This window comes from Vulpes lagopus, chromosome 6 (genome assembly GCF_018345385.1).
Source record: "Vulpes lagopus strain Blue_001 chromosome 6, ASM1834538v1, whole genome shotgun sequence".
Classification (NCBI taxonomy): Eukaryota; Metazoa; Chordata; class Mammalia; order Carnivora; family Canidae; genus Vulpes; species Vulpes lagopus.
Window position 1 is genome coordinate 82,121,593 of NC_054829.1, and position 137,245 is coordinate 82,258,837.

The following is a 137,245-nucleotide window of genomic DNA, read 5'->3' on the forward strand; positions in this document are numbered from 1 at the left end:
TCGAGTCCCATGTTGGGCTCCCTGCATGGAGCCTGCTTCTCCCTCTGCCTGTCTCTGCCTCCCTCTCCTTGTGTCTCTCATGAATAAATAAATAAAATCTTAAGAAAAGGGGTGGGGGGACTAATCCAGGATGCTTGACTGGCTCAGTTGGTAGGGCGTGTGACTTTTTATCTTGGGATCATGAGTTCGAGCTTCATGTTGGGCATAGAGATCACTTAAAAAAGAAAAAAATATATATAAGGACACTGATCCCATTCATGAGGACTCCACCAAAGACCCCACCTCCAAATACCATCACCTTGGGGGTTAGGTTTCAACATACGGATTTTGAGGGGGACACAGAAATTCCAGTCTACAGCAAGAGGCATTTCCTGTCCTTGATGAAAGGGTAACAGGAAAACTTATTTATTTATTGAGAGAAGGTGGGGATGGGGCAGAGGGAGAGAGAGAATCTCACGAAGACTCCCCCCTGAACATAGAGCCTAGTGTGGGTCTCGATCTCACAATCCTGAGATCATGACCTGAGCCGAAATCAAGAGGCAGACACCTAACCAACTGAGCCACCCACAGGCACCCCAAAACTAATTTAAGTAATTGAGAATAGATTCAGGAATAAAGAGGATGTTCCAATATCAGATTTAGTTTGTCAGGGACTCCTGGGTGGCTCAGCGGTTGAGTGTCTGCTTTTGGCTCCGGTCATGATCCCGGGGTCCCAGGATTGAGTCCCACATTGGGCTCCAGCAGGAAGCCTGCTTCTCCCTCTGCTTGTGTCTCTGTGTCTCTCATGAATAAATAAATCTTTTTTTTAAATTTTTATTTATTTATGATAGTCACAGAGAGAGAGGCAGAGACACAGGCAGAGGGAGAAGCAGGCTCCATGCACCGGGAGCCTGACGTGGGATTCGAACCCAGGTCTCCAGGATCGCGCCCTGGGCCAAAGGCAGGCGCCAAACCGCTGTGCCACCCAGGGATCCCTGAATAAATAAATCTTAAAAAAAAAAAAAAAAAAAAGATTTAGTTTGTCAAAGTGGGATGTGAAAGGAAGGGAAAAAGATGAGTGGAATATTTCCTAGACCCTAAGCTCATTCACAAATGTTATGGAAAAGGATCTTAGGGAGAACTTGAGGTATAAAGTAGATTGGTCATGAGGGAGGAGGGGGAGGGACAGAGGGAGAGGGAGAAGAAGACTCCCCGCTGAGCTGGGAGCCCAACTCAGGATTCAAAGATTTTGACTTGGGCCAAAGGCAGACACCTGCTTAATCTGAGACACCCAGGTGCCCTAAAGATTTTATTTTTAAGTAATTTCTGCAGTTGCCGTGGGACTCCAACTCACAACCCCAAGATCAAGAGTTGCGAGCGCTACTGATCGAACCAAACAAGTGTCTCGAAAATCCAAATTGATTTCTTAGAAGAGAAACCTCAAAGGGACTTCTCTAATCTTATCAGCATTTCTGGAGTAGCAGGGCTTCCTCCTGTTAGGCCTTCTGGAAGACTAGCCTTAGTTGCTAACCCTAACTGTGTCCAATTTAGAGCTGCCCAAGGAAAGATGGGAGCGCCGCTGGCATGTTGCCAAAACTTGCACAGCAGCTTTGCCCAGCAGATGGTGCTGTTTCTCCAGAGACTATCAAGGATGAGGCCACCAGATTCAGCAGATGGAGCTGAGAGGTGGCCTTAGGAGAGAAAAAGGAGTATAGTTCATTATCCTTAAAAGCCTGTAGCGTGATGTTGCAAGAGTCAGAGGAGTTTGGCAAAAATGGCAATAATCCCGAAGAAAATACACCCACTAATATTCCTTTCCCTTTATTCCCTAAGTCACATAAGAAAACAAAAACCCAAACCAGTCATTTTTGGGTAACCAGCTTTTCCAACTGCAGTGTGAAAAAAGACTTGTTTTTAGGCTTTTGAAATTCCCATTGGAATACAAAATTGAGTATAATACATGCCCAAACAATTTATTATCCCACCACTTGAGCCCCAGATAGTACAATGTTATCTTTAACCTAATATTTAAGAATAATTTTCAGTTTTTCTAACACATTAGAGTAACCAACAGGAGAATTCACCTTCCTTGTCCAAGTCATTTAGATTTAGCCCAAGTTACTCGTTCAAATACTGATGGTGAGGTATGTGTTTAAAAAAAAAAACCCGTGTGTGTGTGTGTGTTTCTGTATGTGCATGCACATGTACATGTACATCAAAGAAGTGGGGCAGAGTGTCCTGTGGGTAAAATGCACAAACTGTTAACATTTGTTTTATTTATTTATTTATTTATTTAAAAAATTTCTTTTTAAAGATATTATTTATTTCATGAGACACACAGAGAGAGACATAAGCAGAGGGAGAAGCAGGCTCCCTGCAGGGAGCCTGATGCGGGACTCCATCCTGGCACTCCAGGATCACACCCTGAGCTGGAGGCAGACACTCAACTGCTGAGCCACTCGGACGTCCCTATTTATTTATTTTTTAAAGATTTTATTTATTCATGAGAGACACAGAGAGGCAGAGACACAGGCAGAGGGAGAAGCAGGCTCCCTACAGGAGGAGCCCAATGTGGAACCCGATCCCAGGATCCTGGGATCACGCCCTGAGCCAAAGGCAGATGCTCAACCACTGAGCCACCCAGGCATCCCAATATTTGTTCTATTTAAGGGCATCTATAATGTGCCCTGGATTTGCTGTAAGGGTCAAAGTCCTACTTTCCAGGTACATATGTTCTTGGGGGAGGCAGCCTAAATAAACGGTGAACAACACAACACCAAAGGCACGGAGATGTGGCCAAATAATAAACGTCTGTTGATAGATAGCCTAGACAGAGCTCTAAGTTTCCAATATTAGGGAACAGGCTAAGGAAAGAAGCCAGCAAAGGAGATGGAAATGGATTGGGCATCGAGGAACAAAAACCAAGAGTGGCAGGAGAGCACCGTGATGAAGGGGGTGCTCAGGTGTGTCCAATGCTGGTAAGAATTTAAGTCAAGGTGCAAATAGCAGTGGCCCTTGGACGAGACAAGCGCAGTGTCTCGGGTGGTGGGAACAAAAGTTGAGGGCATGTGAAGCTAAAGGTTTATCAATTTTGTATCAATTTTATTTTCAAAGAACCAACTTGGCATTTTATTTATTCCCTATTTCATTTATCTCCACTCTAATTTTTCTGTCTTGCCTTCTGCTTGTTTTATTTACGTTTAGTTTGCTCTTGTCTCGTTCCTAAAGGTGGAAGGTTATGTTATTGCTTTGAGATCTTCTTTTTCAGCGTAGCCAGAGCTTTAAATCTACCTCCCAGCACTGCTTTCCCTGCATCCTGTAGGTTTGGTATGTTGTGTTTTCGTTTTCATTGTCTCAATAAGTATTTTCTAATTTCCGCTGTGATTTCTTTTTTGGCCCACAATGGTTGTGGAAGAGTGTGTTGTTTAGAGGAAAAGAGGGTGTTGTTTAGGTTCCTCGTGTTTGTGAGTTTCATAAGTTTCCTTCTGTTAACTGATTGCTCATTTCATGCCATTTGCTTAGTGAACATACTCCCTATGATTTTGATTTTTTTAAATGTGTTGAGATTTGTTTGCGTGTGGTCTCTACTGGAGAATGTTCTTTGTGCACTGAAGAAAAATGCATATTTTGCTGCTGTCAGGCAGAGTTATATAGGTGGGGTTTTTTTGTTTTTTGTTTTTTAAAGATTTATTTATTTATTTATCATAGAGAGAGAAAGAGAGACAGAGACACAGGAGGGAGAAGCAGGCTCCATGCTGGGAGCCCCACGTGGGACTCGATCCCGGGACTCCAGGATTTCGCCCTGGGCCACAGGCAGGTGCCAAACCGCTGAGCCACCCAGGGATCCCCTAGGTGTTTGTTAGTTGGTTGAGAGTGTTGCTTCCTTCTGTTGCCTGACTCGTCTTGTGTCTAGTTGTTTTGTCCATCATTGAGTGGGGAATACAGAGTTCTCCCTCTATTACTGTTGAACTATTTCTCCCTGAATTTTGTCTGGTCTTATTAGATACACACCCACCTTTGCTCCCATCTGGCTTTACTCTTCCCCTGCTTATGTAGGGTCCAAAGAACATCTGTATCTTGTGTCCCCATCACTAGATTTATAATTATGGACCCATGTAGTGTCTTCTAAATCAGGAGGAAAAAGAGTTGCAAACAACAAATACATTTTTACCCTTTTTAAAAAAAGATTGTATTTATTCACGAGAGACACAGAGAGAGGCAGAGACATAGGTAGGGGGAGGAGCAGAGTCTCTGTGGAGAGCCTGATGTGGGACTCAATCCCAGGACCCTGGGATCACGCCCTGGGCTAAAGTCAGACGCTCAACCACTGAGCCACCCACACGTCCCTGAATTGGGTTTCTTAGACCCCTCACCTCCACCTCTCTCAAATTCGTGAGTTGAGAAGCCCTAACCCCCCTGTGACTATTTGGAGGTAGGACTTTTAGGAGGTGAAGTTAAATGAAGTTATTAGGGTGGGGCCCTGATCTGATCAGCTTGATTATCTGTATAAGAGGAAGAAGAGACACCCAGGGAGCCCTCACCAAAAACAAATCAGTCAGAACCTTGATCCCGGACTTCTCCACCTCCAGAATGGCTAGAAAGCAAACTCCCGTTGTTTAAAACACCCTGTTTGTGGTGTTCTGTTATAGCAGCCCAGGCTGACTGATACATAGTTAGAAGCATAATTCCCAGTGAATGAGGCTCATTCTTCTTCTGGTCCTCTTTCCCATGCCAGAAATACAGGCTGTTACTTTCAAGGCCACCACTGAGCTGGGGTAGGGCTAACACACCACAAAGCTCTCTGTTTTTACTGAGTCAGCTGTCCTTTCTCCATGAAGCATTCCCCTGGTTGCTGTGAGCTTTTACTGTTTCCAGAATTCCGAAAGAATTGATTTTGGCCATTTTTGCCAGGGCATAGGTTGGTGTTTTGGAGGGAAGTTCTTTGGTGTTCCTTACTCCTCCACATTTTCACTGCTGTCCTCACATATGCTCTTTTCACACTGGGACTTTGACACTCCTCCCACCAAGAGGTGGGGCCCTGGGTTTTCCCACCTTGAGTCAGGCGGGGGTGGGGGGGGTTTGCTTATGACTGCTTCAACGCAAAGGACAACAGAGGTTGCTTTGATTCTTCAGACTAGGTTATAGAAAGGCCAGTTTCCATAACCTTTTTTCAGGAGCTGGGGTCGGAACACTTGCCCTGGGGAAGCCAGCTTCCACGCTGTGAGGGGAGTCCAAAATTCGCGTGGAGAGACCAGGTCGAGAGGAACGAGGGCCCCAAGGTGACAGCCAGCTTCAGTCCTCAGACATAGTAATAAACAGGCCTCCAGCCCTCAAGTCTTCCAGCTGAGACCCAGACCTCGTGGAGCAGAAGTGAGCTGTCTCTGCCGTGCCCTTACTATGCCACAGCACCTGCAAGCATAGTAAATAGTTATTTTATGCTGCTGCATTTTCCAGTAATTTGTTCGGCAGTCACAGCAGCTGGAACAGTCACCTGGTGAATTAAACGGTGCCACACAGTGGACAGACTTTTTCATTCCTTTCAGTATAGCTGGGCTGTGAAAGGGCTGTGTCCTTTCAGTAGCAGTTAGTGATTGTCTCATTACTCACACCCACCCCCGGCACTGACATCTCTTGTTCTGCTAGATTTTGCAAGTGTCCCTATCTTCCCAGTCATCCAGGCAGTAAGCAGAGTGTGTGATTTTTTCCTTTCCCTTCCTGTTCCTGACAGGCAACCAGTGATACCTATTGTCTTTCTCCTAGTGCCACACAAATTTGTTCCTTCCTTCACAGCCCTAACGGAATCACAGATATGATATGGAATTCCTGTCATTTGAGACCCCTGTCTCCTACGAGGGCAGTGCAAAAGGTGAACCACCCAGTCTGTCTCAGGTACACCTCAACTGACTCTGTTCCTGTGTTGGGTCCAAGGCCTTTCCTCCAGGTCCTCTTAACTGTCCCTGGTTACAAATCTAAATTTAGCTTACAGAGATCTAGTGGTGTCAGATATTATTCTCATATTGACTGTCAGATAAGTCTGTTTTGCTTTCTCTAGAAATACTCATGCAACAACATACAGCTTTTTCTTTGTCCTGTCCTAAACAGCATTTGTAGGGAGACTTTTAGATGACCTTAAAAATCTGTATAACCTGCAGGGTCACCTGAGCTTCTTACCTTAAAAACATGAAATAGATGCAGTTTTCATTAGGTAAGGACCCAGTTATCCCCACTATTTTATTTTTGAATCCCCACGAGAGGAAATCTGGTACTGACAGAGTTTGTATAGGATACTTTCAGGCCCTATTTAGAATGTGGGTCTTTAATGTGTACATATTACGGCGGACATTATAAGAAATAACCCTTTTTATAATCTAGAACTTCTTCCAGACACAGAAAGCTATTTGCTGTGAGAAGCAGGAGAACAATTGCATTCTATGAAATCTCACTACATTACCATTGTTTCCTAAATGCCTTGAATGTTGCGCAGCTTTTTTTTTTTTTTTTTTTTTTTTTTTAGACAGAGAGAGGATATGTGAGCAGGGCGGGAGGAGCAGAGGGAGAGGGAGAGGATTTTAAGCAGAATCCATGCCCAGCACAGAGCTGATGTGGGGCTCCATCTCAGCCTTGATATTATGACCTGAGCCGAAATCAAGAGTTGGATGCTTAACCAACTGAGCCACCCAGGCGCCCTGAGCAGCCCATATTTAAAATCTTAAAAAAAAAAAAAAAAGAGGAAAGGAAAGGGGGGGCCACAACCAGTCATTCATTTATCTTTAAAGTATTTATGAAGCACCTAACTCTGTGCCAGGCACTGTTTTAGTTGCCAGGTATGTGACAGACTTGATCCTTGGGCTCTCTAAGCAACAGAAATTGACAAGAGGCCAAAAGAGAATTCCAGGCAAGGCTTTTATTGGGACTTATGCACAAGGAGGACAGCATAAGGAGAAAGTGTCTTGTAGGCTGACTCTCAGACCAAAGGCCAGGGAAAGTGTTCAGAGTGGCTGAGGTGGGAAAGGAGTGACGTCTAAGCACGTTGGGGCGGGGGATACGGAAGGTTGGGCAGACAGGCATAGTGGACAGAACATGCTTCTATGTGCATCACATGGCTCTCTAGCATATAAAGTCTCCACCCTGGGCATGTTTTTTTGTGTTTGTTTGTTTGTTTGTTTGTTTGTATTATAATGAGGGAGGAAGTACATGAAAGTTCTGCAGTGAAGTCCATCTTGGCACAGATTGATTTGGTCCAGTCTTACTTGTCCCTGCTTTCAGTGAGCATCCTCCCTTCACATTCCTGCAACATCTACTATTCAAGGGGCATAGAGTTTTAGCTGTCCTAGAAGATGTATACTCAAGGGGCATAACTATGTGGGAACATTGGATCTGGGTGGTTAGGGTTGAGGGAATCTGAGTCCAGGCCTTTCTCTGCCTCAGGTACAGAGCAGGCAAAAATCTGTGTCTTCTAAAAGAAAAAAAAAAATCCCTGCCCTCATAATGAAACAGTAATGAAATAAGTAAATAATGAGATAATGAAATAAGTAAAATATGCTATAGACAGTGCTATGCATGTCAGAATTTTAACTAATCACAGGACCGTGTTTATATAAAATGCTATCAAGCAAAATAAAACTGGAAAGAGCAGTAGTGCTGGGTTGGGCTTGAGGGGGTTGAATTTTAGCAGTCAGGTGGACCTCAGTGAGAAGATAACATTGGAGGAGGTGAGGAAAGTGAGACACTTAAGTATCCAGGGGAAGATTGTATGGGGCAGAGGTTTCAGAAAGTGCAAAAGTCCTGAGGTCAAAGCACACCTGGCTGTTGAAGGAACATAAAGAGGCAGAGGGAATGAAAGGTGAAGAGACGGTCTTATTGGCCCTCGCAGGCCATTTTAGTGATTGGGATTTTTGGTCTAAGTACAAGAGAAGCCACTGGAGGAGGAGGATATTAAGCAAGGGAGTGATGATCTAATTTAGCTTTTAACAAGACCATTTTGCTGTGTTGACAGTATGAAGTAAGCAAATTATGGAAGCAGAGAGACCAATTTTTGTAGGCTATTATAAAAGTCCATGAGAGATGGAAGTTGCTTGGACCGGAGGATGGCAGTGGATGAAAAATTCCAGAAAAATTTGAAGATAGGGCAGACTGAATTTCTTGACAGATGTGGGGTGTGAAAGAAAGGAGTGATACTTTAAGATTACTTAGAGTTTCACTCTAAGCAACTGAAAGATAAGTTGTCCTTAACTTAGATAGGAAGACTCTGGGAGGAATGAGTTTAAAGGAATAAGATTAGGACTTACTAAACTTGAGATGACAAGTGGAGATGTCACAAAGGTAGTTGAATATACAGGAGAGGAGTCTGGGCTGGCGAAGTTGGGAGAGGTCAGATATGGCAGTATTTAAAACAAGAAGACTGGATGAGGTCACCTGCAGAGTGAATATAGATAGGAAGGAAAGAGTTCCAAGGACTAAGGCATGGGACATTCCAATGTGAGGATATCAGGCCCAGCAAAGGAGGCAGAGGTGCGGACAGTGAAACAGGCAAATCAAGAGGGAATGATTTCTTTCTTTTTTCTTTCTTTCTTTTCTTCTTTTCTTTCTTCCAAGAGACCATGAGCAGAGGGGGTGGGGGTGGGGGCAGAAGGAGAGGGAGGAGGAGACTCCCTGAGGTAGGGCCAGGACTGAAATCATGCCGGATGCTGAAGTCAGAAGCTTAATCAACTGAGCCATCAGGTGCCCCGAGAAGGAATGATTTCTGGTGAAGAAAAAGAAAAAGTGAAGAAAAAGTTTTAAGAAGAGAACGGGGACGGGGATGATCAAATTGTGAAGTACTGCTTATGGGTCTAGATAAGGTCATTCAAGAACTAACCATCATATGTAATATTCCAAGGTCTCTGGAGAACTTGAGTAAAGCAGTTCCACGAAGTGGTAGGAGCAAGAGCTCCAATGATTGGACTGGGTTCAAGAGAGAATTGGAAGAGCGACCGGAGACAGCAGCAAGTAGGGACTTTCTAAAAAAATCTTTTTAAAGTAATTTCCGCATCCAACATGGGGCTTGAACTCATGACCCTGAGATCAAGAGTTGCATGCTCGACTGACTGAGCCAGCCAGGCTCCTGGGGACTTTTCTTTTAAGATAGGAGCAATAAAAAGCATATTTTCTGCAGATGAAAAGATCTTTGCTTTTCCAGTGAGGGACCTAGCCTTCTCACCAATGCTCCCTTTTTGGACTTCATATTTAGGTATTTGCTGTTTGTTGGAGCCTTCATTTTGAAGAGTATAATAGGGTATCTAAACTGATACGAAGTTGAAGATTGTGAAATGAAATCCAACTTCTTTCAGATGCAGACTGCTTCTCTTCCCCCAAACTGGATCCCCATTGCTTTGGGGGAGACAACGGAGATGTGGTCAGATGTTCAGTAGAACTGCATTTCTTTCATTTATTATTTGGGTGGTTCTTCATACTTGTGATTTGGTGCTGTATCTCAACTCCATAGATCGCACCTTTCCCCTATTTCTGTAGGATGATGGTTCTTCATTGATTCTTCGTTTTCTCTTGCTTCAAAGGAACGACAATGACTGAAGAAGTCTTAAAAAACGTAATGTGAACCCTGTGGCAGTCACTAGGCTGTTCACAAAAATGTTCCTCCCATCTCGGCACTCGGTGGGAGAGCGGCTCTCACGGAGGACTGTGCAATGTGCCCTAACCAATGAAATGTAAGCTAAGGGATGTTTGTCGCTTCTAGCAGAATCTTTAAGAACAGCAGTCTGCCACACGTTCTTGGCTGTTGCCATTTGTGGTGGAAGCATGTGTGGAGATGAAAGCCTCTATCAGCCAGGGTCCAAGTCATATTACCAAACACAGCCTCCTTGCCAACTCTGGATAGACATCTAGTATGAGAAGGGAACTTTGTTTTATTCATTTTCTTTTGGGACTGCAAACCCCATCCTGCCCTGACTGACACGATGCCTAAGCAAAAATGAACTGGTGTTCTGGTGTTCCAGTCTCCGTTATAACCAGCAGACTACCAAGTCTAGGATATGCAAGTTTTACTTTCCTATACCAGGAGCAAAGAAAACCCAGTAAATAAAACAGTTGGTAAAAGTTCACCTCATGGTCATTTTTCCATTAAATAAAAAACGATGGAAACTTTAAAATGTTAACATTATTTAAAAGATATTTCTCCCCTAACTAGGATGAACTTTTCTTCAAGAGACCTAGTTGGACTACCAAAAGGAAGTTTAGTTTATTTCAAACTTCGCTCTTTGGGTCATCTGCATTAGATTCCCGGGGTGTGGAGGGGTGTTGATGGGGAGGGGGGCTGATGCTCATTCCAAATGCAGATTTTTTGGTCTTGGCCTCCGGGAAGAATCCTATGGTTCTTAACTCCTAGGAAATTCTGTAATCTTGATCTTGATTTGTATGTGTGGTATAATACAAAAGTATATTTGGGCTTTGCTCTAGGTTCCTGCCACAGAGCTGCTAAAACTCTTGAAATTTCCTGATAGGAGTGATTTTTGTTATTTGTAATGAGTGCAGGTTTATGCTAATGAGGTCATCTGGTGGGGCCCCCAGATAGCCTCAGGATTGTGCTGGTCACCAGAAAGACCAAGTAATTAGACCACCTGATCAACCTCCAGAAGCAGATGTGGGGGAAGGTGCTGGAAGTTGAACTCTATATAGACTCTCGAACAGGGAGGTTCAGAGAGATTCTGGGTTGGCAAACTCATGGAAACGTTGGGAGGGTGTCAAGTCCCCGCATCCTCCCTTTCCTTGCCCTGTAGGTCTCTTTCATTTGGTTGTTTTTGAGTTCTATCTTTTATAATAAGCAGGCAAATGGAAGTAGTATTTTCTGGAGTTCTGGGAACCATTCTAGTAAATTATCCAACCTAAAAGGGAAGCGAGTTCCCTTCCAATTCCCTGCCAATGTTATAGTCAGGATGGACAGAAGTGTGGGTTACCCACACTTCTGGGACTGGCATCTGAAGTGAGTGAAGGCACTCCTGTGGGACTGACAATAACTCTGGGTAGTATTAGAATGGAACTGAATTGAAGGACATCCAGTTGGTGTCCAGAGAATCAGAGAATTGGCTGTTGGTGTTGGAAAACACCCTAGAAATATGCTACCAACATAACACTGAAGTGTATTTTATTTTTTTCTTAAATATTTAAATAATTTATTTAAAAAATATTTTAAATTCAATTTGCCAAAAAAAAAAAAAATTTGCTGACATATAACACCCAGTGCTAATCCCATGAAGTGCCCTCCTTAGTGCCTGTCACCCAGTCATCCCATCCCTCCACCCTCCTCCCCTTCTGCAAGCCGTTGTTTCCCAGAGTTAGGAGTCTTGTGACGAGGATGTAGAGAAAGGGGAAGATTTTATTTATTTATTTGAGAGAGAGTGAGAGAGTACAAGGGTAGGGAGGGGCAGAGGGAGAAGAGAGAGGGAGCCCGATATGGGGGCTCCATCCCAGGACCCTAAGATCATGACCTGAGCTGAAAGCAGACCCTGAACTGACTGAAACATCCAGGAGCCCCCTGGGTTCTTTTTGGTTTTTGTTTTGCATGCATGTGAGTGGGGAAAGGGAGCAGAGAGAGAGAATCTCAAGCAGACTTCCTGGAGAGCACAGAGCCAGGGTCTTAGGGTCTCAATCCTATGACCCTGAGGTCAAGACTTGAGCCAAAACCAAGAGTCAGAAGCTTAATGACTGAGCAGCCCAGGCGTCCCACTGAAGTATATTTTCAATAGAATGTCCAATGGAGTTTACACATGCTTCAATATTACAGTAGAAACATTAGTGTAAGAGACAAATCATAATTCTGCAAAAAGAATTTTATTTAGTGGTCAGATCCCAATGAATAATGCCAGTCATTGCTTGATTCTGTTTAAATGTGCTATTTAGATATACTCTTAAGAAAGTGTACAATGCATCACCAAAAGCTGTTTAATTTGGATTGTGTAGAATAAGAGAAAACCTCACAAATCTTGGTTTTCTGGTAAAATTTTTAAAATATAAAAATGAAAAAACAAACCCAAAAGCAGTATTCAAAAATAATAAATGTCACCTTGGATTATTTACAGTAAAATGCCTTTTTCCTAGGAGAATGCTCTCTGCTTGATTTTTTCTCTCACATTTCACCTATCACTCATAGATATCTGATCCTTCTCTAGGATTTCTTCCATTCCTGTCTTGCTTGAAACAGTCATCTATCTGCTCTCTCATCTTTGAGTCTTTCTCTGATACTCCTATTTCCTATGCTTAAATTCCCAGTAAATCCATTTAACAGACATTTGTTGAGCACCTACATGTGCCAGGCACTGTGCTGGGAGGCAGAGAAAAATACAGAGATGAAAAGTCATAGACTGCTTCCTCAAGAATCTGAGTTTGGATTGAATTAAAAAACAATGTTTTTCACATTATATTCCACGAGATCCCAGGCTCCTATGAAGTGTATCTGGGGACTTCTTGAAGCAAAGTGCACTCATGGAGGGTCTGTCAACATGGCCCACTCCAGGGCATTTTAAACTTAGAATTTTGCCCTTTATAAAGTACAGTCTCAAAGCCTGGACTAGAGCTTGCATTCTAAACTTCGAGGCTGGAAAGCGTATGTTGGACAGTAGGGGATCAGCCATGCCAGTTTGTTTTGGGGTGAAGGGTAATCTTTTGATTGGTTTCTACAAATCCCAAGCATGAAAAAGACCTTAACCCCCCCCCCCCCACACACACACACACTAAATTTGAGCTATAGATACATATAAGGAAGCTCTCCTTTGATCTGGACTTGCAACAAGATGCTCTAAGACTCCTTTTATAAATGTCCAGCAGAGGCTCTTTTTATTACCTCCACAAATACTTCTTTGTGCTTTCCTGTGAACATTTTCTTAGCTTTGAACATAAAAGCAGCAAATTAAGCCTGTGGGTCACCTTTTTTTTTTTCTTTTTCTTTTATCATGGTTGAACCCAAAACAAGCTCAGCTCTTGCATTTGGCCTACATCTTCTTTGTCCATGAGGCCATGAGAGACCTATGGTGATTATTACTTAAAGAAAAAAAAGAAGGCAAACCATGAAATATAAAACAAAAGCCGTACATAGCATACTATGGAAGCAAAAACGAAACCATGCCCTCTCTGCCCCCATCTTGTTCCATGCCTGGCAGACCACATCCCTACAAATATTCACATTTGGAAATATTTCTCAGTCACAGTAAAGTCCAAATCATGGTGGTGGGTTTGTAGCACATTCCTTTCATTGACTCCACATAGCCGACCACCGAACAATGATGAAGGGAGTTTTGATGGGCAAGTTCTTAACCCCATGCCTTTCCATAGATTACACAGGGTCACACCTCTATACAGTCTCCATCCAATTAAATGATGCTCAATCCACTCAAGAGTATAAGTGCCAGATTCAGAACTTCCTCATGAGCTGGTTCTAAGCCCTTTGGATCTGAAGGCAACTTTGGGAGTTGGCATTATTCCCATGTTTCATTTGGCCCACCCTACTCTTGGTAGGGTGATCACGATGTCTGAAATATGTGAAGAGAATGAGAAGAGTAGGGAGTCTCAGGAGAGAGAGGGAAAAGAAAAGTGATCATGCACAAGCTTCTTGCTCCATCGTGCATATATTTTCAGTGTAACAGCGTGTATTTCGACACATAAGGGCTTGTGCTTTTTAGTTAAAGAAAGAACTTGCCCTGAAAAGCTCATTTGGCAAATGTGGCCATGAACATGTGTGTAAAATGTGTTAGGTTGTGTACCAAGTCCTGTGGGTGTGTCCTCCTGGCTCTTCCCCCCCATCACACCCACCTCCTCAGCAAGGAAAAATGGATCAGTTACACCTGGTCGGTTTGATATTCAGAAGCTTCAGACAGGCTTTCTGAGAAGCTTAGGAAATTCTCCTGGTACTCGGAGCAAACAATCTCGTAACGGTAATGCCGGAACTCCACAGCAAAGGTGCCAAAATAAGACAGGAAGCACATGACCAGACCCCACTGGACCCTGGCTGCATACATGTGGATGCCCTGGGCCATGAGGATGAAATCTGGGGAGGAGCAGTCAAGGAAAGTACTCCCATCAGCCACGTTAAAACCACGCTCTTTTCTGGACAGACAGGTTACAAGAAAAGTCTCACTCTCCCCCTTCATTATCAAAACTTAGTTTGACAGCTTGCTGAACACACCACTTGCATGAATAATACGAAACAACAGGACTGAGCTCTTCCTTTGTGCCAGACATGCTTCTAAGCGCTTTCATGGAAAATCTAACTTAATCCTCACAACCATCCTATTATCCATCAGTTCATTTAAAAATAGGGAAACTGAGGCCAAATGGTTAAGTAACTTGCCTGAAGTCTCATCACTGTTAACTGGTAGAGCTGGAATTCAAATACAAGGACTCTGACTCCCAGGCCAGGCATGCAACTCCACCTACCACCACCTAATAAACTGTGAGATCAGTAAGAGGATTAAAATTCCAAAAAATTAGTTCAGCAGAAAAATTAATTTATCTTTTAAAAAATCACTGCAAGTGACTGTGGATTCATAATCATGATTCTATCTGTAGAAACAATTCTGAACATATCAAATGACTCACTACCTACACCTAAGCATTGTCTCTGTAGTGCTATTAGTAATATGTAAGTGGCCCCTCTTCCTCGTCTGTCTAGTTTTCACTATTAAAACAATAAACAGGGCAGCCCGGGTGGCTCAGCGGTTTAGTGCCGCCTTCAGCCTGGGGTTTGATCCTGGAGACCTGGGATCGAGTCCCACATTGGGCTCCCTGCAAGGAGCCTGCTTCTCCCTCTGCCTGTGTCTCTGCCTCTCTCTCTCTCTCTCTGTGTCTCTCATGAATAAATAAATAAAATCTTTAAAAAAAACAATAAACAAATGAGACTCCTATGCCTGAATATATATGGAGTGTACACGTGCACACACACCAGTATACATGAGGCAGGAGCTGGGAGGAGAACGTTTCAAAGCATGCTTCAGTAAAAAGCCAAGAGGCCAAGGACTAAATACATTTTTTAAGAAAACCCAGAAATGCTCCTTTGGAATTAGTTCTATCTTCAGAACTTAGACTTAAAATCTTGGGAAGTTTTCAGAGAGTAAAAGAATACGGAGACACTACTTCAGCCAAACTTCGCTCTACAGAGAAGGCCTGGATCCATTCACCTGGGAACCAAATGTTCAGAATCAACACGGATCAGAATTATTTGATATAAGCTGAAAATGCAAAATAAAGTCTGTACACACTCTTCTGATTGATGACTCACAATACTGGCAAAGCATTACTAGGGCTTACGCTAATGGGGAAGGGCTAAATCTTCAAGTAACTGGCAGAATTCGGGCCTTTTTACTCATAAAATATTTTGTCACGTGGCTAGCAATCAGCATGATTATTGGCTTGATTTTCCAGTCCTTAAATGTTCTCTAATGTGTGCAAAACTTCAAAAAGTGAGGAAAGAAGAAATAAAGACCCCAAATACTCCAGTAACTACAGGACATCTGTCAACCATAAATGTAGGCGAGAGGGTGTGGTGGTTAAGAGTTCACACTGCGCCTGACGCCTGAGCGTAAATCGAGATCACCAAATAGCATATGGCCTTGGGCAAATTAATCTGTCCTTACTATTCTTACTTTTTTTTTTTAAGATTCTATTTATTTATTTATTTATTTATTTATTTATTTATTTATTTATTTATTTATTTGAAGAGAGCTAGCAGGCAGGAGCAGAGGGAGCAGCACAGGCAGAGGGAGAAGCAGACTCCTCGCCAAGCAGGGAGCCTGAGGAAGGGCTGAGCCCAGGACCCCGATATCATGACCTGAGCCCAAGGCAGACGCTTGTGCCCCACAGTGGCCCCAGTCCTTGTTAAATTCTTACTTGTTAAATGAGGATTAAAGGAGTTGATACATTTAAAGTGTTTAGCATAACGCCTAGCACCTGGTAAGCGCCCAGTAACTGTTGGCAGTACCTGCAGAACCTGCGGGTTTGGGTTAGCTGTACATTCCAGCCGCCAGGAGCCTCATCCCCTTCCTCTCTTGGTTGCCCTGAGCTCACAAGATCTCTGCCCCACCTGATGAGTGGCTGACCTGATTGGCTGCACTGGAACTGACCGGCTTCTATTGGGCCACCGTGCTCCCTGCCGGACTAGTCCCCGCGGTGGTTGGGGTTAAGCTTTTCCTGGTTTGTCTGCCTGTTACTGAATGATAAGTCGAATTCCAGGGTGTGAGGGAGGAGGCTTGGCACATTCTCCTCTGCAAATTAAATTACACGAAATAATAAGGCCATTAATACAATCATAAATTAACTTTTTAAGATGGAAGGGAAAAAAATCACAATTTTCGTTATGCATTCTATGTTTTTCATCAAGGGAAGCTTTTACATCATTAATGATAAAGAGAATGCATGACACCATTCCTACAGATAAAAACAATTTTGAGAAGGCATGGCTTGCTTTATTTTTAGTTTTCCATCTCCTCTTTGGCATAAAAAACAGGTCTCTGGGGGATCCCTGGGTGGCGCAGCGGTTTGGCGCCTGCCTTTGGCCCAGGGCGCGATCCTGGAGACCCGGGATCGAATCCCACATCGGGCTCCCAGTGCATGGAGCCTGCTTCTCCCTCTCCCTCTGCCTCTCTCTCTCTCTCTCTCTCTATCATAAATAAATAAAAAAATTAAAAAAAAAAACAGGTCTCTTCTCTTTTGTCTAAGATTCTGAGATAATCTGACAGTACAGCCTAATCTATTGGAAAGGTAATTTTCTCATCTATGTATCTGTGTTTTAATCCCACTGCCAAAGAACCTTTTCACATTCAAAGGATACAGAGGACCACACAGAGAGTGATAGATGCTGACAGAATAACTCGTGGAATTCCAACTTTCCGTCCTTCGTTCTTGATGTTGACTTTGAGTGTCAACGCAGCCTGGATCCAGCAGGTCAAAGTGCCGAACCCAAAGGTCAAAGAAGTTCCGACATTATGGATTTCTTCATCATTTGTGAGCTAAGGGGTGAACAGATAATGACAAGGAGGCCCGTTTAGAAAAGACACGATGGCCATTGGAACACCTGAGGGAGAAAAAATAAGTAAGGTGATGTCTCAATAATGGGATGATAGGTTTTGGAAAAAAGCAGAGTCCTTCATCTCCACTGGCTCTTTGTATCTGTTCTCAAATGGTCTGAACTCTGAGGGGAGAAAGGTTTTGGTACCCCCAAACCTCAAAATATTTGTCTAGAATAACCACTCAGGCAGTGATAATCTATTCCTTGGGTTTATCTTCCAGAAAAGTGTGGAAAAGTAAAAGAAAAAAGCAGGTCAGTTACATGGAAAAGAGAAATGTCAGTTTCTACAAACATGCACCCCAAACTTTGTTTTCCAGACTAAGAAATGAGACCTGGGATCTGGCTGTGTATTTACTGATGGGAGAGGACCAGTTCAAAATGGGTCAAGATTTTACTGACATAGACAGCTAACAACACTTACTCCTGCAAGACTGGCCTGTATAATGTGACCAATTCAACGTTAATGGGATTTTGTTTTATTTTCTTTTTATAGTAAGAAAATTGCCACCTAATAGCTTTTTCCATATTTATAGACCCATTAAAGGACATTAGTGTTTGAAGATTTCTGGTTAAGGCTTTTATAGAGGTAACAGGTTAAAGGAAACCCATTTGGGTTATTTCATTTGAGGGTTAAAGACATAAACTCTCCAAATCATTACCTATGATGTAAAAAATACACTGGTCACTTTAAGAAAATAGTGGTCACTTAAAACATCTTTAGCAATTACATATTTTTTAATTACACATATAAGAAAATAAAATCTATAGTTGAAGAGATGGCTCTTACAAAATGGTAAAATATTTTTTTGAATTGCCATTGTCTTCAGATGTTTTATTGTTTGACATTGCTGTGAGAATAATGGTTGCATCACATCAATATTGCTTTCCTTTCACAATGTTTTCTATTGTTTTTGGCTGTAGTATTTTTTCCTCTTCTTTGGAAAACACCATTTTTTCTCTCTTAGCTCAAAAGACATCTTTTCAAATCTTACTTTAAACAACAATTCCTCAAATTAAATTTTATTTCTAGGAAATTGGTTTTCCATGCTCTACATAGTCTATTCATTTATTATTTTAAACTTAATTTTAAAAATAGATTATATAATTACATGGTTCAAACTTTACAAAATTATAGAGAGTACTGATGGAAGATACTGTCTCCCGCCCCCACACACTAGCCACTTGGTTTCTTCACAGGCAACTAATTTGTTGTTTCCTGTGTATTCTCTGTAGATATTCCAGAAAGTGTTCATCATATGTAGTGTCATCGTTCATGGTTTTGAATATTTGTGGTTCACCAAAATCTCTGGACTTAAGGAAAGAACAGGAGGTACTCAGTAACTTTCATCCAAGCCCTTGTTGAGAGAATTGATAGTGAGCACTTTACAACATGCCAGCATCTGCAATACAGATAGGCAGTAGCAATTCAATAAATCTGGCTTGACTTTTTGGGATGACCTATCTGCCAAATGACCTATCAATTTGAAAATAATTATTCAGTTGCTATTCTGTGCCAGGTGAAGTGCTGGGGAAAGAGTTCCTGGTTTAATGAATTATCAGGACTAAGGGATGGAACGAGACACAGTCTTAGAAAATCCAATACCATATTTTTTTGAATGCCTATGCTATTTGGATTTCACTCCATTGAAAGGGAAGGAAGTGTCAGGATTGGTATATGACTGCAGGGAGGAAGTTTCTCACCACTGTGTAAAGCACAGGTTGGAGGACACTGGGAAGGTATTGGAGGCATGGTAATCAGACAACTACTGTTCCAGTGCGGGGGTCTCCTTGTCTATCTTACAAATGGAGTCATTTGAGTCAAGAGTTGGATGATGGTATTGGCAAGGGAATTTTTTTTTTAAGTAAGCTCCATGCTGGATATGGAGCTTGAACTCATGACCCAGAGATCAAGACCTGAGCCGAGCTCAACAGCCAGATGCTCAACCAACTGGGCCACTCAGGCATCCCTGCAGAAATTATTCTTAAATATTGTGACCCTGGGCTTCTACATTTCTGGGAAGAAGAGTTAGTGTTACTGTATCTTTATACAGGTCATAGGTGTTCTAGAGAAATTCTAGGTTTTCAAACTTGATTCCCACGTGAGCTTGCTAATATGAAGTACAAGCTTTTATCCAAAAAGGATGTTCAGTGTTTAGTTTTAGAAAGGCAATTATCCTCTTATTTTTCTAGAAAGGTACATTAGGAGACAATTTTTTATGAGAAAAAGTATAAAGCACTTTGAAATCCTTTGCAAAAGATACATGGCTATATTAGTAGCTACCTCTCCCCATGGCTGTGCTGTACTTTCAAAGCATAGTGAGCACCTTCACTTCAACGTGAACATACGTAGCTTGGGCTGAAGACTAGAAGGACTGGCTGCTGGAGAACCCATGCTTATTAGGAACCACTATTAGCATTATTTAAAAGATTTGTGCAGAAGCAGTGGCCATGACAATCATATATAGGCAAAGGATGAGAAGGAGGTTAAAAAAAAAAAAGGCCAAATAAAGTACCTGAAAATTACCAAGTAAGGTCATCCCAAAGGAAGCCAGACACAGCGCCACCAATCCACTAATATTCAACCACGGATTTAAGACCTTGGGCTTCAGTTGTATGAAGCGTAGAACAGCTACCACAAGAGCTGGGGATAAAATAAAATGTTAAAATGCAAAAATCTAAATCATACAGCTAGACAGGCAGTGTTCTAAAGCCCGTGTGCAATATTAAACTTTTCGCCACGGTACTTTTTTAAGTCTCTGAAGGGGCAGATTATTTTTAAAAGAAATTTTTCATGCAATGCTTACAATTATTTGGACGTTTTATTATGCCTAACCTGGGGGAAGCAGAGAGGAGTTGAAGCAGCAGCGCTGTATGTTATTCAAGTGATGCAAGGATGACAGAGCTGCCACTTGTGTTGTTCTCAGAGTTTTCAAAAGCAAGGTCAGCAAAGGACACATTGGCTTAGAAGAATATCACAGAGGCCTGACACGACAATTAAGACAGGGATGTGACAATTCATGGCATGAGAACTCACTAATTCAACCACCTTCTAGTATAACAGTGTTAGGACAGACACAGCAGGAAAACATGGGGACGAAGACAGGGTTCCACATCTAGATAAACTTGCTGGTTCCTGTGCCAGAAATCATCCCTGGGGATAGGAAGGAAAAAGACGAGGCAAGTGTCCAAATCCCTTGATTACTGGTTTATTCTCTCTTCCCTCTAATTCTATCTGGAAGTGACCATTGTCAAAGGACGAGGATCGTTGATCTAAATTAGAGCAGTTATAGTAATTAAATTGTGAAATATGAATTTTAACATAGCAGATGCGGGGGTTTTGTATGTACTAAAAACCATGCTGATTATATTAGGAACGCTCAATTCTTCTATGATGTTACTGACTTTAAAAGACCATCTTTTGAAGCAAATTTTTATGGGAGAGTCAGAGAATAAAGGAATTTACCTAGATTTAAATTTTTTTTAAATTTTTATTTATTTATGATAGTCACAGAGAAATAGAGAGAGAGGCAGAGACACAGGCAGAGGGAGAAGCAGGCTCCATGCACCGGGAGCCCGACGTGGGATTCGATCCCGGGTCTCCAGGATCGCGCCCTGGGCCAAAGGCAGGCGCCAAACCGCTGCGCCACCCAGGGATCCCAATTTTTTTTAATTTTTTTTTTTAATTTTTATTTATTTATGATAGTCACAGAGAAATAGAGAGGCAGAGAAATTTACCTAGATTTAAACCTGACCTTTCTCTTTTAAGTTTTATTTATTTAAGTAATCTCTATACCCCATGTGGGGCTCAAACTCACAACCCTGAGATCAAGAATCACATATTCTTCCAACTGAGCCAGCCAGGCACACTTCAAACCTGACTTCTAAGAGTGACCTTGAGGATGGTCCATACTCAAGCCATGAATATAAGAATGCCCTTTTATTAGTTGCTTAGTGCAGGGGTATTTTCATGTTTATACAAAAAGTTGGGAGAGGTTAGTCTACAAATAAGAGAAATAAAGTGTTTGCAGTTAATATAAATTATATACATATAAGGAAATGCACTTACTACTTCCTAAGATGATTTATTTTGACACTGAGGATTAACAGGGAGGACAATTAGAAATTCAAGAATTACCTATTTATACAGCAATTAAGTAGGTAATTATTTGCTAAAGGTTTTTATCTTCATTATAGGCCCTTATTAGTAGTCATTAATAAAGGAAATCCATCCATAAATTTAAATTTCCTAAATTTGCTGAATTTCATAGTTTCAAGCTACAAAGTGAAGCTCAGCAAGTTGATTTTCAGTTCCAAGTACCTCTGATCAAAGATTAGTAAACAACTTGGTTGATACTTGGATTTTAGAAACAAAATAATAGTAAACCATAATTTATAAAATCTCAAATTGTTCAACTCTGATTTAGCTTTTAGTATATTTATGTTTCATCTAATTCCCACTAGCAGTCATAGAATTTATAAATGATACTTGATTTGAAAGAGTTCCAAATCTCATGGTTTGAGGGATCTAGTTAGAAGTTATAATATATCTGATGTCTACTAATAATAACAACAAGTATTCCAGAGGATGAAAATAATCAGCACAACTTCTTACTACTTTCTGGATGGGAATAGGGGGAGGAAGTGGAGAGGAAAGATCCCAGATAAGCCCTCTGACACAAAGAGATCATCAGATGAAGAGTTCAGTAAATTAAGACCAGAAGCTTCAACACAAGGCACCATGGGAGACACTTGCTATTAATTGTATATGGATATTAGAACATAATGACAAAATACCAAGACAGCACATTTCATTTCTTTTAAAAATGACTAGTGAAAAGTATTACTCTAGCAGCTCTCTGGATGTCATTTAGTTTGGAGGGATAGGATTGTTCTAGAACTTTGGCTGAAGCCCTAAAACCATTGCTGAGGAAGACACAGATGGCTCTTCATGTTGACCTCTTCGGTCCATTTGTGTGGAGAGGAAGAGGCTCAATGGCCATTTTCTGGGTTACTCACTTCTCTCCAGTAAACATAGGACATGTATCATCTTCTGGTCCCAGCACTGCCAGCCCTCCCACTTGTAATATGATGATAAATCATTTTATCATGAACAGATGATGAAATTAAGCAGGAAACAGAATACCCACTTGGAGACATGAATCCAACCCAACACTCCCAACTTCCAGAATGGCAGTCCAAACACCACACTCTGCCCTCTTTGCCTATTAACACCATTACTGATCAGCTCAGACTAAGCAAAATTTCCTTTAAATATAGATCCGGGGATCCCTGTGTGGCGCAGCGGTTTGGCGCCTGCCTTTGGCCCAGGGCGCGATCCTGGAGACCAGGGATCGAGTCCCACATCGGGCTCCCGGTGCATGGAGCCTGCTTCTCCCTCTGCCTGTGTCTCTGCCTCTCTCTCTCTCTGTGACTATCATAAAAAAAAAAAAAAAAAAAAAAAAAAATTAAATATAGATCCGATTCGGGCAGTCCCGGTGGCGCAGCGGTTTAGCGCCACCTGCAGCCCAGGGCGTGATCCTGGAGACCCAGGATCAAGTCCCACATCAGGCTTCCTGCATGGAGCCTGCTCCTCCCTCTGCCTGTGTCTCTGCCTCTCTCCTCGCTCTCTCTGAATGAATAAATAAATCTTAAAAAAAAAAAAAAATTCGATTCATTGGGGGCACCTGGGTGGCTTAGCGGTTGAGCATCTGCCTTTGGCTCACATCGTGATTCTGGGGTCCTGGGATCAAGTCCGGCATTCGGCTCCCTGTAGGGAGCCTGCTTCTCCCTCTGCCTGTGTCTCTGCCTCTCTCTGTGTGTCTCTCATGAATAAATACATAAAATCTTAAAAAAAAAAAAAAAGATTCGATGGGCACCTGGCTGTCTCAGTCAGTAGAGGTGGAATGCCTGGTTGTGAGTTCAAGTCCCACACTGGGCATAGAGATTACACTTAAAACGGGTTCTAGTTGAACTTTTAAGGTGGTGGAAATTATAAGCTTCTAGTCTTTTAACAGTTTTATTAACAGGTTTAATGGAGGCAGATTCAGATTATCAGTTATAAAGTTCTTTTCAACCAAGTAGTGATTTAATTATACATGCTTGAAAATGACTTCTGAGCAGTGGGGTGATTTCAAAGCTGCCTTATATATGCTGACCAATTTTTACCACATTGATGTTCTGATTGGTTTCTTGGTTTCATTAAAAATTTTAGTTTCGGGCAGCCCCGGTGGCCCAGCGGTTTAGCGCCACCTTTAGCCCGCGTGATCCTGGAGACCTGGGATCGAGTCCCACCTCAGGCTCCCTGCATGGAGCCTGCTTCTCCCTCTGCCTGTCTTTCTCTCTCTCTCTCTCTCTCTCTCTCTGTCATGAATAAATAAATAAAATCTTTAAAAAAAATTTTAGTTTCACTAAAAATTTTATCAACAGTTTTAGAAAAGATTTTAAAACCCATCCTTAAAAAAAAATAAAAAATAAAACCCATCCTTCCATTGTTTATGGTATTTGGAATAGTCCTTTGCCATACAAGTATCTTTTATTTATTGTAAAATAACACAGAGAGTAGAATAATTGCCTATTTTCTTTTTTTTTAAATTAAGGTTTTATTAATTAAACATGAGAGACACAGAGAGAGGGAGAGAGGCAGAGACACAGGCAGAGGGAGAAGCAGGTTCCATGCTGGGAGCCCAACATGGGACTCGATCTGGGGTCTCCAGGATCATGCCCTGGGCCAAAGGCAGGTGCTCAACCGCTGGGCCACCCAGGTGTCCCAGGTTTTATTTTTTTATTTGAGAGAGAGCAGCCCGCAGAGACACTGCACGTGCATGAGTGGCGGGAGGGGCAGAGGCAGAGGGAGAAATAGATTTCCCGCTGAGCAGGGGGCCAGATTCAGGGTTAGATCCTAGGACCCTGCAACCATGACCCTAGCAGAAGGCACATACTGGGCCACCCAGGTCCGTCTATCTATCTATCTATCTATCTATCTATCTATCTATCTATCTATCATCTATCTTAAAAGTGGGCTCTACATCCCATGTGGGGCCTGAACTCACAACCCTGAGATCAAGAGTCACATACTCTAGGACTGAGCCAGCCAGGTGCCCCCAGTTGGGCTTTTAAAGTTCAAACTCAAAATAGCAGCTCTTCATTGTAGTTCTAAACTGGTGCCTGGCCAAATTCTTTTCTTATTTGTTTAGTTTTATTGTTTATGCATCAGTAATTCCTATTTATGACTGCAGTAGAACACGGCAATCAATGTGATCAATGTGTTTTGGCTGAAGGAGGGGAGAAGCTGCTATTAGGTGACGGAAATCATTCAGCTATCAGCTTTATCTTCACAACCTGTCCAGAGCAGAAAAGAATATTCCTTTCAAGAAATTTGTCTTGGGTCTCTTTTAACCCCCTTGGGGGAAATAAAAATGTAGATTCGGACAAAGCGCATAACTAATTGTGTAAAGAAAATAATTGAGTGGATCTTTGATTAGTCCATCAACAAGATAGAAGATCTTAGCGAACTGATTTTAATAAATGCTACACGGACTCATTTGTAGATTGTAAATTATAATCTAGATGGCAGATTATAAGCAGTGATTTATAGGCAGTCGAGGTTGTTTCTTAAAGTCGGTTATGCCGTCTAAAGTAATGGGCTGAGACCTAACAGGGACTGGCCTGGGGAAAGCCTTCTCCTTTTTGAGTAAGAATCGTTAGTAAATGGATTCTTTTTCACTCCCAGAGTTGATAAATAAATAATTGTGGGCTTCCTCCCCCTGAACACTCATCTTCATCAGTTTTCTGTCTACCAGATGGTATTAAAGAGGATGGAAGATAATAAAGAATAAACACTGGATATACTGTGATACCTCAGAGGGGGAGCTAGTAAAGGTTTTAAGTGCTTCTTGCTGGAACAGGGGAGGACCAGAGAATAAGATGATGACAAGCGTCATCTGGAAGAGGGGAGCTTGTTTTCGTAACTTTGTTTTTGGAAATGCTTTTGTAATTAGTTAATCATAAGCTTTATAACTGGATAACTCTGTAAGCTGTGCAAATTGGCATTTTTAAGATTACAGGCTAAAGACGATTGGGAAATATCAATTCATCTCAAGAATATGAAGGAAGTAGTATGTGGCTTCCAACATGTTCACTGGTTTCTTTAAAGCCCAAATGGAGGACAAACAGCTTGTGACAGCTTTTTAATAAGGGCAGTCTCCTGTGTGTCGTGATTAGATGAGGTGGTATTTGCAAAGCACTTAGCATTGTGCGTGGAATATAAATGACTGCTATTAATTATTGTTATTATTGCACCCTGTGGGGGATGATCATATGAGTAGGTACCAACCTGCAGGCTTGTGTGTTGTGCCTGCAGGCAGACTGGGAAAGGTCCCTGACCCTGCAATTCGAGATTCTCCCTCGGGGCTTTGGGTTCTGTTAAACGCAAATAGCTTGTTAGCAGTCATTTATGCCTTGGTGTCAAAAGTAGGGGAAAAAAAGTGAGAATTAAAGCTGGTGGTGGCTGAGGCTGAGGGCGGTGAAGACAAACTTGACCAGCCAGGACTGGCAGTGCTGCCCACATGGGCACCAGCTGCAGTAAGGACTGCCTTTCGCAGAACTGGGGTCTAGCTAGGGTATGAAAATCCTGCCTACCAAGGGCATGATGAGAAGAGCTTCTTCAAAGATCCAGCAACTTCAGCATTAGGGTTGTACCTGACATACTCCTTAGCAGTGGCGCAGCAGTCCATGCCTTCCAGATGCTTCCTGCCTAGGCAAATGGGCTAATGTTGGGGAAGCCTGGGTGGTGACCCAGGCTTTTGACCTAAAGAGAGTTAGTTCCAGGGAAGGACCTTATTAACTGCAGACAGGTCCCCTCAGTGTGCTTCTTGTTGACCTCACAAATTCAAGGGGGGCCTCTTGGGCCTCCCTGGGAACGGTCTCCATGTTTCTCATCTTGTGAGCCTTCTAAAACTAAGATTGTGCCTGAGTTGCATGTTGGACCAACCATCTCCCTTGGTTTTCCAGTGAGTTCTATAGGTCTTTCCTTTTCCTGCAGCAAGCATTAAAAAACAAAAAACAAAACAAAACAAAACAAACCCCTTAAGAACGAGTAGAACTTTTTTGGGTGAGGTTCTACATAGATGAAATAACAGGTCACCTCTCTGGGGAACAGGTGCCACAAAGGCTGAAATTCTCACCATCTATTTCCAGAAAAACATTGTTGAAAAATTTAGCTGTCACTGGCCCATCCTCCACAGCATGCCAACGATGATCTTAGCTGACCCTTTGAAAGACACTGAGGAGACTGGCCTTGGGAAGATTAGGTATGCAAAGGCGGTGTGGAAAAGGATAGAGAGCTTGGCTGGTTCCCTCGATCCTCAGAGGGAAGCACTCACAGAACAAACCATGGTCTTGGGACCCTTAAAGAAAAGTACGGAATGGAGACTAGACCTGAGTACCAAAGGTCTCTTCCTTTTTTTTTTTTTTAACCTATATCTCCATCTGCCATCTTGGTATGCATATATATGTATAGGAGACGGTGTCACCCATGTTGATGCTGACCTTGAGATTTAAAGGCAGTGTGTACACACATCAATATTTATCAGAAAGCCTAGGCATTTGTCATCCTTGCCAGTGAAGATATAAATAAGGCATTATTTTTAACACAAATGTATTTTACAGTATTGCATTCTCATGCAGGATTTTATGGCATGTGAAATATATTATTTCCTGTGGCAAAAGAAATAAAATCAAGAATACACTGAAATGATAAAGGTGACAAAGGAAAGAGAAAAGGTGAGGTAATCAGCGTGAACATAAAACTATGAGAAAAAAGACCCTCAGAATGAAAAGCCAGCTTCAGCATATTGACTTGATATGATACCAAATTATCAGCTAAGGCCATCATGCTTTTTTTTTTTTTCCCCATCATGCTTTCGATGTGGGTTTGGGAGTACTTAAAATAAAAAAGAAATGTACCGAAGCCCATAAAGTATTCTTTCCACTCTTCTTACCTAGGAATGCTGCCATGTTCATAACTTGACTAAACACACAGCTTGCAGGAGGTTCGTCACCTGCAATACTTGAAAATTATGACACGTTTTATTATTATTCTATTAAAATCTGTCACTTACAATGGACTGAATGTCTGTGTTCCTTCAAAATCTGTATGTTGAAATCCTAACCCCCAATGTGATGCTATTATGAAGTGGGGACTTTGGGAGATATTTAAGTAACGAGAGTCGAGCCCTCATGAATGGGATTAGTGCCCTTATAAAAGAGATCCCAGAGAGCTGTCTCACCCCCTTTCTGTCGTGTCAGGACACAACCTAGAAGAGGGCCCTCATCAAAACCAGACTGCTGGCACCCTGATCTTGGACCTTCAGCTCCAGAGCTGTGAGAAATACATTTTGGTTGTTTATAAGCCACCCAGTCTATGCTACTTTGTTAGAGTAGCCCAAACTAAGTCACTCTCCCAACTTCTCCTAGGATCCAACAGATCAGAAGAGATTATCAAGTTACCTTATGTATGGTGCATGCTTCACACCAGGTTTTCTGGAAAACAAAAAACCTAGGTTAAAGTACAGTTATTTGCGCACAGGTTAGCTTCACCAGTGGGGAAATTTTTGTTAAGTCTATTGATAAACAATTAATTATCCAGAGATCAGCTTTACCTTTCAGCTGAATTTAATGGGAAAATCTTGTCATCTTCCACAGCTATAAAGTATCTACAAAGAAAGAACAATTAAAGTTTACAAAACAAAGAAAATTTAAAAAAAAGATTCATTTCCCATTTTTACTAGACTAGCCACATTAAATCATATTTACTGTTTTTCCCAACTGGAAAAATCTCTCTTACCATGTTTACCTATAGCTCACTTAGGCATTTGAAGTTCAAATGTGATTATTAATACTATTTCTTTAATTTTCAAAACACCCCTCAAGTGAATGGTAATCATTATAATTTGGAAACTGGAAAACAAAGAAATAAGACCTTATAACTTTGGTTATACACTAAAATTAGAATTCAGATTTTCTAATTTCTCTTAGTGAACTGCAAAGAACTGAAATAATGTGCTGGAAGGGAAATAGTACTTGAAATAATCAAGTGTGGGAGTATTTTGTGATAAGCTAAGACTTCCAATGCAACAATATTCAAATTATAAACATATCAAGCCCCGTCACACATCAAAACTGGACTATGCACCAGACCATGAATGGAATCTTTAGCATGTTCATGTAATGAGCAAATCTTGCAAATAATGAATCCCCATCACCAGTTTATGGAATGTTCATTACTGAAAGAACACAGGAGCACAAAATAAAACCAGTGTCCTTCACTACTTGCTTTGCATAATGTATTCCTCTTGCTATTTACTTTGGATAATAGAAGAAGGGAAGACAAAATGGGGACTTTAGCAAGGTTGAATCAGTAAACCTTACGTTAAAGTATTTATAAATTCGCTTATATAGGTATGCCATATACTATCAAAACTACATTTTGATATGCATCGCACCCAAGTCCTTAAATAATTAAAAAAGAGAATACTCACACTATCCATAATCCAGCTGAAGTAAACAAAGTAAATACAAGAGGTAAAAACATCCATACGCTGCATTTCTTCCCATCCATGCCTGTACCACTGAAATAAAATCAATAGGCATTAATAACTAAGGCAAAAATTTACCTTAATCTTTCAGGGAGGAAAGAAAGTTTACACTCACTGAAAAAAAATTGTATTTTATGAAACCATGATCCAAATCAATCTATTACTGCCACTCACACTTGTGGAGATCCCTTACGCAGTTAACAAGGATAACTGCTATCTAGCATTAGCTTAAATATTCCAGAGCCTTAGTTGAGAACTAAATGAGAAACTTCTTATAAACACATTTACCTTATATAAGCATCGATATTTTTAAGAAAGGACGAAAGGGTTTGGGTTAAGACTTTCAGAAAGACTAGGTACCAAAGGCTTATTCCAACCTACTTTTTATTTTTTATTTATTTATTTATTTTTTTTAAAGATTTTATTTATTTATTCATGATAGAGAGAGAGAGAGAGAGGCAGAGACACAGGCAGAGGGAGAAGCAGGCTCCATGCACCGGGAGCCTGACGTGGGATTCGATCCCGGGTCTCCAGGATCGCGCCCTGGGCCAAAGGCAGGCGCCAAACCACTGCGCCACCCAGGGATCCCCTCCAACCTACTTTTTAAAAAAAATTTTTATTTATTTATGATAGCCACACACACACACACACACAGAGAGGGGGGCAGAGACACAGGCAGAGGGAGAAGCAGGCTCCATGCACCGGGAGCCCGACGTGGGATTCGATCCCGGGTCTCCAGGATCGCGCCCTGGGCCAAAGGCAGGCGCTAAACCTCTGCGCCACCCAGGGACCCAGGGATCCCTCCAACCTACTTTTAGTGTTATTATTAACATTTATGGATTTATGGCTCTATGGATCTGGCATGTACACATGTCTACAGCTTGGCAGACAAGAGTGCTAGAAACAAATGCTTACTAAATAAATTAGCAATGCAGGAGGAAATGACACAGGCTTTGCAAATCCGAACTTTTCTCATGACATGTTATTGAGCAACTATCTCCAAAGACTCTAAAGATGACTGTTTTGGAAAACAATGCATTGTGTATAATTCTAAATTAACTCCAATAAACACAATGGGAGAAAAGAACAGATGTCCGGCATTTTGGATGTTATATATGAAAGCAAAAATAAGTGAATAAAAAAAATTCCCCACAAAAATGAAGTGAAAATGAGAAGTTGCAGGAGTGTGTATCAAAAATTGACCTCCACAGGTGACCTGACAGAAGAATAATGCAATTAATAGGTAGCTTTACGGAGATATAATTGCTCATTATTTTGAGTTTTATAGTGAATCACAAGTTGCTTACGAGTTTGAACCAGCACTGCCCATATCTGAGCACCTCCATGATACCTGCTTTTGCACGCTGACACTCACTCCATGGACCTTCCAAGTACTGGGATCAGAGAAATAACATGACCCTCCCTTGAGGTTGGTGATCGATAAGGAAGGTCTTGGTTACCAGAAGTGACCTACCTGATAAAGTAGATCTTTCAGGTGAGGGGCAGACACCTAAACTTAATAATGTGTCTGTGAACAGTCATGGTGTAGTCTAAACAGCTGTCTGGGTAGGGATGTTAAATAAATGACACAATCTAGGAGTTGAGGGACATTAGAGCTACTTTCAATCAATTTAATCCAGTCTAATCCAATCCAATCCAATTCACAAGTACTGACATCCTGCTTAGGCTAGGTACCATACCGGGTAGTGGAAATAATTGAGATGAAGTCTCATGAATACAACTATTTATGTTTAACAATCTATACAATACATAAAAGCTGTTCTAGGAACCAGTGGTGCCTGGCTACCCAGTTTATGTAATGTGGAAGGATGATGAACACTTTAAGTACATCTACTATGGCTAGTCAGTGTCTATTCATTTATTTATATCCAGAAAATTGTGGGCTTTTAATAAAGCAATCATTTTGCTGACAAAATTCATTTCATCATTGGCCAAGATGTAGAGTGAATACAGAAAATGGGAATGTTGATTGAGCATGTAAACCAATTATTCTAGATCTGCTCCTGAAGTCGGATGCTCTGACAGGATGAGCACAGATGAAATGGTTACACTGGAATAAGAGTTCAGAGACCTACTAGTTCTTTTTTTTTTTTTTTTTTAATTTTTTATTTATTTATGATAGTCACAGAGAGAGAGAGAGAGAGAGGCAGAGACACAGGCGGAGGGAGAAGCAGGCTCCATGCACCGGGAGCCTGATGTGGGATTCGATCCCGGGTCTCCAGGATCGCGCCCTGGGCCAAAGGCACGCGCCAAACCGCTGCGCCACCCAGGGATCCCGAGACCTACTAGTTCTTAAACTTAATGTTGCCAATAATTGATTCCACGGGTCTGAGCCACTTACTTAAATCTGTAATGCCATTTCCCCATCCTGCTGCATGAAGACTGAATTTTAAAAGAGGGAGGACACCAAAGACTATGGTCTCACAAGAGTGGTAGTACCCTTGGAGGTTAACCTATGCACAGTATCTTATATGTCTGCAGTAACAGAATGCTCCAGTGTACCACAATCAGCAGCCCGTGGGGAACTCCTGCCTCTTAACCATTTTTACAATAGACTGGTGAAGGGATCCTGGATGGCTCGGTGGTTCAGTGCCTGCCTTCAGCCCAGGGCGTGTTCCTGGAGACCCGGGATCGAGTCCCATGTCGGGCTCCCTGCATGGAGCCTGCTTCTCCCTCTGCCTGTGTCTCTGCCTCTCTCTCTCTCTGCCTCTCATGAATAAAATCTTAAAAAAAAACCCACAATAGACCTGTGAATAAAACAATGCCAATGTGTTCAGATACAGTGGAAAGTACAATTGTCAAATGGGCAGATACTCACAATGGTACCCCTTATAGGAACCTCTATCTGGGCAACCAAAATCTGGAAGCAGGAAAGTAGAATGATGAGAGTTGAGAAGGTAATTCTAAGACCATGTAACAACAGTTTTACATGCTTCCTTTAAAGAGAAGCAGAATCGTGGAATGGAAATCGTGGAAATGGTATGGTGGTGCACAGGATTGAAATCCACCTCTGTCACTATCTGTATGATCTTTAGCAAGTTATTTCATCTCTTAAGTCTTAGTAATTATGATGATAATACTCGGTAGGATTATGCTGAGGATTAATGACAATGTAGGTGAAGCACCTCACACATAACACATGCTCTGTAAGTGGCAGCCATGCCAACTCTAACTGCCAAGCAGATCAGTGCCTGTGTTAGGACAAGGTACTTTCCCTCCAAGGCAGGGCTCAGGACAGCTTAACACTGTCTTCCTCTCTGGGCTCCTGCTTTTCTTTTCTTTTTTCTTAATTTATTTATGACAGTCACAGAGAGAGAGAGAGAGAGGCAGAGACATAGGCAGAAGGAGAAGCAGGCTCCATGCACCGGGAGCCCGATGTGGGATTCGATCCCGGGTCTCCAGGATCGCGCCCTGGGCCAAAGGCAGGCGCCAAACCACTGCGCCACCCAGGGATCCCCAGGCTCCTGCTTTTCTAGAAGAATGCAAACATCCTTCCTGCTATCGTTTGATATCTTTCAGTATGCACTGCTCTTCTAAATTTATTGTCAAAGCATCTAAGATAGCTAATGGCTACTCTCCTAAATTATTTTATTTTTGCTGGTTTAATTCTCATAGGGCAAATTAATATTCAAATTCTGGGAAAACTATACTGTATTGATTGCCTAATGATAGATGAAATTGCCCTCTCTTAATTTAAATGGATGCCTTGGGAGGTGAAAAGAGTAAGTCTGGATAGTTGTGTTATTAGCTTCCAATGGAACTCCTTTGGAGCTTCTTCAGAATTTTACCTATTGGGTACGCCATTTCTGCGGGGTGGGGGCAGGCATCAGTGACAGTGGCAAATTCACATGCTGTTGTAAGAAATAATACACAGAGGGATCCCTGGGTGGCGCAGCGGTTTGGCGCCTGCCTTTGGACCAGGGCGCGATCCTGGAGACCCGGGATCGAATCCCACGTCGGGCTCCCGGTGCATGGAGCCCGCTTCTCCCTCTGCCTGTGTCTCTGCCTCTCTCTCTCTCTCTCTCTCTGTGACTATCATAAATAAATAAAAATTGAAAAAAAAATTTTGAAATAATACACAGAGATCCTGTGTATCCTTCAATCTCCCCAATGGTAACATCCCCTACAACCATTGTACAATATCAACAATCAAGATACTAACATTGATATAATCGCTGACCTCATCCAGATTTCACCAGTTTTGTTTTGTTTTTTGTTGTTGTTTTTTTAATGATTTTATTTACCGGGATGCCTGGGTGGCTCACCAGTTGGGCATGTGCCTTTGGCTCAGGGCCTGTCCCAGTCTGGGAATCCAGTCCCACATTGGGCTCCCTGCAGGGAGCCTGTCCTGCTTCTCCCTCTGCCTCTGTCTCTGCTTCTTTCTCTCTGTATCTCTCATGAATAAATAAAATATTTTTTAAAAAATAATCTTTCACTTGCATATTCAGAACCATTTGTTTAAAAGATTGTCTTTTCCCCCATTGAATGGTCTCGGCATTTAACAGGGTCTTTTGCAGAGCAAAAGTTTAAATTTTTTTTTTTAAAGTAAGCTCTATGCTCAATGTGGGACTTGAATTCACAACCAGAAAACCAAGAGTCTCATGCTCTACTAACTATACCAGGCAGGTGCCATGCCCAAAAGTTTAATTTTGATTAAGATCCAACTTACCAAGATTTTCTCTTAATGGATTGTGTTTTTGATGTCGAATCAAAGAATTCTTTGCCTACTCCTTGATCTCAAAGATTTTCTATTTTTTTCTAAAAGATTTATAACTTCACATTTAAATCTGTGATCTAGTTATGTCTTTTGTTTTTTTTTTGTTTTTTTTTTTTTTTTAAGTAAGCTCTACACCCAATGTGGGGCTTGAACTCATGATCCCAAGATCAACAGTCACATACTCTACTGACTGAGCCAGACAGGCACCCCTGGTTATGTCTGTTTATTTCCCTCCTTTCTATCTATCTATCTATCTATCTATCTATCTATCTATCTATCTATCTTCTATCTATCTATCTATCTATCATCTATCTGAGATTGCAAGCCAAGGAAGGGGGGAGGGGCAGAAGGAGAGGGAAAGTGAGAATCTTAAGCAGGTAACACTGAGCACAGAGCCAGATGTGAGGCTCCATTTCACAACCCTGAGGTTTTGACCTGAGCTGAAATCAAGAATCCAACACGTAACCAATTGAGCCACCCAGGCGCCCCATGGTTATGTCTTTTTAAACTATAGATCTCTATTGTCTTATTGAAGTGGGTTAGATCCTAGACAGTTTATAAATCACTTTGACAAGGATCAGGAAATATGTGATGATCTAAGTCAGTTTTTTGAAATAATAAAGGAAGAGTCTTGTAATGAAGAACACATTCTTTAGTCATAATACACCCTACCATACCAGGTTCTTTGGGCAACTGACAAATAGGAACTTAAGAACAGAACGATGGGGGATCCCTGGGTGGCGCAGCGGTTTGGCGCCTGCCTTTGGCCCAGGGCGCGATCCTAGAGACCCGGGATCGAATCCCACGTCAGGCTCCCGGTGCATGGAGCCTGCTTCTCCCTCTGCCTGTATCTCTGCCTCTCTCTCTCTCTCTGTGACTATCATAAATAAATAAAAATTTAAAAAAAAAAAAAAAAAAAAGAACAGAACGATGAAGGGTGTGTGTGTGTGTGTGTGTGTGTGTGTGTGTGTGTATGTGTGTGTGAATGTGGAAGGCTCCCTTCCCTACATTGCCTCCTTATCCATCTTTGAGTTACTTGGTATTGTTACTGGTATTGCTAACCTATCAATGCCCCATCTGACATATCTTGGTCCTGTTACTTCTTTCTCCCTCCCTGGTGGGACTGTATTAACTGTAGTAGAGGTCACTGTTACATATACTTTTCTGTCCAAAATCAACTATTTGCCCTTCTTTAGCCCATATGTAGCTTATAAATTATTACTTTTTAGGATTTTATTTATTTATTTATGAGAGACACAGAGAGAGAGAGAGGCAGAGACGCAGGCAGAGGGAGAAGCAGGCTCCCTGCAGGGAGCCTGATGTGGGACTCGATCCCAGGACCCCGGGATCACAACCTGAGTCAAAGGCAGACACTCAACTACTGAGCCACCCAGATGCCCCCCATGTGTAGCGTATAATGTGACCAAAGACCCTGCAGTAGAGAAACAACACTGATGCATTCTCTACTCCCTGTGCTGGAGGAGGATTTGGGAGGTGGCAGCAAATAACATTTGATTTGGTTACATTTCATGATATTGTCTGAGCTGTTCTGGCTTGATAAGTTTAGATATTTGATTGGAAGTACCTCTGCAAAGAATAAATGAATAGATCTATTAAATTAACTCTCTTCACTGCTTCATTGTTATCTGAGAATTAAAAGTTGAAACTGTGATGGTTCACTTTCTTCTATCCTTCCAGACCCCATCAAAATAAATTGGTCCATTGTTTCCAGTCACATTAGAAAGTGTCACTCAAACTTTACTTACATTTCCTAGCAAGGACACAGTCTAGTCTTTCCTTGAGCTATAGCAACACAGTGCCTACAGGCTAAGAGAGTACATTTCCCCTTGTCTTTTGAGGAAATAGGGGGAATGGGGAAAGAACACTCCATACACCTAAGATACTTGTATCTTTCCATTCTGAATTATACTTCTTTTTATTCCGTGTAACATTTACTCTATTGATATTAGCCTTCCAATAATACTGCATAGTAAAGAAACTTAGGATCGTCCCCGTGTCTCAAATGCTAAACTATATCTAGAACAATAGCACCTAATGAATTTCTGACAAAAGGAGAAGAGCCAAAATTGCACAAACCTTCTTGAAAGGAGTCTGGCATTTAGATTTGGTTTGGAAGGCTCTCCTCCAAATGGTATCATTTATCCAAATGATTTGCAAAGCTGTTATCCAGATGGTCAAATCCTTCTAAAGAGCCAATACCAGCTCTGTGTATTCTCTGTACATTTCAATTGTGTGTTCTTTTCTTGCAATAAATATTCCCAAAGCTTGAGTGATCTTCACTCTCCTTCACCCCATCTGTGGCAGGTGCCTAGTGGAGACTCTTCAGTACAGAGTCAGAAGCTGAAAATCCTGATCTGCCCCTTGCTTCCCTGAAGCTTCGGTTCTTCCTCAGAGAGAACCTGAACCGTATCAAACATAAGTGGTGGCTCCCGCTGGTGACGCTTTTGTTCTTCTGTAAGTCTTCTGGCTGTAAATCCTCAAGAGAATACATGGCCATTGGAAAATCTACAATCTCTCATGGAAGCAAATGCACTGTTAATTTAATCACACTTTACCTCGGCACCTGAGTCCAACTATCTCAGCACCTGAGAGTCCAACTGACTCAGAAGAGGGGTTGTGATAAAGTTGAGGTCATATAATTATTCTTTTATCATCAAATTCCAAACAGATGGTTCTTACAGTATAACTTCATGAAGCTACTGAAGTCAAAGAATACAGCATACTCTTACCAATGATGACCTTTGATGACAAACCTCCTATTCTATCAGGTGATGGTAAAACTCCTCCAATCTACAAATGGAAAAGTAAAGCCCACTGGATCATCTTCATTTACAGATTTTACAATGTTATTAGTGAGAAACCACTTATAATAAAATATCTCCAAAGTTAAGATAATATTTTCTGGGGCTGGAAAGGACTTGTCTGTTATGAATAAGAAGTATTTTGCACAACCTATTGTAATAGGAGGCAGCTGTAGCTCAAGGACTCTGGAGCCAAATGACCATGCCCTTGAATCCCGGCTCTGCCACCTATCAGTTGTGTGAGCTTGGTTGTTAAGCTCTCTCTCTCTGCCTCAGTTTCTTCATTAGTCAAATGGGAATAATAATGGTACTTATTCAGAGGGTTTTTATGACAGTTGGAAATACATTGAAAGAACCGATAACTGCCTAGCATTTGATGGCTTTTTATTTTTTTATTTTTTATTTATTTTTTTTTGATGGCTTTTTAATAAAATGTTAACTATATTCCACTGCAAGTGATGTTCGGGATCTTCAGCTATGGGGTTTTTTTTTTTTTTTTTTTGGTAAATTTCAGGAAATGAGCTCCCTGCCAAAGCAATTTTTCTTTCTGCTCTCAGGGCCAGCTGGAATGCAACAGGAAAGATTAACGAGTCACCCACTAAGAACTGGGATTGTCACAATGTCTATGAACCAAGAGCATCCTTGATTTTTTTTTTTTTAACCTTCTGGGAATCTTAAGTTATTTTCCAGTCAGTCGTGTCATGGGTAAATGTGAAAGGCTTGTGTTATTTTGTAATTCAGTTACAATTATAAGGGGGTAATAACAAGGACTACTTGTTTTGTTTTGTTAAATGTTTACAGGCTCTCAGATATAAATCTGCAATACAACCAGCTCATTACGCTGACGGTAAAAATTTTGCTTTCACTGAATCCTAAGTTTGGGAAAACATAATTTGAGTGACCTGGTGTCACCCTAAAATATATGACTTTCTTTAATTGGATGAAAACAATATCGTTCAATCAATGAGGTCGATTTTGCCCCAGAATAATTTTCATGAGCACTGGCAAGAGATAATTATTAATTAGTAAAAGATTTCTGTGAAATATTACCATCTCCAAAAGAACATGATGATTTCTAACTAGAAATCATGGTGACTGGTTTTTCCCCAGTGCTCTCTTGATTTCTAAAAGCAGTTACCATCATTCAATTGACAGATCACTACAGGGATCTTCTCATGCTAGTGGCTCAAAGGACTCTTTCTCTCAAAAACGGATGATAGACACTGTCCCCACACCATTTATGGAATAATCCCAGAAAGAAGTCCCTTCTAGCAGTATTTCAATTTGATGTCTTCTTAGAATTTCTAAGCCAAAATCCTCCCCAGAGTCCATTTATATCTTTAACAATATTTTAAAATGTTGCCCATGTGGCAGATTTATTGCCAACCCACTAGTCATTTCTCCTCTTTTTCTTAGCCAACAATGTCTAGTTTTATTCAGGACTGTAATGCGTTCAGCCTTGACTGGTGTAAGTCCCTACTGGTCTAAGCCAATCATAGCTATCTGGTTTCTGTGATGAATATCTTTCCAGACCCCTTGAACCTGGCCAGTGAGAGTCAAGGGGAAGTCTACTTGCTGAATAGCAAATGAGAAGGGTTTGCATCCCTGATCACAGAAAGCATCTTTTCCTCCACTCTTCTCCTTTCCCACTTGGATGCTATTTTGAAAATATGAAACCTAGTGCCATGTTAGTTATAATATAACCATGAGACAACAAACACGAGGATCCAAAGATAATATACTGAGGATGGTAGAGTAGAAGATGGAAAGAACTGAGTCCTTGATAGCATCATTGAGACACTGCACCAAATTTCCAGTATTACCAGCCATCAAAATTCCTGTACTGTGAATCAGTTTAGCCTTTTTTGCATTATTACTGTAGTTTGGTAAAGCACTAGAATCCATTCGCCTTTCTTCCCTTATAACTGAGCAAATGGCTGCTCAACTACACTATAATTAGCAGCCTCCCTTTCAAGTAAGTATGGCCTTATAGGTCTTTCCAGTGGAATGTGAGTGAAGAGTGTTCCTATGATAATAGTATAGTATCATATATGATAATAGCATTGTATCATATAGAAAAAGGTCTTTATCTTCTAGAGACACATACTGAAGCATTTAGGGATTAACTATCATAATGTCTAAAATTTACTTTTAAACACTTCATCATTGAGGTGATGAAAAGGTTTTGGAGGGAGCACCTGGTTTGCTCAGTCGGTGGAGCATGCGACTCTTGATCACAGGGTTGTGGGTTTGAGCCCCACAGTGAGTGGAAAGATTGCTTAAAATAAAATCTTAAAAAAACGAAAAGAAAAAGTTTTGGAAATAGAGTGATAATGATTGTACAACTTTGTGAATGTAGTTAATGCCACTGAATTGTATACTTAAAAATGGTTAAAATGGCAAAATTTATGTTATATATATTTCACCATAGTAAAAAAATAGCACATCATAAAAATGAAACCCATTAGGATGTCTATTATCAAAAAACCCCACAAAAATCCCAGAAAATAACAAGTGTTGGCAAAAAAGTAGAGAAATCGGAACCTGTGTATGCAGTTACTGGGAATAGAAAGCAGAGCAGCTGCTGTGGAAAACAGTGTGGAGGGTTCTGAAAACATTAAACCAGATATTAACATATGATCTGGTAATTCCATTTCTGGTTATAAAGCCATAAGGATTGAAGGCAGAGACTTGATGAGATACTTGCACATCCATGTTCACAGCAGCATTTTTCACAATAGCCAAAGGGTGGAAGAAACCTAAATGCCCATCAGTGGGGAAATGGATAAACAGAATGTGGCACATACATACGTACAATAGAATATTAATGAGCCTTAAAGAGAAAGGAAATTTTGACCAACGCTACAACATGGTTGACCCACGAGGACACCACATTAAATAAAATAATCCCGTGACAGAAGGACAGATAGTGTATGACTGCAGTTTTGGGGTAATCGGTAGCCAAAATCACAGAGACAGAAAGTAGGATAGGTTGCCAGGGGCTGGGGAGCAAGAGGGAATGGGGAGTTCATGTTTAATGGGGACAGAGTTTCAGTTTTGCAAGACAGGAGAGTTCTGGAGATGGGTGGTGGTGATGGTTGCACAACAGTGTGAATGTACTTAATGCCCCCGAATTACACCCTACAATTGGTTGGAATGGTAAATTTTACGTTAGGATGTTTTACCAAAATTAAAAAAAAATAAATGTAGGGAAAATGTCTTGCAAAAATCTGGTCCGTGTCAACCAAGTTCCTTGATTCTTTAAAAAGAAAGAAAGAAAACAAAACTGTCACCTGATATGTCTGCCTTGGAAAGCAGATCACATTCCGATTGTGCTTATAACTTTACAAGAAATGATGGAAAAGAGCCTGCATATTAATATGAATTAGCTTTTCTTGTTCTTAGTATGAATTGTAAGAAAGAGACTAGCCTCAGGCAGAACGGACTGTTTGCAAAGAGACAGATGCAAAAGAAAGCGAAGAGTTTAGAAATGTGGGACCTGGAAGGGTTGGCAAAGCCAGTGGCTTCTATACCTCAAATTGCATGAGGAAGGGGATGAGAAAAAAAGCATGTTGCCCTCCTTCCAAAGTTTTTTGTTTCAGGGGCCCCAGTACAGCTGCCATTAAGTTGAGAGAGGAAAGCATGGGAGCAAAGGAATAAAGCAGGCTTGAGAGCCACGACTTGGAAAGAACTTTGGGAGAGACTGCTGGTATGTGAACTGCCTGGAAATTCACAGATCAGAAGCCAGTGGAGTTTCTGAGGGAATTGTGGTTTCTGTGAAGGTACTGCAGCCAAGCCAGTGAAACCTTGTGACCGCTGTACTCTCAGACTTCCAAATTTGCACCAGCAGGCAATGCACTGCAAAAGCTGTACAGCCACCAAGGAGGGCATATCACAACACCCACTTCAATTTGGCTAAAGACGCCCCCCCAAGATGCCCCCCAAGGTCCTCCTGAAGAGCAGAATCAGAGTCCATCTGGGAACCTCCTCCTCTGCCAGGGCAAGGAGCCTTCCCATGGCTTCCTCCAGGATTCTAGCATGGCTATGGGCCAGGGGCTGCTGTATGCATTTCCTTCTCCTCTTTTTTTGAATGTCAATTTTTAAAAAAGATTTTATTTATTTATTCATGAGAGACACCAAGAGAGAGAGAGAGGCAGAGACACAGGCAGAGAGAGAAGCAGGTTCCATGCAGGGAGCCCGATGTGGGACTTGATCCCGGGACTCCAGGACCACGCCCCGGGCCAAAGGCAGGCGCTAAACCATTGAGCCACCCAGGGATCCCCTGAATGTCAATTTTAATTGTGGTTTTCCACCCCCTGCCCTACCGTTGTACATTGAATGTGAATATAAGTGTAGAGGGGAGATCACTGGCCTTTCAGTTCCCAGGTTGCCAGACCATTCAGAGCCACACCCAAACCTGATGGAAAGGACTGTGCGTTACCCAGAGACCGCAGACTTTCTTTCAGGTGGTGCACTAATGGGTTCTGTTTGTCTCCCTTGGGGTGGAGAGAGAGTGTTCTACATGTTGGAAATAGGGTGCTCAATGATATTTGGTAGTCAGAGGGACCGACTGTGACCAGACTATTAGCTGTCTATGAAGATCCATTCTCCCCTTCTTCTATGTTCAAAGAATAGCTAGACCTTAGACCGTCCAAACCCTTGTGCGCTATGAAGTCACCACGTGACTAAATTCCTGCCAATGGGATCTTCCCGGCCCACCATCCACACCTCTCAAACACTCATTTCCTATGGGCTGAGATGGTGATGAGAGGAAGCAAGAAGGTGTGGCCTGGCTAAGCATGGCCTGGTTGTCAGGAACCTCTCCTCCTCCAGTGATATGGGGCCATCACCCTGGACTGTTACATGAGAAAAAAGATAAACTTCATTTTTAAGCCATAATACTGCTGGGTTTCTTGTTACAATAACGGGATCTTTTATTCTAGCTGACATTCAGATACTCCAAGTATATTCACATACTCCATTGATAGGCCAAATATCGTATCCAATACCTCACTCACATTATTCCACATAAAAACGACAAGTCACTCTGTCCACGAGCTACTGGAAAGGTACATGGATTCTTAGGCAAGAATAATTTAACAGAATTCTACCCTGGTGAATCAGATGTTCAAGCAAATAGGTGGTTTCTCAAAGTATGTGGAAGCATTAAGGCTGGGGAATGGCTTCCTTACTTAGCAGCGACTAATCTTTCATCTATAGTTTTTATAAAGGTTTTGTAAATACACACGCATACCTCCCCCCCCTAAGGAGCTAGCTGCATTTTATAAATCTGGAATCAAATGAATACTCTCGGTATCCTGGGAGGCATAAAAAAGGCTAGGTAACATTACTAATTTTATTTTATAGATGACAATGAAGCGTTTACTCTCGACATGCCTGATTCAGCAGCTCTAAAGAATCTTTTCTAGATCTTCCGCCATATGCAATTACCTCATATGCCTTCCTATCCCTAAGGCAAAAACCACACAACAATAACTCTCTATAGCAGTGTGACCACAGCTAATTGGAAATGAAATCCTCGTGCCTAAAAGTCCGTAGCCTACAGCTTTAAAAGGATATCACGGCAACCTTTTCTGACCCATAGTCCCAGCTCCAAGTGCCAAAACAAACTATGACGCTCATGACGCTGACTCTCCCTTCCTACACTCTGACACCAGCAAGTGGTTTAAGGAAGGGAAACAACTAAACATGAAAACAAAACAGAGCAAACAAGAAATCCCCAGGGGACAGATACAGCCGTCCACTAAGTTCAAGAGATGGGGACCCTGGGAAGGAAACTCAGGCAGGATCTTATACGGCTTAGTAGTAGAACGCCCAGCTAAGAAATGCGAGGCTACCGCACATGACCATCAAACCCCAAGCCCTGAATTTGGAGGTCATGGTCCAGCCGACTGGCAGCTGCTTGGTGGGTGCCCTGTAGGCGATGGTCCTCTCTCCGTTAGAGTGGGAATGCAGACCATAGCCAAACCGTGAACACAGCCTGGATCCAGAGTCTCGAGTTTCAAGTTCAGGCTCTGCCACTTAGTTTCGGGGTGATGTACAAATTGCTTAATCTCCCTAAACCTTAATTTTCTCATCTATAGAATGGGACCATAATAGTACCTATTTCCTAGGGCTGCCACAAGGATTAAGGGACTGATACATACAGGGCTCTTTGATAAGCATATGGCAAGCACTCAATAATTAGAAGTCTATTATTATAAGCAGCTGTCTTTTTTTTTCAGATTCTATATTTATTTGAAAGAGTGAGCAAGAGGGAGAGAGAGAGCAAGAGTGAGCACACAAGATGGGGAAGAGGCAGAGGGAGAGGGAGAAGCAGGCTCCCCGATGAGTAGGGAGCCCCATGTGGGGCTTGATCCCAGGACCCCAGGATCATAACTCAAGCCAAAGACTCAACCGACTAAACCACCCAGGCGCCCCTATAAGTAGCTGTCTTAATCTCACTGATGGCCTACTCATTTGTGATCCAAGAGGAACAAGTAGAATTACAGGTTTGTTCCACCTTAATGGGGATTACTTAGGAATTCCATAAGGAACTCCAAAGAGAATGTAGGATAGGCTTTTAACGTTCTGTTGGTGAAGCAGAGTATGACCTTGTACAAAAATCCTCCAAACATTCTCTTAGAAATTATACTGATGACTGCTTTGGAAAGACAAAAAGCACATGAAAGATATGGGACCAGAGGTTGCTTTGCAGGGTTCAGACTGGTGCCAGGAGATGCCTGGGTGGCTCAGCGGTTTAGCGCCTGCCTTCAGCCGCGATCCTGGAGTCCCGGGATCGAGTCCTGTATTGGGCTCCCTCCATGGAGCCTGCTTCTCTCTCTCTGTGTGTCTCTCATGAATAAATAAATAAAATCTTAAAAAAAAAAAAAAAAAAGACTGGGGCCAAGAAGGTCATACATCATTTTGCATCCTTCCCATGCCAGAAGAATGAATCTGAGTTGTTACTCAGAACCCAAACTCCCCCAAACACTCAGAACGACTACATCACCAGAAGGAAAACCATGGAAACCAAGGACTTGTAAAAACGTAGTTAACTGCCTGATGCCTGTTCTTCCGCAGCTGATCTGCTCTCCACGCACCTTATGCAAGGTGACCTACTACAGTTTCTCCTTTTGTACAGTTCCCTGTCCAGAAAACTCCACCTGGACCTCATAAATTATCAACCTTCTTGGTCTTCCTCAACCCCTTATACCCAGAGATGAGGGCACTTCATGTTCATTGTAAGCATAACAAGGCTCCAGGGCATAAACAAGTGTGTGTTTCAGGATTAGGGGCGAAATTAGGAAAATCACCAATCAAGGTGCCTCACAGTTAACCAATGAAATGAAGCATGTGGAGCTGTAGCACGACCCAACAAGGACTTGCAAGTGTGCTACTAAGAGGACTGGCATGTTTTGCAACTCTCCAAAGCAGTGGCTGGCGTGCCCTGTGGTGGCTCTCTAGTGTCCCATCAGCCGACCAATGACCAACAATACCATGGCTTTGATCTTGAGTTACTGGATCAGGACAGTGCTCTCCCACTGTCCCTTTCACTGCTCAAATGCCATCTCTGTTCTATGGCCCATCCCTACCTCCCTGTGAAGACCGAAGCCCTCCTCCTCTTCCAGGAAAGCAGGAAGGGAGAGAAAGGGTGGGGATGGGGAATCACCCCTTTAACACAATCACAGTCTCTCCCTAGTTCCTCCCTCTGTCCATTCAGCCAACAGGGGTGGGGTGGGGGGTGGGGGGTGGAGTGGGGGGGAAACCACCTGAGCCCTGAGCTGACAGTCTCTCCCCCGCTGTGGCCTGGCTGCCTGGCTGCAGGACAGCGAACGTTGAATATTGTTCCATCTTGCAGGACCTGCCCCTTGCCTCTGCTACTTCTCCCTCCCAGCTCTGCTACCTGTAATTCACCTCTACTAGCTCTGTAGTCCTTGGTCCCCTGGCCAAGGACGGACTGGGAAAACCATTAGAACCATTAGAATTCTGAGTGTGTCTGAGTAGTGCTGGACAGGGGAGAAGTGGCTTTGATTCTGAGAATGCTGAACAACCTGACAGTAAAGAATGGCAATTTGCCAAACTAGTCTTTTGCTTGATAGAAATATCCTCTCTCACAAAGCCCATTCACCAAGTCATCTGGAGGCCTATAATATGGTTTTTTGAGTGGAGTTACTAACAAGAAAGGATTTTCCTAAGCAACTAACTAATGTTACTTTAACCCCATCGTGAATACATTTCTATTCTGACTGCTATTGTGAGTTGGTCTCCAAGGTTTGAGCTTTCTGGTGAACGAAGGAAAATACGTGCAAAGCTGAGAGCTGAGGCCGGGGCCACGGGCAGACCTCATGGGGGATGAGCACCCCAACCTCACCTGCTCTGCTCTCTGCCCTCTTCCTACACACTGAAGCCAGGGCCATGTCTTACCCATCTTGGTGCCCTCAAATCACCTGGACTTGGGAATTGCATGCACTTGGAATTAAGAATAGAAAATGGGAAGTGAAAGCCCCCAGCAATGCCCTACCTGAAACAGCTAACAGCACGTTCCCCCATACATGCACATGTGAGATCTTGTACTAAACGAGCTGTGGACACTTTTAAAAGTCAAAAGACAAAGAGGTCCTTTTGACCTTGTTCCCCTGAGACTGTAGTCTCTACCTCTCCATTAACGGGGGCTCCATCCCTCCTTTTTAAAGCCTCAGGGTCACCTTGGACACGTCAATTTCTTAATCACTCACATTCAATGTGTCAGGAAATCCTGATCTAAAAATGATTCTGAAAAAAAAAATAAATAAATAAAAAAATAAAAAATAAAAATGATTCTGAGAGGTGGCTCAGTTGGTTGAGTGTCTGCCTTGGGCTTAGGTCGTGGTTCCAGGGTCCTGGGATCAAGGCCCGTGTTGGGCCCTCTCCTCAGTAGGGAGCCTTGTTCTCCCTCTCCCTCTGTCTGCCTCTTCCTCTGCTTGTGCTCTCTCTACCAAATAAATAAAATCTTAAAAAAAAAAAAAAAAGAATAAAAACGATCCCAAACTTGGCTACTTCTCACCACAGTGGCTAGGGAGAGCCTTTTTTTTCCTTTTCTTTTCTTTCTTTTTTTTTTTTTTTTAAGATTTTATTTATTTATTCATGAGAGACAGAGAGAGGCAGAGACACAGGCAGAGGGAGAAGCAGGCTCCCTGCAGGGAGCCTGATGTGGGACTCGATCCTGGGACTCCAGGATCACATCCTGGGCTGAAGGCAGACGCTCAACTGCTGAGCCACCCAGACGTCCCTAGGGAGAGCCTTTTAAAACACAGATCAGATCATGGTATTCCTTGGCTCAACACTCCGCTAAGGGTAAACACACAGGCACTCACCTCAGAGGGTGCTCCCCTGACTTCATCCACCATGTTCCCTCTGGCTCCAGCCAACTCTGGCCTCCTTATGGACTTTGCACCTCCCTGCACTGCCCCCCCACAAATGTACATGACCATTCCTCCACGAATCTTCATCAAGATGGTACCTTCTTGGAGAGGGCTTCCCCCAAAACTGACTTTAAATCATCCTGAACTCCCTGCACAAGTCTGGTTTCTTCTTCTCTATGGCACCTGGTACTATATTTTATCAATTTATTGTATTATCAAACCTTCTTCTTTCACTAAATGTAAGATCTATGAGGGAAGAAATTTTATCTTCTGGTTCCTGTTTTATCCCCAGTGTCTAGAACAAGGCCTGGCCCATTGTAGGGTGCTCAATGAATATCTGGCGAAGAATGAATGAAAGGCGCTATGCTTAGAGATGGGAAATATAAGAATTAAAAGAGTAAAACAAAAGCAGGAACGTTGGCTCCAGGGAACATTAATGTGGACACAAATAACTACGGTGTAAGGAGTAACCTGATTATTGCTATGCATACATTGAAAACAAAGATCTATGTCTACACTACAGTAAGAGTGATTCATTCTGACTATAGGGATTAGGACAGGTGACACTTGAGCTGGGCCTTGGATGATGAATAGAATTGCAACATACTGAGAGGGACTAGAAGGCTATCAGCAGAGAAACTGCCTGAAAAGGGAGTAGAAAATATTTGTGGAGAAAAGTTCGTGGGGCTGCGGGGCTGACGTGAGGGGCATTGGTTAAGGAGATGTGAGGTGGGAGGCAAGGCTGGGGAGGCATCTGCAGCCAAGCTGTATGGAGCCTGATAGCCTCACTTGGGAAGGGGGTTGAAGGGAATACATTCCTGGGTAAGGGGGGAGGATGGGTATCACTTTATTGAGTAATACAGTGAAGACAGTGCTTTGGGAGGATTAAATTCACTAATACTGTTTACAGTATTGTCAGGAAACATAAAGACATGGGAGATAGAGAAAGAGGCAAAGAGGCCACGGGAAGGGCTGTCATGCCCATGTTCTAGTTACACTTGGGGGTTCTCTGGTTGGGAATGGCGAGCTTGCCAGGATGTGCCCTGTCCTTGTTACCTCACCAAAATCCACAACTGACCAAGCTAAGACAATGTGGAGAGACCACAGCATTGAATATTCTTGAAAGGACTGACATAATGGGAGTAAGCTCCAATAAAACAACACAGAATACATTCTGACAATCAGAGGTCACAAGCACTCACAATTGTATTTCCTGATGAGTATTATTATTATTATTTTTAAAAGATTATTTATTTATTTATTCATGAGAAACACAAAGAGAGAGGCAGAGACACAGGCAGAGGGAGAGGCAGGCTCCCTGCGAGGAGCCCTATACGGAACTCGATCCCAGGACCCCAGGATCATACCCTGAGCCAAAGGCAGATACTCAACCACTGAGCTACCCAGGTGTCCCTCCTGATGAGTATTAAATGATAGATTTACAAAGATAAAGAGATGCTTTCCATTGGTTCAGGGTACAAAGAAATTCTGGCATCTTAATGCATAGAATAAAAATGTGTACTGTCTTGACAGGCCATCGGATAGCCAACTGCATGGTCCTGAAGCATTCTATATGATGTTAAAGAATGAGAGGAAAGAGTGTGTTGGGTCGAAATGACCTGCTTTTATCAAAACACAATAGCTAAACCATGACTATAATTCAAAATTAGGTTTCAGGGGGATCCCTGGGTGGCTCAGCGGTTTAGCGCTGCCTTTGGCCCAGGATCTGATCTTGGAGACTCGGGATCGAGTCCCACATCGGGCTCCCTGCATGGGGCCTGCTTCTCCCTCTGCCTGTGTCTCTGCCTCTCTCTCTCTCTCTCTCTCTCTGTCTCTCATGAATAAATAAAAGCTTTAAAAAAAAAACAAAATTAGGTTGAAGAAGCTAAGATTTTCTCAGAAGTGCCATTTTATTCTTTGATTTTTCTTTTTTAAGGACATAAAAAAAGTGTTTTTTCTTTCTCCAAGACATTCACTGTACATTTAGGTAGGCACTATACATCTTGAAAGAGAGAGAAGTATGTCTTGGGAGCCTTGAATTTCAATTTTCTAGCTGTTAATGAATAGTTCATTTCTTTTATTTTTATTTCTTTTATTTATTTTTTTAATTAAAGATTTTATTTATTCATGAGAGACACAAGGAGAGAGAGACAGGAAGAGTCACAGGCAGAGGGAGAAGCAGGCTCCATTCAGGGAGCCTGATGTGGGACTCGATCCCAGGACCCCAGGATCAGGCCCTGGACTGAAGGGAGGCGCCAAACTGCTGAGCCACCCCAGGATCCCCAGTTCATTTCTTTTAAATTGCAAACAGGTTACTTGCAGCTTTCTCTAGTTTCTTCAGAAAAATATCCAAGTGATTGTCTTCTCTATTATATCTTTCCTTCTTATTGATATACCCACCTAAAAAAACAAGATTGTATTTACATTCATTCAACAAGTCTTTACTGAGTGCCTCCCTTCCTCAGATACTGCTCTGGGCAGTGAGAGGAGAAGACAGCAATTATGAAAGGGCAAGGGTTCTGCCCCCCAAGGCATCTAGAGAAGACAGACACATGAAATGATTACAAATGCAAATGTAACAATTTTTGTCATACCAGCAAGCTCTACCCAGCCCAAAATAAAGCGTGTGTAATCCCAAATGAGAGAGCTGGGAAGAGATTAAAGGAGGAGGTGACATTTACAATGCTCTTGAAGGAATTCGCCAAGCAAACAAGCTTCAAAGGGCATTCTGGGCAGAGGGAGAGCCTGAACAAAGCCACAGAAACACGATTCAGTTTTGAACCTATTTTATCAGTGAGGAGGATTCCAGAACAGTTGCGGTTGCAGTATTGAACTCTGGGGGGTGGGGGTGGGGGCAGTGGGAGCGATTGCAAGGTTCCTGGGGAGAGAGGCACCAGCATCCTGAACCAAAGCAGGAGCTGCTGGGACTATCATGAAACAGACAAACTCAAGAAATACTTTGGGGGCCTGGGGGCAAAAGCAGAAAGAATGCTTGATGCATTTCATTCTAGTGAGGTAACCAAGGTAGGACCTGCAGTACACATCTTTCAATAAATAGAAACCCTTTAGTTTGCTTCCACTGAGGGAATTTTTGTATTTGGGGTAAATTCAGTTTCGGCTCGGTAAAGGAGAAAAAGTTATCGCATCGACAGGATCCATAGATTTTGTTCTCGAAGAGAGGTATGTAAATGAAAGTACATCCTGGGGATCCAATCAATACTGAAATTGAGTAATAAAACCAGAAGGGACTATCGCTTCCAAATTATACTTCAGTGATTTTTCTCCATTTGAAATGGCCACAAACCAGAAAACCTAATTAAGATGCAGGGAGAGAAAATGAGACTGCAGATTTACAGGAGATAAAGATTTATGGAAACTCAATGATAATCAGGATAAAGAGGTTAGAACAGCTCGTTAATTAAAGGATAACATTCCATTCTTTGTTTTTAATTGTTCAACACAGAGAGATACCCAGTTCTCTCTCTCAGGCAGAAAAATGCTTAACAGCTTCTGTTTGTAGTTACAAAGTGACACCCCTGGCTGCCGGTGGATGTCAGTCTGTTTTTCTGTGGCCTCACAAAACAAATCCCTAAACTCTGCTGCAGGGGGGCCACCGATCACTTTCACCTCCTCTCATTCCTTCCCTGGAGGACTGTAGCTGCCCACATTACCAACAGGCAGGGTGGCCGCACCTCTAGCCACTGCACCTTGGGTTCTTTTTTTTTTTTTTAATTTTTATTTATTATAGTCACAGAGAGAGAGAGAGAGAGGCAGAGACACAGGCAGAGGGAGAAGCAGGCTCCATGCACCGGGAGCCCGATGTGGGATTCGATCCTGGGTCTCCAGGATCGCGCCCTGGGCCAAAGGCAAGCGCCAAACCACTGCGCCACCCAGGGATCCCCTGCACCTTGGGTTCTAAAACCATCTTTGCCCAAGGTCTGGTAGGGCAGGTGGTGCAAAGCCCACTTCTTGGACCAAGGAAAGAGATTGTAAACAGGAAAGGGGAAGTATGCATTTTGGGGTTGGAGCTGAGAAGACAAGAGAGACTATAGGAGGCATTAAAAATAACTAGAGCAAACTTCTTCTGACAGCCAATGCTGGCCCCATCTGCTAAATTGGCCTGCCACTTTGAGACTCTGGAATCAGCCTGCCTGGAAAGTACTTCCTAGTAAATAATAAAATCATAGCGACCACATTATGATGATAAGATATGGGCAGCAGTTAATACACTATGCACCTGATATTCTGCTAAACCCTTTGTATGAATTCTCAAGTTCTCGAGAGAACTCTGTGAGGTACAGACCATTACTATTGTCAATTTACAAATAAGAATACAAAGGCTTACAAAGGCTTAACATCTTGCTCAGGGTCACACAGCCAGTAAGTGGTTAAGTCCCAGCTCTTGCCCACTACGTTCTACTAAAGTCTATTATCCTTTATTATACTCACCACTTACTGAAAAAACTCAATGAACTACAAAGCATGGATGATGTTCTAATTAATTAAATTTAGATTTTTTTAAAGATTTTATTTATTTATTCATGAGAGAGAGAGAGAGAGGCAGAGACACAGGCAGAGGGAGAAGCAGGCTCCATGCAGGGAGCCTGATGTGAGACTCAGTCCTGGGTCTCCAGGATCACGCCCCGGGCCGAAGGCAGGCGCTAAACTGCTGAGCCACCTGGGCTGCCCCAATTTAGATGGTTTTGCTTTGAAATCTTACTGACCATCTTTCTAAAATCTATCTTACCTCAGGAAAGACAATATACTCAGCATAACTATGTCTTTTACTGGTGACTGAGGGTCTTCTGCTGAGAATCATGATTTGTCTCCCATGGTATGTCTTAGCCTTTCCCCATATAATTCTTTTTTAAAAAAATTGTATTTATTTATTTGAGAGAGAAAGAGAATGAGCGGGGGAGGGCCAGAGGACGAAGCAGACTCCCCGCCGAACAGAGAGCCCAACTCAAGGCTTAGGGCTGGACTCAGGGTTTGATCCCAGGACCCTGGGATCATGACCTGAGCCTAAAGGCGGATGATCAACTGACTGAGCCACCCAGGCGCCCCTCCCCCCATGTAATTCTTAACCCATCTTTCTGGAACCAATTCCATTACCAGCCAATCTATGAAGGATTTTTCCCTCAACACCAACCCACGGTGGGTTTTTTGGGCAAAACATTGCCCACACTTCAGATTTTTCAGATCAGAGAGTAAATCTCAGGTATTTCAAAATCGGATACATGGATATTGTGCTGCCTTTGTTAAGGTTTCCAGAGTTTCCTTCCCTACAGGTTTCTGGTTAAGAGTGGGCCACAAGAGATATTTTGACACGAGATTTGGAGGTAAATGTGAAGTGGTAGCCATTAAAAAAAACCCACAAATTTTATTTTGGAATAATTTTAGGTGTAGGGAGCATTTCTGCTTTTATGTCGGAAGGTTAGGGCAGGTGCTTTGGTAGCTCCCACATCACACATGGTTGTTCATCTGCTGGCTTCCTTCTTGCTGCAGCCACTTCCCTTCGTCCAGAATCCCATTCAACTTCTCCAATCGCTGGGTCAGGAGTGTGTTAGTTCCATGATGGAGGCACCAGCTTCTCTGGTGGGACATCCACGTCATCAAGGTTGCAGTCAGGAGAACTGACTCAGTCCCAGTCTGTCCTCAGGGGTTCTATTTCACGTTCATGAGTTCCACTGTGTGCTTGTGGGATTCAGTTTTCCTTTGCCCCATTCTCAGCATCTTTTCCTTCCCAGTGTCTATACAGTGGACTTCAATCTCCAGCACAGAAGTGAAGGCAATAGTTTTGCACAGTTTAACTGGTTCTACAGTTGTGTTATGTTCAAATCCCTGTAATCAATCATTCATAAATGTGTGTGTGTATACCTACACATCTCCATTTGTGGTTTTGCTTCTCTCTTTGAGCCCTTCTATCTTTTTTTTTTTTTGAGCCCTTCTATATTTGATGCTGCTTTATCAGCATGCAGACGGTTAAATGATTTTGCTAGTACAGTTCGCATCCTAGAGGTTGTTAAGGACAAAGCAGGACATCATAAGGAAATCTACCCCTATGTCATCCAGGAACTTAGACCAACTTTAAATGAACTGGGAATTTCCACTCCAGAGGAACTGAGCCTTGACAAAGTATAATCCCCAAGGATGGGCTTCTCAATGATTTATTCATAATGCTACTTGATTGTAAACAATGTTCTGGAAATACTGATAACATATTACCTAATTTGAACAAGTTTTCCTTTATTGGGACCAAACCATGTAATGGTAACTTAGACTTTGATAAAAGGGAAATGAGTTTGAACTAGAAATAGATAGACAGATAGATAGATAGATAGATAGATAGATAGATAGATAGAGGTTGAAACCTTGAATCCAATGAAAACATTGCTTTTGGATGGTAAGATCTCATGCCGATGACTTATTCATACCCAGAAGCCAAGATCAAGGAAGAGAAAGAAGGGGTAAGAGAGAGTAAAAAGGGGTCATGGATGCAGAAGAAATGAAAGTAATTCGTGATACTATAACACAGGTCTACTTCATGCCCAACACTGTAGTTGGTGCTAGAAAATAATAGAGAGCAACAGTAACCCTAGACCTTATAATCTACGGAGGAGGAAAGACTCTTAGCTAACTATAATCCAATAAGTGCTATATAATTGGCATGAATAAAGTGCTGCTATGGGCAAACAGAGGAGGAAGTCATTAAGTGTGTTTGAGAGGGTTGGGGAAAGTTCTGCTCGAGAGGTAACATTGACACTGGGCCATGAAGAATGATTAAGAAATTCACTAGTTCATGGATTCTTAAACTTTTGCAGGCACCAGAACGAACTGGGTCAAATTCAGGAAGAAATGGAAAGTTACAGGGCACTAGATGCACCTTCAAACTTTTGTTGAATGAGTGATTTCTTTAGCTTTGCTAATGTGTCATTTTTGTAGGACAAAAATGTTGTGTTCAGTGGAAAGCTATGCATTATCTAGAGGACAGCCCTCCAGGTTATCTGATTCTATAGAAGCCATTTTACAACTGTAAATTCTAAGTAACTAAGAGCAAGACAAAATCATTCTTTATCTATAGACATGCAGATTCTGTTCTGTCTAGTGGAAGTTTCAACCGATTCCCCTGTGAAAAAACCACTTATGTGAAAAAACCACTTCTGCTTCCATTTGCACATTTATTCATTCATTCCATATTGTTTATCTATAATTTAACATTGTTGATCTATAAATTTTTTAAAAATTCTCTTTGAACTGGTTGTAACATCTGCCTGGTTCCCTCATTGATTAATGACTACAATAAAGTCTATAACACTGTTCATTTTTATATCTGTATGAGTGTCACGAATTTACCAAATTCTAAATATTATTCTTTCACAGTTTCAAACTTTTAAGGAAAAGCAAATTTTAAAGCTAAATATATTATACTAGAACATGTAAAAATATGGGAAGCTACCCAAATTTTTTTGAAAATAGAGTATTTCTGGGACGCCTGGGTGGCTCAGCAGTTGAGCGTCTGCCTTTGGCTCAGGATGTGAACCCTGAGTTCCGGGATCAAGTCCTGCATTGGGCTCCTGTATGGAGTCTGCTTCTCCTCCCTCTTCCTGTGTCTCTGCCTCTCTCTATGTCTCTCATGAATAAATAAATAAAACCTTAAAAAAAAAAAAAAGAAAATAGAGTATTTCTGGTATCAAAGACTGATGAATATATCTCCAAAAGATATAGACTAATTTTATTTCTGAATAAAAAGATATCATCTCTCATATTTTTGAATATGGATTTGAATATTTTTTAAAGATTTATTTATTTTTAAGAAATGTTTTATTATTTATTTATTGATTGATTGATTGATTTATCACAGAGAGAGAGCAAACACAAGCTAGGGGAGTGGCAGACAGGGAGAGGGAGAAGCAGACTCCCCACTGAGCAGGGAGCCCAATGCTGGGCTTGATCCCAGGATCCCAGGATCATGATCTGAGCCAAAGGCAGACACTTAACTGACTGAGCCACCCTGACACCCTTAAACACTTTTTAAAAAAGATTTTATTTATTTATTCATGAGAGATACAGAGAGAGAGGCAGAGACACAGGCAGAGGGAGAAGCAGGCTTCATGTAGGGAGCCCAATGTGGGGACTCGATCCCAGGACTCCAGGATCACGCTGTTGGCCAAAGGCAGGCACTAAACCACTGAGCCACCCAGGGATCCCCACCCTTAAACACTTTTTTATTTTGGGAGGGATGTATGTGAGCAAGGGGAGGGGCAGAAAGAAAAGGAGACAAGCAGACTCCCTGCTGAGTGAGGAGCATGCCATGGGGGTCTTGATTCCAGAGATTTCTGAGATCATGACCTGAGCCAAAACCAAGAGCTGGATGCTTGACTGATTGAGCCACTCAGACACCCCAGAATAAATATTTTTGACATAAAACTTCAAGTTTTATAGTTCTTTACCAAAAATTAAAAATTCTTCACTCTTTATTTAAATACCCACAGATTATGCCCTTAAACAAAAAACCAAGATAACAATTATTCCTGTCTTTATTTATTTTTTAAAATTTTATTTATTTATTCATGAGAGACACACAGAGAGAGAGAGGCAGAGACACAGGGGGAAGGAGAAGCAGGCTCCATGCAGAGAGCCCCATGTGGGACTTGATCCTGGGTCTGCAGAATCACACCCCGGGCTGAAGGTGGTGCTAAACCGCTAGGCTGCCCTGGCTGCCCTATTCCTGTCTTTAGATGTTACAGGTACTTCTATCGAGTGGATCAGAAAGATATCTTGGCTGTGTCTTCTCCTTACATGGATCAATCATCAGGGGGGCCTCTCCAAAACATGCTAGTAAGTACTTCAATAATTGTCTTAAATTACCATAGTTTAAGAAATATTTGGCCAAATCTTTAAAAACAAATAAGGGAGATTTCAAAGCACATTCAGTCTCTCAGTGAATTATGAAACCACAAAAATATTTTCTGATCAATTAGAGAATGTGAATCAGGAAAAGAGTCATCTATCCATGGGTTTTGTTTTTTGTTTAAAAATAAAATAAATATTTATATGTATAAATATTTATTTATAAATAAAATAAAATTTATTTATTTTAGAGAGAGGGAGAGAGAGCAAGCATGCCATGCAGGGGGAGGGGCAGAATGAGAGAATCCTCAAGCAGACTCCCCAAGCTGAGCATAGAGCCCAACCAGGCCTGGATCCCACAACTCATGAGATCATGCTCTGAGCTGAAGTCAAGTTGGATGCTTAACTGACTGAGCCACCCAGGTGTGCCTCAGCATGGATTTTAGTATCAACAAATTTGGTGTGTTTTGGAAGAGCTTGCCACCTAGAACTTTCCTTTTACTGAATTTAGTTCATATTCAAAACTGAAGTCAATGCCTTACCCTAATCTTTAAACCTTGGTTTTGACAACTGTAGTTTGGCAGGCAAGCTACTTTTTAAAACAAAGTATCTCACAGTTAAAGACTGCAACTTTAGGGAATAAAATTCAGAATAAATGAAAAGAATAAGCCACAACTAAGTATGAGTTATTTCAGAAGGGTGAAAATGGGTTAGAACTTTTTAAAAAAGATTTATTTATTTTTAGAGAGTGGGAAGTAGAGGGAGAAGGTGATGGAGATAATCTCAAGCAGACTCCCCACTGAGTATGTAACCCAATACAGGGCTTGATCCCAGGACCCTCAGATCATGACCTGAACCCAAATCAAGAGTCAGACACCTGGGTTGCCTGGGTGGCTCAGATGGTTAGGTGTCTGCCTTTGGCTCAGGGTCTCAGGATCAGGCCATACACTGGGCTCCCTGCTCAGCAGAGAGCCTGCCTCTCCTACTCCCTCTGCCTTTCCCCTCCATTTGTGCACACTCACTCTCTCTCAAATGAATAAATAAAATCATTAAAAAAAAAAAAGAATCAGACACTTGGAACCAACTGAGCCATCCAGGTGCCCTGCTGGGTTAGAAATTTTATTAATATCCATTCTTTTTTTTTTTTTTTTTTTAAAGAAAGCTTTTTTTTTTTTTTTTAATTTTTATTTATTTTTGATAGTCACAGAGAGAGAGAGAGGCAGAGACATAGGCAGATGGAGAAGCAGGCTCCATGCACCGGGAGCCCGACGTGGGATTCGATCCCGGGTCTCCAGGATCGCGCCCTGGGCCAAAGGCAGGCGCTAAACCGCTGCGCCACCCAGGGATCCCCCATTCTTTTTTTAAAAAAGGAAAAACAATCTTATTTTTTAAATAGATACTAAAAGGCACTAAGATTTGAAGGGAATTTGATATGCCACCCCAAAATATGCCTCTTTGACATAAGAATTGTTTTGAGGTGAAGGCATTAGAGTTCCTGAAATCCGTTATCTATCTACAAGTAGAACCTCCCCAAAGAAATCAATTGTCATAAATCCCCCACCGGAAGTGACTCTGTACCCAGATACTGTCACACACTAGCATGTCTCCTGTCTATTTTCCTGAAGGCCCATATGTCTTCCCAAAGTTGTCTGCTTTTCCAGAAGTGCCTCCTTTTCCCTTCTCCTAGGAAGTTAGGTATATGCACCCCTAGTGTATAAATGACATACAACTTTATGTTAGACCACAAGTTCTCCCCACCCTTTTGAGTTGTCTCATCTCTGGGCACTTCCCTGTGTAAGTGGGAATTCACATGCTAATAAACTTCTTTGTCTTCTTTTGTTCATCTGCCTTTTGTCATCCCAATTTATAGGACCCCAGGTAAAGAACCTAAAAAAAGATATAAGGACAAAGAATTTTTTCTCCCTATAGTTTCTACACCCATTCCTTATTTTAAAAAGTAGCAGCAGCAGCATTAAGAAAACCAGGAATAGTAAGCTATTTACTTTTTTTTTTTTGTAAGCTATTTCTTTAATATAAATTTAAAAAGATCTTTCTAAAATCAATAGTCAGAACCAGGATGCCTGGGTGGCTCAGTCAGTTGGGCTTGTGATTCTTGGTTTCGGCTCTGGTCATGATTTCAGGGTCCTGGGATCAAGCCCCGTGTCAGGCTCCCCACTCTGCAGGTAGTCTGCTTATCTCCCTCTGCTCCTCTCTGACCTCATGACTCTCTCTAAAATAAATAAAGTCAAAAAAAAAAAAAAAAACCAAAACCAATAGCCAGAACCAATAGCCATTCTTTTTTTCTTTAAGATTTTATTTATTTTCTTATGAGAGACACAGAGAGGCAGAGACTTAGACAGAGGGAGAAGCAGGCCCCCTACAGGGAGCCCGATGCAGGACTCAGTCCTAGGACTTCAGGATCATGACCTGAACCAAAGGCAGATGTGCAACCACTGAGCCACCTAGGTGACCCACCGGAATCATTCTTAACTATGAAATCATAAGAAAGCATTCTCTTAAAATAAAAAAAAAAAATTAAGGGTGGACTTTCTGAGTATTTACCAAAGTTCTGGATGGTCTGGACAATGCAGTGACACTTATAAACTAGATATAATAGGTATAATGTTATGAAGGAGGAGGCAAAATCAAACGTTCACTTCTGCTGAACTGGTTTACCAATCTCACTATCACCTTACCCATGCAAAAGGTTTAACTGAAAAACTATTAGATTTAACAAGAGAAGTGAGCAAAGTGGCTGGATAAAACACAAACATCTAAAAGTCAAAAGCCTTTCTGTGTACTAGCAATAACAAGTACAAGATATAATAGAAAAAAGCGCACATTGACAGTGTGCAAGATGTAAAATCTGAAGAACTTTGCTAAAAGGTAAAAAGAAGATCCAAATAAAGAGACAGTAAAAAGTTGTCAATTCTGTGCATATTACTCACAGCAGTGTGTCTCTAAATGGGGTCTACGGATGACTGCCTTAAAATCCCTTGATGCTTGTTAAAATGCAGATTCTTGGGCTGGACCCAGACTTAGCAGAATCACAAGAGGGGGAAGGGAAGGTTTTCAAGAAAGCTGTCTTCTTACCAAGCTCCCCAAATGATCCCAATACACATTAAAGTTTAGCAACCACAGCTTTATGTAGGTTCATAAAATTTCAATAAGATTCCAGCCTCATCTAGAATGAGTGAGAGCCAGTACGGGGACTGCCCTAACATTTGTCAAAGTAGATCATAAACTTAAAGTATATACGTACGGTACATCATAAGCTTCAGCAATAAAAATAATGTGGTTTTTTATTGCAAAAAACAACAAACAAATCAACTTCACAGAAGAATCCCAAGACAGATTCCTGCATTAAGTAAAATTGTTTCCATGTGTTAATTATTGCATCACAAGAAAACGGCTGCATGTTTTAAAACCCAATATGGAGGCTATGTTTGGAATGATTTGATGCTACATGCAAGAAAAGCAACTTGACTGGGAAGGCCACAGGTACATGTGTGTAAGGAATAATTATATTACTTAAAATTTTAAAAATTATCTATTTTTATTGGGCGGGATGAAGTAGAGGGAGAGAGAATCTCAAGCAGGCTCCATGCCCAGCTCAGAGCTGACACAGGGCTGAATCTCACAACCCTGAGATCATGACCTGGGCTGAAATCAAGAGTTGGATGCTCAACTCAATGCCCCAAAATGTTTTTTGTTTTTTTTTAACTTTTTGATCAGTCAAGTACAGACCTAGAAAAATACCATGGAGAGAAGTATGGAGGTGAAAGAAATTGATTATACTCACTCACAGGTCCTACAAGAGGGAGGTATGGCATTCCACTTGGGGACTACATGGAGGATGCCCAAGGAGTGGGCTCAACCAAGCAGGTGGGAAGCAGAGAGGGGACAGGGGAAGAAACGAGAGAGGGAGAACCCATGTGCAAGTGCCTTAACTGGGGATCACAGGGGAGGGCACAAATAAAAGAAGTGGAGGCATTTCACCAGTGCATTTGAATGTCACTAGGTCACAGACAGGGGAGGGTGAGAAGGGATACTCATGGCAGGGACCAGCTTTATCACACTGGTGCACCTGGCTGCCTATAATGGTGCTTATAGCCCATTAGTAGGGATATTGAAGCATCAGGAAAATATGAAGTTTTTAAAAGTTATAAGGCAATTGATCCTATGATGCTTTAACATCATTAACAATACCAACTGGGATGAATAACACTTGCATCTGGGTTGTGGAGATGTTAAGGGTGAACAGGACAGGGAGTCTCTGGGTGGCTCAGCAGTTTAGCACCTGCCTTCAGCCCAGGGCGTGATCCTGGAGACCCGGGATCGAGTCCCGTATCGGGCTCCCTGCATGGAGCCTGCTTCTCCTTCTGCTTGTGTCTTTGCCTCTCTCTGCCTGCTTCTCCTTCTGCTTGTGTCTTTGCCTCTCTCTCTCTCTCTCTCTCTCTCTCTCTCTCTCTCTATGTCTCTCATGAATAGAATAAATAAATAAAATATTTTTTAAAAAAGGGTGAACAGGACAGTCTGATTTAGCTACTGGAAGGCAAACTGATAAAGGTGACAGCTAGGAAAAGTGCTATTGGGCATCTGATGAGAAAATGTGCAACCAGGCCCCCTACTCTATGGGCAATAACCAAGAGCACAGACCAGGTATCACTGATTTTAAAAGAATCTATACATTAGATTGGTTACATTATGAAAGATCTTTACCTCTTAGCCCATTCCTCATAGTTTGGCCTGTACCTATCCAGTTAATAATGTCATATAGCAAGAGGTACCCTGAATGGACAAACTCCTCCTTCCCTGGCTAGTAAACAGTCAAGGGCCAGTCTGTTACCATTTGGGTTAGGGACTCATGGATTTGTTGCATAGGGGAACAATGTTTTGTGCAGTCTTTGAAGGATTAGAAAGGGCTGCTGAAAGGTGCTGGTTGGCAGTTATGATTTGATTTTGTTTACGAAAGGCTGCTATGCTGGTGCCATTGCTGGCTGCTCCTGTAGTTATGGCAAGTCCTATTACGATGGGAATAAATACTGTCTGTTTGCCTGGCCTTCTTGGGTTGATGGAAATGGGGAAGTACCTGATGAATAAAGAACTATGGGAATCCCCAATGTAACCATTGCACCCTAGGGTATGGTTTAATTAGGGAAAACATGCAGGGGAGTCAACATAGTAAAACTCATAAATAAAGTGCTGTGTCTGAGTTTGGGCCACAATAGTATTGGAAGGTGTCATTCAGAGAATGCAGTACCTGTGAGAAAGAGGTGTTGTGCTTAACCAAGGGAAAAGAGTGGTTGTGGTAGTCATGGTTGGAGACACAAGGCAAGAAACTGTGGTGGAAATATGGGGGAGGGTGGGTAGGAAAAGGAAAAGGAAAAGACACCAGGGAATGGGTGATTGTCTCCTCAGAAGTAAAGGGGATGACAGGTATCTGGCAGGTGCCTCCCAAGGAAAGCAATAATCTCCATCAATTTTAGTAACCTATACCAAATATCCCTTTAGGCATGGAACTGTAGGGTGTACGTTTTAGCAGAGAGCAAGGAGTGTACTAGAACCATGGGCTAAAGCAGACAGCAAACTCAGGCAGAAAAGTAAAATATATCCTGTGTCCTCTTAATGCCATAGGAGAGGTTGGCCATGGGGTTCCCTGAGGTGGAGATTTTAGTGTAAGAAGTAAAGTCACCCTCCAATGGTGATGTCTTGGATTGGAGCAACATCACTTGGGGCCATGTCATCTCCAGCTGTGAGATTCTGGGCTGGGGAAATGTTGTCTACGATGTGGGATTGAGTATATCCACTTGAGTGGGTCTTCAGACTATAAACCAGTGAAAGCACCCAGATCAGCAGTAACCAGACCAATAGTCAACAAAATGGGGTACAGTTGCACTTGACAGGGTTTTTGTTTTAGTTTTTGGTGGAAGTTTAGGTTCAAATGGTTCTCTTATCAGAGAAGCAAGAAGAGCAAGCTTTCTGGCCAGTATCTATGGTTAATGAGTCCCAGAAGAGTATGTGCCCTTGATCTGGCCTCCAGCCCTATGAGATGGGGATAAGATTGAACATTTATAAAAATAAGTTAAGAGGGCAGCCTGGGTGGCTCAGCGGTTTAGCGCCACCTTCAGCCCAGGGCGTGATCCTGGAGACCTGGGATCCAGTCCCACATCAGGCTCCCTGCATGGAGCCTGTTTCTCCCTCTGCCTGTGCCTGTGCCTCTCTCTCTCTCTCTCTCTATCTCTCATGAATAAATAAATAAAATATTAAAAAAAAAAGTTAAGGGGGTACCTTAACCAGGGGGTTCCTGGGTGGCTCAGTTGGTTAAGTGTCTGCCTTTGGTTCAGACCATGATCTCAGAGTCCCAGGATCAAGCCCTGTGTTGGCCTCCCTGCTTGGTGGGGAGCCTACTTCTCCCTCTCCTTCTGCCCCTCCCCCTGGCTCGAGCTCTCTATCTCAAATGGATAAATAAGATCTTTTTAAAAAACAAATTAAGGCCTGGGACAAGATAGAGAACTTTAGAGTTTACTTGTTGTATTTCTTGTTGTATTAGTATATGAAAAGGAGAACATATGTCTCTCAATTAAACCAACTGAGACCTATCATGAAAGTTCTATCGACTACCCCCTTTCAAGAGTCCAGCATTATGTATTTTGAAATGTGCACATGTGTGTCTTAGTTACTACCAGTAATGTTTGTAACTCTGAAGGGAACAAGGAGTGTTTTGGGAGATCCATGTATTGTGGCCTTAATACATGCAGAAGCATGTGTGATTTATATTTATATTTTGGCTATCTGTGAAACGAGAGATTTCTAAAATATTTTCCTTGAAGGAGATAATTTTTAGACAGTGGTCCAAGTTCATAATAAATGTGAGGATGTTGCCATAAGTGGCCAGGGCATCTGGCGTTAAGAGGACTGTCTGAAGTCTGGCCAAGAATGTTGTTTCTCTGGTTCCATTCTTTATCGGGGACGTTCTTGCGAAGGGATAGAAAGCAACATTCTATGGGCCTCAAGTGATGGCCAGTAGTACATAGGACATGGACCTCCACTGCTATTCACCCGGTCAATCCCAAGAGGGTCTCCAGGTAGTCACAGGGACTGGGAGAGCAGTAACCTCCTCTAGCATCCTGGCATCTGGCAAGAAACCAAGGACAGGAGAAGCAGATAGAATATGCCAGAGGGTCCAAGCTTGGCTCCATCTTGTCTTAAGGAAGCCCCAGGAGACATCACAAGCTTGTGTTCTGATCCAAAGCATAAGATGCAGTTGGCTAGGGAGGGTCGCAGGCTGTGAGAGTCTCTATTTCCAGGAGAGCCCCATAGGTGGCCAGTCACTGGTTGTTTCGATGGAGTATTACATGAGATGGAGAAGGGCAGTTTCTTTCATCAGAAGCCCTGGGGCAACCAGGGCCACCAAAAATGGTCCAGAGATTCCAGGAAGTATGAAAAGAGGTTGCCAACACCTCTATGGTGGAGGAATTTTTGAAGGCAGTAACAGGGGTGCATGCTGATTGTTTTTCATGTTTTTCCAGTTTGTTTGTTTGTTTGTTTGTTTGTTTAAGTAATCTCTACACCAAGGTGGGACTTGAATTCACGATGCCTAGATCAAGAGTCACATGCTCTTCCAACTGAGCCAGCCAAGGCACTCCCCAGGATATACCCAATCCCCCATCCTAGACAACATTGTCCTGGCTCAGTTGAATTTAACTGAGTAAAGTTTGTAAATGAAGAGTATGTTACCAGAACCCAAAAAGTACTAAATGATATCAGACTTAAGTGTCATTAATAGGTGTATCAAGTGAGTCTCCTTGAAAAAAGAATGTTATTAATTTAATGTCCTGGAGAAAGGTGGATGTAGTCAAGGTCTGAAAGACTTGTAATAGAGAAGCTGTTAAAATACCCCATGGGTAGTCTAGGAAACGTATACGGTGTCCCTTCAGAGGTGGAGGCAAACTGCAGCTGAGACTGAACAGACACTGAATAGAACACCTGTAAGAGTGCCAACCTGTAAGAGCAAAATGTTTACTAATTGTTGATTGAACAGAATCAGTAATTCCAACAATATTGGGTGTTGTGTACAAGGGCCTGGGAAGATGGGACCACAGCACTAAACTTGCAGCAATCCATCAGGAGGCACTATTAGTTATTTTTCAGATTTAGGAACAGACAAAATTACACTGTCAGATGGAGAAATAGTGGGGATAATCACTCTTTTATTTATTAGGTTTTACATAATAATTTTTAATCTTTGAAGGTCCTATTTTATTTGGGGCCATATTAACAATCTTAACTGGGATCCATGGGGTTCCATTTATCACATCAATTTGTAAAGTGCCAAAAACTTATGTTAATTTTAATTTATTATTCATTATATCAGAACATCTGTGTCTAACATGGAATATTTTAGGTCAATGAGTACTATGACTACGGGAAATTTAGACAAGGCTACAGTTAAAGTGATGCATACTTATTTTCTCCTCTATTTTACAATTAGTTACTTTTTAAAGATTATCAGGGCATATATTTATTAATTGATTGATTTTAAAGATTTATTTATTTTTTTATTTGAGAGAGAGAGAGAGAGCATGAGCGAGGGGAATGCAGAGAGGGAGAAAAGCAGACTCCCCACAGAGCAGGGAGCCAGATGCAGGGCTGAAGGCAGATGCCTAACTGACCGAGCCACCCAGGCACATAGGGCATATGTCTAAATTCAGTGGGATGGGGGTGCCTGAGTGGTTCAGTCGGTTAAGTGGCCAACTCTTGGTTTCGGCTCAGGTCACGATTCCACAATTGTGGGACCCAGCCCTGTGTCAGGCTCTGTGCTCAGCACTGAGTCTGCTTCAGATTCTCTCTCCCTCTCACTCCCACTCACTTTCTCTCTCTCTCAAATAAATAAAATTCAAAAAAAATTCAGTGGGATGCCCAAGTAGAACTCTAATTTGAGCCCAGTATTAAGCCCAAGAGTTTTGCCAACTGGTGCATTTTATTTTAAGTATTTTATTTATTTATTCATGAGAGACACACACAGAGAGGCAGAGACATAGGCAGAGGGAGAAGCAGGCTCCTTGTGGGGAGCCCAGCGCAGGACTCAATCCCAGAACTCTGGGATTGCGACCAGAGCCAAAGGCAGATGCTCAACCACTGAGCCACCCCGGCGCCCTGTGACAATTTAATTCTAAGGTCACTCTCATTATGTCCATAGGTAGCAACACTTGAAAGTGCCCAGGCACTGACCTAGGAGATCTGTAACCTCAAATGAGCTGAGACATCTCCTCAGGTGTTTTTGGCGAGAGCAGGATCCAAGGGCTCCTTCCCCTCCCCCATCCCACCCCTTCTTCTTTTTTTACATTGAGCCACCAGTTTGCATGGGACCCACGATCCCCCAGGGGGTTGGCGGCGGAAAGGATATCTGCAAGGGATGCAGCAGGAAAGCGTCACCAACCCCAGGAGCATCGGCCCTTAGAAGGCCCTACTGTGGACTCCCCATGCCTGGGGTGGGGGGGCTGTCTGACACCAAAGGGGAGGGGAGGAGCACTCTCCCTTCATGAGTGTCCTCAGAGACACACCAACGGTGGCGTGGACGGGGTCACGGCCCGCACTCCAGGGCACACTAACGCTCAGCTCCGCCCCGAGGAGCCCAGGCGCGGGACCGCGTGCGAAATGCCAGCTGCCCGGTGGCTTGGATCCCGGGGCCACAAGATGACTCTCCCGGTGTTGCTAGGCTCACTCAGGCTGGGAAGCGGAGTCCTGGGGGGGGGGGGGTCGCCTGGGGCTGGGGCACGAGAGCTCAGCAGGACGCCCAGCCTCCCCAGAGGTGGGCCCAGTCCCGGCCACGCCGTCAGCCGCAGCATCCAAAGGCATCGCGGGGGCTTTCCGTCCTCACTTAGAGCAGCCCATCCTCCCCGCCAACTGTGTCGTAAGGAATCATTGTAACTGATTTTTTTTTTTTTTTTTTTTTTTTTTGCAGGGGCTGATGAGTATCGTGCGGGCGTGGGCTAACACCCCGGAGGGGCATATATACGAAAGTGAAAGAGACTGACAATGTGCACAAGTCCTTGGTCTTCTAGGAGAGGGACAGGACAGGAGAGGGATCACGTGGGAGGGGAGCCCAGCGCGTCGCCCCAGCTCCACCGCGAAGAACGAAGAACTCGCCACCGGAGGGAGGACCTGCCGGCCAGCATTGCTACTAGGGGTCAGAGGGGAGGGCACCAGCAAAAGGCGAGAGGGGACATCGTGGTGGGTCTGAATGTCATTAGATCACAGTCAGGGGAGGGCTGGAGAGAGGGGACCGAGGGGCAGGGACCAGCCTACCACACTAAGCTGGTAGCCTCTCCCCTGCAGGGCACCTACCTCCTTCCAGTGGGAATGCCCAGGCATCAGGAAAAATGGAGGATCCCATTTACCCCGTAGTACACATGGAAACCAGAATGCAGAGGGCATGGAATTTCCAGTCAGGAGATGAGCTGCACATGTAAAAAGGTGTAATGAAACCTCAAAAAGGGCCTACGAGTTGGAAAAGAAGGAAGGGAGGAAAGAAGGAAAAGAAAGGAAAGAAAGAGAAAGAAAAGAGAAAAAAAAAGACTTGGAATGTAGACTGGGACTGAGCTCTTACACTGGCAACTCTGTGTGGTAGGTTCTGGAGCCAGTAGCAGCAATGGTTTCTGTAACAACATCCACTATCTAAGATGGTTAAGGCCTGCTAGTCTAAGATAAACTGTAAGCTAGAGGTTTCTCAACAGCAATGCTATTGACATTTTGAGCTGGATAATTTTTTCTTGGGGGAGGAGCTGACAGATGCATGGTAAGATGTTCAGCATCATTCCTGCCTCTAGCCATTGGATGCCCATAGCACTCCTAGCCCTGTGATGACAAACAAAAAGGTCTCCCGGCATTGTCAAATGTCCCTGAGAGGCAAAAATTACTTCTGGTTGAGAACCACTGCTTTAAAGGAAGTAATGAGGAATAAGGAAATTAATGAATAAATGTGCTGGGAAAAATCCATTTTAAAATGGGAGAGGGCACGTTGGTGGCTCAATGATTAAGCATCTGCCTGTGGCTCAGAATCATGATCCCAGGGTTCTGGGATGGAGTCCCACATCGGGCTCCCTCTAGGGAGTCTGCTTCTCTTCCTGCCTATGTCTCTGCCTCTCTTTCCGTGTCTCATGAATAAATAAATAAAATCTTTTTTTAAAAAAAGTAAAATAGGGCAGTCCGGTTGGCTCAGCGGTTTGGCGCTTGCCTTCATCCCAGGGCGTGACCCTGGAGACCCCGGATCGAGTCCCACGTCGGGCTCCCTGCATGGAGCCTGCTTCTCCCTCCGCCTGTGCCTCTGCCTCTCTCTCTCCGTCTCCTCTCTGTGTATTCTCATGAATAAATAAAATCTTAAAAAGTAAAATAGGTGAAAACTTCATAGATACATTCCAGGTGAAATAAAGAGTAAAATATAAAACTTGAAGCTATAACATGACTGAGAAACTGAGGTGAATATTTAGGTAATGTCTGGATACAGAAGCACTTTCTGAAGTTTTTATTTATTTATTTATTTATAGATTTTATTTATTTATTCATGAGAGACACACAGAGAGAGGCAGAGACACAGGCAGAGGGAGAAGCAGACTCCATGCAGGGAGCCCGATGTGGGACTCGATTCTAGGACTCTGGGATCACGCCCTGAGCCGAAGGCAGATGCTCAACTGCTGAGCCACCCAGGCGTCCCCATTTTCTGAAGTTTAGAAACAAAGGAAGAAATCACAAGAGAAATATTGATATCCTTGACCACATAAGGCTAAACTTTTGGAAAATTAAAAGGTAAATGACAAACTGGGAAAATATTTACATGTAGTATGACAAAGGGCTAATATTCTTTGTATGTAATGTCAGTATCAATAAGAAAACAACTAATGTGTCAAAAGGAAAATGGGCAAAAGGCTTGAACAAAGATTTTATAGAAGAATTACAAATGTCCATATTAAATACATAAAAATGTTGTCAACTTCCCCAACAATTAATGGAATGAAATTTAAAAATAATGAATTTCCATTTTTACCCTATCCAAGAGGCAAATATATGTATGTATGTATATATATATATATATATACATACATATATATAGTAATACTTAATACAGGTGAAGGTGTAGATAAATGGGTACTCTCTATACCACTGTTGATAAATAAGCCAGGCCCTCTTACACATTTTGGAAAACAATATGGTCTTAAGTATTAAGAGGCTTAAGAAGGCTCCTATCCTTTGTATTTCTACTCACAGAAAGTATACTTAGTTGAACTGTGTCCCCCTCAAAAAAGACATGTCCAAGTCCTAACCCCTGACCTTATTTGGAAATAGGACCTTTGTAGATGTAATGAAGTACTGTGAGAAGAAATCATCATGGATTTAGGGTGGGCACTAAATCCAATGACTGGTGTCCTCACATAAGGAGAGGACACAGACACACACAGGAAAGAAGCCCATGTGAAGACAGAGGCAGACTCTGGAGTGATGTTGCCACAGTCCAAGGAGCTCCAGGAGCTACCAGAAGTCAGAAGAGGCAAGGAAAGGTTCTCTCCCTAGAGCCTTCAAAGGGAGCATGGCCTGGCTGACACCCTGGTTTTGGGTTCTTGGCCTCTGGAACAGTGAGAGAATAAATTTCTGCTGTTTTAAGCCACTACAATTGTGGTGGTGCTTGGAGACTAATAGCTATGGAAACAATCATTGATATGAATGTTTATATGTAGAGATGTTCATCTCTGCATTATTTGTTACAGCAAAAATTAGGAAAAACGTAAAGCAATGAAAACTAAATGAAGGGTTAAATAAGCTATAATAAATATATCTATAATATATTGTAAGCCATTAAAAATATTTTTGAAGAATTTCTAATGTCCCAGGAAATATAGTACAGAAATAGAAAATTCAGAATACAAAAAGTACAATGTGACCCCCAAATGCACATGTATTTAATATGCATACTTATGTGTATGAAAAATTGTTATGGATAACAAGAGTAAAAAGTCCCAAATGGAAAATATCACATAAAGTCAACAGTATACTAAAAGAAAATAAGCCATGACCTAGGAGAGTTTATCCCAGGAGATATATAATTATTATTATTGATATAATGCAATATATTAATAAATCAAATAAGAAAAACCCTAAGAAGATATTGGAAAGACATCTGATAAGATTCAGTGCTCATCCCTTACAAAATATCTAGGAAAATGAGGAATACAGTGAGTATCTCTCACAAACCATCAGCCAATATCTTTCTCTGGTGTGAAAAGAAAGCATTCCTATTAAGCAAAACTAGCATGAATGAATAATCTTACAGTGATTATTAACACTGTTTTGACAGTTTTACCAATTCAGAAGACAGGAAAGAGAAATAAGAGGTCTAGTTACAAGAAATATGGAAATAGAATTATTTTCTGCAATACTAGGACCAGAGAATTAATTAAAATATTATTGGAATTAATGAGTGTTCATATAAAGGGTTGGATAAAAGACGAAAAGTCAAACAGCTTTTAATTATACAGAAAAAATAGAAATAATAGATTTATAATAGCATTAAAAAGCCATAAGATATCTAAGACTATAATAAGAGATATACATGAAAAAAACCCCACAAAACTCAGAGACACACAAAAGACTTAAATAAATGTTCCTGGAGGGTTAATTAGAGTACAGTGAAGAAAGCCACTCTTGCCACATTAATTTAGAGATATCCAGAATTCAATTAAAAAAAACTCAAGAGGATTAGTTTGGAATTTGACACTGTTTCTGAAGTTCGCCTGGAATGAAACACATTGTAGTTGAAACACAACTACATATAATAATTTGTGTTTAAGTCCCTTTTTAAAAAATCCACTTAATAATCCAGAAGGAAGTTAGTTTTGTTTGGAGATTCACAAAATAAGTCATTCAATGTCTCTGCCTGTTCTTTTAGCTGTTAAATTAATAAAGAAGAGATCAGCATCCATTACTTCAGAGGCTTCAAACCTGAAGGATATTTTCTTTATAAAGTTGTGGGGATTTTTCCTGCCTGTTATTTCTTTGCATTTTATTCCTTTACCTGGCTAATTTCCTCTAGGGGAATGTGAGCCTTTGCAAAGTTTTGTGGCTATTTAAAAGTACCCCTTGAAACCATTTAATTTACTGATTAGACTTTATTTTTATACTGGCATAAAAACAGGTTGGTATAATAAAAGAGAGATCTAGAATCAATCCCAGCTCTGTCTCTTTTGCAGTGTGTTCCAGTTTATTTTTGAAAAGTTGACTAATATATCAACCTCCAATATTTGCTGTGAGGATATAGTCAAATATTTATTTATTTATTTTTATTATTATTTTTAAAGGTTTTATTTATTCATGAGAGGCACACAGAAAGGGGGGGGAGAGAGAGAGAGAGAGAGAGAGAGAGAGAGAGAGAGGCAGAGACACGGGCAGAGGGAGAAGCAGGCTCCATGCAGGGAGCCCAATGTGGGACTCGATCCCAGGTCTCCAGGATCAGGCCCTGGGCTGAAGGCGGCGCTAAACCGCTGGGCCACCGGGGCTGCCCTAGTCACATAATTATTACCTAACACAGAGCTTGGCACATAGTAGAAACTTAGTACGATTAATTGTAAATTATATACTTTTCAAGCTTCCCTTTCTCTTTATTTTCCCTGGTTTGCTTATGTAATCATTTGCTTTTTTTTTTTTTTTTAAGGTTTATTTATTTATTTTGGTGAGGGGAGGGCAGAGGACTGGGGAGAATCCTCAAGCCGACTCCCCACTGAGCTCAGAGCCTAGGCAGGGCCCTATCCCATGACCCTGAGATCATAACCTGAGCTGAAATCAAGAGTCGGGACGTTTGACCGACAGCCATCCAGGTACCCCATAGCCAACTTCTTTTATTTAATTCAATCTCACATTCCGGTTAGAACACAGTTGTTCACACATGTGTCTCCCATGCTAGGCTGTGATTTCTTAGAGAGAGAAGGCACTGTTTTACTCCTCCACACATCCACACAGCTCCTAGCCCAAAGCTCTCTGCATTTCAGATGCCATCCACAAGAAAGAGAAGAAAAAGAAGAGGGAGGGAGAAAGGAAAAGAAGATGTTGATTCTCATGATACATGTAATATGTTTGTACCCTAGCAATACACTTTTTTTTTTAAGATTTTATTTATTTATTCATGAGAAACACACACACACAGAGAGAGAGAGAGAGAGAGAGGCAGAGACACAGGCAGAGGGAGAAGCAGGCTCCATGCAGGGAGCCCGACATGGGACTCGATCCTAGGACTCTAGGACTCTAGGATCACGCCCTGGGCCAAAGGCAGACGCTCAACCGCTGAGCCACCCAGGTGTCCCACAATACAATTTCATTATATCTTAAGTTTAATAAAATGTTGGTATTGTAGAAGATGGACTAAATTAGAACAGAGAAGTGAATTGATATGTATAAATCAGACTCCATCAGTGAGGAGCCAAAAATAAACCACAGACTAATACGTTCACATTTATTGAATTCCCACTATGTACTTAAAAGATTTCAGGGTTCTGGCTCTTAATTCTATACTGTATCCATAGCTTAACAGTGAAGAAATGTTGATATACTAAGGCAGCCATAGTCTCACGTATTATAATTTTTTTTTTTTTTTTATGATAGTCACACAGAGAGAGAGAGAGAGGGCAGAGACATAGGCAGAGGGAGAGGCAGGCTCCGTGCACCGGGAGCCCGATGCGGGATTCAATCCCGGGTCTCCAGGATCGCGCCCTGGGCCAAAGGCAGGCGCTAAACCGCTGCGCCACCCAGGGATCCCCAGTCTCACGTATTATAAAAGTCAAGAAGTAGTGACTTATGAGTCCCATAACAGCAATAGTAGCCCTGCTTGCTCTACAATATTATTTTTGTTTTACCACATATGGTCTAGGCTCCAGGGCTTTATTTATGGGCAGTGGGGTGGAATTACAGCTGCCAAGAGGACAATGTTAATTTTTTTCTTTTTTACTTAGACATATAAAACGAGTACAATTTCCTCAATGTGTAACTAGTACGCTTATATGTCATCAAGTTAACAATCTGAATCTTCAATGAGAATTTTTAAATAGCACCTAACAAAGCTCTGAATTAAATATAAGGAAATGCAAACACATAGGGAGAAGGTGACCAATGTTCAGCAAGAGGTAGGATTTACAAAGCAGGTGGGCTTTAAAGCAGTGGGCAAATGTGAATGCACAGAACATGCCAGGCAGGGCATTTTGGTGTGAGAACCAAGAAAATGAGAGTAAGAAGCCATGATTGAGGGCAGCCCTGGTGGCTCAGTGGTTTAGCACTGCCTTCAGCCCAAGGCCTGATCCTGGAGACCCAGGATCGAGTCCTACATCGGGCTCCCTGCATGGAGCCTGCTTCTCCCTCTGTCTCTGTCTCTGCCTCTCTCTGAATAAATAAATAAAATCTTTTTTTTAAAAAAAGAAGAAGCCATGATTGTATTCAGGTGAGTGGGCAGAAAAAGTCTACAGTAGAGAGGAATTGGAAGAAAAAGAATAGATAAAATAAATAGATAAAAACAATAGATAGAATGGGCTCAGATTATATATGGCCTTGAATGTCAACACTAGTACTTGGGTTTGGTCCTAAAAATAAAATACTTTCTCAGGAGGGTCCTGGGTGGGAGAGACTTTATGAAAGCAAAATCCTGGGAAGATGAGCAGATAGCACTGCGCACAAGACTTAAGTGGTCAAGAGGCAGGAAGCAGGGAAATCAGTGTGGGAACCACTGCAGTGTTTTCACATATGAAATCATTATTATTTAACATGATCTTAAAAATCTGTAATGCCTAGGAATTGACTAGAGTTATTTCTTTAGAGCAAACAGTGGAAAAAGAGCAGGAAGCAGTTCTAGGCCAGAGCAGCGCAAGGTTAGGCCTTCTTTGAACCTAATATTTTCTATCAAGGTGATCATGAGTGTCATTAAAGGGCCCGCATGAAAGACATCCTACCCGGCTTTAGAGAATGTGAAACAGGGGGCACCTGGGTGGCTCGGTCAGTTAGGCATCTGCCTTTGGCTCAGGTCCCGATCCCAGGGTCCTGGGATAGAGCCCCACATCAGGCTCCCTGCTCATCAGGGAGTCTGCTTCTCCCTCTCCTGCTATCTGTCGCTCCCCCTGTTTGTGTGCTCTCTCCCACTCTGTCAAATAAATAAATAAAGTCTTAAAAAAAAAAGAAAAAGAAAATGTGAAACAGAATGGAATTACCACTAGATAAGAAAGGGAAAGACACATTTCAGAGCGCCCAAACTTGGCAAGACCTCATTGAATAGATATCACCTTTACCTGAGCAGCTATTTGAAAAGCTCTTCACATGTCATACCAAGAGCTGGTATGTATAGAGTTTGAGTGCCAGGCACAGCTAATACTCAGGTAGGTACCATCACCTGCTTTCACAGATGCACACAGGATAGTAACCTGCCCAATGTCACATTGCTGGGAATACTGGAGCCAGGACTGGGACCCAGGGGGCCAACTCCAGAGCCTTCGCTCCCAATACTACATTCTACTGCTGCACATCCCACCTGCTCTTCAAAACAACCAATGATAAGTAAGTAAGATGAATCTGATTTGCTTGACAAATATTTGTAGAACTCTTACCTGCTAGGCCTTGTCCCCCAAGTGCTGAGTTTCTAAGGATGGATGAGGCACAACCCCCACAGTGAAGAAACTTACAGGCTAGTCAGTGAGCCAGACAAATAAGTCCACATTGTATTGATGAACAACAGCAACTCTCAGCTTCCATAAGTTAAGTAACATATCAAAGCACATAGCCAGTATAGAGGGTGGGCAGGCCCGGACTTAAAGGCTGCTATTAACATCTCCAAGTCTGTTTATTCTGAGTAATGTTGTAATTTCCTTTTTGTGGCCTACTGGGCAAAAATAAAAGAAAATCAGACAATAGTATCATAACCAGGGCTACCTAGTCTGGCCAAGCTTCAACAGAGCCTGGTCTGGGTAAGAAGGAAACGTTAAAGGAAGACATTGTGATTCGTATGTAATAGGCCAATGAACCACATGTTGGTTCAACTGTTGAAAAATGTATCCTTTCAGATACTAAGTTTCCTATCATTAATAATTTTTGCTAAAATTATTTCAGGTGCGTTGGGTGAATCACTCACATCAGGCCACTTTCCTTAAGAAAAACCAGTATAAATCCTTGTGGGTTGAGAAGCTCAAGATGGCCCCAACCAATTAAGTTCCCCAACTATTTGTCATTTTCCCTTCTGCCCCTTTCATGCCCCCTATGGAAGGCCTAGAATCCTCCATTTATATGGGAGGGAACTATCCAAAACTACTTAACTGTACTAGCCTGTGAAATGTGTTTTACCAAGTTTTTGTGGCCCATTACGGTTCCTCAGTGTGAACAACTATTACTCACAATATGATGTTAGCTGCCAGTCCAGTGTAGTGGCAAGATGAAGGGCAGCAAGCATTCATTAGCTGTCTTTACCCTACCAGGGTGCTCAAAGCCATGCCAGTAGTACATCTTGTTACTCCTTTATTTCTCCAAAGGATCTTGATCAGGACCAATCATACATGTAGTATTGGCTGCTAGTCACTATCCAATGACATTGGGGGGGGGGTAATAATAAAGGCCTCCCATGCCTTAAATAACTCCTGTTCCAGGGGATCCCTGGGTGGCGCGGCGGTTGGCGCCTGCCTTTGGCCCAGGGCGCGATCCTGGAGACCCGGGATCGAATCCCACGTCGGGCTCCCGGTGCATGGAGCCTGCCTCTCCCTCTGCCTGCCTCTCCCTCTGCCTGCCTCTCCCTCTGCCTGTGTCTCTGCCTCTCTCTCTCTCTCTCTGTGTGTGTGACTATCATAAATAAATTAAAGAAAAAAAAAAAAAAACTCCTGTTCCAGCCTGCTGTCAAAGTAGCTGAATTTAAGGAAGAGAGGTTTGATCATAGGGAGCTAGCAGGGTTATCAAGAAGATTAACAGGGATTTGCCAAACATGCATTATGAGCCCAACACAACAGGAGACCAGGCATGGTCCATGTGACCAACGATATGGGCCAGAGTTCACCAGAATTATTAAGATAAAAATGTCGTATCTTTCAATGATTTTAAAATCAAATTTATTTTTAGTAAAATGTAAAGTATTTTTGAATACAAGGTAAAGACCTTGTTCATGTAAGGGGCAGCAGCAAGTAGTGGAAGAAGGGCCTGGGGGCAAGTCTTCCATCTACTTTCGCAACCTCGTTTCTGAGCATCCTGTGATCCAGCCCCTCCAAATGACCAGAGGCTCCCCAAGCTGCTAAGGGTGTTTGCCAGGCTCTGAGCTAACTGCTGAGAATACACAGATAAATAGAGTCCCTGCCCCCAAGCAGCTCATAGTGAATCTGGAAAGAAATGCAGCACCAGAGACTTGTATGGGGAATGAGGGAGCTCAAGAGGGAGCACCTGACTTGGCACTGGGAGGTGGGGGGGGGGGGGTGGAAGAGGAAATGACCCTGGGCTGAGTGTTTGGGGATGTGGAAGCCTCCCTTGCCACTGCAGTCTGTAGCATGCATAGGGGTTCCAAGGCATCCAACTAGTGTATGCAGGAAGCAGAGGTTTGTGGTGCTCAGAGTAGAGAGTGGTGGAAGATGAGCTGGGTTGGGGGGAGCAGGTGCCAATCATGAGAATGACTCCTCTGTAGTTGATGAAGAACCACTGGAGGCCTCTCTCCTTTGGTTTTTACAACTGGGAGGTGTGCTCACTGTAAATATAGAAGATACAGATCAGAAAAAAGATGAAAAGTATTCAGAAAAATGGATACCACATCCTCTGAGGAAAGGATGTGAAGGTGGACATGACTATATTTGCATTTATAAGGAAGAGTTGGGGCAGTTGAAGGAAGTCAAGAGACTAGACACCTCAATGAAATTAAAGACGTGGAGGGAGTAGGGTATGGTACAGCTGGAAGGATACATAGTGACGCTCAGAGAACGGGACACTGAGGTTAAGATTTCTGAGGTGAAAAAGTACCAACTGGATAAGAATTTGGGTGGAAGGTTGGGAGAAAACAGCTATGGATTTAGTTGGAATACCAAAAAGGTCCAGTGGATTTGGAGAACAGATTTATGGTCAGATGATCCAGGATGGTGCCATCGCCAGAGGTTATGACAAGACTCAGGGAGGAAGGGAGGCAGGGAAGATGCGGGGCCAGGTCCTCAGTTCCTCAGGAAATGAAGTGACTGGGAGCTGGATAGAGAGCAGTGCTGAGAAACTTTGGAAGGTGGTTTACCCTGTTTGGCCTTAAGATGGTGATGACATATGTAGTGACCAATATAGAAGAGTGAGAGAGCAGTCAGCCAAAAGGCCAAGGGCTTTATTAACCATGGAATCCCTGGGGTGCAGAGGACAAGAATGGGGGGGAATCAACAGAGGACCAGAAGTGAAAGTGTTAAGGAGTGAAAACACAAGATGTGACATATGGGGGTAAGGGAGGTGGGTATGAGGAGTCTTAATGACACAGTTAGATTGTGCAAGAGGTAGGAGGTCATAGGGTTATGGACACAGGTGGTTGTCCAGACTTGAACAAAGGAAAGAGAATGACTGCAGGGCTCAGGTCTAGTTTCAGAAAAGTGGTAAGAAATGTTATTAAGTTTGCAGAGAGATAGCATGCTATGACACTTCTAGTTCTCAGAGCACATTCTCAGGTATTTCCAAATTCTTTACCATGATTTCTTTTTCTCCTTAACACATTGATCCCACACTATACTATTCCTTACTGTCTACTTCTGGCTGGTCTTCTCCAATAGAATATAAAGCTCCCCAAGGGCAGGAACGCTGTCTGTTTTGTTCACTGCTCTAACACCAGCACCTAGATGATGTCTGCATATAATAACACTTCAAGAAGTCACACTTGTTGAATGAAGGAATAAATGAATGAGTGAATGAATAAGTGATAAAGCCCAGTTAGGATAAGGATATCCCATGAAGTTTGCTAAAACTGCAAGGAGGGTCTTCCTCAGAAGGGAGCTATCTTACAGGGTTCAGTCTTAGTGGACAGAAAATGTAGGCCAGAGCCTCCTCCCTGGCTGTATCTGTTCTTTTGTTTATTTTCTCTTTTTTCATGTGACCACTTCTGATCCTAGGAGACTTGGCTTGCTTGTCACTATCTCTTAGAAGCCCCCTGATGTCTCTCTCTTTCTATCCAGGAAAGCTACCCCCTTGTGGGTGCTCTCACGGCACCCAGTGATTCTTCTCTCCATATTACACTTACCCAACTGTATGATAACTATTTACATGTCGGTCTCCCCCACTAGACTGAGCAAGCACAGCTTATCAAACACACAGGAGAGTGTCTATAAATGTTTGCTGGATATATAAATGGAAATCATTGCACAGGTGAATCAGATCAATAAGAGCCTATTTTTCTTCTTTGAAGCTCAATTTTGTCATACCCAAATTCATACTTTGGTCCACTGAGCAATGGGACTTCTGTTGCGAGGGCAATCAGGTGGGAAACAGCTCAGCTCCCAGCACCAAAGATAAGTTGGAGTCTTTATGTTTAAGATAAGAGGGATCCACTGTCTGTTGTGTGTCCATTCCCCTGCCCCTCTGACCACAGGCAAGCTTGTGATACTATGATGGAGCACTGAAGTGCACAGGCTACCCTGACAACCTGTCATGCTGCCCAGATGAGAACATGAAAGAGCACCCAGGGAACTTTTAAAAAATGTCTGATTTGGTCTAAAGTGCAGCCTGGATTTTTACAGCTCTTTGGATGATCCTATTGTTTACTTGCCAGGATTGAGAATCTCTACCCCCAGCAAATTGACATTTTCTCCTGGCACATGGCGCTGTCCAAGGTAGCCACACTTCAGGCATGTCTTCACCCCAAAGTCTGCCCAGGCAAGTCATGGCCAAGGGTCACTGGTTGTTTGAGCAACCCAGTGGAAGGGCACCACACTTTGGATGGATAACAGAAGCCAAATCACACAGTTAATTGTACTGGAGGAAACCACAGCTTTGTGTTCAATATAAATAAAACTGCATTGTCCAAGAGCCCCGCATGGCTATTTAAATTAATCCAAATTTTTAAAAATTTTAACCAAAAGTTCAATTCCTCAGTTGCACACTCAAGTGCTCAATAGAGAGTGACTGATGAATTGCATAGTGTGGAAACAGAACATTTCCATTACCATAGAAAGTTCTATTGGCTAATGCTAACAACAACAAATCCCTTTTTTCTGAAAATAACTTGTGGCTATATTCATTTTCTGCTAACCATGGGCAAAATCGTTTGCAGAGGGTAAACAAACTGTACTTCTGCTCATTCCTTCTCAGCAGCCACACCTAGATGACTGAGTGTGGCCCTTTATACCCCTTTGCTAGAATGAGAACTACGACAGGAATGAACAAAAGTTCTTCCGAACAGCCCCAGATATGTATTATGGCAGCAGTGGCTTTCCAACTTTTTTGATAGTGACTGACAGCAAACAAAAATATTTTACATTACAACCCAATATACAGATATATATATGAATATAATTGAAACTTAATGTTTTACAAGTCAATATTTATCCTTACTACAAATTTGGCACTTGGATATTTTCTTTATTATTCTATTATATTGTATTTTCTGTTTCACTATAAAAATCAATCTACTTCACGTTTTCACAGCCTTGGTGACTGGCAATTTGAAAAACTAGTATCTCAAGATATAAGTTGGACACGCAAACCTGGGGATCAACCTCACACCTCAGAGTTAATAACCAGCTAGATAATAATTCATGGCTAACATGTATTGGGCACTTACTATCTGCCAGGCACTGTGTTAAATGTCTTATATTCATTATCTTACTCAAGTTTGATAATAACCCCACAGAATAGGTTGTCTAAGAAGTGGAAAGGTCTGGGATTTTATGCTATTTGCACGAGTAATCCTGCCACAGTTTCATGGATGCTGGGAGAAGACTCAGGACTCCTGGGTCAGGGACAAAAGACTTTATTACTCTCAGCAATAGCAGTAGCTGGAGTATCTGCATTTTCTTGTAACAGTTTTCCAGCTCTAATTCCTGCTGGGTGTCAAAAAAAGGGCCATGTGACACCTGCAAACATAGTGAACAGCATTCCTGGAGAGGAACCCTGACCTGGGGAAACTCATAATAGATGTAAGCATGCCCGCCTTTTGCTTCAGAGGGCAACACTACCTCTCTCATCCAAGACTGTTCACTACACAAACATCCTTAGGACAAAAGTGCAGTCAGTACCTCTCTTTGTAAAGACCTGTCATGGGATGCACAAAGAACTGTCTACCAACAGTAGGTACCACAGTATCTATAATAGTTTAAACAGGATTACGTAACTTATTCAAGGTTACACAACTAGTGACCCAGGTCTGAATAATACCCAAGCCTGTGCTGATGACACCTTCTTTCATAGCCAATGGATAGTACAATAGGAAGAGAGAAGATTTTAGTCACTTATTTAGTCATTCAGATGTGAAATCTGCTCCTAGATGAAGCACTTAACTATACACAATTTATAATAGGCCATTTTTTTTCACAGTTTCTTCAAGGATCCCATAAGAAGAGTATCATAGGAACAGGGGTTGATAAACTTTTCCTATATAGAACCAGATAGTAGAGATTTCCAGCTTTATACGCCAGATGAGCCGTTTCAACTTCTTGACTCTATGGTGATAGCACAGAAGCAGTCACGGGTAATATGCAACCAATGGGCATGGCTGTATTCCAATAAAACTTTATTTACAAAATAGTTTGCCAACCTCCCTCCTGAGACAACTCAGTGGGGTACAAAAAAATTATATAATTTCTATATGCGAAGAAACAATGGTTGAATTGGAAAGACAAAGTAAACATGCCACAAGCAAGAAAAGCAGGAGATACTTGAAACTGAAGTGAGCATAGGTTCAACATCAGAGTCCTGTTAAGTCAGCCTCAATAGAAAATATGTCAAGAACAAGTGTAAAATATTCATAGGCTAAAAGTAGAACGGGGTCTACACATCATCTTTCTGTGATGACTGTGGTCATGCCAAGAATCTAAGAAATAAATTATCTGACTTCCTAAGGCTTTTTCTAGCTCTTAGAAATGCTCAGTAGGGGAGCCGTTATCATTGAAAACAATCCTCTTTAATTTCTCATGTGATGAAATGAGTTAAAACCTATGTTATGAATAAAGAGGAAGTAACAGTGAAGAAAAAAAGATACTCTGGGCGAGGGACCATGCTAGGAATTTCACAAATATTGACCAATAGCTAATAAAGAACACCATTTCGGAACTGCCAAATTTATGGCCCTATAAGTGAACACTCACTGGTTCAATGGCCTGATCACTGTGTGCCACTATTTGATCACAATGGTATCCTCTCCCCAAATCAGTTAATGGAAAAAATTTGTCATTGTTTTTACATGCATACATAGGAAATACAAATTTTGGTATACAAGTGGCAACCCATTCCTCTACATATAAATAGATTTTTATGCCATATATAAGCTCAAATTAAAATGGAAAAACACCAATCAAAATGTCATAGAAAAAATAATCAGCTTATTCAGGAACAATTCTATTAGCTACTAAAATTACAGGGCGATATATATTGTTCTTGTGAACGCTGTGCTGTCACTGACAAGACTGGAAAATTTTTCAAAATGACATAAGTCTAGGGCATGAGGGAACATAATGCCACAAGAAAGAAAAATCGTCACCCATAAGTTAATATTCCTGCCACTTCATGTAGGTATATTTTAGTTACCAGTGTTTCTAAGTAAATATAATTTAAGTTTTTTTTAAAAGATTTTATTTATTTATTCATGCGAGTCCCACGTCAGGATCCCTGCATGGAGCCTGCTTCTCTCTCTGCCTATGTCTCTGCCTCTCTCTCTGTGTGTGTCTCTCATGAATAAATAAATAAAATCTTTTAAAAAAATAAAATAAAATGCTTTACAATGGTATCAATATTTCTTAATACCTTTCACTCATGAATCACAGAATGAAAAATAATTTGAAAGACTGTCTTAGTAACAAGCCCCATTTAAATAATATTATGCCCATTTTGGCAATGTACAGTTTTTTTTCCTTGTTTTTTTTTTTTCTTTGTTTTTTACTTTTTCTGTAGGCTCTAGTCCCAGTTTAGAGCCCAACACAGGGCTTGGACTCATAATCCTGAGATCAAGACCTGAGCTGACACCAAGACCTGGATGCTTAACCAACTGAGACACCCAAGTGCTCATTTTTGTTTTTTTAAAAATAATCTCTTGGGATCCCTGGGTGGCGCAGCGGTTTAGCACTTGCCTTTGGCCCAGGGCGCGATCCTGGAGGCCCAGGATCGAATCCCACATCAGGCTCCCGGTGCATGGAGCCTGCTTCTCCCTCTGCCTATGTCTCTGCCTCTCTCTCTCTCATTCTGTGTGACCATCATAAATAATAAATAAAAAAAAATAATAATCCTGTAGGTAACTGTATATACTCAAGTCTCCCCAGTGGTTGCCAAAAAAAAAAAAAAAAAAGAATCTTATTCAAGCCCTCCTTCCCCCTGGTTCCCTCCCAAGACATCTTGAACGTCTCTTCTAAAAAAAAAAAATAAAAAAAAATAAAAATAATCTCTTAATAAATAAATAAATAAATAAATAAAAATAAAAATAATCTCTTGCCCTAACATGGGGCTTGAACTTATACCCCCCTAGATGAAGCGTTGCATGCTCTACTAACTGAGCCAGCCAGGTGCCCCTTGGCTATGTACAGTTTTAATTTATGCTTTAAAACTTCCAATTATTACTACTTAAAATATTTCTTTGGAAGCTAAGTCATTATAAGTGTCAAAAGAAAACCAGAAAGTAGTCTGCTTTGTTAATAAATGATATGTTTGATGAACAGTAAGCTTATGCTATTTTCGGAGACATTTATGTTTACATTCAGTTGAAAACCATTATAATTCATTATAATTACTGCAGTTAAATAACACCATTTAAACTACAGTCTAATTTCCTCTACTGCCATAGTTAATCACAATTACTTCTTAAGCTTTGTCTACACTTGCCTAAAAGTATTACATGACTTTCAATGCTTTTTCAAAGACACTTCACTGTACTCCTTTGTATTCCACAGGTAGAATTTGTATCACTGTCTTCAGAGTGGACAACTCTGCAGCCTTGAAGAAAATCTGAATGTCTCAAGGACATTCTGTAGTTTTTTGGTTTTTTTTTTAAAGATATTATTTATTTATTCATGAGAGACACACACACAGACGTAGAGACACAGGCACAGCGAGAAGGAGGCTCCATGCAGGGAGCCCAATGAGGGACTCAATCCTGGGTCTCCAGAATCACGCCCTGGGCTGAAGGCAGGTGCTAAACTGCTGAGCCATCCAGGGATCCCCAGACATTCTGTAACTTTTAAAGAAGAAAAAGAAAAGTAATCATGACAACAAGCTGTTGCCTCTTCTATTCTACCTGAGGAAGTCTTATGGACATGCGATCACTTATATTTTTTTAAAGATTTTATTTATTTATTCATGAGAGACACAGGGAGAGGCAGAGACATAGGCAGAGGGAGAAGCAGGCTCCTCACAGGGATCCCGATGCGGGATTCGATCCTGGAACCCCAGGATCATACCCTGAGCCAAAGACAGATGCTCAACTGCTGAGCCAGCCAGGCATCCCTATGATCACTTATATTTAGTTTAACCTTTAGGGAAAACTGAAATCTACCTCCAAAATGAATTTATCTTAACTTTCTAGTTTGCACTAGGGGAAGAAAAAAAAAAAAAAGATTTCCAGCCTCATTTTAAGACCTCTCCTTGTACATAAAATTCTTTTTTTTTTTTTTTAAAGATTTTATTTATTTATTCATGATAGTCACACAGAGAGAGAGAGAGAGGCTGAGACACAGGTAGAGGGAGAAGCAGGCTCCATGCAGGGAGCCCAACGTGGGATTCAATCCCGGGTCTCCAGGATCACGCCCTGGGCCAAAGGCAGGCGCTAAACTGCTGCGCCACCCAGGGATCCCTGTACATAAAATTCTTAAAACAACATTGTTTTCCATTTATTGTATTAAAAATTAAATCAAGAGGTACAAACTTCCAGTTATAAAATAAGTAAATCTTGGGGATATAATGGATAGCATGGTGACTATAGTTAATAGCATTGATTGTATATTTGAAGGTTGCTAAGAGAGTAGATATCAAAAGTTCTCATCACAAGAAAAGAATCTGTAACTATATGTGGTGAGGGATGTTAACTAGACTTAGTCATCTTGCAATAAATATAAATACCTAATCATGATGCTGAACATCTGAAACTAATATGTCAATTATATATAAAAATATATACATACCATGAAGCACTTACAGGCAAGAAGTTTCTGAAAAACAATTTAGAATGTAGTAAAAAGTGGGAGACTTATGGGACAGACATTATCTATTTAGGCTATTTGTGACAATTTGCTACAAAGCAGTATGCAGAAGTAAGTGGTTAGTTAGGAGGGAAAGAAGTCTGCATAATTTGTAGTCATTCTCAGGGTCATTGGGTTTCTTTGGTTACCAGGCTTCCTGACCAAGGCCATTCACTTTCAGAGGCCACAGGCTGGCAGCAGTGAGGTCTCTCCTGGCCTTAATACAATGCAATGACTCCTCTCTCACCCACCAGAACTCATCTTACAGAGAAAACAGCTGTGGTCTGCTCATTTCTGTACTTGTGCAATGTGAGACAATGTTTGAACCTCAAGGTCTCCGATGTCCTTCTGTGTATCACTGTTACACTGCAATATACGGAAGGTGAAGTGGTTGAACTCACGGGTGCTGTCACCAGACTACCCGGGGCTCATATCCTGCCTCTGTGACTTCCCAGGATGGAGGTCCTGTGGGAATGTGGCAGTACTTACAGGGCTGTTGTGAGAATCAAAATAACACATGTAAAGCATTCAGCATAGAGCCCTTGGGAAGTACTCAATGATTTGCTTGTTATTATTAGTGATTACATGTATCTTAGATCAGTGTTTCCCCAAAGTGGGCCCAAGCCTAGTTTCAAAGGCAGTATTTTATATCATGATCTAACATATACACATAATAATACTATAAATAATGACCCAGCTTATACAGTCCTTACTGTATAAACACTCGGCCCAGTGCAGAGTCAGGATTTGAACCCAAGGGTCCTGTTAATGTAGTGCTTTTAATCACCACCTTCCCTGTGGCCTTGGATTTGCCATACATGGGAGAACGAAAAATTTCATCAGTCACTCACAGGCCCCACTAAGAGAGATCCATAGTGATAATTCCTATTCTGCTGTATATTCTATTTCATAAAAAAAACAAACAAACAAACAAACAAAAAACCAAAAAACACTAACTCTAACCTTTTATATCAATTTCATGACTCAGGACGTATGGTTTGAAAAATACTGTAAGGGTTGTTTGAAAACTTTTTGGAAACCTAATAAAAAAGTTTAACAATTAAATTATCTCATCTTAGAGGCTTTATCATGTACTTGTGCATTGTAAATCTCAAAAAAAAATGATTATATGCAACATTTCCGAAATTTATGCAAGGATCCCCAAGTGGCTTCAGCCACTCCTTGAGGCAGGGATACTCACTTGTTGGATTTTTCACAGGGTTTCTGTGACTGTTAGAGAGGAATGGAAATTTTAAGGGGAAATGTTTGTACATCACCCTCCCTCTACCTCCTACCTTTCTCCAAATATCCCCTCCCCTGATAAATTTAAAAGTACAGAAACTGACTTTAAGAATAAATGATTCTAGGGGTGCCTCAGTGGCTCAATCAGTTAAGCTTCTGCCTTGGGCCCAGGTCATGATTTCAGGGTGCTAGGGTTGAGTCCCGTGGCAGGCTCCCTGCTCAGCAGGGTGTCTGCTTCTCCCTCTGTCCCTCCTTCTCACTTGTGTTCTCTCTCTCTCTCAAATAAATAAATAAAGTGTTTTTTAATAAAAAGAATAAATGAGGGCAGCCCGCGTGGCTCAGCGGTTTACTGTCGCCTTCACCCCAGGGCCTGATCCTGGAGACCGGGGATGGAGTTCCATGTCGGGCTCCCTGCATGGAGCCTGCTTCTCCCTCTGCCTGTGTCTCTGTCTCTCTCTCTCTCTCTCTCTCTTTCTCTCTCTCTGGCTGTCTCTCGTGAATAAATAAACAAAATCTTAAAAAAAAAAAAAAAGAACAAATGGTTCTATAATGTGCAAGAGAGCAAATTCAAGGAAGTTCAAAAGCACAGACACATGCGGCCAAGCATCTGAATAACTCTGGGCGATGTTTATTTTTGTGGCTAGCAAATACATATAAATTAAAAAGGGAAACTTTATTTTTAGAGTGGAATAGAACATCAGCATAAAACACCTTCTTTAGGGCAGCCCCAGTGGCGTAGCGGTTCAGCGCTGCCTGCAGCCCAGGGCGTGATCCTGGAGACCCTGGATCGAGTCCCACATCAGGCTCTCTGCATGGAGCCTGCTTCTCCCTCTGCCCGTCTGTCTGTCTGTCTCTCTCTCTCTCTCTCCCTGTCTCTATAAATAAATAAAATCTTGGGGATCCCTGGGTGGCGCAGCGGTTTGGCGCCTGCCTTTGGCCCAGGGCGCGATCCTGGAGACCCGGGATCGAATCCCACATCAGGCTCCCGGTGCATGGAGCCTGCTTCTCCCTCCGCCTGTGTCTCTGCCTTTCTCTCTCTCTCTCTGTGACTATCATAAATAAATAAAAAATTTAAAAAAAATAAAAATAAATAAATAAATAAAATCTTTAAACACACACACACACACACACACACACACACACCTTTAGAGTAAATGCTAGTGTTGTTTTTGTAACAATAGGATGACAGAGTGAAATCTTAATTCCTGGTTCTATCAATGCCTATTTCCACTTTCTTCTAAAGAATAATTGCCATCAGGGGCACCTGGGTGGCTCAGCCGCTTAAGTGTCCAACTCTTGATGTAGGCACATGATCTCAGGACTGTGAGATTGAGCCCTGAGTCGGGCTCCTCACTTAGCTTGGAATCTGCTTGGGATTCTCTCTCTGTCTCCCTCTGCCCCCAAGCCCCCACTCATGCTCTCTAAATAAATAAATGAATAAATAAAATTTAAAAAAAATAAGAATTAAAGTTGAGTTCCTCAGTTGTACTAGACATATTTCAAGTGCTCAATGGCCTGTGGCTAGCACCTTGAACAAATTATGGAACTACAGAAAGTTTTATTGGACAGCACTACGTTAGTGCTTTTTCTATGTTAGAAAAAGACCATTTACAGATGCTAAAAGAAAACTGTTAATTTCTTACTTGGTAAAAGAGTTCCAAACCAACTCAGCAGAGCTGATTTGACTTGACTACTGTGAGATTGATATTTTAAGGCTAGTGCCCAAAGATTCTATTTTCTTTAAAGATTTTATTTATTTATTTGACAGTGAGCAAGAGAGCACAAGCAGGGGGAGCAGCAGAGGGAGAGAGAGAAGAGGGCTCCTGGAGGAGCAGGGAGCCCAAAACATTGGGCTTGATCCCAGGACCCTGGGATCATGATCTGAGCTGAAGGCAGCCACTTAACTGACTGAACCACCTAGGCAGCCCTAAAGATTCCATTATTATCTCAGAATATCATTCCACTGGCCTAAAATCTCCTTGCATTAAGACTTTCCATGCCACAAGTTATCTTTCAAAATCCAAACATGCCGGGAAATGATACTTGGAGATAATAACAATTTTTAAAATTCTACTAACTTATGAGCTAGTTTGAAGGTACTTAGAGCAATTTATGAAAAACCATAAAGACACATGGCACCATCAGATCCAGGAAGAAAAGTCTGCAGTTAAAGTAAGTAGAGACACCCCTCTGTTGTCACCCTCTGGAAAAGGACAATATTTATTAAACACCGGAGTATGTTCCTAGCCTTTTCATAAATTTAGACCCAGATTCAGTAACACTTGGTCTTTGTACCACATTTCGAGAACTTTAGCACACATACCTTCTTTGAGCCCCTCAGACCCCAATTACCACTGTAGTGTGGATTCTGAGTGCTATAGATTCTTCTGGGGAAGGGGAAGACTGAGAGGTAATACATTATCTTGTCAGTGTCTGTCTTGCTTAATTGGTTACTGAAATGATCCCTAGTGGCCAGATTATACTGAAAGCAAATGGCTAAAATTGCAGGGGCCAGCTAGCTTTTCCTCTTTCATGACTGCAGGCTGCCCTGCTAATCTGGTCATTGTACTGCAGAGGTGTGCTTAGGTCACAGGGGAAACAAAGCAGGGGTATAGACAAGAGTGTAAGGCAAAGTGCTGTCGCTGTTGATGAAGACAAAGCAGGTAAAGTATGCATAAAACCCCCCTGCAAGGTCATTGTAAACCTGATTGTGGTAGTTCTATAACAAAGCCAAACATGAGGCATTATTATGCTCCTACAAAAAATTATTCCACAGAGCAAACTATCTCCTCCACAAAGCAATCTGTGAAAGGCATTTTGATGAGAAATACTTGAATTAAGCAATTGCTGTAAAGACACTTTAATTTCAATAATCTAAACAGATTGCCTTCTGCTCATGGCAGATTTAATAAACATGCACTTTCCAAATCCTTTAAATATGTTTGTTCAATGTCATAACATCTACCACGTAGTTATTGTTGTTTGCAAAATTTCCTTATTCTTTTATTTATAATGTCCAGTTTTTTGAGCATCCATCTTGGGGAGCTTGCAAAACATTTACTAAATAATGTATAAATAAAGGACACACCATTAAAATTCCTATGCTATGTATGTCTTGAAGATTAAACTCACATTTCTAGTTAAGAGATGACAGCTACAGCTAATCTTAGAAACATGGTGTCTCTAGAACACATGGAAAAAAGTTTGGGATTTAATGCATGAGAGCTGAGCCTAAAATTCTTTGATCTGCAAATATCACACAGATGAGCCTAGCAATTTTTTCTTGAAAACTTTAAGTAGGTCAACTTATTAACTGCTACCAGCAATTTATATATTCACATTTGCCTATCTTTTTGATGAACTGTGTTATAATGTCTTGCATTATCAAAAACTTGGCCTTTGATTAAAGCAGATAAATGAAGAAACAGAGAAACTACTATTATACATGAAGAAGCAGAAACTACTATTACCATTTAGCTTTGTTATTGTAATGGGTCCAATACTTAAAAAAAAAAAAAAAAAAAAAAGTATCGTTAGTATATTTGGTTCCCAAACAAGACCTTGCAAGTCGGAATAGGCTCACTCAAGGAAAGGCTTCCACCCCCACCGGCTACGTTCTCACATTTGCAGTCAAAATCCTGGCTCACCCGTGAAAGACGATCTGGCCGGAATAAACCTGACAAAAACCGGCGAAGTGTTTGGGATATTATAAGAAAGCGCTCTGGAGGTAGGGGTGGGCGGAGAATGGGGTGAGTAGACCGAAAGGAAATAGGATTTTAAAATGGGAAAAACACTCATTCTCGATTTGATGCATTTAAGGAGGAGAAAACCACGAAACAAGGTCTTTCTCCATAATCTGGAGCTAATCACTTTCTTATTGCGATGGACGACCCAGCAGCCTCGATACCCCCACCCCCGCCCCCGCCCCCGCCCCGCTGCCTCCGCGGAGAAACCCCAAACCCCGCATCTTTCCAGGTGCGCGCCCCGGGGAGGGAAGCGAGAGTGGTTCAGGGCAGGGCGGTGCACGCGGCGACGCGGGTTCGAGCCCCCCGCCCGGCCCACGGTCCAGAGAACAGCGAGTGGCGGGGCGGCCCGGGGGCCGGATGTGGGGTCGCTCCCGACCGCGGTCCGCGCGACCGCAGAAGGCCTGGGCCCCCGATGGGGCCGCGGCCGGGACACCTGTCAAAAGACGGGACGGGGACGGGGCCGCAGCCGGCGGGCGGCGCAGGGGCTCGGCGGGCAGCGCCGCGGCGGCGGCGGCGGCGGCGGCGGCGGGGACCCGGCGCGGCGGGGACCGGGCGCGGCGGGGACCGCGCGCTGCCGTCCGAGGGCCTGGGGCGGGTGGGCCCGCGCCCGGGGCGCTCCGAGGGCCGGCGCAGGGCAGAGCGGGGCAGCGCCCCCAGGCCCGGAGGACCCGCACCCGCCGCGCGAGCCCCGCTGCAGCGCCCGCCGCCCCGGCCTCCGCCTCCGCCTCCGCCTCCGCCTCCTCCCCCCGGCTGCGCGCGGAGCCCGGCCCGCCGCCCCCGCTCCCCGCGGCCCAGCTGGAGGAGGGGGCGCCGCGCCTACCTGCTCCGGGGCGGCGGGGGCCGCGGTCGCCTCGCGGGGCCGGGACCGGCGGCGGCGGCGGCGGCGGCGGCGGGGAGGGCGCTTCCTTCAGGAAGGGGTGGGATCTGCCCGCCGCCCGCGCGCCCGCCCCGCCCCCGACTTATTCTGGGGTCCCCGCCGCGAGGCCTCCCGCGAGCGCTGCGCCCCCACGCCCGGCCCCGAGCCGCCCGCGGCCGCCGCCCCTCGGGCCCGTAGTCACCGGGATGCAGCGGCCGAAGGACCGCGGGGCCGCTCCGCTCCGAGCCTTGGTGCAGCCGTTCGCTCTGCGCTCCTCACCCACAAAAGGCTCGGCGGGACCTGGGATCCTCCGCCCGGCGCTCCCCCGCCGTGACCTGCTGTGACCTTCGGCCGCCTCCCGTCCCCGCTGGGGCCCTGGCCCGGAGCAGCCGGAGCCCACGTGCCTGGCCCTGCCTGGGGCTCTGCGCCGCTCCGCGCTCCCCGCGGTTCTCCGTCTCCGTCGGCGCCAACGCGCGGCCGCCTTCGGTCCCCCCCAGCAGCCGCCCAGGCCGTGCCCTCGGCGCCGCCTTCGCCCTGCTTCCCGCGCCTCGTCTAAGTCTGTTAGAAACCTGTGCCCCCCGCGGTGTCACGGCCGCCCCCACGCCAGCCTGCCGGGGTCACGGCCCCCCCGACGCCAGCCTGCCGGGGTCACGGCCCCCCCGCGGTGTCACGGCCCCCCCCCCCCCGACGCCAGCCTGCCGGGGTCACGGCCCCCCCGCGGTGTCACGGCCCCCCCCCCCCCCGACGCCAGCCTGCCGGGGTCACGGCCCCCCCGCGGTGTCACGGCCCCCCCGCGGTGTCACGCCCCCCCCCCCCCCCGACGCCAGCCTGCCGGGGTCACGGCCCCCCCCGCGGTGTCACGGCCCCCCCCCCCCCCCCCCGACGCCAGCCTGCCGGGGTCACGGCCCCCCCGCGGTGTCACGGCCCCCCCCCCCCCGACGCCAGCCTGCCGGGGTCACGGCCCCCCCCACGCCAGCCTGCCGGTGTCACGGCCCCCCCCGCGGTGTCACGGCCCCCCCCCACGCCAGCCTGCCGGGGTCACGGCCCCCCCCGCGGTGTCACGGCCCCCCCCCGCGGTGTCACGCCCCCCCCCCCCCCCGACGCCAGCCTGCCGGGGTCACAGCCCCCCCCACGCCAGCCTGCCGGTGTCACGGCCCCCCCCGCGGTGTCACGGCCCCCCCCCCCACGCCAGCCTGCCGGTGTCACGGCCCCCCCCGCGGTGTCACGGCCCCCCCCGCGGTGTCACGGCCCCCCCCCCCACGCCAGCCTGCCGGTGTCACAGCCCCCCCCACGCCAGCCTGCCGGTGTCACGGCCCCCCCCGCGGTGTCACGGCCCCCCCCGCGGTGTCACGGCCCCCCCCCCACGCCAGCCTGCCGGTGTCACGGCCCCCCCCACGCCAGCCTGCCGGTGTCACGGCCCCCCCCACGCCAGCCTGCCGGTGTCACAGCCCCCCCCACGCCAGCCTGCCGGTGTCACGGCCCCCCCCGCGGTGTCACGGCCCCCCCCCGCGGTGTCACGCCCCCCCCCCCACGCCAGCCTGCCGGTGTCACGGCCCCCCCCACGCCAGCCTGCCGGTGTCACGGCCCCCCCCGCGGTGTCACGGCCCCCCCCCGCGGTGTCACGCCCCCCCCCCACGCCAGCCTGCCGGTGTCACGGCCCCCCCCACGCCAGCCTGCCGGTGTCACGGCCCCCCCCGCGGTGTCACGCCACCCCCCACGCCAGCCTGCCCGTGCCCCGCGTCAGGGCCTCCAGCAGCAGCCGGCAGGACAACGCCGCCTGTACCGCACCCCATTCCCCACGCAGGCTGGCGGGGCTCCCTCAGTAGGACCTAATGTGTCGACCTGCCCCAGTCAGGACAACTGCCATTCTTTTATTTGGGGGTGGGAAGGGCCTCGTCTCACCTGTTGCCTCTCAAAGCGCAGGGTTCGAATTCTCCCATTCCACATTTCCAGAAATCTCCCTTCCCCCACGACTCTTGAGGTCATTGCCTGCGTTGGCGTATATTGATTTACTGCTACTGTTTTCTCTTAGCTACTAGACTGTGAGCTTCTTGAGACCAGGGACCTTACCTTCACAAAAGCGAATGTGATCTATCTGGTTAAAACAACAAAAACTTAATTCTAATCTAGAATCTCTTGCAAGTATGTACTAAATGTCCTGGGGTTAGCCTCTGTGTATTTTTCTGAGAGTGGCTTTTCCATCCCACTCTCAAGGTGATCTGTGAATCCCTCAAAGTTAAGAATTGCTTGAGTCTCATCCATGAATGAACCCCAGCTCTGATGCGGGGACCTCCCCACTCCATCCCCTCTATGCCACACATTTCTGCCTGCAATACCTGAAGGAACCCTCTAGCTAGGCCTTCTTCCAGTCCATTCTTTTAAAACCTCTGGACCCAGCCAAACAATCCGTGATCCCTCTGGACATTGTCTGCACACCAGAATCACCAGTGAAGGCTTTAAAAAAAGGCAAATGCCTTGTTCCATCTCAGGCCCCCAAGTCAGATGCTGGGGGAGGAGGGGTGGAAAGAGAGGGGTGGCATCTGGACATGGGTATTTTTACTTTATTTTAGCCACAGGTGATTCCAACCTGCCCATGACTAAGTCACTGCCTTTCTTGGAAAAAGGGTCCCCAATTTATAGAATGTCCTTACTTTTCCATTTCTCCATGGAAAGATTTTGAATCCCTGCACTCTGTTTAATTTATTTGAACATTTTCATTTTCACTTAGAGCCAGGCCTACCTTTGCCTGAGAAACCAACTTGAATTTGTGAGGATAGCAGGCTCAGTGCCATTTGTCAGCAGCGCTAAATTACTGCCACCTTCATCTCCAAAAATGTCCATCCAGATAAACCCAAAGTGTGAAATAAATTGTTATTCCTGACAGTGATATTGACAGCTAAAATATTATGTTAAAGTGTTGGCGGTGAAGGAGAGCTGGTTGCTGTAAGCAGATCTGTTCATGTCATGGGACTTCTAGAGAACTGATGACAAAGAAAACATAAGTTTATCTATGCTTTTATCTTTCTTTTACTGCTCTTGGAATCCCACCCATGAAAATGTGTTCACCATGTCCCCAATATGACCTTCCACATTTTAAATCATGTATGGGTGTAAGATCAAAATGCTTTCCTAGAACTGGTTGTCTTCTTGAAAAAGGTACATAAAGATTCATCCTGTATTCTTAAATGATTTGTTGGCAATGTTCCAAAACGCTTCAGGCTTCGAGGAAAGGGCTAAGTACAGGACAAACAGGGTTTGAGGCCTGGCCATCGATGCCAACCACAGACATCGTGGGACAGGATGGAGATCAGTGCATAGAGACATAATCACTCCCCAGGACCACGATGAGGGACCCTGATTCTGACACCGTGCCGCTCCACCAGACCTGGGGACTAACCTCCAGTGAACAAGTGCCCATCTATCTGGGTAGGGGTGATGGTTTTTCTGATACAAGAGATCTTGTTATCTAACTGAAACCACAACAGAACATTTAGAATTAGAAAGAAATTCTATATTTTGCTCATTTCCTTTCTTTTAGGCAGCCAATTTGTGGTTTCTGATTCAAATCACTTCCCTCGTTCAGTTGGATAAAACAGACGGGAAGCACAATTTATAAATAACATTCCCAGGATTCTGGGATCCTTGCTGCTGGTTGAATTGCGATATATCCTTTTGTAATAAAAATCTCTGTAGAACAAAGTTATGGCCAACCCTTCTCCAACCACCCATAATTCAAGTAACCTCTGACAGACAACAAAACTCTGCAAAGTTTGTTGAAATGGCGTTTGATCTTTTCCAACATCTACCCATTAAAGAAACTTTATAAGGGTAATGGGAAAGAGAAAGAGAATATATTTGGTAACAGGTTGTACAGATGGGAGCTATTATTTTATGGAGCTATTATCCATTTTGACGGAGGACCCAGATACTAGTCGTGAGCCCCTCTCACATTCCAAGCAAGGCGCAGGACCATGATGCAGGACTTGCAAATGGGTGTTCCCTTAACGTCTCACTTACCAGGAAGATGTGAAAAGCTTGAGGTGGAGGCTGGTGAGGCTTCTTGGATCCCAGAAGGGTTTCTGTAGAGGAACTGAAATGAAGGTGTTCTAAGAGGTTCCTCCCATGCACCTGCCAGGGGAAGGCTGGAGGGTTTTTGTTTTGTTTTGTTTTGTTTTCCTCACCTTAAGTCTGGTGAGAGGTCCTTCAGGCAGAGCTCTCAGAGAGCTGGGGATGCGGTCTCTGCAGTTTGGGGAACGCCATGGGGTGGTGTCTGCCTCATGCCAGAGAAATCTAAAGGGCCAGAGTTGGCAAAAGTGGCCTGAACATGGGATAGAGACCACGATAGGGGAAGTTATTTACTCCCACAGAAGAAAAGTCTAAAGAGAGTGAGACAGACAGTGTGGGCTTGACTTTGATCCTACCCAGGAGGCTTGCCTGGAAAGGCAGAGACCTCGGCAGAAAGAAGCCAGAGGTTTGCCTCCAGATGACTGGGGCTCAGAAGAAGAATCTGAGGCAACCAGTCTGAGGCAAAATGAACTTGCCCGTGCCAAGGAAATGGGTGGTGAGAGATTCCTCAACAGGGTGGTAGTGGTGGGAGTGGTTTTGGCAAACCTATAAAACTGCCCATGAGAGAAAGTGTCACTTGGAAACATCTGCCATGGCCAGAGAAGCTATGCCAGCTAGAGTCCAAGGCCTTTCTTTCTCTCTCCTTGGGCCTCCTTCGCTCTCTCCCTTTCCCACTTCAACGCTAGAAGACTGAGCAGCCTCATGAGTGAGAAAGAGGGTAGAAGCCCCAGGCCGGGAGAAACACAGAAGAGGTCTACTATTACTCCCCTTTGCCACTAAAGTATGGAGTTTTTTTCTTTATTATGACCCACTCATTACTGATGTAGGACTGTATTTTTGATTAAAAGCAACCGGAGGCCCTTTTTGTTATTTGAGAGTGACCTCAAAAGTCATAAGGCCCACACTTTAATTCATCTAAGGAGCAGGAAAAGAAGTAGCCCCATAGAGCAGAGTCAAATAAGCATGAAGGGGGAGAATAAGGCTGTTTTCTGATTATACCATGAGTCCTGCTGGGTCAGCAATACATTCAGATTTAATGCATCCCACCTTATGCCTTATACCTCAAAACTTCTGAGGATGTCTCATTTTGGCGTCTTAGCTGAATTACAAATATGTGATATGTGTCAAGAAATCCCTTCACGTGTATGTAAATTATAACTTAAGTTTACCAACAAGAAAGTTAGAAGTGGAAATACTAGATTAAAACATCCAAATGGATCTCAATGTTGGTTTAATCTTCTATTAAATAGTGGGGTGCCACATTTTCCTCATCTCTAAATGGCTAGGATTAGATAAAAAGTACCTCCCACTCAGAAAAATTCTGTTTTGAAAGACTACAGCCACATCCAGCATGTCCTAGCTCAAGGACATATTAATTTTTCAGAATCTGCTCCACCAGGCCAGCAGCCCTCAAATCAGCATCTCTGCAGTGCTCTGGAGTGGTAAAAGGGAAAGATTTCCAACATGTAAACTAATATCTACAGGGGTGCCTTCCTGTGGAGGCTGACATGTGGCGGAGGTTGATATGATCACCTTGGTGACAGTTTCCATATTATGTACTTGGCAACTGAGATCTGGGAATCCCCAAGTACTTCTCTGTATCCTCTTGAGAGCTAGGTATCATTATCCCATTCCCTTCCTCCAGTGGGAGAACAGAGTTGCAAAGAGGTCTGTGTCTGGTATTCAGAGGGAAAACCTTGAATAAACAACAGATTCCATATTTTGAAATTCACTGTGACCCCATTTTCCCTATTTGAACTAAGAGACTGTTGTTTGCTGCAAGAGAATAAGCCAGGAAGTGTGACCAGTTTTTATTTCAATCAATCCCTTCTCTTTTAGACCTTTTGCCAACATGCATTAAGTTTATGGAAGGCATCCATTATTTATCTGATAAAAAATACTTACTAAATCAGAAAGCTAAAGATTAATCATTTTATAGCATGCTAGTCTTTTGTTACAAAAAACTGTTTTTGAGGAATTTAGATCATTCTTTTTAAAAAAGATTTATTTATTTATTTTAGAGATAGCAAGTGAGCCAGTGCAAGCAGGGGGCGGGGTCAGGGGAGAGGAAGAGACTCCCAAGCAGACTCACCACTGAGCACAGAGCCTGACTTGCGGGCTCAATCCCACCACTCTGAGATAATGACCTGAGGCCAAATCAAAAGTCTGATGACAAACCAACTGAGCAACTCAGGCACCCCAGAATTTAGATCATTCTCATTTAGTCTTCTAAAGTTCTAGCCAAGAGATGTTGCTTCAAGCCCTAGGGTTTTGTTGCTCCACTCTGCTGCCTGACCTTGGCTGCCCTAGCCTCTACCCCTAGACCACACTATGACCAGCAGCTAGAGTTGACATGGAACAGAGTCGAGGGCCTCCTGGCTCCTGCTTCAGTGTACACTCTGCACTTGTTGTTAACTCTTTTATCTATTTATTTTTTAAAGATTCTATTTACTTATTAGAGAGAGAGAGATCACGAGCAAGGGGGAAGGGCAGAGGGAGAAGCAGATTCCCCACTGAGCAGGGAGCCTGACTCCCATACTCGATTCCAGGACCCTGGGATCATGACTTAAGCCGAAGGCAGATGCTTAACCAACTGAGCCACCCAGGCGCCTGATTGTTAACTATTTTAATTATCACCCCTGGATGGGGGCTTAATTTCTTTTCACAGACACACACACACACACACACACACACACACACACAAAATCTCACAAAAAAACTTTTTTATCTCCTATAATTCTCTCTTGCTCTCTCCTTCTTAGAATACAAAAGTCCTCATTCTGCTTCCAAGTTTAATTCTACCAGTTGTTATTCTTATTTCTGTCCTCTCCCAAGACTGTCTCTTAAGGGGGTTGTCTAATCTTTCCTTCTCAAGTGCCTATAAACATGGGCATATTTCCTCCATCCTAAAAACACCTTCCATACTTTCACAGTCTAATTCCTATTTCATTATTTCCCTTCCCTTTGATGAGAAATTTCTCAAAAGCATAGTCTCCTGCTACCTCCTCTTTAGTCTGGTCTTTGATGAACTCTCAGCCCCCAAAAATCTGAATTCCACACCCACTATGTCGAAAACGTTCCCTTGTAGATGCATGAGGAATGACCTTTCGGGTACCAAGTTCCACTGACGGCTAATGGACTTCTGCTTCACCTCCCTGTCCTCTTTGAAACTGACTGGTCCTTCCCATCCTGGCATATAATTGCAATCCCCTGGATTTCCTTCTTCCTCTCTGACTATTTCCTCACATATTCCTTCACAGGAATGCAAGTACGGGAACATGGTCTTCAATATTCTGCACTTGATCTTCTCTCTTCTAACACTGTGATCTCCCCCTCTGTATAATGTTATTGCTTTCCATATGACTCCCCAAAACATTCATTTGTCATGAGTCTTTATCTGATGAGCCAGCCAGCCAATACCTCCAACTCAAAGCCAAATTCTAGGAACACCTATTTGTAGACCAGCCTGGAATCTTGAATTAGCAACAACTCCTTTTCTCTTTGAGTGATCTCATCTTTACCTGGTGACTAAGTCCTATTTCTTGCTCCACTTACACAAAGTCTTAGAAATCTGTTGCTTTGGGGCAAGGCTTCATCACCCCCAGCAAGCCTGATTGCCTTATTTCCTCTTCCTGCCTCTACTCTCCCCTACTCCAATTCCCTTTCATGCTATTCCCCAGATCTTTTTTTTTTTTTTTAAGATTTTATTTATTTATTCGTGAGAGACAGAGAGAGAGAGAGAGAGAGAGAGACAAAGAGAAAGAGAGAGAGAGAGAGAGAGGCAGAGACAGGCAGAGAGAGAAGCAGGCTCCATGCAAGGAGCCTGACATGGGACTCGATCCTGGATGTCCAGGATCAGGCCCTGGGCTGAAAGCAGAGCTAAACCGCTGAGCCAACTGGGGCTGCCCCCCAGATCTTTTAAAACCATTTTAGTTTCTTTCTTTATTTCACTTTTTCGGGGGGATACATGGCCCTATACTTGGCCCAATTAAAAAGTGAAAAAAATCCACTTTTGTATAAAGAAAAATTAATAGTCTTCCACTGTCTCTACCTTTTTCCTTCCTGTCTCTCAATATTAACAGCCCAGTATAAATCCTTTGGAAACGTTTTCGTGCTCATACAAACATCTATTCACATTTTTAACATAAAAATGGAGTCACAGTACCTTAGAACTCTCTTCTCACTTCAAAGTGTATCATGGTCATCTCTCTAAGTCAATAGATATAAAGCTAACTCATTTTAAAGAAAAAAGAATCATAGCTTTATTGAGATGTCATTCACACATCACATAATTATCCATTTAAAGTGAACAATTCAATGATTTTTAGTGTATTCACAGAGTTGTGCAACCATTACTATGATCAATTGTAGAATGTTTCACCACTTCAAAAAGAACCCTCATATCCATTATCTGTCATTCCCTACTTTCCCCCAGCACCTCTCTCAGCCCCTTGCCACTACTAATCTACTTCCTGTTTCCATGGATTTGTCCATTCTGGATATTTCTTTTTTTTTTCATTCTGGATATTTCAAATAAATAATCATATAAATATGGTTATTGGTGTCTGAATTCTTTCACTTAGCATGTTTTCAAGATTCATCCATGTAGCATTTATCAGTACTTAGTTACTCTTTTTTAGCTAATTAATATTCCATTGGATGGATATGCCATATTTTATTTATCCATTCATCTGTTGATAGATATTTGGATTGTTTCTACCTTTAACTATTATGAGTAATGTTGAAATGAACACTTGTGTATAAGTTTCTTTTTAAAGATTTTATTTATTTATTCATGAGACACACAGAGAGGGAGAGAGAGGGAGAGAGAGAGAGAGGCAGAGACACAGGCAGAGGGAGAAGCAGGCTCCATTCAGGGAGCCTGATGTGGGACTCGATCCCAGGACCCCAGGATCAGGCCCTGGACTGAAGGCAGGTGCCAAACCGCTGAGCCACCCAGGCTGCCCTGTGTATAAGTTTTTTAAATGTAGATATATTTATAAGTTTCTCTGGGGATACACCTAGGAGTGAAATTTTGTGTCAGGGTAACTATATTTAACCTTTTGAGGAACTGCCACACTGTTTTACAAAGTGACTATACCATTTTACATTACTACCAGTGGTGTATGAGGGTCCCCACTTCTTCACATCTCCCCCAATGATTGTTACTGTGTTTATTTTTAAAAGTGGCTTTAAAATTATAGCCATCCTAACATCTAGCTGCCCTGATTGGACCTCCAATGGAAACTGAATAGAAATGGCAAGAGCAGATTTGCTCAATCTTGCTCCAATTGTAGGGGGAAAGCACTCAATTTTTTACCATTGAACATGATGTTGGCTATGGGTTTTGTAAATGATTACTATCAAGTTGAGAATGTTGCCTTCTATTCCTAGTTTGTTGAGTGCTTTATCATGAAGGGGTGTTGGATTTTGTTCAATCTTTCTTCTCTATTGAGATAATAATAATTTTTGTCCTTTGTTCTATTAATATGATGTATTATATTAATTGAGTTTTTGGGTGTTAAACCTTGCATTGTTGGAATGACAATACACCCACTTGGTCATGGTGTATAATCCTTTGAATATATTTCTGGATTCAGTTTGCTAGAATGTTATTAAAGATTTTGGTATATATTATTCATAAGAGATATTGATTGGTCTGTAGTTATCTTTGCTTGTGATGTCTTTGTCTGGTTTTGGTATCAAGGTAATACTGGCCTCAACAACTGAGTTATTTTTTAACAGTTTATGAAATATTGGTAAGGATTTCTTAATTTGGATATATCATAATTTATTTAACCAAAGGCCTATTTATACATACTTAGTTTGTTTCCATTTTTTGCCACTACTACAATGTGTTGGGGTACCTGGCTGGCTCAGTCCAAAGAGCATGTATGTGACTCTTGATCTGAGGGTCATGAGTTTGAGCCCCACATTGGATATAGAGGTTACTTAGATAAATGAACTTTTTAAAAACCCCGAATAATGTGTTGGATATATATACTTATGTACTTATGCTTATGTTTCTGAAAGAAAATCCTATATGTGAGATTTCTGATTCAAAATGTGTATATATTTCAGTTTTTTATAGGTATTTCCAGATATCTTTCCAAAAAGATTGAAACAATTTGGACCAGTGCCATCTATGTATGAGAATATCAGCTTTTCTACACTCCACCAATATTAAATGTTATCATTGTTTTAAAATATATTTTAAAAATATTTTATTTATTTATTCATGAGAGACACACAGAGAGAGGCAGAGACATAGGCAGAGGGAGAAGCAGGCTCCCCGTGGGGAGTCCAATGAGGGACTTGATCCCAGAACCCCAGGATCATGACCTGAGCCAAAGGCAGATGCTCAATCACTGAGCCACCCAGGTGTCCTTGTTTTTAAATAATTTTTAAAGATTTATCTATTCATTTTAGAGAGAGGGAGGGGCAGAGGCAGAGGGAGAGATAATCCCAAGCAGACTCCATGCTGAGTGTGAAGCCTGATGCAGGGCTTGATCCCGCAACTCAGAGATCACGACCTGAGCAGGAACCAAGAGTTGGATGCTCAATTGATTACTCTATCCAGGGACCCCTGGTTTTAAATGTTTTAAAATTACCAATTTGATACTTTCTTTCCATTTTCCTCACTTCTATTTTTTTTAAGGTTTTATTTTATTTTATTTGAAAGAGAGAGAGCATGAAAGAAAGAGAGCAAGGGGAAGGGGCAGAGGGAGAAGCAGACTCCCTGCTGAGCAGGGAGCCCAGTGGGGGACTCAATTCCAGGACCTTGGGATCATGACCTGAGCCGAAGGCAGATGCTTAACCAACTGAGACACCCAGGTTTAGTATGTATTTTTCTGTTATATAATTTAAAATTTTTAAAATTTATTTTTGACATAAAAATATTTATAATTTTTTTAAAGTCAAATATTTATCTTCTTTCCTTCCTAAGGCCAAAGAGAAATGTTCAACCCTAAAGAAAAATTCCCTTCCCTTCCTCCCTTCCTTCCTTCTTTCTTTTCCTTATTGCTTCTTATAGTTTACAGGTTTCCAGTCTTACTGGGGAAGGTCTTTTCCAGTCCAAGTTTATACAGACATTTTCCCAGTCTTCTTTGAATGTTTTTATTATTATTTTTTGTTTTTTTACTTTTAATTTTCTGATACATCTGAAATTTTTTATTTATGTTGCAAGATAGGATCAAACTTGGTCTCCATCCAGTTTGATAATTATGACAGTACCTTTTTTTAAAGATTTATTTATTTATGATAGACAGAGAGAGAGAGAGAGAGAGAGAGAGGCAGAGACACAAGAGGAGGGAAAAGCAGGCTCCATGCCGGGAGCCCGACGTGGGATTCGATCCCGGGACTTCAGGATCGTGCCCTGGGCCAAAGGCAGGCACTAAACTGCCGAGCCACCCACGGATCCCCAATTATGACAGTACTTTTAATTAAATAAACCATCATTACATTTATCATGGACTAATTTTAATGCCAACCTGGATTTATTTCTGGGTTCTTTGTGCCAATACCATTCCTTTTTGATAATTTTAACAAAGTAAGACAAACTGTTCCTTGCCATTCTTTTTCACAAATTTCTTCCCTATCCTTAGACAGTTATTTTGTTATATTCCAGTGAATGTTATTAGCTGACTTCTCAGCTTTCCAAACACCCTTTTCCTACTGGGCAGCAGCCATGCAGTTTGGATAGACTGATCACTCTTGGCCATGGGGTTGGCCTCAATTGGCCTAAGCCAATCGGTTTAATCCTATTTCTCTGGCTCTGGCTCAAGAATTTGTTCTTGGGGGAGTGAGACCTAAATTGGTTTAATTAGAATGGAACTTACGATTTTTCATTAAAGGTTGAGAGAATAGCAAATAGCCCTGGTGGCAGCAATCTTGCAAACTGGAGAGAAGCCAGTCTGAGGATGATGCCAACACACCCACTAAATTCCCTTTCCTAAGCTCATTGGAGTCAGGTTTTCTGTTACTTGCAATGGAAAGCCCTCTAACTGATATACATGTGGGGTTTTCAAAATTTTTTCTTCTAAAAACTAATATGAAAATGATCTTTCATTAACCCCAAACCCTTCCATTTCTCCACTGGATACAAAACTAGGTTACAACCATTTAACATGACCTTTGGGACTTGCTACAGTCTGATTCTATCCCACTCCCCAGCCTTGTTTCCCATTACATTGTCCTTCCCCGCCAGCCCATCACATTAAGTCCACCTCCAATGCATATCCCCATCCCCATGCCTCTACTGGCATTCTTGTATGTTCAGCCTTATCTTAAAGATGCGTACAGATTTTGCCATTCAATCCCCAAACACGTATTGAATGCCTACTTCTATGGAATAGCCTGTGCAAAACACTGGGGACACAAATATGAGTGAGAGACAAATGCTGCTTTAAAGGACCTACTGTGTGATGGGAGAGTCAGACTCATTAACCAGAGGGCTTCAACGTGGTGTGAGGAATGTTCTCAGAGTCAGCAGTACAATGCCTTGTATACGGTAATGATGAATCGGTATTTGTTAAACAGAATGGGAATTAAGGCCACCTTAACGCAGACATGTATTCTAGATCCTTATAGTTGCATATACCCAAAGATAAATTAGTGCATTTGAAGGAACAAAACTGTGCAGAAAAATAAACATACTAAATGAGTACAAAATTTTAACAAAGTATAGTCATTTACAACTCTTTCCTTGTGATGTCTTTGTGAGGTTTTGGTATCAAGGTAATACTGGCCTCAAAAAAGGCGAGTTGAGCTATGTTATTTTTTAAAAGATTTGATTTATTTATTCATGAGAGACAGATAAAGAGAGGCAGAGGGAGAGGGAGAAGCAGGCCGCAGGGAGCAGGACTCAATCCCAGGATCCTGGGATCATGACCTGAGCCGAAGGCAGATGCTCAACCAACTGAGCCACTCATGAGCTAAGTTATTTTTTAACAACTTTATGATATTCCATGATTTGCCAGTACCAGCTCCCCTGCTCCACACACACTGTGGGACTGGGGCAGGCCCCAGGCTGCTGAAGATGAAGTGAGACAAGTGGAACCAATGGATCAAGAAAGAAGTGAGCTGTGGACACATGCACTCAGGATAGAGCCTGGGCCAGTGAAAAGATGGCTTCAGCTTGGTTCATCTTTAGCACCTCAGTCACCTTAGATACTCCAGCATCTTCGCACAGTTCCTGACACATACTGTAGGCACTCAATTATTGCTCACTGAGTTGTAAACACTCCCATCTTCCCCTCTTAAAAAGCCCTATCTTATCTCCAAGCTATGTGTTACCTTCTTCCCCATCTCTTCCTGGCCATTTCTCCTTCAAGGCTGCATCTACCTTCAATGGAACTACAGCAACCCGTGAGAGAAGGTGGGCTGGGCCTGTTAGCAAGAAGCTGATCCACCCAGGAATTCCAAACTCTCCTGGGGCCTGTCTCCTAGGACAAAGTGAATAACAAATTTCTGGACTGTTTATTTCTGAACTGGTCCCTGAGAACCAGGGCCTGCAGTATCAGACCACAGCCCCCGCTGCGTGAGTCTATCCAATCTTTATATGCAGCTCGGCACTGCACATACACACTTAATTATCTTCCTCACCTTTTTGCTCCTTCAAATCCACTAATTGAAAGCTAGGCATCCAACACTACCACCTGGCAATCTCAGCCCCTGGCCTCTGCAGATTCCCCGTCTCCCCTCAGGCTGTGCTTTCAAGCCTGCAGAGCTCTGAGCCTCCAAAAGGCAGGCTGGCCAGATCCTTCCCCACGGGGGTTTGGGGGGTAGGGTGCTGGCTGAACCTCCCCTTAGCTGCCCTTTGCTAACAGTTTCCATTACTCTAGATACAGTATGTGAAAATAACAGAACTTTCCTTGTTTTAAAGCGTCTTCAATGTTGCACTGGCTTAGTCTGCTCTCCCCTGACTGAGTTAGTGAGTTAAAGTTCCGGATTCACAAGCACGACTTTGCGAGAGGCCATCTTGCATTACAAATAGGCATGAGAGGCTCCCAAGTGCTGGGTGAGAAGGAGGCCCCTGCAGGAGGCAAATCAAGTCAATTCAATTAAACTCTACCCAGCAACGTCCTGTCAGGGAACATACAAATCAAGCAACAGTACAAGTTGGTTCTTAAGCCATCAAGCTGGTTGTGTCACCTTGGGCTAGCCAAATTCTCTGGGTCTTACCTGCAAATTAAAGTCTTGGACCTTAAATGATCTAGCTCTCACAGACTATGATTTTAGACGTAGGGTCATACATGCAGCCTGGAGCTGAGGCCAGTCACTGTGGGATACCCTGTCCTTCCCCATTAATAGATTTGCACAGACGAAACCTGATTAAAAATCACACCAAGAGCAGTCTTAGGTAATTAATTAAAAATTCTAACACTAAAAGGGGAGGGAGCATCACTGGTTGCCAAACAACCGACTGTCAACGGTCCTTGTTGGCGGAAGGGTGGGTCAGGCTTGGGCTTTGGTTTAGCTGCAGGTGGTTGGGCTGCTCCAGCCTTCTTCCCAACCATTGCCATCCTATGGCCTCACGTGAGGGAGTTCAGGGAGACTAGTTTGCAGACTATAGCAATGGAATCAATTTCTATTCTATAAGGGCAGCTCTACCTTTCTTTCTGTTGTGTATATATATATATATATGCATGTGTCTTCTTAATACTTGAAAGACAATATTAATTAATGCAATCTCCCCCTTATCTTATGGAATTCTTCCTCACTTACTCCATCTAACTCCATCTAAGACAGTTGGGGTGTGCTCTATCTCAGCACCTGTTTCTTTCCTTTGCAACACTTATTACAATCTGTAATGATCTTGTTTATTTATTTATTAACTTATAAATTGTTGGTTTCTCCTTTCAGAATCTAAGCTCAGCAAGATCATGATGTAGTCTATCTTGTTCATGGTTTTATCCAAGTGTCTAGCTCACTACTTGGCACATAGTAATTATTCAATAAGTATTTGTGGAATAAGAGACATGCCAAGATAACATATTTTCATGTAACCACACACATATATAAGAAAATCATTCATTAGTGCACACTATGTGCCAGGCTTTGTTCTAGGCACTTTACATGGGTTAACACATTTAGTTCTCACATAACTGTATGAAGTAGGTGTCATCATTATCCCCAGTTAACAGTGAAGTAAACAGAGGCACAAAGTGGATAATTAACTCACCTAAGGTCACACAGTGAGCTGAGTTGGGCTGGAACTGAATCCCAGCAATCTCTCTCCAGAGTCTGTGTTCTTAACCATTATGCTATCAAAACCCTGAACAAATAATAAAATATTTAGCACATTTTGAGTCTTCACTCTTGGCTGCTCACCTGATAATCTATCTCAGCCTTCTCCACCTTTTTCTTGCTAACAGAACCTCTCTTTGGTTCAGAAAGTCAATGTGGCCAATCTCAGCACTGAGCCAATCTTGATAACTCCATGTGCATTTCCTATTTGCTCACATCCTCAGCCTCTTTTGCATATAGTAGGCATGTGCCCTCATTCTGGCCAATGAGAAACCAGAAATCAATTGAGGGATTTTTCTCTTAAAAAGAGCCCAGCAGGGGCTAAGATCTCACTGATGCCATTTTTCTTCTTGCTCTGTATGTAGAGTTGCAAAGGCTGTCTTGGGATCATGAAAGGATGGATATGAGAACAAAATGCAGACCTGCTCAGGATGGTAAACTAAAAACAGAGTAAAAACACAAGTCTGGGGGCACCTGGGTGGCTCAGCAGTTGAGCATCTGCCTTTGACTCAGGTTGTGATCCCGAGGTTCTGGGATGGAGTCCCACATCAGGCCCCCCACCAGAAGCCTTCTTCATCCTCTGCCTCTCTCTGTGTCTCTCATGAATTAAAAAAAAAAAAAAAAAAAAAAAAAGCTTAAAGAAAAATCACGGGTCTGATGACATCGAAGAGCTGTTGAGTCTGGGAATCACTTCTTTCAACTTCTTAATATAAGGGTTAATTAAATACCTGTATGTAACTGTTTTTTTAAAAAAAGCTTTATTGAGGTACAATTTAATTTAGGCATCATTAAATGCACCCATGTTAAACATACACTTTTAGTAAATTTACAGAGTTGTGCAGTCACCACTACCATCCAGTTTTAGAACATTTCCATCACCCCATAAAGATTCTTTGTGCCTGTTTGCAGCCAATCCCCATTCAACCTACAACTCTGGGTAAGTACTAATTTGCTTTCTGTCTCTATAGATTTGCCTTTTCTGGACATTTCATAAACACCTTTTTTTTTTTAGCTGAAATTATTCCTAATTGCTATTCATAGCATATGACTATGCAACTGGTAATGGAACCCACACTCAGGTGACAGCAAAATGAAAGAAACAGGATGGCCAAAATGTAGAGTAAGGGAAAGAGCCCTCAAGACCAGGAGATCACATTTTGGTGCCAGCTCTTTTCCTAACCAGCTGTGTACCTTCAGTAAGTTTTTAAACTTCTCTGAGCTGATTTTTCTCAATCACGAAATGGGAAAATCCAAGTGAATGGCTTTTAAGTTCCCTTCTAGATCTCAGGTTCTAAACTTTTTTCTTAAGAAATAAAGGCAGTATTTGAGTTATTTCAGAAAAAAAAATCTGTTTCATTCAACAAAAACTGATTAAGACAATTCCATTCTTTATTCATCTAAACAGGCATGTTAAGGTAGATAACTGTACTAAATGGGAGAACTGAGGAATGTTATGAAATATCTGTCAAAGAGAGGGATCAATATTGGGCAGGAAGGTTGTATGCAAAAGAAAATGAATGAGTTGTTACAAAAGGTCATGTTTGTTTGGACCTCTTGTCAGAAATAAAGGTGAAGGATGCCTAAAACATGTTCTATGTATGGTACATATGAATGCCTACCCATGAATATTTCTTTTGCAAAAGGGATGCTATGAGTTGGAGAGTATTATCTCATGATTGTAGAGAAATAGGATCATATTTACCCTTAAAAGTGTATATGTTATTTTCAATTTTTTAAAGAAGCTCTACACCCAATGTGGAGCTTGAACTGACAAGAGGTCCAAGCAAGTATGAGTCTTTTTCAAGATCAAGAGTCACATGCTAAACAACAACAAAAAAAAGAGTCACATGCTCTACTGACTGGGCCAGCCAGGTGCCAGCCAGGTGCCCCTGTTATTGTCATTTTTTTTTTTTTTTTATGATAGTCACACACACACAGAGAGAGAGAGAGAGAGAGGCAGAGACACAGGCAGAGGGAGAAGCAGGCTCCATGCCGGGAGCCCGACGTGGGATTCGATCCCGGGTCTCCAGGATCGCGCCCTGGGCCAAAGGCAGGCGCCAAACCGCTGCGCCACCCAGGGATCCCTATTGTCAATTTTTAAAAGGTGCAATAATGTTATTATGGTTACAGATTTTTTTTTTTTTAACACAAGAGTCCTCTAGGGGTGATGGGACTATTCTGTATCCTGAATATAATGATGATTACATGAATCTATCCATATGTTAAAATTTATGAAACTACACACACAGCAAAAGGGAAGTTTTACTGTATGTAAATTGAAAGATTAAAATTTTAAAAAGAGTCCTTACCTTTTAGAGACACATGTTGAAACATTCATGGGTGGTGGGCAACAATAAGGTTTCTTCCTGCTTTCATTACATGCTTAACAGAAGCTTATTTCTGATTTCCAGACTGGTGGCTCTCCCAAAGGGAAGGAGTTGTCTACACAGATGAAATGACTGGGAAAATACATCATCTTTCTATATAATTTATGCACATTTCATGATACGAGAAATTATTTTTATGTATATAATCCAGCTGAGCTAATTACATTTTAAAAGTTATCAAACAGGAAACTAATAGCTACCATCTATTGAGCACCTGCTTATGATAGTCAGCAAAGCAATCCTTCAAATAAATTATCTTAAATCTTTACACCTCCCCCAGAAGATGTTATTCCCATTTTACAAAAGAGAAAACCGAGGTTTAGGGAGGACAGACTATGTATCTAGCATAGTACAACTGGAGTGCAAATTCTGATCTAATTCCAGACTGCCTCATATCCAATGGACAGTAGGACTTCTGGAGCCGATACTCTTCTGAGTGGGATAGCTTTTTCAAGTTCTGTGCCACTTCCACCTGCTTCTCTTCTAGCATCTGGCGCCTATAACCTTCTTCAGAGGACTCCTGAGAGCTACTGGGTCAGCTTTACCCCAGCCCAGAGAGCCAAAAGTACACAGAGCTTATATCCCCTTAAAGTGGTGCAAAGCTAGTGGCTCACTGCTCAGGGTACCAAAGTCTCTTGCTCTGATGGAGATAAACTCTGAGAAGCAGAACAGGCACCTTAAATCGCACACTTGCTCAGTGTCTCCCACTTCCCTGCCTTGCTTCCCCCCATCCCTCACTGGCTTTCCCCGGGAATGTTTGTTTAATAAGTCACTTGCTCATGATCCCCTCATGTCAGGGGCAACTGCTTGGGAGGCCAACCAAAGACAACTGCTTTTTCCTATTTCAATGCAGTTTCATTGCTAATAATTCCTTACCTAGGAAGCATTTATGAAAATGGTTATGTGTTTGCACATAAGTAAAGTCATAGATACTTAAATATTTATGTATACAATCACTGCAGTAACTGGAAATAGGTCAAAGAAGCAGGGACAGGTATTACTTCTATAAAGATCACAGTGGCCTGTAATAAAAAGCTAAGGAATGTGCTCTCCTCTGCCACTTGTAACAGAGTTATATTAGAATGCGCTTCCAAATTGTGATCCATACCATTTGATGAACCAATAGTGCTTTATACCAGAAAGGTGGGAATAAGTGTTGGGAAGAGAGTCCGATAGTGTGGGTTGAAGAGGAAAGAGAGGATGCTTTGAAAAGACTTAAAATCAGGTTGTAAATGCTTTAAAAGCAACACAAGACTTTCCTGTGAGACCCTTGCTGGAAAACAGGTATTGCATTTATACAGAACAGAGCCCAATGTGTTGCATCCCCACTGAGAAAAGGATTTCAGTTTGGAAAGGATTCTCCTAGCTATCATGTTGTGTTATCCACAGGAAATGTAGCTCCATATCTAAACTGGGGGATTAGTAGTCCAGCTTCATGACTTTGCGGTTCTGTGAGGCTGCAAGTTACTTCACGTCTTGGATCTTCTATTTCCTATTCTGTAAAATGGGACAGCAATAACAACCAGCCCATATTGTTGTCTTGGGAGTTGTATACATGATATGAATTCAATGAATGATCATTATTACTATTAGGGGAGCTATAAATATTCTTCTTGGAATGTCTTTAGTAATGACATGGGGCTGGAGAGGTTGCAAAGCATGTTTGTTCACTGCTAGAGGCACTGCTAGGGGCACCTTCTTTAGAAAGAAATATGTCAAAGGGCACCTGGGCGGCTCAGTTAGTGAAGTGTCTGCCTTCAGCTCAGGGTCCTGGGATCAAGCCTTGAGTCAGGCTCCCTGCTCAGTGAGAAATCTGATTCCCATCTCCCTCTGCCCCTCCAGCCTACTCATCTTTTTTCTCTCTCTCTCTCTCAAATAAATAAATAAAATATTTAAATAAAGAAATCTAGCAAATCAAATACCCTTAGACAAAGTCAGAGCTTCTGCAGCAATTTGTCCTCTATGATATATTGCTTTACCATGGGATATTCTGATTTTTCTGTTAACATGTCTTGCCCCATCACCATAAAGAGAACTCTTTGAGGGCCCTAGAAAATAGTTGTGATGAATTGTTATGTGAAAAAGAAAAAAAAATTATCTAAATGATCACTATAACCCTGTAAAAATTATATGGATGCATACAAACAAGCACTAGAAGGGGATGCGGACATTAGAAAACAGGTTATTTTATTGCAGTGATGAACCTATGGATATTTTTTAAAAGATTTTATTTATTTGAGAGAGAGAGAGAGAGAGAGAGAGAGATTGAGAAAGAAAGAGAGAGAGGTAGCATAGGACGGGGGAAGGGCCAAGGGAGGGAAGAAGGAGAAGCTGACTCCCCGCTGAACAAGGAGCCCATTGTGAGGCTCAATCAGGACCCTGGGATCAGGACCTGAGCTGAAGACAGACTCTAAACTGACTGAGCCAGTCACGCCCCCCAATTAAAAAAAAAATTAGCTTTCCATTAGTATTGCTATAATACTGTGTGTACACGTGAAGTTAAACAATATTTTTAAACTAAAAAAAGTAGGGGACCTTCCACTGTGTAACTATCTCAGGTTTTCACAAAACAATGGCTCTCAAGGTCCACTGTGGCCAAGAGTTTGGTATTTTCCAGCTCCTAGGACCACACTCTGAGACTCCTGGGACAGCTCAGAAGCAATTGCTTGTGTGTAACATCTATGCTGTCAAAATCCAGTCGAAAAGTGGTTACAATAAGGTAGAGTCTGGAGCTTGGTACCATCCTAGGGAAGCCTTGTGAAAGCATTGACCCCTAATTCTAAAAGTACTATTTAAACATTTATGGAATATCTGCTATGTGCCAGTGACTCTCCTAAGTGCTGGGGATGCAGAAGATGAACAGGACAATATTCTTGCCCTCAAGGGAGTTCAAAGCCTGACCCAGGGAGGGGAAACAGCAAGAAAACAACTATACTATAATATGGTAAATGCCAATATAGTGCATGAAATAGGTGCTATGGGATGTTTAATTAGGGCATGTTGGGACAAAGATTAGGAATGACTTTCAAAGTGGCTGAGGTCAAGAAGAGCTCATTATAAGGGAGTGAAGAAATATCATTGAACACAAGAGGAAGTGTATCCTGGCCCCTCAAGATGCAGGAATCCCAATTCCTAGATATCAAATACCTTAGGAAGTAAGGTGCCTGGCTGGCTCAGTCCATGGAGGGTGTGACTCTTGATCTCAGGGTTGTGAGTTCTAGGCCCATGTTGGGAATAGAGATTGCATAAAATTAAAATTAAAACAAACTAACTGGGCAGCCCTGGTGGCGCAGTGGTTTAGTGCTGCCTGCAGCCTGGGGTGTGATCCTGGAGATCTGGGATCGAGTCCCACGTCGGGCTCCCTGAATGGAGCCTGCTTCTCTCTCTGCCTGTGTCTCTGCCTCTCTTTCGCTCTCTCTGAATAAATAAGTAAGTAAGTAAGTAAATAAATAAATAAATAAATAAATCTTTTTAAAAAATAAAAAATAAAACACACTAACTAACTAACGGGGGCCCCTGGGTGGCTCAGTCAGTTAAGCATCTGCCTTTGGGTCAGGTCATGATCCTGGGGTCCTGGGCTCGAGCTCTGCATGGGGCTCCCTGCTCAGCAGGGAGCCTGCTTTTCCTCTTCCCTCTCCCCCACTCATGGTCTCTCTCTCAAATGAATAAGTAAAATCTTTAAAAAATATATCCTTAGGAACTAGAGTAGCTAATAGTTTCCCCATCTCTCTCTCTCATCTCCACTTCTTTGACACTTGTATTCTTCTCTCTTGCAATAGATTACTAATCCCATTGCTCTGTTTTCACATGGTTCACCATGGCTTCCCTAGGATGGTACCAAGCTCCAGACTCTATATGACATTCAGATCCAACACTTAGCAGTTAATAAGAGTCACTGGGTTCTAATTCCAAATTTCTAAGAAAGCGAGTATGTTGGGTGAGTCAGTTCCATATATGTCGTTGGGAGCAGAGTCATGAAGTCTGTTGTCCGTTTACTCGGAAAGGGCCTTGGGGACAGACTTGCTAGCAAGGGGGCATTATGAAAGCACGCAGGTTGGCTGACATTTCACCTTGGTGGGACTAGGACACTGTGATCAGGAAGGAGGTTGTGAGTTGAGTTTGGGGGTAACAGTGAAGGTTAGACTAGAATAAGATGTGGATTTCAAATATAATTAGGAGGTAGAGCTGATAAACTTGATTGGATAATAGAAGGAGGTTGTAAATTGAATCTCAGTCTAACACACAATTGCCTTAGCTCATCATATTTGTTAAGAAACCTCTTAGGGTGCTTGGGTGGATGGTTAAGGGTCTGACTCTTGATTTCTGCTCGGGTCGTGATCTCAGGGTCCTGGGATAGAGCCAGGTGTCAGGCTCCGGGCTCAGTGTGGAGTCTGCTTGAGATTCTCTCCTTCTCCCTTTCTGGCCTTTTCCCCACTCACATGCTCTCTCTCTCTCTCTCTAAAATAAATAAATAAAATCTTTAAAAAAATAAACCTTTCAAACTTCACTGTCCTTGGAATGATCAAGGTTTTTTCTACATACAAACCCAGGGAAGTCTCACCTACTGCAGCAACCATCCCTTGTGTTCATCACTAACCCCGACTGCACTAAGAGCAGGGTTATGGAAAAGAGTGTAATTTCTCAGAGGAATTTGAGAATTCCGTGTGTAGTCTAAGCTTTTTGCCACATAATGTATTCCAAGTCCTCACGCACACGTGCGCGCACGCACACACACCCCCCCACACACACACACACTGATGCATGAATGCAGCCCAAGAACTTCTACAGAATGATACAGAGCATTACAGAGCATTTTTGCCTGGTTATGCTTCTTTTATTTGTTTTGCATAATGTATGAAATAAATTCACTGCTCTATTAGTTGGAGAGAATTATAGCCAGCATATATGGTGTGTTATACTCTGTATATATGTAAATATAGCCCATTTATAAATATGGTGATTGTATGCATATGCGTGTTTAAAGCTAGCTTTTTAAATTTTCTTAAACAGAGGATCTGTCAGCTTACAAATCCTTATTTATGTTTTGTACATTGTCCTTTCCATTCCCTCTGCCATCCGCCTAATTCAGGACATTAGCAACTCATCTTGAGTTTTTCTGGCAGCTTCCTAATTGTCTATTCCATCCACGACAACCAAATTTAGCATCTTTAGTGTCACATGCATGATGACACTACTCCCTGTTCACAAACCTTCCATGTTTCCCTATTACCTACCAAATAAAGTCCAAAGTCTATGTCCTAGCATGAAACATCAGTAGAATTAGTATCTACCAACCTTACAGGCTGCTTTGTTTCTCCTCCATGCTGCAGCGAAATTCAACTGCTTGAATACTAGATTCCTAAATGCACATGGATATTTTCAATAAGTATATACTTTTCCTTTTGCCTGGAATAACTACTTTTTGCTTTCCTCTTCTCTCATGAACAAGCTAATTCTATGTCTTCTACTGCATCTTTGCTAATAAATTCAGAAGGAAGTGATTCCTCTGCACCCCCAGAATATATAGCATGTACTTTCCCCCCATCATATATGTATATTTCAGTACATGTGGTCGCTTCTTCTAGATGGCATTGCATGCACTCTTTCAGGCTTCTCTGTCTTTGCATATACTATGATTCTCTCACCAACCCTCCTCCCCCGCCTAACACAAGCTAACTCTTGTGTCATTCAGTCGCTTCAAACAACACAACCCAAACTTGGTTCTTTTTAAGGAATTTATTGGAATGGCTTTGGAGGAACGCACAGAATAATAGGAGGCTAGGGAACCAAGATTGGAATACAGATAGGAACAAGAGACCCAAGAGACCAAGAGCAAGAGACCTGCCACCACTCCTGCCATTGGCCACAATGGTCCTCACCACTGCACCTTCTCACATCTGCCATGGATGAGATCTGCCCATCCTGTCTTCAATCCTCTAGTACCATGTTCAATATCCTGGGCAAGGAGTCGGACAGGTGAAACCCATGTGCACTCATGCCTCTGGAAAAGGAAAGAAGTATAAATGGAGCCTCTTACCTCTCTGACTTCCCTTTTGGGGACAAAGCTCTATGGACCCAACAGGAACACACACAATTAAGAACTTCCCCCAAAGCAGAAGGTTAGGCAAGCTCACACTCTACAAAAGGCAAATAATAGCCACACCTTCTATTTACCCTTCTAACATGACTTTAATGTTATCTCTCTAACAGGTTGATATAAGGTTTTTCTCTTTTCAGGAGGAACTAGGGACTCCATCTCGGTTCCCAGAATATGCTGAACATTTCTCTTTTTTTAATTAATTTTTTTATTTGGACACTTTTTATTTGGACAGTCTATAAAAACACTATAATGGACTTAAAAATAATAGGTTTCATTTTTCTATCTTACAAGTATTGTTTCTTTTTTAAAGGTTTTATTTATTTATTCATGAGAGACAGAGAGAGAGAGAGGCAGAGACATAGGCAGAGGGAGAAGCAAGCTCCATGCAAGAAGCCCAATGTGGGACTCAATCCCAGGACTCCGGGGTCACGCCCTGAGCCAAAGGCAGTCATTCAACTGCTGAGCCACCAAGGAGTTCCAAAAGTATTATAAATTTTTTAAACAGAGTATTAAGAAGAGAACAAAAGTCCATCTATAATCCCATAATTAACATTTTAGATTGTGTGTTTTCATTTTTTATTCTATTATACACATATATTATTTATCCTTTACAGAGCTTGGGCCAGACTTTTTAACATGGCATTATAATATTATGTTCATATCTCTTTCCCCTCCTATATTCTAAACTCTGTAAGGCAGAGGCAGTGGTATCTTCTAGTTGCATATCTACTAGCTGGTAGCTCCTCCCACAGTGTTTTGTATGTGCTTGACCAAAGCTTGCCAAATCAACAGAAAGCTCCTTGAGGACAGAAACCATATTTTGTAAAACTTTATAATTAATATAAGATGTACCATACTGTCTTGCATATAGTAAATATTTTAACTTAAGATTTTTGAATTACATAATTTAAGTCATATGTCAATCTTAAATTTTGAAGCTTTCTGGGGCACCTGGGTGGCTCAGTTGGTTAACTGTCTACCTTTGGCTCAGGTCATGATCTCAGGGTCCTGGGGTTGAGCCCCAAGTTGGGCTCCCTGCTCAGTGGGGAATCTGCTTCTCCCTCTGCCCCTCCACCCAGCTCATGCTCTTTCTCTCTCAAATAAATAATTACATCTTTAAAAAATTTTTTGAAGCTTTCAGTCATATGTATGCATGTTTTGTTTCTCGGGCTGCACAAATTTAGGAGTAAGACCAGGAGCATGAATACAGTAGCCATGATAATATAAATGGCCTTTGTGCCTTCTTCCTCCCCAGCAAATCATCAGGAATATTGAACTTCCCAACTTTTTTCTTCTTCCTCCAGACACTTTCTCATTGACAACCTTCAAGTTCTACTCCAATAGCCATTTGTTCTGACATATTATGGCTGACCTTTCTTGTGGCTCATGTAGTGTATTATATTAAAGATGGTGACAAGCCTTTTTCACATATGTCACTGAGAGGTAGGATCTGTTTCCTCACTCCACTTCATATGAGCTGGGCCTGTGACTGCTGTGATCAACAGAATACAGAGAAAGTGATGCTGTCCCAGTCTTGAGACTTGTCTTTAATAAGACTGTCAGCTTCTTTTGTCTTTCTTGGAACCTAGCTTCCACACAGTGAGGGCGCCTTGGCAGCCACTTGCAGCCATAAAGGTTCATGTGGAAGAGAATCAGAGCCCCTGACTTCCAGGCCCAGCTGAGTTCTCAGCTGACAGCCAGCCCCAACCTGGAAATGGGCCAACTTGAAAGTAGATTCTTCGTTGGTCAAGCTGTCCCAGCAGATGCTATGTGGAACAAAGGTAAAGTGTCCCAGACTAATCTTGACTTAATATCAAAATTGTGAGCAAATAAATGGTTCTTGTTTCAAGCCCCTATGTTTTGAGATAGTATGTTACCCAGCAGTGTATAGCTGAAACAATCCCTTAGGTTGATCCTGCTTCCCTCCTAGAGGTAGAGAAGAGACCTCTTGCCTCTGGGACAACAGCAAGAAAATTGCTCTTCCAGTTTCTAATTCCTTCTTGGTTCTCCTTCAAAGGACCCAGGAGTTTAAGTGGCACCTTTAATTATCTTTTTCTAAAGAATTTCCTTTCTTTAGCAACTGACAAGTGTTTCTAGAGAGTCCTCAGGCCCTACAGCTTTGCCCTTCCACAGAGTAATCTAAATCTCTCAAAACATCCAAAGCATTGCCAGAGAGAATGAAGATAGCCTTGATGGCCCCTTCCTGTTTACAAGTCTTCATTATAACTTCCTGGGGCCCACCTAGCAATCCTCCAAATCCCCTTTGCTCCCCCCTCCCCAAAGATTTGACAGATATCTGTGAAATTAGGAGTCTATTTGGCTGCCCTGATAGACAGGGCCAGTCCCTTCTGATGCCCACATCTAAGCTATTTGTACAATTTCCAAAGTGCCTTGTCAATCCCAGGCAAGATTTGACACCTTCATTAGGTCGTAGTAAAGCAACTCAGTTATCTTTTCCTTGATTTTGCTTTCCCTACCTCTCAATTTCCTTTGCTCCATGCTTCAGCTTTCTGCGTTGAATATCACTCCAGCATCTTAAATCAAGAGATCTCTTCTGCTTCAGCAGCTTCCACAGTATAATTTCCTCATCCAATTCTGAAGGGCTGCAGCAGGATGTGCATTATCAGAGCATCCTGGGGTTAAAGGGAAGCTGGGGGAAATTATTTAGATCATTCTCCTGTCTTCAGATGGGACTACATGCACATCAGTGTGGTAAGAAATAATTTAGCACATAAAAATAACTCAGGAAATACTTAACTTTCTACAAGACATCTGAGATTCTCTTGTAACCCCCAATCTTCCTTCTGAAATTGAAGGCCTCCAGAGTTGGGATTGAGCACTTATTAAAAACTCCAGCAAGCCAACTGAGTCCTCTGCAAACCTGGGCCTTCTATCAACATTGGGATAGGCATGCATTTATCCCAAATAAGGGAGAGACAGTGTTCAGAGCTTTGATTAAACTAGCTCCACTAACAGTCCTTTTAGGTAAGGTGACCAGTCATCCAAATTGGGACATTTTTTTAGGGTAAGGAGGCTTGCAGTTGAGAATTATGTCATGGCAACAGTTATAAACTAGGATTGTCCCAGGCAAACTAGGATGCATAGTTACCCTATATTTGGGAGATGCTCAGAACATGATGGTGAGGGAGGTGGGGGTAAGAAAGGACTGTGGTAAGAAGGAAAAAATGTCCTAAACTATATTTTCTGCATCCTTTGGAATGGATGCTTGGAGCTTTTAGGCCAATGATGCTTACATCAAAATTGCTTGGGAAACTTTAAAAATATCAAATTGTAGAGCCTGGCCTAGACCAATTGTGTCAGAATTGCGCAGGTGAAAGCCAGGCATGAGCATGTCTTGAATCTCCCCAGGTGACTTTAATGCACAGGCAAGGTTTCTTGAGATCTTAGGTGAGTACCTAAATCCATATGGGTGCAGGCTGAGTGGTGGTGCCCTTGGAGCCAAAATACTCAAAGATACCATGTATAACATGAAAGCCTAAGATAGGGTTGATCTAGGCTTGCTTAATACAGTGGCTCTATCAAAAAACTCTTATGTTCTTCTGTCTTTTCCATTATCCTAACTTTTTGGCTTTCTTCTGGGCTAGTTCCCTACATAATCACAAGATGGCTTCCACAGTTCTAAGTCTCAACCTTAGGCTTGAGGTCTGGAAGGACTGTCTCTTCCTTATGTCTTTCTCCATCTAGAAGACTTTTCCAGAAGCCTCCCAGAGGACCTTGTCTCCTGTTTCATTAGCTAGAACTGGGTCATTTGTCACCTCGAGATCAATTGTTGAAAAAGAGAATAAAGTAATAATTGACTTGGGCTGTTCAGGGCTTATAACTGAGCTGGGTGAGGGTCTTCATCCCCGAGGGAAGGACACCTGGAAAATCAGAATTGGCAAGGAAGAACAAGTGTACAGGAACCAATAGTGTCTGTAGCACCTAACAGTGCCCTAAATCAGGAATGTTTATAGCAAACCTGGCCAAATTGGTTTGTGGACAGAAATACTTACCCTAATGGGGTTGTTTTAGGATCAAATGAGATAGTGCATGCATAAGTGCTCTATGTTAAGTACCATTTTTAACTGACATACTTTTTAGAATTTCATTTTACAGAAGAAAAAAACCAAGGCACAGGAAAATGAAATGCCATTAACAAGTTTACCCAAACAGTCCTGGTTAGAAGCCATCGGAAGTGTTGGCCTGTGTTCTCCACAGATGACCAGTGCTACTTAAAATACGCCTAAAGCACTTCCCACCATCTGGCTTCCTGCAGCTCAGCCATGGGGTCTTCCAGAAGGTACATAAAATGAGGTACACTGTAAATATAAAATAGAAGTTGAGTCGATGTTGTTGGAGAAATACTACTTATGGTATATGAGCAGAGAACGGAGAATGGGATCATGTACAGTATTTGCTATGGCCAGGAGAAGAAGAAACAGTTAAAGATTTTATTTGTTTATTTATTTGAGAGAGAGAGAGAGTTGGTGGAGGAGCATGGAAGAGGGAGAAGCAGACTCCATGCTTAGCACAGAGCCTGACAGGGGGCTTGATCCCACTAGCCTGAGATCATGACCCGAGCTGACATCAGGAGCCAGCTGCTCAACCCATTGATTCACCCAGGAGCCCCAGGAAGAAACACTTAAATTGGGGGTGAAGTAAAAACCAAAAGGAGACCCAGAGACTATATGCAGATGTCAGGAAAAAACAAAGCAAAATCAAAAACAAAAACTCTGACAGAAGTTTCAGAAGCAGGACACGCTATTGCTTAATATCTGTCAGGCTGACAAATGGTTCATTGCACATGGCGTTACATGATGTTTTCTCCCCCTGATTCCTAGAAGTTGATCTGTCAGAACACAGATGTTGTATTAGGCTGCTTTGCCATTTAGAGGACAGCCTGGCACCTTCTCTTAAAGACTGGAGCTACTTGGGCAGTCTTTGAAGAGGAGAGGATGGGGAACCGAGGTGCACTTGAAGCTGAGATTCTGCTCTGTGGAATCATGTTGGAAATTATTAACTTAGGTCTTTGCAAATGTGTGTGTTGCTTTTCTTCCCCTCACACCATCCCTTAAAAAAAATCTTTGCTCCAGTCTAAGTTGTTTCTTCATGTTCTTGGTGTGGGCGTAATGACATGTTTGAAAATTTTGAAATCCAGACTATGAAACAAAATATTCTGTGGTTAAACCGCAGTGCCAATGGGAGAGTGTCATTGAGGGTACCACCAGCAAACAGCCACATAGACCAGTAGTTACTTTCAGTTTGTACCTTATTCAGCCATTTCTAGATTCCAGTTTACAATTGGAATAGTAAACAGAAACAAACAATACAGAGGGAAGATCCAGAGTGAAGCAAATGATGCATTCTTGGTAAACATGTCCAAATAAGCAGGGCTAGTCTTGGGTAAAATTAGAGAGGACGATGTCCCTTTTGGGAACCAGCAGACTTTTCTTCTCCATGTCTCTATCCCCCACTTCTTTCTCTCCAAGTGGTGAGATCAGAAGAATTCTCCACCTCTGGCATTCCAGAGTCTTTCCATCTGTTGCACCCTTCCCACTTGTCTCCCCCAACCCCATTTCAAATTACCCTGAACATCCCACCTTACCCCCACCCCAGCACATGAGCCCTCAGTACATGGCTGAAACACACTGGATGTTAGGACAGGATCACTGAGTAAATCTATTTACTTTAAGGCATGGATGACTGAAGATATTTACCTTTTAAATGAGATGCTTTTAACCCAAAGGAATCTGTAATTGGTGGAATTTTAGGCAGTAACTAAGAGAAGTAAAAGTGAAGACTTTCACACAGTGACAAAGAGAAGAGAGGTGAAGGAAATCTGGGGATGTTTTGATATCACCCACTTAGGCCAAAACAAAGTCAACCTACTTAGAGTCATTCTAGAATCTCCTCATCTGGGACACAATAGAGAAGAAGGTAGGGAGAAGCTGTTCCTCTAAAATTTAAGATACCTGCCCTTCTGTCTCGGATTTTGCCTCCTAGCTCCCTCATTTTGGTGTCAGTGATCATGGATGTCTTTGGACTATGTCCTTAGCCAATCCAGCATAGGTTTATAATTGCATAGACTGTGATAAAGGAAACCCATATCCCAGGATATATTTTTCGAGAAGCAGTTCTTCTAATATATCAGACTTTGGGCAATATGTCCACCAGGATCTAATTGGATAGGTAGAGTTTTAAAATAAGCAAACTGAAGACAAGATTAGTAAAAAATGACTATAATAATGATACATTCATGGGGCTATAATTCCCTGGTCCCTTGGGGATTCCTGAGAAGACTCCATAAGAAAGGATATTTATTCTTTATTTATCTAAAGATTTTACTTATTTATTTGGAAGAGAGAGAGAGCATGCAAGTGGGAGGGAGGGGCAGAGGGAAACAGATACAGACTCCCCACTGAGCAGGGAGCCCAATGTGGGGCTCCATCTGAGGACCCTTAGATCATGACCTGAACTGAAGGCAGACACTTAACCAACTGAGCCACCCAAGTTGCCCCAAGAAGGTCTATGTTCCCTAAGTTAAGCCTGATAAACTTTATCTTGTATTAAATATCAAAAATGGGTAAGGAATGATAGCACTGAACAAAACAGGGAACTAAGAGGTTCTCCTGTTGACTATTCCTCTCATAATATACATACATAGGAACTCTGTATCTTTGTTTTTCCACAAAAACAAAATCCTGGGCTCGATTATCTGTAATAGCAAAAAATTAGGAAACAAATCTAATGTCTGTAGAGATACTATGAGGGCCCTTAGACTACATAGAGAAAGAAGGGGCCCAGCTTCCTACTTTTCCTCACCAAGGATCCAAGCACATGAATGAATGAATCTCTCTTAGACCAGCCAGGCCAACCCAGTGACAGCTTCAGTGCACATCACTGAGTGACCTATTTGTTGTACCATTCACCATTCAGCATAAGAACTGTCAAGTCAAACCTTCCCCAAATTCCTATCTCACAGGGAGTGAGCATAGTAAAATGGTTGCTGTTTTAAGTCACCAAGTTTCGGGGTTATTTGTTACATGGCACTGGACTATAACTAGAGCATGCATGTGTGCACACACACTTTAAAAACTAATGGCAGGACATTTAAACATCTGGTTATGTAAAATGTTGCAGCATGATAAAACTAAGATATAAAATTGTGAAGAGCTTGGTTCTCAGTGTGACAAAAATATTTAAGTATTTGATATTGAAGACAGCATTTTATTTTTTTAATTTATTTAAAAAATGTTAAATTTAAATTCAACTTGCCAACATATAGTATAACACCCAGTGCTCATCCCATCAAGTGCCCTCTTCAGTGCCTGTCACCCAGTCACCTCATCCCCCCACCAACCTCCCCTTACACAACCCTTTGTTTCCCAGAGTTAGGAGTCACTCATGGTTTATCTGCCTCTCTAATTTTCACCCCCGCTCAGTTCCCCTCCTTTCCCCTATAATCCATTTCACTATTTCTTATATTCCCCGTATGTGTGAAACCATATGATGATTGTCCTTCTCTGATTGACTTGCTTCACTCAGCGTAATACTCTCCAGTTCCATCCACGTCGAAGCAAATGGTGGGTATTCGTTGTTTCTAATGGCTGAGTAACATTCCATTGTATACATAGACCACAGCTTCTTTACCCATTCATCTGTCGATGGACATCGAGGCTCCTTCCACAGTTTGGCTATTGTGGACATTGCTGCTAGAAACATTGGGGTGCAGGTGTCCTGCCATTTCACTGCATCTGTATCTTTGGGGTAAATACCCAGTAGTGCAATTGTTGGGTCATAGGGGAGCTCTATTTTTAATTTCTTGAGGAACCTCCACACTGTTTTCTAAAGTGGCTGTACCATTTTGCATTCCCACCAACAGTGCAAGAGGTTCCCCTTTCTCCACATCCTCTCCAACATTTGTTGTTTCCTGTCTTGTTAATTTTCACCATTCTTACTGGTGTGAGGTGGTATTTCATTGTGGTTTTGATTTGTGTTTCCCTGATGGCCAGTGATGCGGAGCATTTTTTCATGTGCTTGTTGACCACGTGTATGTCTTCTTTGGAGAAATGTCTGTTTATGGAAGACAGCATTTTAAAGGCAGACTGGGTCTTTTTAGTAAGTAAATTGTAATGATAAGTTGTGAAAGAATCACTTTTAGAGTCTCATTTGTTCTACTAGTCTTCATTTGGTACCAGTTTTGTTGACAAAACTATTGAAGGACACGAGACTGTCAAATCTCTTCAGAAACAAGAATGTTAGAAATAGATCCAGTCACATCAAAACTGAATGTGGATTGGTGGCCATTTTTCACAGTTTTCCATGTCATCCTTTCATTTGGTGACTCACCACAGTTCATGGAGGAGACATAGTGTTAATTGTAGTTTTATGAGCAGCCTTTGACTCTTAACCCAGTTTAGTCATTATATGCTGGTGCAAATTGCATGTAGGTGGTGATTTCACTTAGTGGAGAGATGTCCATTTTATTTATATTCGTATGTGATGTAGTTAGCAAACAAACAAACCGACAAACAACAAAACAAAAAAGACAGAACTTCACGTGAGTGTTGCTGTGCTAAAGAACCTGTACAGTTCACCAGATTGGGCAGGAGAATCAAACACCAGCTTTTCAATAAGGCCTCTCCCCGGCTCCCATCTGGAACAGCAACCCTCGTTACTCTATCACCTTGCTCCGCCTTACTTTTCTTCACTGTGATTACAAAGGCATACCTTTTACATTTACTTGTTTGCTGTCTTCTCTGTCACAAAAATGTAAGCTCCTCAGAGACAAGAACTTTAGACTCTTTGGGCCTGAAACATTGACTGGGACCTGGTAAACACATAACAGATATTCATTAAGTGAATGAGGATTTTTATCCCAGTTAGTCAATGATTGGAAATCACCTTAAATGTATCAATATATGGGAAAAGTTACATGAGTTATAGTATATCCATAGGATAAAATAGTGTGCAAATTATGATGTGATGCTAAGTTTCCAAAGCAGCACATGGTTGTGATGTTGGAAGGCACTTTAACGTGATACTAGGGGGTGCCTGGGTAGCTCAGCTGATTAAGCATCTGCTTTAGGCTCAGGTTATGATCCCAGGGTCCTGAGATAGAGCCCCACGTGGGGCTCCCTGCTTGGTGGGGAGTCTGCTTCTCCCACTCCCTCTGCTTCTTCCTCTCTCTCTCAAATAAATAAATAAAATATTTTTTAAAAAGTGATGTCAGGTACCTCTAGGTCTAAAGGAGACCACCAGCCGCTTGACACACACTTTTCTTTTATGGGAAGAATTATTTAATAGTCTTAATAGTCATTAACTTGTTCTGAAATGTAAAAAGGCAGTCAGGCACCTGTTGCCTGAGGGAAGGACAGTATGTTTTCTCTGACTGAGCCCAGATATCTCTCGCAGTGCCTCTTAGTGCAAATCATTCCAGGAAGGAGATACTCTCATTTGCATATGGAGCCCAGGGGCCTTCTGAAGGGAAAGTGACAAGACTCCAACAACTTCTACCTGAAACTCAACCTTAGACATATCTTTTGGGGCAGATTGCTAGGGGCCTAATTAAGGCTTATAGTCAGGTTAAGGCAAAGGCCTTTTAAAATAAGATTACCTTGGGGATCCCCAGGTGGCTCAGTGGTTTAGCACCTGCCTTCTGCCCAAGGAGTGATCCTGGAGTCCCGGGATCCAGTCCCGCGTCAGACTCCCTGCATGGAGCCTGCTTCTCCCTCTGCCTGTGTCTCTGCCTCTCTCTCCTTCTCTCTATGTATCTCATGAATAAATGGGTGAAATCTTTAAAAAATAAATAAATAAAATTACCTTAAGGATGGAAAGAGATAGGACTGGTCGTTTGTTGTATCCTGAGCCAACAAGTGTCAGTGATCATTCTAGGTCCACGAGCATGAAGACATGAATCCATGCTAGGGCGGTGCTTAGGAGGCAGACATATGTTGAGGCAGTAGTGGGTAAATGCTGATCTGATAAAATGGTCCATTGGATGGCCAACTCTTAGGTCAAACTTCGTACTGTGACAAGGCTAAATCCATGCCATGGTCTCTGTGATTCTAGGATTATTCTTAGATTGGATTCTAGGACTCTGAGATTGGATTATTCTCCTTAGGTCCTGGATGATGTCAGAAACACCCCACCCTAGCGCCCAGAAAGTAAGTAGCAGACATTCTTGGGTGGAAGTATGGAAGGAAGCTCCAATGGACTTGGTAGGAAGAGATTCAAGTGTTTCAATGGGGATACCGCAGGATGAGGAATCCTACCACATCTTACATGGAACAGCCAAATATCTTCATCAGATGCTGTACTGGGTTGAATGGTGTCCCCCCAAGTATTCGAGTCCTTCTGAAACCTCAGAATATAATTTTGTTTGCAAATAGGGTATTTGCAGATGTAATTAGTGAAGATAAGGTCATACTCCACTAAGCTGAACTCTAAATCCAGTGCATGGTACCCTTTCACAGACGCCATGTGGGCACACAGAGGCACAGACACACAGGGGGAAAGGCCACATGAAGACAGAGGCAGAGATCAGAGTGATGCTGCCACAAGCTAAGGAATACCAAGGATTGCTGGCAACCCCCAGAGGCTAGAAGAGGCAAGAAACGATCCTTTCCCAGAGTCTTCAAAGGTAGCATGACCCTGCCAAAATTTTGATTTCAGGCTTCTAGCCTCCAGAACTGAAAGACTAAATTCCTATTTGTTAAAGATACCCAGTTTGTAGTACTTTGTTATGGCAGCCCTGGGAAATTAATACACATATATTTATAGAATAATCTTACTTTTGAAAGATAGATGATAGATAGATAGATAGAGCTATCCACATCCATGTGTATGTGTAAGAGAAAGCATGTAGAAAAGTGGCATATTGCACACAAGAGCATGTAGCAAAATGTTACTGGTGTTTATTTTTAGTGGTAGGAGAATGAATGACTTTCATTTCCTTCTTTTCTCATTTTTAATTTTTCTATAACTTACAATTATTACTTTAATAATTAGAACTAAATGAAGTGTTCACCTAATTGGTGCTTTTGACAGATTAACACCCAAATCTGTAAGTCAGATGGTTTTACATCCCATTTAAAAAAGTACTTATATTAGCATTTAACCAATACTGCCCACCAAAAGTATTTGTCTTTCTAAGCACAGCTATAGTTTGCTTTTGTTTAGATTTTTAAAAAATTTCTTTGTTTCGATTTCTTTCTTTCTTTCTTTTTAAGATTTTATTTATTTATTTGTGAGAGACAGAGAGGGAAGCAGAGACACAGGCAGAGGGAGAAGTAGGCTCCCTGCAGGGAGCCCAATGAGGGACTCGATCCCAGGATCCTGGGATCATGCCCTGGGCTGAAGGCAGATGCACAACCACTGAGCCACCCAGGTGCCCCCTTTGCTTAGTTTTCTGTAAAAAAAATAATCCTCTCCAAGTTACAGTACTTTTGAGTCTGACAGTTTCATAGAGTTTTAAATATTTCTCAATTCTCTCTTTCAATCATGTTGATGTTTAAAACGGGTTGGTGATTCTAGTCTTCTCAGGTATAAATGAAAGTATCTCAGTAATGACAATAGCCACCCCTACTATGTGTCGGATGCCATTCTAGGTGTTCTATGCACATTGGTCTATGCCTGTACCCCCTTCTCCCAAATGTCCAGTTTGAATAATTGATGATGTGGTCACCGTGCCTCTGAGGTCCTATTATTATCTACCATTTCACAAATGAGGAAACCAAGACACAGAGAAATTAAGTGACCTGCTCAAATTCACACAAAGAGGTGAGTGACAGAGCTGGGATTTGAACCCCAGCTCCAGAATCCATGCTTTTCTAAGTGCTATGCCATACTGCCTTGCATTGCGTCTGGTAGGAGAATATGGAAGAGTATAGGTACTCTTAAAGTACCTTAAATTTCACTTTTTTCCCTAAGTATTACCAATTAGATTCTTTAGGTGTTACTGAAAATGTATTTTACATCCTGCAAATAAACATTATAGAGGGTAAAATGGATGTAATGCGTTCCCCTAAAGTCCCGGAAAATGAGTCTGGAATTGTTCTTACATAACAGCACAGCAATTAGGCAAGGACATGGTCAGAAAATCAAAAGCCTGCAGAGACCAACTGACCACAGGGCACAGATCAAACCGATCCCTGACTTAAAACCCTCTGCTTGCCTTCCTTTGCCCTTAGGATCAAGTCTAATAGTCCTCACTCAGGCTCCAACTGTGTCCACCTTTCCAGTCTTACAGTTTTTCTTTCTGTTTCTGGAACATTTCATCCTTTTGCCCCTCTAGGGTCTTTCTCTGAACATACTGTTCCCTCTGTCTGAAAAGTCCTTCCTTCTCCATTGAATTTGCCAGGAAAATTCAAGAGTTAAACCTCACTTCTCAGAGAGGTGTTTCCTGACCCTCGTCCCTGCCCGAGGGACCCTCTCTGGCACACATGTCAAGGCCTCATTCTGCTCACTTTCATCACACTCACGGCTCTATGCCAGCCTCTGCCTTTTGACGCCAGAGGCATCCTGATGCAGCTTGTCCAGTGCTGTGTCCCCGGCAGCAGCACACAGGGAGTCATCTGGAAATATCTGTGGACTGAATTCCTGACTGCCAGACAGACTAAGGGAAAGAGAAGGTTCATTCTCCTCCACACACACATATGCTTTGGGCTTGAAAAGTTTACAGTTAATGAAAGCTATAAACAAGAAAGCATCAGTCATCATACTGCAGAATTAAGGGGGGGCGGTTATTGCTGTGGCTCCAACTGTACAATTTATTTATCCAGAAAAGCAAATGGTTAAATTCATTAAATAAGATTTCAAGAAGATGACTTATCTGTATTAATCATAGCATATTTTAATTTGCACGTAAGAATTTATATTTGTTTTTTTAAGATTTTATTTATTTATTCATGAGAGACACAGAGAGAAGCAGAGACACAAGCAGAGGGAGAAACAGTTTTCCTGCAGGGAGCCCGATGTGGGACTCGATCCCAGGACCCCGGGATGACACCCTGAGCCAAAGGCAGACGCTCAACCACTGAGCCATTCAGGTGCCCACAATTTGCATTTCTTACACCTCACATTGTGCAGAAAGATCCAGAACCCCCATCAGTAAGACATTAAGACTTCGAACTAATGAATGATTACCTTTCATAGTGGCTAGTTGTTTTTCCCTTCTGGAGAGATTAGTCATGACATATATAAATATCAATTATAGCTATCTCTACATGGAGAGGTAAATAAAAAGCAAGCAAATTATTTTTTTAATGACATTTGTGAATTCTTTTATTAGTTTCTATAACTCAGGGATCAGCTGCCTGATTACTCCCTAGGTGTTCCAGAGTTATGGGGCTCACTCTTTTATATGATATTTAAATAAAAGTTGTCAACAATACAGGGATGTCAGAGGATGATAGGTTGATAAATGTAAACAGGAAAGAGGAATAGTAAGTGAGGGAACATTGCAGTGTTAGAGTGGGCAAAAAAAGCCTCACCTCACTGAGAAGATGGCTTTTGAGAAAACATTTGAAGTGAATGAAATCAAGGGTGAAGGTAGGACAGAATGGGAATGAGCTTTCCAGGATACAGGAACAGCAAGTATGAAGGCCCTGGAGCAGAAGCATGCCTGGCGAGTTCAGGAACCCCATGGAGGCTGGTTTGGCTGAAGTAGACCCAGCAAAGAGGAGAGAAGCAAAAGATGACTCTAGGAGATTTGGGGGTAGGAAAAGGGAGGAGGGGGCTTTGTAAGACAGTGGTAAGGTCTTGGCTTTTATTCAAGTGAGATGGAAAGTCATCAGAAGGTGTGACAAGAGGTGTGATATCATCTAATTGCTTGTTGAGCATAGACCGAAGGGTCAAGGGTGATCAACCTGGATTCTATTTCGGAAAAGCAGGCAAGAGGTGATGGTGGCCTGGAGCAAAGAGGTGGCAGTGGCTGATGAGAAATGGACAGATTATAGATCTATTTTGAAGATAGAGCTGCTTCTCTGATTACAGCTAACTCCTTTTTTTTTTAAATTTTTATTTATTTATGATAGTCACACACACACACACATACACACACACACACACAGAGAGAGAGGCAGAGACACAAGCAGGCTCCACGCACCAGGAGCCTGACGTGGGATTCGATCCTGGTTCTCCAGGATCGCGCCCTGGGCCAAAGGCAGGCGCCAAACCGCTGCGCCACCCAGGGATCCTGACAGCTAACTCCTGAACAGCATGGGTTTGAACTGCACAGATCCACTTATATGCAGTGTTTTTGATACAGCATAGTACTGACAATGTAGTTTCTCTTCCTTATGGTTTTCTTTTCTTTTTAAAAGGTTGTATTTATTTATTTGAGGGAGTGAGCAAGCAGGGGCAGGTGCTGAGGGAGAGAATCTCAAGGAGACTCTACAGAGTGTGGAGCCCAACCCGGGGCTTGATCCCATGACCCTGAGATCATGACCTGAGCGGAAACCAACTGCACCACCCAGGTGCCCCTCTTCCTTATGACTTTCTCAATAATATGTTCTTTTCTCTAGCTTACTTTATTGGAACATACAAAATATGTGTTAATGGACTATTTATGTTATCAGAATGGCTTCAAGTCAACAGTATTTAAAATTTTGGGGAGTTGAGGTGCCTGGGTGTCTCAGTTGGGTAAGCATCTGCCTTCGGCTCAGGTCATGATCCCAGGGTCCTGGGATTGAGCCCCATACCGGCTCCCCTCTTAGGGGGGCCTGCTTCTCCCTCCCCCCATCCCCACTCGTGCTCTCTCTCTCTCAAATAAATAAATAAATAAATAAACAAAATCTTTTAACAAAGATTTTGGTGAGTCAAAAGCTCTACTCCAATTTCCAACTGTGCAGGGGGTCAGCACCCCTTACCCCCACGTTGTTCATGGGTCAACTGTACTTCCTTTTATATGCTGATACCCATAACTTTATTTTCTTCCAGAATGATTATAACCATGAATACCTCTCACCACCAATTTAGGCAGCAGTCATTTCTCCATACCTTGACCAACAATGAATTAACGTACTGCTTAAAATTCTAAAAACCAAAGATAACTCAAATTATTCCTCTCTCCCGGAATCCATTGTTCCCTGAACTGACGGAAATGCCTCAGGGGTTGGGGGCTGCAACCTGTCCCGCACCGCATCCTCGTTCTCAGCGGGAGGGGAGGCCCTTCTGGCCTTGGCCCGCCGCCTGCAGGACCACAAGGCCCGCTGCCCTGCCGGAGGGGGCAACACGCGCTGCCGCACGCCTGGCCACCTTAGGTAAGGGGCCAGGTCCCATCGCACAGCTGAAGTGGTTTACCGCTCGGGACGTTCCATCCTCCCTTTCCACAGTGAATCGAGTGTTACTTTTCGTGGATTTGCTATTGTTCTGGTGGTGTTGAACTTGAAGAACAGTTGTTTTACTTCATACACATTTTTTTTTTTAATTTAAAGTAGGTTCCATACCCAGCCTGGGGCTCAAACTCACAACCCTGAGATCAAGTGGCATGCTCTACTGACCAAGCCAGCCGCACACCCCTGTTTGCTTTCCTTAAGATGCAATCATTTAGGGGATCCCTGGGTGGCTCAGCAGTTTAGCGCCTGCCTTTGGCCCAGGACACGATCCTGGAGACCCGGGATCGAATCCCACGTCAGGCTCCCGGTGCATGGAGCCTGCTTCTCCCTCTGCCTGTATCTCTGCCTCTGTCTCTCTCTCTCTGTCTATCATGAATAAATAAATAAATAAATCTTTAAAAAAAAAAGATGAAATCATTCAAAGTACTTTTCTTAGGTTCAGTGTTTCGAGGACTTGTTGAATTTCCTGGTCACACAGGAGACTCTCCAGCTCTGGAGCCTGGCAACCGCCCTTGGGCCCCCATCTCTGTGTCTGCCCCCCACCCACGGTAGTGAGTGTGCACGGCAGTTTCATATCTTACTTCATTCTGCTGAGATAATCGCCCACTGGGGGCATGGCATCTAAAATACCGCCGAGAAAACAAGATGAGAGAGAGGTGACTCCTTCGAGTACTTTTGTTAATTTAAGTCTTTATTTTGCTTTGCTTTCTCTCTGGCTTCTTGTTTTATGTATTTATTCCTCAGGGTTGGAGTAATTGCCTTTCTGGTCTCTCTTATTTGGGTGACCACAGTTGGCTTAGTCATTCTATTATAACACCTCAAAGGTTTCTTTTATTCCCACACATTGGGTTTCTCCGTGTTTATCCTGTGGTCGTTTGTTGCTTCCCTGGCCCTGGCCCTTCTCACACTGTCCACCGTTTGTACACAGGTTTCTTTCTGCCCCAGAAATTGCTGGCTGGGACATCTGGGTTCTGCAGGCAAACGGGAAAGAAGCTGACACGGGAAACTGTCACCTTCTCTCTCTCTCCCAGTGTGCTTGCATTTTTGTGACAGTTTGGGCTATGAACTAATTTCCTGGTGTTTGGCAGCACACCAGGATTGTTGAGGCACCCGGCACCCCCCACGTGCAAGGAGGTTTTTTAAAAAGAGTTGTGATTAAATCTCTCACAGCTACCTCCCATCTGCCTCTCATCTTTGCCTGGCTCCCTGCTGCCTCTTTGGGGAGGGGAATTTTGGGTTTAAATGAGAGATAATTATTTTCCAGGTTAGATTTTCCAAGATAGCCATTCAGCTGTGCTTGCTATCCTTTTTAAAAGGGGTTTCTTATTTTGGAACTGAGAACGAAGAGAGAATCCCATGAAAAAACAGTGAGGTTTAAAACATCCACCTACCCAAACATTCATTTAAATTTAGAACTATTCACACAATATCATCCAATCACTCTTCCGTCTTAGGTATTAGAGGCTGATCATCAATTAATTGATGCCTGAGCCTATCTTTGAAGTCTGGTTCTACAGGAGCGGTTGTCAAGGCAACCTGGACCACCAGACTGGTCTCCTGAGTTCATCCTGCCAGGCTTTAACTCTGGGAGCACGGTTGTGTGCTGAGTGAGGGCTTTGTTCTGCAGCTTGTTATAGTTTTACCTTGATTAAAATAAATCGTTTGGTAATTTGGGGAAATTTTTTACATCTTGTGATGAGGCATTGAAACAAATGATATTATCATTTTGTTCACCAGCTAGGTTTTAATTGACGTGTCCCCCCCTCACAGTTCACTGATATTGTGTACAATTTGTCACCCCCAAAGACTTTTATATGTGAATTTAAAATGATGTCCTAATAAAAGTCTGAGTCAGGAATAACCCCCCAGATTTTCAACTCTGCAAAGATGAAAATTGTGGTCTAAATATCATTCACAGTCTCCATTTCTCTAACGATATTAATGTAAGACCCAAGGAATAAGAGGATCCTCACTCAACCTCTCAGTATAAATTTTTAAATGTTTCTTTCAGCACAACTTTTAGATTTTATTTTTTCTTAAGCCATTGTCTTCTAATGTAAGAGTTTTAAAACATAATTTTCCATTTGTTTTATTTAGGGAAAATCCATGATACTCTATTATTGGCTCTATTCTGAACTTAGCTATTCCCTAAAGTCATCTTTTAAATGAAACGGAGAACTTGGAAAAATAATTTTGTTTCCAATACAATAAGAAATTAGTAGAACTTTCTTAGCTCAATGACTTTGTACTAACACTTGTACTAACAAAACGATTAGGGAACATACAGAGATGAATATGATTCAGTCTCTGCCCTCAAAAGGCTTGTAGTCTATGGGACACCTGGCTAGCTCTGTCAGTAGAGCAAGAGTTGGAGACTCTTGACCTTAGAATTGTGAGTTCAACCCCCATGTTGGATATAGAGTTTACTTAAAAAAAAGAAAGAAAGAAAAAGCTTATGGTCTACTGGAGGAGACAAAATCTGTATTTATTCATTCAATAATTATTTATTGAGTATTTATTATGTACCGGAATTATGTTAAATCTTAGAATGTTAAAAAAAAAAAACAAGACACTCATGATCCCTGCTCTCATGACATTTACACGCTACTCGGGAAGAAGTAATTATAGTACAAATTAAAATAAGTGGAAGTACAAGGAAGACTTCAGAGGGAATCTGATGTGGCAGGTTTTAAGGTATAAATAGGAATGTGCTGGATTTGCAAGGAAGGTAAGTGTGCTGTAGACCAGAGTCTAGTGTATGAGACGAGTGGAGACACGAAATGGCAGGGTGTGTTTGGGGAACTGCATGTTCGTATTGTTAGATCATAGCACTGTGGGCAAAGGCGAGTGGGAGAGTAATCATAGAGCTGTTACTGCAGCCAGAGGGTGGGAGGTCGTAGATGCAATAATCAAGGGCTTGTGTTCTTGCAGCCCATGAAAGCCCCTGAGAGAAATACAAATCAAAACCACAATGAGATACCACCTCACACCAGTGAGAATGGGGAAAATTAACAAGGCAGGAAACAACAAATGTTGGAGAGGATGCGGAGAAAGGGGAACCCTCCTGCTCTGTTGGTGGGAATGTGAACTGGTGCAGCCACTCTGGAAAACTGTGTGGAGGTTCCTCAAAGAGTTAAAAATAGACCTGCCCTACGACCCAGCAATTGCACTGTTGGGGATTTACCCCAAAGATTCAGATGCAATGAAACGTCGGGACACCTGCACCCCGATGTTTCTATCAGCAATGGCCACAATAGCCAAACTGTGGAAGGAGCCTCGGTGTCCATCGAAAGATGAATGGATAAAGAAGATGTGGTTTATGTATACAATGGAATATTACTCAGCAATTAGAAACGACAAATACCCACCATTTGCTTCAACGTGGATGGAACTGGAGGGTATTATGCTGAGTGAAATAAGTCAATCGGAGAAGGACAAACAGTGTATGTTCTCATTCATTTGGGGAATATGAATAATAGTGAAAGGGAATATAAAGGAAGGGAAAAGAAATGTTGGGAAATATCAGGAAGGGAGACAGAACATAAAGACTCCTAACTCGGGGAAATGAACTAGGGGTGGTGGAAGGGGAGGAGGGCGGGTGTTGGAGGGGAATGGGTGACGGGCACTGAGGTGGACACTTGACGGGATGAGCACTGGGTGTTTTTTTGTATGTTGGTAAATTGAACACCAATAAAAGTTAATTTAAAAAAAAAATAAATAAAAATGTTTTTGAAAAAGGGAAGAAAAAAAAAAAAAAAAAAAAAGAAAGCCCCTGAGAGATTTTGATTAGAGGAGCACCCTAAGTCACTGACAGCAGCATGAAGGATGAATCGGAGATGCAGGCGTGGAGGTGGGCAGACCGATGAGTGCGTGCGTGGTCCAGGCAAGCCTGACCCAAGGACAGGACACTCAGGACGCTGCCGAGATGTTTATCAGGTGGAACTGTGGTGATCTCACCAATTGCCTGCAGGCGCAAGGAGAGGTGGTGTGGACTTCGGGTCCCAAGCAGGAGAGGAGAACAGATTTAGGAGATAGGGAGATGTGGGGCATGAGCCGCCTGGGGCGGGGTGGGGGAGAACTGCCCGCTGGCCACCAGCTGAGCCGGGAGCGCAGGGCTCTGGGACACTCCCATCCCACTGCCATCTTCACCCTTAAGTCTCTGTCCTGGTCCTTGGCTTCACAGGCCTCATCCTCACTTTCCCAGGCCCACTGCCGTGATCTGCAAGTAGGTCTTGTCCAGGTCTCAGCTCCGGTCTCTCCTCCACGAAAGTCTCTCTTCGTGCTGCCCCCCCACGATACACCTGAGGTGGGAACCTGTCAGGCCCTGATGAATTCCTTACACTACAGTTGATGTTGTTCCTTGATTCCTTCCTTTCGGTGGCCCCCACCTCGCTGCTGTGGGAGCGTAGGTCAAGCTATCAGCATAGCCCATGGGGCCTCTGTAAGTGGCCTTGCCTATGCCACGAAAAATCCCCAGCTCACACATTTTGCTCACATGCCAGCCACACCAAACCCCTTGCAGCTCCATGACCCCATGGTGCTCTTTTCTGCTCCTGCTGTTACTTCTTACTTGCAGGGTTGGAGAAGTAGGAACAAATGGGCTAATTCGTGTGTCCAGGACTCAGAGGAAAGAGAAAGCAAGCAGTCAGGGATCCAGGAAGAAAGGCCTGGAGAGAGCCTCTGCTGGCATTTTAGGAGAGGCCTACAGATTGTAGGGCACAGGATGAATGTGTGGATGGTTGAAAGGGCAGGAAGTTGAATGCAGAGGAAATGCTGGCTTTGGGCCATTTCTGCCAGACACGAGATCCCTCTGATGGGCAATTTTAGCTCAGGGACTTTCTCATGACCTGACCCGCATTTCATCAGAACAATGTTGCAGTCCAAGGCTCTTCCTTCTCCATCCTTCCTGCTCTCTTTTCGCAGATGTCAGACCTGTGTTCTGGTTTGAAGCTTCTCTTAGATGACTCCTGCTCCCTCACCCTTTATGTTCACGGGCATTTCTCCCAGTAAAATTCTCATCTGCCTGATTCCGTCGTGGTGTTTGGCTCTTTGAGGACCCAAAAGAAAATCAAGAAATAACCACATGTCTGAGGACTTGGAGGTGAGAGACACTGGTGGAGAACCATTGAACTTCAGTTGTTACATAAAAAGATCCAATAAGTGATAGGATAGAAATGAATCTTAGCATTTTGGAAGTTTCTCAAAGAATCTTTTGAAGGCTATTATAGTCATACTTCCCCTTCCACCATTTCTTTCCCTCTCCTAAAAATGCATGAACAACACAACCAAATTTTCTGAATCCCAAAGGAAAGATACAGTCTGATCATAAGCGTGGCTTTTTTTCCTTTTTGACAAGAGGCCAAAATTCCTGCAATTAGAACAGATCTAGAAAATGTAGGCTCGGTGTTCAGGTTCTCTAGGACATGTGCTTTTTATAACGAAGTAAATTTTATTTTTAGGATTTTGTGGTGCTCATCTTGCCTGAAGAGAATTAGAAAATGTGTAGAGTGTTGCAAGTATAGAAGCTACTCACCAAGTCATCTCCCAAAAGTGTATTAGACATCCCACGTCCCAACCTAAGCAATTCAGAGTCACCCGCCTGCAGAGAACTCCTCACTTCTTAATCTTCTCTTCTTTAGAGCATAGACTGGCTTGGACAGGCCAAGTAGCCCAGTTAGTAACAAGTTCCCAATTAGTAACAAGTTTAAGTTCCAAGGTTTATGAATAGACTTAGGGCTTTTTTCTTTCTTTCTTCCTTCCTTCCTTCCTTTCTTCCTTCCTTCCTTTCTTCCTTCCTTCCTTCTTCCTTCCTTCCTTCCTTCCTTCCTTCCTTCCTTCCTTCCTTCCTTCCTTCCTTCCTTTCTTTTTCTTTCTTTCTTTCTTTCTTTCTTTCTTTCTTTCTTTCTTTCTTTCTTTTTCTTTCTTTCTCTTTCTTTTCTTTCCTTCTTTCAATTTTATTTGTTTATTTGATAGAGAGAGAGAAAGAGAGAGCACAAGCAAGGTGAGTGGGAGAGGGAGAAACAGGCTCCCCGCAGAGCAGGGAGCCCAATGTAGGGCTCGACCTGAACTCGGAATCATGACCTGAACCAAAGTCAGATGCTTAACTGACTGAGCCACCCAGGTGCCCTGACTTAGGGCCTTTCTGATGCCATTCTTGCCTCACTGCTTCAGTGACTTTGGACATTTTCCTGCAAAGGATTAGGATTAAATGCACTTTTCTAAGGTTCTGCTGAGAAAAGCCAGGGACCTATACTTCTTACTGTCATCACTGCTTATTCCCCACAGGCTGACAGGTTCTCCCCATTTCTTCAGCTTTCCCTGTTATCTGAGGATCCCATGCGCAGGCCTGGTTGAGCCAAGGCAGTAGCATGGACGTAGATGGTGAGGAACTGCTGGTGGGAAAGCTGGGAGGGACAGGGACTAGGGTCTCTTTGTCTACATGGGCAGGGTAGCCCTGGAGGGGCTCTGGGGATTCTCCTCCCCAAGTCAGTATGTGAACCCACGTGAAAATCCGTTCAATGGACATCAAGGTGTCTCAGTGAGGGACCTGGTAGGGAAGATGTGCTGGGGCCAAATAGGAGCATTTGAAGAGAGTTTTTAAAAGGCATGTGTTAGGTGGATTGCCCAGGAAGCAGATGCTGGAGTGAGGGGTGTAGCTGATTTTTGGGGCGTTATGCTCGTGGAAGATAGAAGTGGGGAAGCAAGGATGAACAGGGAGAGCCTTCACTCTCTGATGCAGAGGAAAGGAAGAGAAAGAAGCACAATTGGGCAGGGGAGCCTCAGCACATGATTCAGATCTGACAGGTGTAGCCAGCCCAACGGGGGCTGGGAGCCATGGCTGCCAGTCAGTGGGGTGTCTTTTACTGGGTGCAAGTGGCCAGGTGCTGGTGCCCACCACACTCGGTCATGGGCTAGGGCTGCCCAGGAAGACTGTGGCAAAATACCAACCAACCAACCAACCAACCAACCAGCCAACCAACCACGTTTTGAAGCGTGAAGGCAGTCAGTTAACCATAACTTTGTTTAGGAGCAGTGAGTTCTTTCTTAAGAGAAGATCTAGGGGATCCCTGGGTGGCTCAGCAGTTTGGAGCCGGCTTCAGCCCAGGGCGTGATCCTGGAGTCCCGGGATCGAGTCCCATGTCCAGCTCCCAGCATGGAGCCTGCTTCTCCCTCTGCCTGTGTCTCTGCCTCTCTGTCTATCATAAGTAAATAAATAAATCTTAAAAAAAAAAAAGGGAGAGAGAAGATCTGACAGGTGCATCTCCATGATTATCTTATGGGCCATGCACAAAAGCCCAGGCTGGGTGTCGAGCAACCACAAGCAATGCAGTTGGTCAGAAAGGGGCACTGCTAAAAAAAAATTTAAAAATAAAATAAAAAATAAAAAGAAAGGGGCTCCACTACCCCCCTTAGCTCTAAGGACAGAGACAGGATCCTGACTGTCAGCCGAGGGAGCAGCCAGTGTTTATCTGCCCTGCAGGGAGGGAATCTGGAAATAAACACCTGGACCTCCCCCTCCTCCCTCTGTGCCGCCGGTGCTCCCCAGCTCGCTGATATGACATCGCAGGCCTGGCAGCCTCTCTGGGCAGAGAGCAGGGTGGAGGGGCAACCAAAATGCACTGAGCATCTGAGGACAGCCACAGAGGAGAAACAGTCCTTCAGGGAGAGGGAATGGAGCCTTGGAGAAGGCATGAGTCAGGGGAAGAGGTTGCTGCCTTGCTGCACTGCTCCCAGCTGTCTGCTCCTGGAGTCACCGAAGCTTCTACAGGATCTCTCCCCACCCTGGCAGCAGCTCCCGTGCAAAGCAAGGACCTTAGGAACAAGTGATATAGAGTGATTTATTGGAGGTGGATGAAGGGAGGGCAGGAGAGGAGGGGAGAGAAAGAGAAAGAAGAACAAGAGGGAGAAAGCAAAGCGGGAGGGGGGGGGAGGAAGGGGAAGAGGAGGGAGAAATAGGAGGAAAAAGGAGGAGGAGGAGGGAGAGAGGTAGATTGAGAGAGAAGGGGGGGGGGAGAAAAAGGGAAGAGAGGAGAAAGATAGTACTCCCTCACACATGCCACACACATGCACACACACCCTGTTCCACTTTTTGCACTCTCACATCAGAGCTGATGAAGGGACCAGAACCTGAAACCAGTGACACCTCTGAACTACTTATAAACCCATCTATGCTGTCCAGATTCCCCAGTTCTGCCCATCTTTCGGAGGTCCTGGGGCTTTGCAGAGTGGCCTGCAGCCATCTGTGCACTTGACCGCTTAGTTTGTTTTTTTTTTTTTTTTAAGATTTTATTTCTTTGTTCATGAGAGATACACAGAGAAAGAGGCAGAGACATAGGCAGAGGAGCAGGCTCCCCATGAGGAGCCCAATTCAGGACTCGATCCTAGAACCCTGGGATCATGACCTGAGCCAAAGGCAGACGTTCAACCGCTGAGCCACCAGGTGCCTCCGCTTAGGTCTTTCTTATCACTTCCTATGAGGGCTCCTCTGTCACCAGCTCACTTTCCCCAGCGGCCTGCAGGCATTTATCTTGTGATGTTATTTCAGAGAACTTCATGGCCACAGGAAACATTATTTCTGCTTCCAGGAGGTGGACAAGGCTGAGCAAATTACTTTTGGCAGCAAGCAGTTAAGATAATTTTTTAATGATACAAGGCCTCAGCCAATGGTGTTCAAAACAGGCCTGCTGGAGCTGAACCCAGAGCTGACAGATGGTTTCTCTCTTAACTTAGTTTGACTGAGTGAGACATTTGATTTGAGCTTCCATTAAAGGGAAATAATGTATTTAATTGTTTGATGATACTTGGCCTATTTTCAGGAAAAGAATGTAGCTCCTTTTGTCTCTAACACTGACCACCTCCCTTTCCCACCCCTCATGTAATATGTCCAAATTCTGAAGTTCAGACTTAACATATTTGTCTACAACATTTAGATAAGTAATAGTGGGGAAAAAATGTCCAAATGATGTGATTGTCCTTGGACAATGGGATAGAAGATGGGGAAGGTTTGACTCCTTTCCTTCCAGGTGAATTTGTCTCCTCAAGAGTCAGAGGCAATATCCATTTATCTCCTCACAATACTCCATCCTATGCCTTTCCATAGTGGGAGCTAAGTAGATTCCTGTTGATTGTCAAGAATAAAGGCAAAATAGTCTTTAGTGCTGTTTTCTCTTGGGAAAGTGATGTGATGCTGGTTTGAAGGAAGCCCTCTCCATGGAATCACTTACAGCACGAAATGAAGAGAAAGACCCTGTTGGGAAGAGGCTTACCTCAATCATCTCTTTGAAGATTCTCTCTCTATACACAGATTCTGAGGTGTGGGGGGTTGGGACTTCAACATATGGACTTGAGGGGATACAATCAACCCCTCACATCATCTTTGCTTGTTTCACTTCTTAGCATCATCTTATTCTTGTGGCTCAGTGGGTGACCCCTCAGAAGGGATGTGCAGCTTTTTAACTCTGAGCTTCTCACAGTAGCTCTGAGATTGGACAGTCCTCAGAAATTTAAGTGTGCCTCATGCCCCTCACCATATATGCTTCTTAAAAGTTGGGAAAGACTTAAAAAACAGATTTATTTATTTATTTATTTATTTATTTATTTATTTATGAATGAGAGAGAGAGAAAGAATGCACTTGCACAAGTGAGTATAGGGGGGAGGGGCAGAGGGAGAGAATCCCAAGCAGACTCCCCATTGAGTGTGGAGCCCAACAAGAGGCTTTGATCCTATGACTCTGAGATCAGACTTAAGCCAAAATCAAGAGTCAGACACTTAACTGATTGAGCCAACCAGGCACCCCAAAAGTTGAGGAAGACTTTTAAAAGTTGAAACATGTTTTATTTTCTTTTAAAAGGATATTTATTTATTTATTTATTTATTTAAGAGAGAGAGCATGAGCAGGAAGGGGATGAGGGGGAGGAAGAGGGGGACAATCTCAAGCAGACTCCCCATTGAGCAAAGAGCTTGATCCCATGACCCAGAGATCATGACTTGAGCTGAAATAAAGAGTCGGACACAACCAACTGAGTTGCCCAGGTGCCCCTAAAAATTAAGACTTATTTTTAAAGCCTGTTTATGGAAGGAAACCTGTGCCATATACATTTGTAAAATTAAGAATTGTCTTCTAATTTTTTCTTACTTTTGTAAGTTTGGATTTCTGGGTCAACTGTTGATGAAAGTAGGGCTTCCATGTATTCCTAAACAATGACAGCTCAACAAAAATTTTTGAGATCCTGCTTACAAGGTAAACTCTCTGCTGGGAGCTCACAGTACAACTGTGCCTAAGATAGGCATGGGCTTGCCTGCCTGGGGTGTCACACTTCACAGGGCAAACAAATGAATGAGTTACAAAGATGAGACACAGAAAAGCTAAATAGAGTTTCTTTCTGCATTGCAATACATTGCCATCCACCCACCCATCCGCCAATCCATCCATCCACCATCCTTCCATCC

At 42.8% G+C, this 137,245-nt stretch overlaps 1 protein-coding gene across 3 annotated transcripts; it reads right to left on the reverse strand.

Moving 5' to 3' along the window:
- Positions 1-11,786: 11,786 nt before the first annotated feature.
- Positions 11,787-88,121, reverse strand: TMEM150C (transmembrane protein 150C). Of its 3 annotated transcripts, none has more exons than XM_041759421.1 (8): positions 87,938-88,121; positions 28,564-28,653; positions 27,685-27,738; positions 27,533-27,565; positions 27,025-27,092; positions 19,540-19,667; positions 16,790-16,967; positions 11,787-14,011 (listed from the first exon to the last, which is right to left on the reverse strand). In XM_041759421.1, the coding sequence occupies exons 2-8, from the start codon at positions 28,641-28,643 to the stop codon at positions 13,803-13,805; spliced, it is 750 nt and encodes a 249-aa protein (XP_041615355.1). In that variant the 5' UTR covers positions 28,644-28,653; positions 87,938-88,121; the 3' UTR covers positions 11,787-13,802. The 3 variants fall into 3 exon arrangements, with proteins under 3 accessions (XP_041615355.1, XP_041615353.1, XP_041615354.1); XM_041759419.1 differs by having other exon boundaries at positions 87,861-88,103; XM_041759420.1 differs by lacking the exon at positions 87,938-88,121 and adding an exon at positions 87,623-87,932.
- Between the last annotated feature and the right edge of the window lie 49,124 nt (positions 88,122-137,245).

Coding starts and splice junctions, on each gene's coding strand:
- TMEM150C (XM_041759421.1), bottom strand. CDS start 28,643: ATGGATGGGAAGAAATGCAGCGTATGGATGTTTTTACCTCTTGTATTT. Junction 27,739..28,563: donor TCAGCTGGATTATGGATAGT/GTGAGTATTCTC, acceptor CTTTCTTTGTAG/ATACTTTATAGCTGTGGAAG. Junction 16,968..19,539: donor CCTTACTTGGTAATTTTCAG/GTACTTTATTTG, acceptor TTCACCCCTTAG/CTCACAAATGATGAAGAAAT.